The sequence below is a fragment of the Phyllostomus hastatus genome, unplaced genomic scaffold, assembly GCF_019186645.2.
Source record: "Phyllostomus hastatus isolate PE091 unplaced genomic scaffold, TTU_PhHast_1.1 phas_scaffold_1066, whole genome shotgun sequence".
NCBI lineage: Eukaryota > Metazoa > Chordata > Mammalia > Chiroptera > Phyllostomidae > Phyllostomus > Phyllostomus hastatus.
The window spans coordinates 26,683,719-26,827,897 of NW_025334004.1; the positions used below are offsets into that span (position 1 = coordinate 26,683,719).

General features: G+C 49.2%; 2 protein-coding genes across 2 annotated transcripts; both read right to left on the reverse strand.

Moving 5' to 3' along the window:
• Positions 1 to 22,005: 22,005 nt before the first annotated feature.
• PRLHR (prolactin releasing hormone receptor) lies at positions 22,006 to 23,425 on the reverse strand. Its single transcript, XM_045854678.1, has 2 exons — positions 23,369 to 23,425; positions 22,006 to 23,124 (listed from the first exon to the last, which is right to left on the reverse strand). Exon 2 carries the CDS (start codon positions 23,116 to 23,118, stop codon positions 22,006 to 22,008), a length of 1,113 nt encoding a protein of 370 aa, XP_045710634.1. The 5' UTR covers positions 23,119 to 23,124; positions 23,369 to 23,425.
• Positions 23,426 to 60,510: 37,085 nt separating this feature from the next.
• Positions 60,511 to 115,089, reverse strand: CACUL1 (CDK2 associated cullin domain 1). The gene is made up of 9 exons (XM_045853857.1): positions 113,962 to 115,089; positions 98,495 to 98,621; positions 97,543 to 97,645; positions 84,579 to 84,674; positions 82,217 to 82,319; positions 76,097 to 76,186; positions 72,708 to 72,846; positions 65,877 to 65,920; positions 60,511 to 65,450 (listed from the first exon to the last, which is right to left on the reverse strand). Exons 1-9 carry the CDS (start codon positions 114,317 to 114,319, stop codon positions 65,410 to 65,412), a joined length of 1,101 nt encoding a protein of 366 aa, XP_045709813.1. The 5' UTR covers positions 114,320 to 115,089; the 3' UTR covers positions 60,511 to 65,409.
• Positions 115,090 to 144,179: the final 29,090 nt, after the last annotated feature.

The following is a 144,179-nucleotide window of genomic DNA, read 5'->3' on the forward strand; positions in this document are numbered from 1 at the left end:
TCGTGCCCAACCTGGTCTTTTTTCCTGCTCAGTGCTGCCCCCTGACGTTCAATTTCTTACTCACCCTGGTGCCCAAGGCCAGCAGAGGGAGGAGCGCTGGTGCACCCACTCAGGTCCCAGGGACTCCAGAGAACTGAGGACCACTGGCTGTCACGGCCAGCAGAATGCCCGCCAGGCCCCTTCGGGAAGGAAGGCGTTAGACACATGCCATCTGCTGAATCGGTCAGAACACAGAGACAAAGCGCCTAAAAGAATATGACAGGAAAACCGGTGTCTGCTCATCAAACCGACTTTTGATCATGAGTGTCATATATTTAAATGTTCACACACCATCATCACATTAGCATTCACTATACCATCAAAGACAATCTGATTGCATAAGAATGCCTCTTCACGTATATCGCCGCCGTGAACTTGTTAGTAACTCATGTAATTATAAAAGGAGAAGCCGGTGGTGGGGGTGTCCGCCAGAAGCCTCCGGAAGTCTGGGTGTGATTTCCTGCCGGTTCTCACCCACTTGAAAGAACACAGCCAGGTGAGTGGCGCAAGGACCTGCTGCGGGGCAGCTCCCCCCAGGCCTCCAGGCGGACCTGCTGCTGCTGCTTGGAGGGTGTTTGTGGTCTCCATGTAGCACATCACGCAGGACGCCTCTGGCTGCAAGAGGCTCCCGCCCAGCTCCAGCCGCTTCCAGGGCCAAGGGTGGGTGGGTAGAGGTGTGTCAGGAAGTCACCAAGGTGGTGCCCAAGGCAAAGGGCACGAAACCAGCAAGGCAAAAATCAGGAAAGCAGAGTGAGCCTGGTCCTGGGAACCTCAGGAGCTGAAAGCAACTTGAACACTGCCCCTCCTTGTGCGCCCTGCCCTGGGCTTGGACACCCACTGAGCTGCCTCTGCATGGGCGCCTCCCCCTGCTGGGGCTTCCACACCCTAGGCTGGGCCCCCTCCTCACCCTACTTAGGCTCAGATGGCTCTTGCTCTCCACCCTCTGAGGCAGGGCCCAGACCTCGGTTCAAGTACCAAACCTACTGTTTACTAGGCGTGCGTGCACAGGCAAAGGATTTCACTTCTCTCCTGCAAGGCATCGTGTTTGTCAGATGGAGACAGTAAGACCTCGCTCGTACGTGTGTGTGTGAGAGAGACAGAGAGAGACAGAGAGAGAGAGAGAGAGAGAAGCCATCATAAGGATAATCACAAAGTACACAAAAAGCATCTTGCCCTTGACCTAGCGTGGAATGCACAGGACTGCGAGCTCGAGGGCAGGGCTGTTTCCCTCACTCTCCAGCCTCACTGCACTCCCACTGGGGGTCGAACACTCGGTTGCCGCATGAACGCTAGTTGTGTGACTTGCCTTGTCTCTATTAAAATCATCTCCTTGGGAAACTCAGCCTCCTCCACAGCCCTGAGTCCCGAGCTATGGTTATTCTGAAGCAGCACAGTGGGCACAAGATCATACACAAAGTTATCAGACTACACAGGGCTTTTAACCGCACATGGAAGGGAAATGGAGACGGTTCCTCCACACGTGTGCACGTGGGAACCGACAGCTGGGATGACGGCGGGAAACCGAAGCTGCTGCCGGCGACGCTGCCGGATGTGAGTCGCCGACTGATCTCCCGCCGTCGCCCAGACGTCCCCAAGGACGTTTAATGTGGCGGCCACTCGGGAGCACACCCTTCCTAAAAAATAAATTTGCTTTACTGAATGTGTAAATGGATTCATTGACAGGAGATCCCAGAAGCCACTGAGTGCTGATAATCGTGTTAATAAAACATCATGAAATTTTTCCAGGCTGGGGGGGGGGGGGATTGGTTCTCTGATGTCAGCCTTGACAGAAGGGGGAAGTGCTCCTGCAACGCAGCGAGCTGCGGGGGAGCAGGAGAAAACGGCACTAACAGGTATAAAAAGAAGACATTATTCAGAAAACGAGAAAGAAGAGAACGCTGTAAAATAAACAGATCTCTAGGTAGTGTGATTTTTAAAAAAGAGAAAACATGTTCAGAATTAAAAAGGAGAAATAACAGATATAATTCTGACACTAAATTTGAAAGGCTTGATAAAAATAGACGGTTTGCTAAGAAAGTTTAAATTGTCAAAACAATCTTAAGACACACGAGAGGAATCTGAGCAGATTAGTAACCCTGCAAGAATGTTAAAGAGCAGACTAGGAAATGAAAAAGCAGTTTGGGAAGACCCTGGGCCCAAGCGGTTTTACAGGCTATCCCTTCGCTTTCAGCTTGCAAGGGACCACGACTTCCGTTTCATATAAACAGTGCTGTACGTCTGTGAGAGATGCTACATGTACCGGTTCAATTCATTAAGTTCAGCATAACCTTGACACTGCACCATGAAAAGAAAAAAAGAAGACCAAACTCCCTTATAAAATAGATATAAATTTAAACTGCAAATCAAATAAGCCCATTTTCAAGTACTAGGCATGCCATAAGCAGGCGTGACTTGGAATGCAAGGATGGCTCGATGCCAGGAAAGCTGCAGATGTGATTTATCCCACCAGCAGGTGAAGGGAAGAAGATGTGATTTATCCCACCGGCAGGTAAAGGGAGGCCTAACAGTGGGAGAGAGCAGGGGTGGAGACCGATCTCAGGCCGAAGCCAGTGCAGCCGGGCTGGGAACCTGGCTTTTCCTCTCAAGCTGTGACTTTCCGCCCTGCAATCTGATCTCCGCCGCGCAATCAAAAGTCTCCATGCTCCGGCTCGCTCTCTGTAGAACAGAGACACTAACACCGCCTTCTCTACGGAGTTGTGAGAATTAAACACATATAAAGGCGTTTACACCAGCAGGAGGTGTTCCATATGCCCAACAGAAGGCCTTGCTGAACGAAACAAACCCTGACCATCATCTCTGTATTCGCTGATGATCCAGTTCATCATCATCACCTGCTAGAAACTCGTGACAAGCCAGGAACAGGAGGATATTTCCTTAACACCATAAAGAATGTCTGTCCTGGATTAACAGCCAACATCACTCCGTGGAGATGGCAAGGGAGCAAATACAGAAAAGGCAAAAGCCAGGGTGTACCCTGTGCTACTGAATTGGAGCTGGAGGTATCGGTGTGAACATGTACGGTGTGAACATGTACGCTTTTTAACATGTACGGATTGCTCAGTATGAAAACAGACACAGAGGGGTGTGTGTGTGTGTGTGTGTGTGTGTACACACCTACATCTATTTCTTACCCCAGCCTGCTGCGAGGGCCGGGAGCAGTGGCATCCCAGTAGCAATAAGCTACCAGCACCCACATGTCGGTTTCTAAACACGATGATCCATTCAGAGTGACCAGGCTTCTTTGGAGCAACAGCGATCCCAGGACGGAGCACAAGACGAGCCCAGACCGTCGTGTGCTGCAAAGTGAGCACGTGCTCAAAAATGACAGGGGCGTGTCCGAAGGACTGGGGAGCCAGCTTGACGTGGACCTCACGGCAACATCTGGGACAGTGTGAACATCAAAATGTATAACGATAATAATGGGCTATAACCTAAGGAATAAAACCAGAACCCATGAGTCCACCCTGACGGAACTAAGCAAATGCACGCACATGTGAATGAAGAAAGGAAATGAACAGATACATAAGATGGGCTCTTCTTTTTTTTTTTTTTAAAGATTTTATTTATTTATTTTTAGGGAGGGAAGGGGGGGAGAGAGAGAGAGAGAGAGAGAGAGAGAGAGACATCAATGTGCGGTTGCTGGGGGTTATGGCCTGCAACCCAGGAATGTACCCTGGCTGGGAATCGAACCTGGGACACTTTGGTTCCCAGCCCGCGCTCAATCCACTGAGCTACGCCAGCCAGGGCAAAGTTTTATTTATTTAATTTTAGAAAGAGGGGAAAGGAGGGACAAAGAGGGAGAGAAACACCAATGTGTGGTTGCCTCTGGCACGCCCCCACTGGGGACCTGGCCTGAAACCCAGGCATTTGCCCCGACTGGGAATCAAACCGGCAACCCTTTGGTTTGCAGGCTGGCACTTAACCCATTGAGCCACACCTGCTGGGGCTAGATGGGCTCTTCTTTACAGAGGAAAGCCACTGAGTAAATATAGAGGAAATGACCGAATTAGAAAATCATCATCACGATAACGACCGGTTAAGGCAAGAATAATGAATGGATGCTTCGACCAGCGGTTGAAATTTTTACTTTTACATGTGTCTATTTGCACAGTCCCAAAGTATCGCCCCATAAGTATTAGTTATAAACGGTACAACGGTAACTTCATAGTCACATAGCCCTAGCGAGCACCACCCTCGTTAAATAATCAACACCGACATCATCCATCTCGGGTGCCATCGACAGTCTGTGCTCCTCGACACGGTGCACTGAGAACACGGCGCCGCGTCTGAGGCATCGCTGCCGCAGTGCCGACCCTGCATCTGGTCACACGGGAGCGTCCGACAAGCCCAGTGGAGGGTCTCCTCCACGTTTACTGCTCTAGTGTCTTCAAGAGCAGAAATCCATGATGCACAAAGCCAGCCTCAAAGATGGTTCCCGTTTAAAGGACACGAAAGAGACGCGACAACTGAACGCTACACGGGGGCCTGGGGTTCCTTGGGCTACGAAGGCTTTCGTGCTGTCTCTCTCTGTGATTCGTGGTCGTAGACGATTCACATCTGAACACGGTCTGATATTAGAAATAATCACGTGCAGTGTGAATGTCCTCACTTTGGCCGTTGTCCTGTTTTCGGGCGTACGCATGAACATGCACAGAAACATCAGGTTGCCGTGTCTGTGGCTGACTCGGCAGCGGGGCAAGAGTAAGCACTGTGCGAGTTAGAGAGAGAGAGAGAGAGAAAGGAGCGAAGCAAGTGTTAAAGGTCAGGACTGGGAGCTCAGTGAAGGGGAACAGCAAGTCTTTGAACTATTCTTGCAACTTTTCTGTCTGTCTGAAATTGTGTCCAAAAAAAGTAAAGTAAAAAGAAGAACGTTGCTGTTTTTAAAACATGGCCAGGGAGTCGGCAGTACCGCCCCCCCAAGGGGAGGCAGCCCCGTGCCCCTGCCCCTGACTATGGGTGGGCTTGCATCCGCTTCCGCCTTAGACTGCGATGGGGGCCACGCCATGTGACGTCAAGGCCCGGTCAGCAACGATGCTGAAGCTTCCATCTCGCTCCCTGGAGGGCTTTCTCTTGGGGCCCCAGCCACCATGAGGCCACCATGCTGGAGAGACCCCGTGGAAGCTTCCTGCAGCCCACCGTGCCCACCCAGCCCATTGTCCCCCAGCCGCCCCAGCCCAGGACCCGGGCAGAGGAGTGAAGATGTGTTTCCTCTGTGCCTTCCAAATTCTGACCCACAAAACCCACGAGCAAATGAAACTGCCCCCATTTCGTGCCCCTGGGTCTGGGGCCGGTCTGTTGCCCGGCAGTCGGTAACCAGAACGAAGACTTGGCACCTATGAGGCCCTGACTTGAGGCCGGGACACAGGTTGAGAGCGTCACCTGGCCGTCTCAGGCGCTCCCTCCCGCATCCCTGGGTGACAGAGCCCGTCATTCTTCCCCTCTCGCAGGCGGGGAGACTGAGGCTCAAACAGTTCCCACTGCCTGCCCTAGTCGAAAAGCCGTCGGAGTCACAAACCTGGGACTTTTCTCGGACGCACACGCGGACACCAGCATCCAGCCTGCTCCGTCTCCCCAGAAGCCATTGGTCTCTTCAGTTGTCATTCACCCAACACATACGCCCCCACAGGGGCAGGGGACGCCACCCACGGTGAGCAACGCAGACGGGCCTCCTGCCTTCACGGCGCTTCCATTGCGCTGGGACCGACAGGAATCAGACGCAGCGCCGCCGGTGCAGACGGAAAACAGCTACTGCGGTTACTGTGGGGGCCAAGGGGGCACAGGGTCTGCGTCGGCTGATGCGAGCGTCATCAGGAGCCAGACAGGAGGACGCTGCTGTCCTTTGAGGGCAGAATGCCAGGGTCCTGGCAGCCCCCCACTCACTGTCACGGGGCGTGGGGCTCCCCGCCCCCTTGACTTCTCAGACAAGCCAGGGTCCAGATGCATCCCCACCCAGGCTAGCTCGGACCCCCAGGGCACAGGGCAGATGACCATGAGGACCTTTTCCCAAAAGTCCCCCCACCAAAGGAGAAAGGGACTATAACGAAGCGTGGCCACGCCCCCTATGATGTAACCAACGGGAAAAGGCGGGTGTTAGGCAGTGAATCCCTACCACCACCACCACCAAGGAAAAATAGATCTGGGAGGGCCCCGGACTCTGTATTTAGCCCCAATGGCCCTGAGTTCCAGGCTCTCTGGTCAGGAGACACCCCACCCAAGCCCAGCACTAGACCACGGGTCCTAGACTTAGGGGGGATCACTTCGTAAGTTTAATAAATGTCTAATCGCTGTGTTACACACCTGAAGGTAATATAATATTGTGTGTCAACTGTAACTGAAATATAAATTTTTAAAATAATCTGTCTAAAGATTAAAAAACAAATCAGAATAAGTTCGTTCCTGCTGAAAAGTCTTCACGGTGACCCACTGCAACTACAACACAAGCCTAACCCCACCTAGAATATTCTCTCCCTGAGGGCAAGGAGTCCTAGACCTGGAGGGGTACCTGGCACGGGCTCAAAAACAGCCGTTTCCATCATTAATTATCCCTTCAGTGTGACCCAGGCCGCTCCCCGCGCACTCCGTGCAAGCGACGCAGCTGGCGAGCGCGACACCCAGACAGCGGACACCCCACGTGGGGATGGCAGCAGGTGGGCGTCATCCCGTGGGGTCTCTGCCGGAAGATCCGGAGCCCACAGAGCTCGCGAGATGTGCCGAGAGAAGTAAGTCAGACAAAGGCAAATACCGTGTGACTTCACTTACGTGTGCGATCCAACGAACAAAACAAACAGACACAGTAGAAACAGGCTCACAGACACAGGGAACAGACCGACAGCGGTCAGAGGGGCGGGGAGGGGCGGGGCTGCAGGAAGAGGGCGAAGGATTAAGCAGTAGGAATGGGCGTCACCGCGTCATCACAGAGACGCTGATCACCGCGTGGGAAATACAGTCCACGGTGTGGTGATGACCATGTAGGGGGCCAGGTGGGGGGTCGGGGCAGCGGGGGGGGGGGCGGGGGGGTGCACTCGGCAAGGTGCATGATCTTCTGGCCTCTTCTCTGTGCATCGGAAGCCAGCACAGAATAACACTGAACATAAACTGGGATTGAAAAACAAGGCACTGACCAGGGCAGGACCCCTGCCCCTTCAGCCGGGCAGCTTATCAGGAAGGTGCAAAGTCAAGCTTCGGGAGCAAAGCAACCCCCACCTGCCCAGCGCTCTGGGTGCGTCTGGGCGCTGCGCACTTTCCGGGAGTCTGGGCTCTAGAGGGCCCGGCCCTGCCAGCGGATGGCTCCCCCCACCGGTGTGTGCACAGAAGGGGAGGCGCCAGGAGGGACTTCAGCTCCGAGAACGCAGATTGTGGCGCAGGGCGCACTATTCTAAGCTGTGCAGAGCCGTGGATGTAGAATGACCCTTTCATTGATTGAGGGGCGGACGCCAAGGGGGCTATTGATCCTAAAATCCTGGATAGGGAGACAAATCGCAGGCTTGCGGTGAGAGTAATGTCTGTATTGAGAAACCTGAGACTATGTCAGAAACTAATTTTAGCCCTAGAAATGTGTCCATGAGACAAAATACAGTGGTAATGGGTAGCCTGGAAGGAATTGTTAACCGTTCACTCATCGTGTATTTCCTTTTTTTCTTTTTCTTTTATTTTTTCTTCACCCGAGGTCTTTTTTTTTTTTTCATTGCTTTTTTAGAGAGAGGGGAAGGGAGAGAGAAAGGGAGAGAGAGACGCATGGATGTGAGAAGCAGGGTCGCCTGGTCTCCCCTCCCATGACGCACCCAGACTGGGGGTCAAGCCCGGAAGCTACGTAGGTGCCCTGGCTGGGAATCGGCTACAGGAGAGCACTCCAACCAGGTGAGCTACCGCGGCCAGGGCAAGCATTTCTGATGTGCCTGCTCTAGGCTGGCCTTTGGGGGCCCTCCCGCCCTGGGGCCCCCAGAGGACACGTGCTACACTCTGAGACAGTGACCACCATGCTGTATGTATTCGTACCCTGCTCCGACCAACTGCGCTAACCGGGTGCCTGTACCATACTGTCTTTACTCTCTGGGGCGGGGCTCTTCATGGTGGGGACTGTCATTTCTGTGTCCCTGGCATAGGGCCTGCGTTGCTCAGTGCCATCTGTGGATGGGGAGATGCCTGAGGCTTTTCTCTGGAGGAAAAGTTCAACCTAGGGAAATACCACTCTTTGTCACAAGGTGGCGCTCCAGGCTCACACAGTTTTGGACACACCTTGGGAGCCACACGCGCTCTTAAAAATCCCCTAAACCCACCAGTCTCTGTTACTTGTTTATTACTATCAAGAAGGGAAGCTGGTGTTCCTACTCAGTTTCCCTGCCCCAGCCTCTCATTCAAATCCAATATTTTTTCAAACCCAGACTCTTGTTTGTCCCTTGCCAGCAGGCACTTAACCTGTGGAATCATCAGTTTCCCTGTCTGTAACAGTGGGCTAACAAAAAACGCACTCTTCACGCGACTGTTGTAAGGACCCCAAGAGCTCGCGCAGGTGAACCACAGAGCGCTGCTGCACTGGGGAGCGGGGAGCTCTCATTAAAGGCTCATTACCCTAGTTACTTTTTCTCTAGATAGGGAGAAAGTGAGTAAGAGACCACCCCACCCTCCAAAAAACCTCCAGAGGCTCTCAAACTTCGACTAGGAGACTCAGCAGTGGAAAGGTGACACTTCTATACATCAGTGGCTCTAGCCTGAGCAACCCATTAAAGTCACTTAGGAGAGGTTTTTTAAAAAATCTCATGCCCAGACCCCACCCCAGACCAATTAATTACATCAGAATCCTCAGGGACAGGGACCCAGACATTGTTCCTTTTTTCTTTTTCTTTTTTTTATTTTATTTTATTTTATTTTATTTTATCTATCCAATGTTTTTTGAGAGAGAGCGAGTAAGGGAGGGAGAGAAACATCAATGTGTGGTTGCCTCTCAAGTACTCCCCCGCCAGGAGACCTGGCCCCCAACCCAGGCAAGTGCCCCAGCCGGGAATTGAACTGGTGACCCTCTGGCACGCAGGCTGGCACCCAATGCACTGAGCCACACCAACTGGGGCCGGTCTTTTGTGAAAGCACCCTGGGTGACTGATGTTGAGCCAGGGCCCAGAGCCCTGGCTGCAGCGCCTGGCGGTCTGGCCTGGCAGAAACCAAGCACCGAGACCCTCACCAGCTGCGTCTCGCCGGAGAAGAGGGGGTTCCCTCCAATGGCGAGATCTGGGAGCTCAGGGCCCCACTCGGACCGATGAAATCTACACAAGGTTTGGAGAGGTCTGGTCTCCACCTTGGCGTTGCAATTAGCAGCTCCTCCCGGCTTCGGTGACACGGTGACAGACAGATGAAATGAATACTCTAGGAGATTAAATAATGAGGAGATGTTATGCCAACAAAATTAACTTGTCCGGCCCCGTTCCTTAGCAACTGCACTATTATTTCAGGTTTCTTCCCGGGGCCTCTGGTTATTCACACAACTCCCTTTCATTAAAATGTGCGGCATAATTATTTGTAACTTTAATAACAAGGAGAAAAAAGCAAAAAAAAAAAATGAAGCCACAGAAACTCCTAACCGCCCTTCAAATGACATCAGGTCTGCTGCCTCAGACAAATCGGATGGAACTGGCAACTTGTAAACAGGGGTGTTTATTCCGTTTCCCTGCAGCTGTAGCGATCCGTGCCCCTCCAATACATCACAAAGCAGTCCTGCCTTTTACGAAAATGCACTGCGTTCGCAAGCCAACCTGGGGCTCCCTGGCCAGTCACTGTGTGGGAGTCAGGCCCTGAACGAGTTCAGAACACAATGTCCTCAGAGGAAAATCACTTTTGTGTAGCGGGCACAGACCCTGAGCTGGTAATTGGCCGGTTGTCAGGAGGGTGGGGCAACCCTCCTCCTTCTAAACTCCGTCCAGCTGAACTGCCGAAGACCGACCCTCTTCTCGATGGCGTCTCCCGGGTGACCAGCAAAGGCCAGGCTTTGCTGAGCTCCCAATTCTCTGATGCGGTGTCCATGGCTCTGGGGCTCTGGGCAGGAAAGCTCTCCGAGACCCGGCATCTGGCCCAGAAACCTGGCCTCTTGTCGGCCCCTAGTCACATCCAGCTGTGTGCTCTTGGCCACCCTGGACTGGGCATCTCACTTATTGGCCACTGTGGGCTCCTGGTCTCAAATTATACTTGTCGTTGCTGTTGTTGTTGTTGTTGTTGTTGTTGTTGTTGTTGTTTTCCTGCCAGAAATTTCTGCCCACAGGCTTCACGGTTGTCGCTCTGGGCTTGAGGATAGGTCCCATCTCGTCCTTGTAAGCGGGGCCTGTTAACCAGGGTTACCATTCAGTGGGGCTTGGAAGTGGGATCAGAAAACCTTTGACCTTTATTGTTGACTCGCCTATAATAAAATCTGGCGTTTCCGTCAAGTATGAATGTAGGCACAAAGGTACAGAGTCAAGTGAGAGACACCAGTGATGCTGCCACCCGAAGTCACCAATCATTTGCCATCAGACTACCACCATGGCAGACTCTAGAATACCGCTTACGCGAGTGACTACTTCACTATTAGTACAGGTGTCATAAACCCACCACTGAGTATTCCAGTACATTAATGAAGAAATGGATATGCGGATGTGTCCCAAATGTGGGTTTTGTAATATCTGAAAACTAGATTTTAATATCATTGGTTTCCTTTGTAAAAAAAAACAAAAAAAACAAAAAACAAAAAAAAACCCTGTGTGTTTTATTTTATGCAGCTAAAAACATTATCTTGGAACTTCTGCTTCCAGGAAGACGGAATAGACATGTTTTTTTTCCTATTCCTCCTGCTAAGTACCCACAAGAATCCTAGCTATTACAAGAAAAGAAAAACATCAGCTTCTGAAAGGTGGAAGGACGAAGGCGGAGCGGATGCGGCCCTTGCAGCCTGGGGAAGTGCCCAGGGGTGAGCCCCCTGGGTTGTCTGTCTATCTCATAGATCCCGGAGGTGGACCTAAAAATACTGGCGACACAAAAACACCTCTAGGCACAGTGTCAAAAATAAAAGCCACCACCACCACCCAAAGCCTGCTGTCTCTAGCCTAGTGCAGGAAGGAAGCTTAGCAAGACAGATAATTTTCAGGCCATAGCTGCCTTCCACTCCATTTACTCCACAGCGTCATCAACCAAGGAGATGAGATCCACATTCACAGTACACTGAGCTCACAACAGCAGCCCACCCACCCTGGCCCTGGCCGGATGGCTCGGTTGGGGCATCGTCCCATACACCAGACAGGTTGGGTGCCCTGACCAGGGCGCATGCCGAGGTTATGGGTTCGATCCCAGGTCAGGGCACATACAGGAGACATCCATTGTTTCTCTCTCTCTCTCTTTCCCCCACCCTCTCTTTCTCTCTATGCCCCCTCCTTTCCATCTCTCTAAAAATAAATTTTTAAAAAAGAATACACATTCTTTTCAAATGCCCACAGACTATATACCAAAATAGGCCATATCCTGAGCGATGAAACAAATCTCAACGAATTTAAAATAATTAAAATCTTACAGAGCATGTTTTCTGACCACAGTGAGGAAACTAGAAATAAATGACAGAAAGATAACATGGAAATCTCTGAACGCTTGGACACTGAACAACATACTTCTAAATAATCCATGGATCGAGGAGGAAATCGCGAGGAAAGTGTTAAAAAAACATGAAACTGGGGGCTTCTGGTCGAGATGGGGACGTAGGCAAACACAGCTTGCCTCTTCGCACAACCACATCAAAATTACAACTACAATCTAGAACAGTCATCCCTCAGAACTGTCGGCAATCAAGTTGCATGGAAGTCCAACAGCTACGGAATCTGAGAAACCACATCCATCCAGACTGGTAGGAAGGGCACAGACACAGAAGGGGCTGATCCCTCACCCACATATGGTGGATAAAAATTCAGGAGGGATATCTCAGGACCAAGGAGTCCCAGCTCCATACCAAGCCCCCCAGCCCAGGGTTCCAGTGCCAGGAAGATAAGCCCCCACAACTTCTGGCTGCCAAAACCAGCAGGGATTGAGTCTTTGGAGGAGGCTGCTAGAGCCCCAAGCAGTTCCTCCTGGGGAACCCACACATGGACTCACCTACTCAGACTTGCTCCCTCTGAGCTCCAGCACCGGGGTGGCAGCTTGAAGGGCACCAGTGGTACACAGGGACAGACTGAAGTGTCTGGCATTGGGCCAAGCAGAGGCCATTGTCCCTTTGCTGAGCCCTTTCCCCAAAGACTTGTACCATATTTGAGACTCCATCAACCTGGCTAACACTGTGTGACCCACCTTGGATATCCACAGAGGCTCCACCCCACCCAACTCACGGGGACACCCAAGCTGCTTTTCCATAAGAATGGCTCGTCATAGCTCCTAAATCCTATCAAACATGCAACAGCTGGTGTCATTGAGCCCAAGCAGCAGCCAGATTAGAGACACAGCTTGGCTTCACCTGGGAATCTCCAAGTCCAGCACAAGTAGCAGCCATCTCAGGTTGCTTTACAGCTCAGGCAGGGTGACCCGGGCAAAACACAGGTGGGGGCTGACCTTGGCCTGCACAACATGGGAAACCCCAGGGCCAACGCACCCAGTGGACAGCTACATACCATGCTGGAGCACCACCTCCCTGCCCCTGCACAGCTGATCCTCCACGGAGGGTGGAGGGTGGTGGTCAGTGGTCAGCCAGTCCTTTCAGCTGACTGGCCTGGGGAAATCCCTCCCATTGATCTGCCAACAGCAACCAAGGCTCAACTACAAGAGGAAGGTGTACCCAGCCCACACGAAGGGTGCACCTCAAGTACCCAGCTTGGGTGACAGGGGAGGCTGTGCCACTGGACCCTACAGGACACCTACTACATTAGGCCACACTACCAAGACATGGAGTCAAAGCAGCTCTACCTAATACACAGAAACAAGTACAGGGAGGCTGCCAAAATGAGGAAACAAAGAAAGATGGCCCATATGAAAGAACAGATCAAAATTCCAGAAAAAGAACTAAACAAAATGGAGATAAGCAATCTATCAGATGCAGAGTTCAAAACACTATTTATAAGGATGATAAAGGAACTTAGTGAGGACCTCAACAGTATAAAAAAGATCCAGTCAGAAATGAAGGATACACTAATTGAAATAAAGAACAATTTATAGGGAAACAATAGTAGAATGGATGAAGCCAAGAATCAAATCAATGATTTGGAACATAAGGAAGCAAAAAACTGCCATGCAAAACAACGAGAGAAAAAAGAATCCAAAAGAATTAGGATGGTATAAACAGACTCTGGGACAACTTTAAGAGGTCCTACATTCACCTCATAGGGGTACCAGAAGGAGAAGAGAAATAGCAAAAAATCGGAAACCTACCTGAAAAAATAGTGAAAGAAAAGTTCCCTAATTTGGTGATGGAAATAGACATGCAAGTCCAGGAAGCACAGAGAGTCCCAATTATGATGGATGGAAAGAGGCCCACTCCAAGACACATCATTATGAAAAGGCCAAAGGTTAAAGATAAAGAGAGACTCTGAAAAGCAAGAGAAAAGAAGGTAGTTACCAGAAGGTTGGCAGATGGCAGGGGGTGTGGGGGAATGGGTGAAGAGGTGAGGGGATTAAGAAGTACAAACAATAGCTCAGTGGATTGAGCGCGGACCGTGAACCAAAGTGCCGCAGGTTCGATTCCCAGTCAGGGTACATGCCTGGGTTGCAGGCCATGACCCCCAGCAACCTCACATTGATGTTTCTCTCTCTCTCTCTCTCTCTCTCTTTCTCTCTCCCTTCCCTCTCTGAAAATAAATAAATAAAATCTTCAGAAAAAAAAAGAAGTACGAACAGGTAGTTACAGAATAGCCATGGGGATGTAAAGTACAGTGTAGGAAATGGAGCAGCCGAAGAACTTACATGTATGACCCATGGACATGAACAATAGTGGGGGGATTGCTTGAGGGAGCGGAGGGTGCTGGGTGAAGGGGGAAAAGGGGGAAAAATAAGGACAACTATAGCAGCATAATCAATAAAATATAGTTTAAAAAATAAGAAATAAAAAGACAGGAAACTGAATGAAAACGAACGCATTGTGGGATACGGCTAGAGCAATGCTGAGAGGGTGCTTTGCAACCCTAAATACCATACGCATTAGAAAAGAGGAAAAGTCTTAACTCAGTCATCTAAGCTTGCACCTCCAAAGACAGGAAAGAAAATTCAGCACACACAAAAGAAAGGAAATTATGAGATAAGATCAGAAGTCAATGAAATAGAAAACAGAAAAATAAAGAAATCGATACAGCAAAGAGCTGGTTCTTTGAAAAGATCAGTAACATTTGCAAACCTCTAGAAAGACTGACAGAGGAAAAAAGACAGAAGATGCAGATTACAGCTGTCAGGAATGAGACAGGGGCTGTCACTCCAGTCCCTGGCGACTCCCAAAGAGTCATAAGAGAATGCTATGAAGAACCCCACGCACATACATTTGACAACTTGGATGAAACAGACCGCTTCCTCACTAGGCAGGAACTGCCATACTGCAACTATTTAGGAAATAAAGTACCACTATTAAGGAAATTAAGTTTATAATTTTAAAAACTCCAAAAACTAATCTCCAGACCCAAGTGGTTTCACTAGAGAACTCTACCAAACATACAAAGAATTAACATCAGTTCTCCACAATCTCTTCCAGAAAACAGAAGAGAAAGGGGCATTTCCCAATTAATTGTATGAAGACAGTAATTACTCTGACCAAGCCAGTACATCCTCCATGTCCCCATGACTGCCTCGCTACCTCAAGGACAACTGTAAGTGCCCACAGATAGAGGTCATGTTCCATCCCTCACACCACCCAGAGAACCTAGCCAGTGTCGAAAAACATGAACGAGCCCTGGCCGGGTGGTTCCATTGGCTGGAGCGTCATCCTGTGCACCAAAAGGTTGTGGGTTCGATTCCTAGGGAGGCAACCAATGGATGTTTCTCTCTCACATCAATGTGTCTTCTCTGTATCTGTCTCTCTTCCTCTCCCCACTTCCTCTCTAAACATATCCTCAGGTGGGGATAAAAATAAATAAATGAATGAACAGGTGAGTCTGTGAATGAATGAGTGAGGACAGCATCCTTCTCTTCGCAGTGAGATTCTTCTAGAGACAACCGTGTCTGGAGCTGCCCAGTCTCCGTCCTGCCACCCCTCGCCTCTTCTGATGGCCCTGCCACTTTCTTTGCGGGAATTGGCTCTTTCTCCAAGGTTCCTTGTCTCTCTGGCCTAGGGAACAAACCAGTTCCTTCAGGTGTCCCCTCCCTGGAATTTTAAGCTTGAGCTGAGGGGCGTAAGGATTGAAGGAAAGTAGCCTTCGCTTACCCCCAGAATGTCCTCAGCCAGAACACCCCTGCTGGGAGCTTATTGTTGTAGATCTTGGGCAAGTGAACCTCCCTCTTGACACCTAAGTTTCTTCGCCCGAAACACTGTCTTAGTCCACGCACGCTGCTGTAACAAAACACCATAGACCGCTGTCCGAAACGAGCTTGATCCTACGTAAGCTCACAGTGGCATGGTTGGAAAGCTTGACAAGTCACTTCTATTTTCCCATTTCTCCCATTTCTAGGTATTGCTGGTTTTAACAATAAGATTATTGTTTGAACCACAAGGGTAATTATTTATAAAATCAGAAAAATGAAGAGACAGAATTGAAACAATTCACTGGAGTATGTCCCTGCAGTGCCACTAACAAAGGCTACATGGCCCTTGTCACATAACCCTCTCTGGACATCGGTCACCTAATCCGTTCAGTGTGGGGACTGGACCAGATGCCCCCTTCTGTTTCAGAGTCCCCGCCCCCCTGGAGAGGGGCGTTTGAATGTGCACCACTGCCACCCAGTGCGAAGCCCTCAGCCTTCTGCGGTCCCCGCTGGCACAGCTGCAGCCCGAGTTCCGTCGCATGAGCAGCGCCTGGCCTGCCCCAGCGACAGGCTGCAGTCAAACAGAGACCGGCCCCACGGCTGTGATGTGTAATGCTGTCCAGGGTCCCTTCCGTCAGCCGCAGGTATCAGGAGTCGGCCTGTTCCCTGGGTCTGGTGTGCAGTTGAAAAAGAGCATAACAAGCTGCCTTTCTCCGGGCAGGTGCACAGACCATGGGGAAGGGTGCTGAGTGTTCTTTGATGGGTATTAAATGTACTCAAAACCAAATCACCCTTCGTGAACGGATTCACTGACGCACGTTCAAACGAGCTTGACAATAAGCATGAGAAATTCACAAATACGTTCCCTCCGTGATCTTTCCTCTCCCGGCCCAGGCAGGCTGATTTCTATTCAGGCTTCAGCTGTAGCCCCCGAGTGTCATTACCTCCTGATTGTCGTAACGAGCACCTGGGTGGTAATGCCTGACAAATTACTCATGTAAATACTTGTGTATTTAGTAGGTCATTCATTCAGGCAGCCAAGGCTTCCTCCATCCTGCCATTCAAGTAGAAAATAACCAGTAGCAAAGGAAGAAAGATATGGGTGATAATAATGTTGGAAGGGAGGGAGGATGGGAGGGAAGGAGGGAGAGATATATTACACCTAAAGGCAGAATTTCAGACGACCCTGGGTCAGCATCCAGAGAGGACTTGGGTTTGCTTGGGAGACCCACCGTGGGCTTGGGCTTTGTCTCAGAGCCAGCCCATGTCCAGCGTGGGCCAGGAGACCAGCTGTCCAGACATCAAAGGATGCCGGCAAACACGGAGCGACAGGAATGGAGGGAGTATGTTCCAGGACAGCCCGTCATGTTGGAAAACACATGCAGAGAGAGAGAGAGAGAGAGAGAGAGAGAGAGAGAGCATGCTCAGTTTAGTGGGGAAGGAACACGGCTTCGGAGGGGTCTGCCTGAGTTGCATTCCCAACCTTCCTGCTCACCTCCAAGCCCCGAGATCTCGGGCAAGCTCCCGCATCTCTCTGTGACTTGCTTCCCTGACCTATACAATGCAATATGAGTGGATTGCAAATGGCTGCAAGTAAAATGCAGCAACAGTTATCACGATTATTATTGGTATCTGTCGTTATTATCATGTGAACTGTGTGGTGCAGGGCAGTGTGACAGGAAGGGGCTTTGGAACCAGAGAGACTTGGACTCAGAGCCCAGTGCCGCCCACCGACTTTGGGTAAACGACTCCTCTGAACTTCAGCGTCTTCGTGTGGGACAGCAACGCCGGTCATCCGTGAAGGAGTCCGTGATGCGAGCTCCAAGACCCCGCGGCGGGCAGGAAACGGGCGGGAAACGCAAGGACAGCCGCCCTCCACGAGTCCGGTGCAGCCCGCCAACGGAGATGGAAGTGGTGGGCGGGATCCCTCGCCAGCAGGACTCACCTTAGGAGGACCCACGGGAAGAGGGCTGCTTGGACCCCGCTCCCCTTCACTGGGGCGGATGCAGCTTCAGGTCAGAGGTATTTAATAGATAATGTGGGAAAGTAGCAGAAGAAGTGTCGCAGGTTCGATTCCCAGTCAGGCCACATACCTGGGTTGCAGGCCATGGCCCCCCAGCAACTGCACATTGATGTTTCTCTCTCTCTTTCTCCCTTCCTTCCCTCTCTAAAAATAAATAAATAAAATCTTTTTTAAAAAGTAGCAGAAGAAAAGGCAGGATAGAGAAATAAAGAATGGGCTGTGAAAGGAATTGAGTTGGAAAGAAGAGAAAAATCATTCAAACCCTGTTAGAACTGGGCACACCCAACCCAAAGTAAGGCTTTCTTCTCCCGGAGACTGATGGGGAGCCCACGGTCTTTCAACAAATCAGGTTGCTGTTCTCCATCCAAATAAATATTTTGTATTTCCAACATCTGTAAGTTGGCTTATCTCATTTAGCAAAACATATGGATCCCTGGAAAGGTGTACATAAATCCATTTTTAACTTTTTAAAAATATTTTATCTATTTTTAGAGAGAGGGGATGGGAGGGAGAAAGAGAGGGAGAGAAATATCAATGTACAACAGAAACATCCATCGTCTGCCTCTCGCACATCCCCAACCAGGGACCCAGCCCACAACCCAGGCATGTGCCCTGACTGGGAATTGAACTGGCGACCTTTGAGTTTGCAGGCCGGTGCTCAATCCACTGAGCCATACAAGCCAGGTCCATTTTTTTTTAACTTTTATTTTAGATGTACCAGAAAATCCTGTTTATGACTCTGTTATGAATGTTGTAAAATCTCGATGATCAATTTTGCTCACAGGCTCAAGCGTTGAATGCTTTCAAAATGTTCAAGCTATATGTGGAAGAAGATGAGCAAATGCTAACATTTAAAGAATGAGCCAGATTCACGATGACGTAGAGATCAATCCTGAAATTCTCCACTCTCCCGTTGCTGGACCTGTGGATTTAGACGCACGCAGTCTGAGAGAGCACGGAGCTTGGTGCTGCGCACCGCAAGGCTGTCGTTGCTGAGGTGGGCTCTGGGGGCTCACAGAAGACCCCAAATAACAGTTTACTCCCGGAGTTGCTGAAACTGATGAATCTAGATTAAGTAGCATGTCTTTCGGGGCCTGATTTATCCTTGCTTGAATCCTGGCCACCCCGAGGTTGTATAGTTACCCTGTGTGTGTAACTGGCTTGGTTTATTTATTCCATGGCTGGAGACCATACTACGGATTTAATGTTTATTGGGCACCCAAAACATGTCAAACACGGTACAAGCCCCAGCCTGGAGAGCTTTACAGTGAGGCAGCCACACATGCATAGTACACACATGAAGACATCACACATGAAGGAAAATCAAGTGAGGAAGTCCCTTGGGGCACACAGGTGCTCCTGACCTCTCCGTTGTGGGGGATGGACCTTGGGTTCGCTCCCAGATCTAACCACACTTTTGCCCGGGTCCCCTTGATATCAGTTCTATCACTCACCTTGACGAGACTACTTGATGCTCAGGAACACAAACCACAGAACGGAGGAGGTTAACCAGCCCGCCTGAGAAAATAAACCTGGAACTTAACAGCCCCCCATAGAAGAGCAGGCTGAAGATCCGCAAGAACGAAATTCAGGAGGGCTACGTGAATGTCAACGAGACCGCAGCAGCTCTCACAGTTGCTAATTCCAGGTAACTGTTGCCAACACATTTGGAAACACTCCCCAGCCGATTTAGTGAGATAAATCTATTGACCGGCTGCCCGAAGTGAGACCTGGTGACAAAGCTTGCAAAGAGGATTACAGAACGTCTCGTCGGGCTCAGAAAGGGCCACGGCCGAGTCCCGGACTGGCGCCGTTCCCAGCACCACGGCCGGCCTGGCTCCCTGCAGGAAGAGGACCGGAACCTCGGGAGCGCCTAAAGTGAATTACATGAAATACAGTTTTCTACATCAACCCCATGTGGATTTCTCTAGGACTCACCTCCGAGAGATTTTTTTAAGTTACTTTGTTTTATAGTCAAGTTAGTCCCAAATAGATTCCAGGTAGGGGAAGGATGAATTATTTGCTGTGCATCTGCCAGTGTGCTTAATTTGTAAAGATATTTATAAACACAGTGTATTTCTCCAATCTCTTTAGGCTGTTCATAAAATCCATATAAACATTAAGGTTTTATATTATAGAGCATGACAGAAACGGGCGGCAGCTTTCCTAGTAATTACTGGGACACTTCTCACCGTTCACGCAGACTTACATCAAGCTATTCTGGAAGCATTTCAGTTTGTGGATCTGGAACAATTCGTGGTGTATGACTTTACACTGCAATTGATCTGATTGGACTCACGCCGTGCTTTACCCACAGGAGGTGTGCAAGGCAAACGCTGAATGAATACCTATGTATTTCTGATTACCAGAAGTTGCCTCTGTGCGATTCAGCAGGTATTGTCTGGGGGCTAAAAGGGTATTTCCCGAGTGTGGCTTGTAACTCACTGTCAGAATTCAACTTCAAATTCTTAAGACCTGTGACAGGTACGATGAAAGCTTCATTCATAGGTTTCTGAAATTCATTAAAAAGAGGATAATTTGGGAGGGGGGAGCTTAATCTTGAAAGCACATTAAAACCAACTGAAGCGCTTTGGAAAACACAGGCCCAGCCCCATCTCAGATCGACTGGACCCTCTGAGGACAGGGCCGAGGTGCCGATGTTTTCCAAAAGCTCCCCCAGTGGTTCCGGGAACCGCCAGGGCTGGGAACCCGTGAACTCAACCTTGCAACAACGAGAGCACAGCGAAGCCCCAACCAATCCCATCCTTCCCTCCATGGGCTCCACACCCCACACAGACCTGTGCAAAGAATGCTCCCAGGAAGCGGGGCCTGTGTGGCCTTGGGCCTCCCGAGTGAGGAGCTGCTGGGAGCGCAGGAGCTGGTCCCTGGGGTGCCTGGGGGATGCGTTCCCCTGGGGCGGGGCAGTGACACCATGCTGTGGGCAGGCTGCATTATTGGAGCACACGGCCTGTTCTCCACATCCACAGAGGAAGCTGGTAGTTAGTTTCATTGCCACTGCCAAAGGTAACTGCCTCTCCCAAGTTAGCCTGCCTTTTCCTTTCTCCCAAGCCAGGCTTTTCCTGCTCCTCAAAAACTGCAGACATATAACTACTGAAGTCTCATACAGATAACGAGCCAAACCACAAACACTCACTCTTCCATCTCGATTGTTGACATTGGAGTAATAGGATTCGACCCTCCCCCTCCCCAAATCGCCGCCTCTTTTGCTTCACTTCAGGGCACACCTTAACGAGTGAATGAGCTCATTTCTGACAGTAAGATAAGGGAGAGCTGGGGAAACACGGACTCTGCTGTTCAGTGAGCTGCGGCCATGCTGAAATCTTGCAGATGGTAACGGAGCAGCCGCAGATGCTAGTTCACGCCCTGCATGCCACGGGCACTGATCTGAGGATGGGATGCCATGTGTCATTTCCTGCGACTCCTGCCCTCACTGCCCGGTCACTGCTCCCACATCAGTGTGGAAACCCTCGCCACAGGGCACTTGTTCGCATTCACAGACCTGTGCCCCCTGAGACTGACAGCTCATTTCTCCCAGTCCTTGTATTCTCGGTTGATCACGTTCCAGGTAGCATCACTACAGAGTGGATGCCAAGCAGTTGGAAGACAGCTCTGGGTCTGCTGCAGCTGAGCAACTGGAGAAGGCAAGCAAGTGCCGTGGCACACGGTTTACACTGAGCACTGAGAACAGCAAATATTTGAGAGCCAAGTCTGTGGCAAACACTGGGTGCAGATACACCAACACACACGCGTACGGGGTGTCTGTCCTATGCACAGCTGCATGTCCCCTCACGTGACTGGTGCATTTTCCTCTTTATTTCTATGTCTGTCTCTTTGTTGACTAATTTACCTAAACATTTTCAAATAAAAGTTGGGCATAAGGAGGGGGGAAACGATAGCAAGACCTTTTGAAAGGTAGTCTGTAAGTGTTTTTTACTATAAAGGCAAGTGGATTTAAAATTAAAGCCCCTTTGATGTAGAAAGGTCTTATTCAGGAAATGCTAACCTCCTAGACGTAGATTGGTAATGCCTATTTCCCTGGAACTCTAGAAATAAATGTGTTCAAATTAACGAAGCAATAGCAGGTATTATAAGCCGGTTACACCCTTTTTAAAAGGCAACCTGAAAAGTGTTACCAACTCCAACACAGCTCCTTTAAATCCTACCTCCCTTGTTCCTTTTCATCTCACCATTTAGGGAACACAAGGAAAAGCAAGGAAGGCAGCTACAGTGCTGAAATACGGGAGAAAGAGCTTTGACTGGCCTTCAAAACATAACGAGAAAATTATAGATCCATTTTCCTCTCCCCGCCTTCTCCAAGCAAAGCACTTGCACTTGCGACAAAGCTCAGTTAACATTTACACAGATTCAAGGACAAAGCAAGGCCACTGGACAAGCGGGCTGAGCTGGAAGTCTTGTCTGTACTGGCTTAGCTTGTTCCCACTGGCGCTGGGAACAAGCTCTCCAGTCCAGCCTCGGTGGGCACCCAGGGGACGTGGAGCTCCCCAGCCCAGGCCTCGTGAGGCGGGGCATCAGATGACCACGCTGACTGTCAAGTTCTGGCCCTGCGGCGCGATCTTGCGGGGCCAGGCGAGCAACAGCTTGCGCAGCTCCTCGCGGAAACTGTCGTGCAGCCAGGCGTAGATGAAGGGGTTGTAGCAAGCCGAGCTCATGGCGAGCCAGTGGCAGAGCAGCTGCACTAACCCGAAGGCGTAGGGGTCGATGGCGCGGGGGTCGAGGTCCCGCAGCAGGTTGAAGACGTGCAGCGGCAACCAGCAGATGGCGAACACGACCACAACCACCACCAGGAGGCAGAAGGTGCGCCGGCGCCGCGCACGGTCCCAGTTGGCCTGGTTCTGGGTCACGCTGCCCGGCACCACGCGGTTGCGGAGCTTCACCGATACTCGGACGTAGGACAGGAGGATGACCAGCAGGGGAAGCAGGTAGGTGACGAACAAAAGCCCCCAAGCGTAAAGTTGGCGCTGGCGCTCCTGGGATCCCCAGAACTCCTCGCAGAGGCGCACGCGGTGTTGCTTGAGCTCTACGTGGTAGGTGTGCAAGGCTGCGGGCAGCGCCAGCACCGCGGACAGCGCCCAGATGGCCAGCACTGCGTAGGCGCTGAAGCGCAGCGAGATGCGGCGGCGCAGCGGGTGCACCAGCACAACGTAGCGGTCCACCGCGATGGTGGTGAGCGTGAACACCGACACGTAGACGGTGACGGGCTGCAGGAAGAAGACCAGGTGGCACAGGCCACCGCCGAACACCCAGCCGCGTGGCTCGAAGGCGTAGGCCAGCGTGAGCGGCACGCAGGCGGTGCACATGAGCACGTCGGACAAGGCCAGGTTGCCGATGAGGAAGTTGGTCACGTTGTGCAGCCGGCGCACCCGCGCGATCACCAGCACCAGCAGGCAGTTGCCCACTAGCCCCACGACCACCACGATGCTGTAGAGCAGCACGATCAGCCCCTTCAGCTGGTGCACCAGCTGCAGACTCTGGAATGGCGTGACAGCCTGAGAGCCCGGGCCAGCCACCGACCCGTTGCCCACCGAGGCCTCTGCGCTCTGGTTGGCCGGAGTTGAGGCCACCGGTGGCAGTCCGGAAAATAAGTCAGGGACTGGGGGATCCCGAGTGGGCCGTGAGGCCATGGCCACCTATATCCAAAGAGAATCAAAGCCCATCACTCCCCATTCTCTCTCTGCCCCCTCCTCCACCCTCCCCCACTACCCAAATACTCCCTTGGCCAAAATACATAACAGCAATGAAAAGTGCCATCGCCCCACCTCTGCAAAAATAAATCTATGCGCAGGTTGCACGTGCACCGGTTATTTAAACGCCTTGTAGTCCATTTAGAGCCCTCGCAGTCCACACAAGCTAGACCCAGGAGCACCGCCCTACCTGTTAAGTGTGGCTCTGCGGCGGGAAAGTGCTTCAGAGAGGGAGGGGCAGTTCCCCGCTGGCCCCTGGAGGTCCCCCGCCCACACCTGCGGCGCGGGCTTGGCGTTTCTCCGCTGGAGCTGAACAGATGCAGGAGTTGCCAGTGGGCTCGCAGCTTTTGAGGGGGACTGGGAGCGCCTCCTCTGTGCCCCGCCCCCACCCCGTCGCTCCCTTGTATGGAAAAACAAGGGCGGTGCTTAGACAGCAAGAGAGAAGGGCGAGTGCGAGGAGAATGGAAGCAGAAGAGGAAGGAGGGGGCCGACAGCCCTGGGCGGCAGAGAACCCCTGCTGCAGGGGCTTGCTGCGCTCTAGGAGAGTCCCGCCCGGGAGAAGGGTGGGGTGGACGAGGGGGCAGTGGGGCGAGAAGCGCCGGGATGACCCGGTGCCGTTTCGCCGAGGAAGGAGCGAGGGAGGAAGTGGGGTGGGGGTCTGAGATGCACCGCGGTATGTGGGAGAGAGAGGAGGGACCCGTCCTTCAGCTCGGGGTGCTGCGCAGAGTTTCGGCCGGGGTTAAGAGAGGAACACAGGAGGTTCCGGCAGAGGGGTAAAACGTAGAGCCCGGAGCTCGCTGCAGACCTTCGCGCCCTGCTCGCCCTCCCCGGGACACACTGAGCCCTTGCCCCGGGCTGCGGCTCCGGCCAAGCCGAAGGAAGAGCTCAGCACCACGGACAGCTCCCGCCGGGCGTGCGTGTTCCTGGGAGGGGCGTTCCGACCCCTCGCTGGGTCAGCTGCACTCGGAAAAGGGACCCGCCTGGCTCACAGGGCGGCCTAGTCCCCTGCTTCCTGGGCTGGGACTGCCGTCTCTCCGAGAACAGCAGGGTGGAGTGGAGGCCATGAGCCGGGGTCTCTGGGGGGTGGAGGGTGACGTGCTCCGGCTGTTAAGCCTCCCGGCCCCACGACTCCCCGACTCACCCTCTTCCGCCCTCTTTCTCAGCCACCAGGCCCGGTCCCTTCTCTGCCTGTCCCTTCCAGCACTGAATGTAACTTCCTCCACGGGGACCCTCCCCTTTCCCTCCTCACCTGAGCACCCCCAGGCCTCCTCACTTCAGAGTAAAAAATATACGTATAGCCTATTAGCAATTGCAGGATTTCCATTAGGGCAACACAAGTAACGAGCATTGGAGAAGCTTAAAAGTTGAATAAAATCTTCAGTTGTACGAAGTTGCCATTGAAACGCAAATTAACCTGGACCGAGGTGGGGGTGGGGTAGTGAAGGAAGCTTTGGAACCTCCCTCCTGGGCAGGAAAACAGGGGCCACACACTAAGCCCAACCAGCTCAGGGGAGGCCGGCACGCTGGGCCTTGCACACTCAGAGACCAAAGTAACAATAACCCAGGCTGGTCTGAACACAGAAATTCCTACCAAAAAGTGGGTTAATGTGAGCAGTCCCATCCTAGGCCTGTAGATTCCTTGACAAAGGTCAGACTGTACCTTAAATTAGCCCTTCTATTGCCATTTTACATCTAAGATAACATGCCTTTAGAATATCAAAGTAATCTCTTTTTGCAGACCCCTCAGGGCCCGCCCACCACACCCAGAGCCCCTGACCACAGGGCCCCTCATTGCTGTCTTGTTCCCTGAATACCCTCTCCATGTGCTGTAAACATTCATTCCTAACTGCCCTGCCCCCTCCAATGTAAAAGAAGCGTGTCTCCACTTTACTCTTTATCCAGTCCCAGAGATTTCCCTGCTTTGCTTTCTCCTCCCTCACTAACCTACCAGTAGATTTCATGTAACCCTCCTGTCTCCCCCTGTGATTCTACTGCATAAAATAAGCTGCAAAACTGCCCTTATCTGGAGCATTTTCTCAGTCCAGTGAGATTCAGCATCCCAGCAATTGTCATCAGCTTGGCTCAGAGAAACTCCTAAAAATGTCCTGCCGGTTCAGATGTGTCTTGCATGACACTCCTTTGAAACTGTCTCATCCCCCCCCACCCCCACCCCCGCCACACATCTCAATTCCTTTTTCCAGGGGGTGGAGCTTCTCCCTGGTAAGCCCTTGTACTTTGTCTCCTGGACGCAGGGGTCTCTGTTAGGCCAGGAAGAAGTAAAATTAGTCCACGCTCCCAGTTCAAGTGATTCACTCGTCCAGGAGGAAAAGTCAGCGCTGGAACAAAAGCAATCAATTGTATGCAGCTGTGTCTGTTCTAAACCCACACTCCCTGAGTCACAATCAATTTAGCTAAAGCCACCCCAAAATTAGCTTCCAACGCTACGAGAAATACAGCCACACCTCAGACCAGGGTTCCTCACCCTCGGCAGCAGAGACATTCGCGGCAGGGTAGTCCCGAGTCACGTGGGGCTGTTGCGTGTGTTGTAGGATGTTTCGCAGCGTCCCTGGCCCCCACCCTCTAGATGCTGGTCCCAAACCGAGGTGTGGCTACCAAAACTGCTTCTAAAAGTTGCCAAATATCCCCTGGGGGTGGGGGTAGGAGCCAAAATCACCCCCAGTTGAGAACCAGGGCCTTGGACCCATCCAGTATTCCTAGAGTGCACAAAGTCATCCACCAGAGCGTGCTGCCAGCTGCCACTCGGATACTTCTTCAGGTATCCGAGCCCAGGACTGTTTTGAGAACTCTGCGTTCCCCTGACTGTCCTCCCATTGCCTCCTGCAAGAGCCCCACCGGGCACATGGGAAAAGGTGATGTTTAAGAAAACCCTAACCTAAGCCCGAGCTGATCGCCAGACAGAGGAGATCGCTGCTCCCAAAGCCCAATTAAGTCTGGTGCGGCAGCTCCACCACCACTAAATGTGAGTGTTTGGCAAATGCCTTATATTGGAGAATCCCAGTCGTAGAAAACCTAAGAAGTTCATAAAAACACCCACCTCTAGAGGATGTTCAGAAGGTTTCATATGTGTGAAGGAACAGCACGTGGCCGGCACATGGCCATGGTGTCCACTTCGGGACAATCTTTGTTCTGCCTTATGTCCCCGCCTCTTGTCAAGAAAGTTCCTGGGCGCAGTTCCCAACCCTTTCCCGTGAATGTTCATCCACAAGATCATCTTTGTGGTGAAGAAAATTTGCTGCTTTTCAGTCTCAATGCTTTCCTTCATTTCATTGTTGGTTACCAGGCATGCAAAGGCCAGGGTGAGATATTGTAAAAAGAATCAAGGACCATCACCCACAAGAACCAAACATCATTGTCTGGAAATTTGCACTGTAGTGGGTGAGAGGAAAACCTACAAAAATCACGGTGATGTATGACCAGGATAAATGCTACTACTGCCACCTGCTAGGAAAGGGGGGCATGGATGATCCCTGGGAAAGGTACTGATTGCCTTAGGAAATTAGAATTGTGTTTACCCTTATGAACAGATTTATTGTAATTCACTAGAGTCTTTAAAGGGTTCATAACATTTTTTTACTCAACCACAGCAACATTGCACGGGTGTTTCCATGTGCCTCCCTTCCTGTGTTTATGTAAAACATACACAACAATTTAGAGCCATTATGAGTCTCTGTGAATGTTCAGGCGGCAGACACTGAACAGAAACTGAGTGCTCCTTATGTCTTTCTAATCATCCAAATGTTCTCCAGGCTGAAGCACTGTGCCAGGAATCCATGCCCCTCTCACCCCCAGTGCTGTTCTGCTGTTCTTTGGGCCTGTGATGGGTTTGAAGTGACCCGTCAGGCCCCGGGGCGGAGTAACAAGGCAAGATTGCTGTGTGGCGCAATCCTTTCTCCTCCTTTCTGATGGTTTAATTTAATTTAGAAATGCATGTCTTTAGTAACATCCCAAGTGGTCCATGAGCAATGTTGACAGTGCGGCCTAATTTTGATGGGATTGCCCAGGGCTGAGGGGAGACCCAGGCTGGCTGAGTTGCTGCCCCCTCACCCCAATATTCCAGGGCAGCTTTAGACCCCTGACCTTGGCCTTATCAAGGGTCTCTTGCCACAGGCAGCCTCAGTACAGACATCCCTGGAAACCACTTCATTTCTGAAGATCCAGGACCGAGCCAGGTCACCTTCTCTGGTGACATTCTATACAAAATAATAACAACAACAACAACAACAACAACAACAGCAACAACTAAGAGACACAAGACTTGACCAGTCTACCTAATTCAAGATCTCAGCCCATTCCATTTTTTAACTTTTGATTGGACTCTTACCCATACAAGACATTAACAGCATGGATGGCCTAGCTCATTGTAGTACATTAGAAGCAGAAAATATATACAAATACATGCATACATATCAAGACCAAAAATGAGCACTGGAAGGTCATTTCTATTACGTTCTCTTCCTAAGGCAGGCAATTTGCTTTCCTATTTTTGATTCCAATCCTGCTTCGTTATCAAGCCGAAATGGCTTTTATGGATGGAAAATCGTCTTGCATTTGCATCATGGCATTCAGTGGTGGAGAGCTCTTTACAGTCACATTGAGAGAGGACCCTTGACCTTGCCGAAGCCTCTCATTTGGGTTTCCATGACGTGTGCCTCCTGACAAAACACAGAGATGAACCCAAACCGCATCTCCTTCTGCCCCCTCTGAATTACTACCTAGACCCACCTGCGCTCACTCTGGTGTTGCCATCTCATGAGACAGGGCCATTTCCTGCCTCTTTTTTTAACAAAATGCAAGGCTGGAATGGCCCTTATGGTGTTGTTTTTCCCAGTGATTTACACGTGCGTGTGCACACACATGATATTCAGGGGTGGTTCAAACATCTAGGCAGGTGTGTTCTCTCAGCAAGAGGGTGTCTGTCACCGGGGAAACAGCCCTAGCTTTCATCTTGGAGGATGTCATGAGGCGCTGTCTCTGCAAAGGGCAAACAACAAGGAATGTATCCACGCCCCCCCCCCACTGTGGCTCAAAGACCACCTCCATCAGCATCAGCGCTGGGGCTTATTTAAAATATGCAGATCGGTGGGCCACAGGACAGACCCAGCAAATCAGAATCGCGGAGTGTGAGACCTGGGACAATGAAGACGTCACCAGCACGGTGGGTCATTCTGAGGCAGACTCCAGGGTGAGCCCCGTGTCCTGCGGGCTGTCACGAGGTGGACACTCTCTGCAGCCCTGGCTGCCCCCTTCCCCGCCGCAGCTGGGACGCTGGCCAGAGCGCTCTCAGCGGCCGCCACACCCAGGCTGGCCTCCCGCCGGAGGAGCTGACACTGGGTGTCGGCCCTCCCTCCCCCCTTAAATAGGAGAAGAAAATTGTCCTGTAGGAGCTCGGTGCTTTCTCTATATGCCATCTGTCTCAAGTTGTTTTTCATGACCACAATAGCACATGAACACATTCTCACGTTTTGTGGACATGAAACAGGTAAGCCTAAGGTCCCCTTTGACCTCCACCCTCAGTCCCCGTCCCTCCCTCAGAGGCCGCATGTGCCTTTTCCCTATGCGTTTACACACGGATGTCTGAACCCACAGGAAAGAACTGCAATCCAACCTCGGTTCTCGAAGGTCTTGGGTCTCGAACAATGTGGTTCTCGACCGAGGTGTTCACAGGAAAAATGTCTCCGTGTCTAAGAGAACTCCGGGTCTCGATTCCCTACCCACAGCCCTTTCCTGCTGACGCCTGTGCGGTCCGTCACGTGTCTCTCGGGCGGCAAACAAAGGAGGCTCAGCTTCCAAACAAATCGCTTCTAGAACAGCTTTCTGGAGTGAATTAAGTCCGGGAAGCAAGGTTTCACTACTATAGACCTTACCACAATGAAGGTGCCCCAGATGTTGGTGGAAGAGGGTGAACTTCCAGCTACAAAGATGAAAAATTCTAGGGACCCAACGGGCGGCACAGGGGTTACAGTTAGTAACAGCGAGTTATATACTTGAAAGTTGCTACGAGTGTGGATCTGAAACGTTCTCACCACACACACACAAAACGGTAGTTGTGTGATATGATGGAGGAGTTAGCTAGCGCTGTGGTGGGAATCATGTCGTAATATACAAACAAGTGTATCACGTCAACACGTTGTGTACCTTGCACTTGTACAATATGTCAATTACATATATATATAGATCGATAAATCTGGAGAAAGAGATGTCAAATGTTATTCTGAGATGTGGGGTAAGAGTGAAGCACGTGTATTATCAGTGGTGATGATTTCCAGCTGACCCAAACATTCTCGTCCTGCTCCATAGTCATTCCTTTGGTAAAAACTCAGGATTCAAACTTAGGAAAAATAAAATAAACATGTTTCCCTACGCCCCCTGGGGGAGGATGTCTCAGGGGGCCCATCAGCAAAGAGAAATTCCTAAGTCACAAGATATGGCCCAGCTCATGCTGCAGGCGACTCCCTTTGCTGAATGAGTTGGAAGAGCCCATCACCCGTGGCGTGAGTGCTCGCAGTGGTCCGGTGAGTGTGGGAGGGGACACGGCTCTTGAACCAAGCAGCACTCTGCATGGATGTTGGGAATGACCGCCACGTCCCCCTGACTTGGTCTTCCCTGCATGTGTCCCTTCCTCCCGGTGAGCACACGTGTCCAAGAGGCCCACGAGTACAGCAAACGGCCACTGTCCTTACGGAGCCCACTGCCAACCAGGGCCTCGTGGCGGCTGCCGGGGAGGGTGAGTTCTCCTCAGATGGGGAACGGGGGCGGGAGGGGGCCATTGGCTCACCCGGAAGGACCTGTATAAAGTGTGTGCATCAGCCAAAGACACTGCCGTCCACCTGGGGAGGGACTTCTATTTTAATGTTTTTAAAAGTAGGAGCCCATTGGCGACGTCACTTAACCTCATAATTCTGTGGCTATTAAAATGTCTATAGCCAAAAGCTAAGCCACTGACCCCCTGAGTCAGGTGGAGTCTCTAGCTGGGACCCTCACCAGCCAGGGTCTCGTCGGAGCGAGTGGGAGGAGGACGAGAGGACAGCCTGAGAGGCCTCGGGGACACCTGGTGCAAATTCCCACACTGACGGCCACTGCCCCCGTCACGGGAGCAAGCAAGCCCCGTCCCACTCAGGACCTCTGTGTCCTCATCCGATAAGCAGGGTGGGGAAGGCCAGCTACGCGACCCCGAAGGTCTCTACAAGCTCTGACTTGCAGGCTGTCCAACCTTCTGGCGTCTCTGGGCCACGCCGGAAGAAGAAGAGTTGTCTTGGGCCACACCTTAAATACACTGTGACATGTAATCACAAAAAAAATCTCATAAGGTTTTAAGTACATTGACAATTTTGTGTTGGGCCACATTCACAGCCATTCTGAGCCGCATGCAGCCCACGGGCCTCAGGTTGACACCCCTGAGACTGCAACACTGTGAGCCTGAGTCCGCTCTGCACACCTGGATGACATTAGTTGTGCGCACACACCTGGATGACATCATCTCTCCACACGCCTGGGTGCCCCCACTTATCTCCGTAATAAAAGTCATCCCCCTTCTATCCGACGCACCTGGACAGGCCTTACCGCCCCCCCCACCCCGGAGTGTTTCTCTCCGAGGGCCTGGCCCTCGGACAAACACAGGAAACACCCCGAGGCCCTTGGACTCGCCCTCCACTGAGGGAAGTGCCCCTGAGAGAAAGGAGTTAGAACACCTGTGCTCTGCAAGGGTCCAGCTCTCAGGCTTTAAACGCGGTGAAGAGAGTCCGCCTGTGTAATTGTTGGCAGGCTTCGGAGTTCAGTGAGTCGAGTTTTGTTCGATTCCTATGATTCACCAGATCCAATCCAAACCATTTCTCATTCTCACCCTTCAGGCGTTTTCCGGCCATGTGAAGGCTGCTGGTTCGATGAGCCTTTGCATGCAAGATTTTTTTTAAATTGTAATAGTTCATTTACTGTTCCCCCAGCTACTTTCTTTTCATATCACAAATTTCAAAAACATAATTAAAGGATTCAGTGGGGTTTCTTTTTTATTTACATCAAACTCACAAAATTAAACATAGCTAGAGAGCTTCCTGAGGTGTTTCTTATGCAAGTATTTTCATTAACCAAAGGAAAGGAAAGGGAAGAGGAAAGGAAGAGGAAGGGAAGGGGAGGGGAGGGGGAGGGAGGGGAGGGGAGGGGAGGGGAGGGGGAGGGGGAGGGGAGGGGAGAAAAAAAAGAAAAGAAGAGAAGAGAAGAGAAAAGAAAAGAAAAGAAAAGAAAAGAAGCCCTGGCTGGCGTAGCTCAGTGGACTGAGCATGGGCTGCTAACCAAAGTGTCGCAGGTTCGATTCCCAGTCAGGGTACGTGCCTGGTTGCAGGCCATGACCCCCAGCAACCGCACATTGATGTTTCTCTCTCTCTTTCTCCCTCCCTTCCTTCTCTAAAAATGAATAAATAAAATCTTTTTAAAAAGAAAAGAACAAAAGACACAAGACAGAAGGCTATCATGTATTTCCCTAAGAAATGTCTGGTGGCAAATGAAATGTTTAAGCAGTTGACAATCCTGGGCCTTAAGACCATCTTCCTTTCATTTCTTCATTTTGCTTTCTCAATTCTGTTACTGGCCTATTGGAAGTGGGGTTAAATATTTGAGGGGTTTGCTACTCCAGGCTGAGTCCCCGGGCTGGCAGCGTCAGCCCCACCTGGGGGTCTGTTAGAAACTAGAACCTCACACTCCGCCCCAGACCTTCTGGATCCGAGCGGGCACCTGAGCGAGATCCCAGGGGTCTGGTCACACGCTCTGGTCTGGGAAGCGCTGCGTCGGCAGCCTCTCCACCGGGCCTTCCGCCAGGCGCTCCGAATCACGGCCCCCGGTCCGCACAGCGGCAGACACGGCAGCAGCCCCTGGAAAATGTCTCCACGAAACTCCGGCCAAAACCAGGCCCTGAAAAGACCTGAAGCTGTTTAGACTCACACACGGGTGTCCAACCTTTTGGCGTCTCTGGGCCACACTGGAAGAAGAACTGTCTTGGGCCACACAATAAATACATAAACACTAGTAAAAACTGATGAACAAAATAAAGGTTTTAGGTAAATTTACGATTTTGTGTTGTGCTTAATTCATAGCCATCCTGGGCCACATGCGGCCTATGGGCTGTGGGTTGGACACCCCCGGTACCCCAGTCTAGTCTGGGTCTTTCCAACAGAAGCATCTCACCCTGCACCAGGGCCCAGACCTCCCATCCACCCAAATCACCTCTTATTCCAGCTCTGCACTGCACAGGTAGGGGTGTGTGTGTGTGTGTGTGTGTGTGTGTGAACTCCAGGTGGGAACTGAACCTACTCCCCAGTCCAAGACAACCAGTATCCAACCAGTATCTGAGCAAGGCCCCCCTCTTCTGTAAATGTTTGTTTTTTTTCTCCCTTATGTCCCACGTTAGGCTCTCAATCTAATAATTTAATACACGTCCTTGAAGATAACACGTATATCCCTGAAACAAAGAAGCGTGGCTTGGAGGAAGGCTCCATTTTCATCAATGCTATTGTGCCACACGCCTGGTTCTCGGTAATCATTTTCATTCAATACTACGCTTTGAACGTCTGTCCATGTTGCAACATCTATCTCCAGTTCACTGCTCCCACTCGGTGCTTTGCATTCCAGAGCAGACAGGATAGCCCATGAGGACGGCTACATTTCAGATCAACGTGGGGAGGACGACCGAGAGAGATGGCATCCCTCCTTCTTAGCACCAGAGTGGGTGCCACACGCGAATCCAGGCTACGGGTGAAGATAAAAGAAGGGAGAGAAGCAACGTGAAGACAGGGGCGTGTCTCCCACCCTCTGCATTCATGAGGCCCGGCCGCAGATGGGGCTTTGGGCGCCGCTGGCACTGAGAGGGAAGTTCACACGGCTCACTGTTGTGCAAAGTAACCTCTTCTCCGCCTGCTGCCAAACCTCTGGTAAACTCCAGTCTTTCACCAGGGCACTTGGCGTCTGATGTTGGGGGAGGGTTCAGGACTGAGTTCAGAAAGTGCTGAGTCTGTGCCCAACTAAGAAAATATTCAGATCAATAAAGACTTATTTTTTCCTGTGGTCAAAAACTACCATGGTTTATCCACAAAGAAACTAGGAACATCTTTCAGAATAAAACAAAAATAGTCTATTATTTATACATTTCCTTTACATCCATCCACCTGTATACTCTCTACAGAGATTTTAAAAAGAGATGCAAATTAAAATTACACTGAGACACCAATATGAACAAAACAAACAAACAAAAAACCAAAACGCTGAGTCTGGCACCCCGCTGGGCACGGGGCAGGAGCAGACGCTGTCCCTGGGGCCGCGGTCATTTCCGGTTGGACCCCTAGCGCCCAAGCAGCCCTGATCCTCTTGGTTTCGGGAGAAGGGTGTCTCACTCCTGGGCATGATGTTACCCCGGGTCGGCTGCTGCGGGGTCCACCCAGGACAGCCAGGCACGTCCTGGGATGTCCGGGGAGATGGCCAAGCACAGAACTTGAACGCAAAAGGGATTTTTACAGATGAGGAGGCCAAGGCCAGGCTGAATGACGGGCCAAGGCCACTCGCTAATCAGTAGCCCAGGGAGGCCATGGCTCCAGCTCTGGAACTCACATCCTGCTTCTGCCTCTGGGGCGGGGGCGAGGGGGTGGGGTGGGTGCTCGTGGCTCTGAGGACCAAGAGTAACAGACTCCCTCTGGTTTTCATCCCATGTCTCTGCTCCCCATTCAAACTCAGAAGCCCTCACTGGCTGTGCACACGGTAATAGAAACAGAGACAAGCGTGGCGTGCAGGGGCCTGCTCATGCCCAGAGGCGTGCCTGCCCCAGCGAGGAAAGGCAGCCTCAATCACATTAATTCTTTACAATCCTGTTTACTTTACAAAACCGAGAAAAGGAGGCCATGCTGGCCCTCCCTCTTCCTAATGCCTCCAGTGCCTGCGGCCTCCGCTACCCTGGGGTCCAGCTCTCACGCGCCTTTAGTGCTTTCTCCTTGCCTGGGTCATACTTGTTTGGCTAATTGCCGCCCGTGAGACCAGCGAAGAATGGTGATTCATCCTTCTCCCGTTCCCTACAGCATTCCGTAGGTTCTGGTTAAATTCCCTCCGGATGAAGGAGACTCGACAGCTTGCAGAACCCCCAAGAGTCCACCCAGGAGGCGTGATGAGGGTCCCAGCCAGCGAGGAGGAGAGGAGGAAAAAGTTTTCCCTGGAGACAGGGAAAGCAGTATCGTGTCTGCTTTATAAATTCAGCCTTTTGCTTTTTCCTTTTGATTCTTTGGAAGCAGAGCATTGATTTTGCAGGAGAAAAATTGATTTGTACAATGTCTGGTCATTTCTACCTTTTGACTCAAAAGGTCTGTGAGCGGAAGCAGGCAGCACGGGGCAGGGGTGAGACCTGGGACAGAGAACAGGCAGGCAGGGGCCTCCGTGAGACGCTGAGAGCGGGCCAGGCCCCGGGAGCAGGAAAGGGCCTGGACTGGGGGGACTGCCTCCACGCCCAGCCCTCTCCCTCCCCGCCATCCCGGGAGTCTTGGGACCCAGTCTAGCAGCATCAAGGCCACACATCCCCTGAATTAGCTCTGAGCAGGTAATGGCGTTTTCTGACGCCAAGGCCTTTGGCCCGCCCTGGTTACTTACTCCTGCGCCCCAGCGAGGTCGGGCATCCGCACAGCCCTCCTTGAGCCCAATTGCCCAAATCACACACTCCAACCCTCCACGCCTGGGCGGAGTTCTTCGCCAGAAGCAGGGGCAGGAACAGGGGAAGCGGGAGGATGAGAAATGGTCCCACTGTCACTACCCTGCCTCCCCCTCCCCACACACACACACTCCCGGCTCAAACACGACTGCTCTGCAAGCTCGAGTCTTGCAGAGGACAAGAGGCGGGAACGGGAGAACGACGACTAAGGAGACGTGTTGCACTTGGGAATAAGCTCGTAGCAGTCAAAACACAAGTTCAAGGGGACTGAGTGTGCACCCAGAGGTGGTCATCCGGAAGGCTTCGTGGGAGGGGGCTGGAGACTTTTCAAAACCACTGCCTGTGAGGGTCTGTGGCGGGGACAGCATGCCGGAGCTAAGGACATGGGCGCAAACGTCCTAACCCTTCCCGGCTGTGTGATGTCGGGCGAGTCACTGACCTCTTTGAGCCTGTTGCTGCCTCTGCAAAATCAGGTTCCTAACAGTCCCTGCTGCGAGTCTACATGAGATCCCTGCACGTGGTCAGCCCTCAGTAAACGTCAGCGACCATGTCAGCCCTTTTCCGGCTTTTCTTGGTGCCCCCAAGGTCCCTTGCCTTGCTCCCACCTCACAGGGGACTTCAGAAGCAGCTGGTGTTGTTATGCCCATTGTACAGACTTGGAAGCTGAGGCCCAGAGGGATTGGGTGATTTCCCAAAGACCCTATGGCTGAAAGGGCGGAGCCCGGATGCACACGCTGGCCCATCAGCCTCCGTGCCCCACTCATCCTCATGAACGCACCGGACATCGGGGCTTGGGGTGCTCCTAAGAACACCAAGGAGCTCCTCAGCTTCCAAAGCAGCTCCCCCAGCACAAGTACAGTCACTCGTGTACAGCACCTGGCACAGAGTGAGTGCTCAGCAGACACTAGCTGCGGCCACCCACATTTTACAGGTGGGGGCACCAGTGCTAGAGGGCAAAGACTGGAGCCCCAATTCTTGGGTTCCTCCCACCCGCCCTGGAGAGCCCAGCCCACCTGCTGGAAACCAGACCCAGCAGCTTACACAGCTCAGTCCCTGGGGCCGCCGCCTGCCTGCCGAAATGATCGGCCCCCTCCGTCTAACCCATTCCATGCACGCTTCCTCTAACCACCCTGGGACTCTTTCTAAAACACTAAAGAGATGTATTTTTTTTTATTTCTTGACGCTTTGTCACTTCTTAGCACACAGGCACGAATTTAAGCCTCCAGGGTGAAGAGAGATATAATTATGACAGAAATTAAATCAGTATTTAAAGGCTAATTCTGCCTTCAGCAACAAAAGTCAAAATGAAATAAGCAGGTGGAGAGCGCATTCGGATTCAAGACCATAATGGGAAACGCTTTCAAGTTCAAGTGCAAACACTGTCTGGAAACATAATACGTTTTCCTTTTCTATGGTTAAATAAGAATCTAATTAAGTGACAGAACTTGCCATGGAGAACTCCCGTGAAGGCGGGTGTGATTTAATAAGTAGGGCAATCCACGAGTGTGGAGGTCACACACGCGGGCTCAAGCCGTCAGCGTGGGCTGTTGCCAGGATTTACATTAAACTGGCAGCAAGCACCTCTGGCAACTTTTAGAACAACTGCCAAACTATGTAAAGGTGCCCGGCACCTCCTAAACCATTTTAAAACATCAGCAATACAACCTCTCACGTTCAGCTAAAGGCAGGTCTCCAGTCTTTTCTCCCCACGCAGAGCTACGGGCTTGGAACACGAGGGTGGAATCCAACTTCTAGTTCTCAAGGGTCCCCAGTCTGGGGAGAGAATCTTTTCCCCAGGGGAGCGGCGAGCCTTTTGGAAGAGGCACGAGGGACTTGATCCAGCTGCAAGTCCACTCTTCACTCACAGTCAGGGGGCGTTACTAAGAAAAGGGACACCTACTTAGACAATGTTAGTGACGGGGATGACGATGGGGATGATGGGTAGTGGAGGGTGTGAGTTTAACGCGGTGACTGTTTCATGATCTCGCTTGTTCACTGAAGACTCGGCCAGACTGGGAGCCCGTCTGGGAGAGAGACACGGGGCAAACTAATGTGTACGTGACCAGGAGACACGCAAACTAATGAAAGGCTGAGCTGAAGGCGCTGTGGCCGCCGAGATGAAAGAAACAGAAGAACAGCGTGATGGAGACTTAGGAACACAGAAAGGAGAGACCCAGGGGCCCGAGAGATACATTCATGACATTATCTTGAACGTAAAGGTTCCTACAAAGATATGTCAAATCACCATATTATTCTTCAAAGGAAGACTATAGCAAGCAGAATTCTTTCTATGCAAGAATACGCTGTGCACAGATCTTTCTTGAGTATGCTTGTGAGTGGGCTAATGATACTCAATGAATACATCATTTCAGGCTGTAGTCTTATGCATGTTCTTATAAATACGTTCATGTTTCCCCCCCCCTCCTTTCCTCTGGACTCCCCTCTCTCTCGCCCTCCCCCCAGGGCTCTGGCCTCGGCAACAGGGAGTGAGAGCAAAGATAAGCAGAACATCCCCTGAAATACTTCTTGGAAGACAAAGGGGAAAGTCATTAAAACTACCTAGTTTTATTGTATCTTTTTATTGTATCTTGGTTGTCAACGGGGTGAGCTGACAATGGCCATGGAGCACACTGGCCTGTGAGCTGGCCTCGGGGCAGGCTTGGGGGAAGGTGGAGTACTGTGTGGTCTTAGCTGGCTGCACGTCCAGTGAGAACATACCAACGTGCTAGCTGGTATCCAGGAGGTTAGAGATAAGTCAGCGTGTTGGCTACTGAAAAAGCTCCACAGATATACACAGCCTTAGTAATACCAATCACCCTTCCTGTGACCAAGATCCATGGAGTCCAAGCTGTCAGCTGGCCCAAAGGGGCCCTATAAGAATTCTTCCCAGAGATCCTTCAAATTGAAATGGAGACAGGGCAATGAACCGCCTCTCAGAGGTAAGGCAGGAATAGGGCAGATGAGTGCCTTTCCAAATGGTTACCTCCCTGTTAAAACAGTCCACCTTCCCTGTAAGTAAAGTCCACTCATCTCCTAGATAAACAAGTAGAATTTGTGCTTCAAAATCAGTTTCCTCAGGGTCCACGAGTTTCCATCTCCTTGGCTGTTTTGAACTCTAGGCTCAGCTTTCTGGAATTGACTTCAAAGTGTGCAGGTATGGATGCTACCTGGCCTGAAGCATCACTCGAGTGCCAACTATCTGAAAAGGGAAACCCAAACGTCTCCCCAGGGAGTCACCAAAGGGCCCAAAGGCACAGAGCACCCAGAACTAAGTACAAAGAACCTAGAATTAAGTACATAGCACCTGGAACTAAGTACAGAACACCCAGAACTAAGTACAGAGCACCTGGAACTAAGTACAGAACACCCAGAACTAAGTACAGAGCACCTGGAACTAAGTATAGAAACCCAGAACTAAGTATAGAACACCCAGAACTAAGTACAAAGCACCTAGAACTAAGGTACAGAGCACCCAGAACTAAGGTACAGAGCACCAGAAACTAAGTACAGAACACCCAGAAACTAAGTACAGAACACCCAGAAACTAAGTACAGAGCACCCAGAACTAAGTAGCTCACCCAGTGTCATTTAAACAAATATTTTCATACATTTAAAAGATAAAACTGAAAGAGATTAAAACAGAAAATATTAGCTCTTGAAGTTGTATTTAAAGTCATCCTCTAATTTTCCCCACCTGCGCTCCCTACTTGAATTTGTTTTTGAATAGAAACAAAAACAACCACCTCTACTTCCTGACTCTGCCACTCAGCTCCCACCACACTCACATCACCGGTCTGTGACCAGCTGTCCGTGGGCTTCTCCCACACCACGCAATTCAGCGGGCTGCCCTCCGATTTAGCTCAGTCCTGACACTCTCTACCCAGAGTGGGCCTCAGACCCCACAGGTCAGGGGCCCCGTCCCACAAAACTGCCCCGCACACTTGACGCCCAAGCTGGCCAAGCCCGGGTTCTCACCGGTGCTTCTGACCAACCTGCTCCATAAAGCAGAGGTTCCGAGGGCTCCTTCCTCAAGTTGGACGATTTGCTGGAGCGGTCACGCCGCCAGGTGGAGGTGCTGCCCGGACTAATGAATAGGTCTGATGGGAGCTTTTCTGCGTAGGTGTCAAACAAAGCCTCCTGATGCCCCCCAAAGCTCAGAGACCCTCTATGATATTGTGGAGAGACACCCTGAGCCAAAGAGCCCGGGAAGCTGAGGCCACATCCACTCCCGAATCACTGCCCGTCTCCGGGACCTGCTTTCCTCATAAGATACATGGAAGGCAACTAGTGCGGGGAAGGCTGTTGGCAAGCACGCCACGAGTATTAGCTATTCTGATGATGATGATGATGATGATGATGATGATGATGATGTTAAATGGGGCGCTTGGACTAATCATGCATCTCCGAGGCCCCTTCCTGCCTTGCAGCTGAACAGGCAAAACATCTGCTTTTAACGGGATGGTGTAATAACAATCATAGACACGGCTTACTAAGTGCCTATGTGCCAGGCGCTAGCGTCACCTCATTGCACGCACTTCTCGTGATCACCTCGCCAGGGAGGTCGGTGATATTAGCCCCTATTTGGAAGACAACGAAACTGAGGCCCAGAGAGGCAAAGTAACCTGCCCTGGGTTACACAGTGAATAAATGGCAGAGCTTAGATTGGAAACCAAATCTCTTTATTATATAACTAGGCCACCTCCGTAAAAAGAGAGAAGCGCTGGCAAAACAGGGTGGCACTGGCCATAAAACAGATGGAACGGAACGGAGAGCCCAGAAATAAGTCCAAGCGCTGACCGTCACTGATTTCTGACGAGGATGCCAAGAGTACACAGCGGGGAAAAGAGAGTCTCTTCAATAAATGATGTTGGGAGAGTCGCAGCCTCACCACTGCTGCTGCTGCTGCTGCTGCTGCTGCTGCCACCACCCAGAGATGACCGGGCCCCCAAGGTCCACTGCCACCCACTCCGGACACAGAACATCCAGGCACAGGTAGAAATGACCGGTGCAGCAGGCCAAGCTGGCCCAGCAGGCTGAGCGGTCTGGGGACATGGTCGCCGGCATGACGTCTGTAGCTGAGCAAGGAGCCATATTATCCAACGAGGAGAGGAGGCCTCTCTCCGTCACTTATAACAATGTTGTAGGAGCCCGTAGGTCATCTTGCAGGGTCGCCTCGAGTATTGGCCAAAGGACAGAAGGTGCCGAGAAAAAACAGCAGTACAGGGAGTTTACCTGTACTGCTGTACAGAGAGAGAAGTCCGCTTTCCACATTTGGAAGCTCGGTTGTTAGGCACATACACGTTTAGGATTGTTGTGTCTTCGGATGAATTGCGCTTTTTCATCATTATAAAAGGTCCCTCTTTGTCTCCGGCAGTGTTCTTCACCTTGAGGTCTGGCTTAAATAATTCATAAGCTCCCCTCTGCCTCTAAAAAAGAGAAAGATAAAGAAGTACGCAGGTCCCCGCAGTGGCCCCGATCATTTTAAAGTCAAAGAGATTCTGAGTCGGTCCCCCCACCCCGCCCCCGAATCCCCCTCTCAGAGCACAGCTGATGTCGGCACTCGGAGTGTCCATGTAGGCACCAAGAAACGGTCTGGCTGGTTCAAACCTTCCCAAAAGCGTCTCCTGCTCGGCTGCCGGGGAAAGCAGCTGTTCCTGACAGCTGGCCTGGGAAGGGCCTGAGTCTTGGGAAGAAAGAAGTCATTTATAGCTCTCTTAGACCCAAAGCAGATGCTAATGCCGCCCTTTAGAAGCCTCAGGAACACAGGTGACCTTCTTGGGTAACAACCTCCTTCCCCTTATCTGTCATTTCGTCTGCCCAGGGGGCATGCGTGGATAGGACAGGGCCTTGCGGTCCCGTGGAGTCAGGTCAACAATTTATTCCAGCTCATTATGGAGCCAGAACCTGCAGCGGGCCGTGCGGGTGTGAAGAGAGTCCAGAGAGAAGGAAGGGTCCACGGCATGTGCGTGGTTTGCAGTGTGGACGACAGGGGTGTGGTGTTCGCAAGGGCTGGAACAGGGGTGCTGGCTGGTACCGTCTTATTTCACTATCATGCCCCTCAGGTTCAGCACAGTGAGAAGCACCTAGAAGTTGTTTAGTATATATTTTTGGCTGCTTTGATAAGTAAGTGAATGAGGCTAAAGTCAGAATGTGCTCTCTGAGAAAGTCAAAAAATAAACCAGGGGTCACAACCTCTTTTCCTCCAGGGGCCCTATGAGCAGGGGCTCATGTGTAGGTGACAGTAACTTCACCAGCTGGTTTAAGCAGAAATGAACTCATCTCCAGGAATTGGGTGCTTCCAGAGTGACCGGAAGGGATGGAGGAATAAATAATGTCTAGGCTGAGAAGAAATTCAAGCTAAAAAACAAAACCCAGACTGGGCCCCCGAGGCTCGGATGTCACTCCTGCTGCGATCAGGGAGCCGTCCGCGGTGCAGGAGGAAACTGGTGTGGGCCTGAGTGAGGTCTGCCGCTCTGCATGGTCGGGGAGCAAGACGCCGGCCTCTGGAGCCCCGCCTCTGGAACCGGGGCTCCAGAGCCGCTGGAGCCCACCGCAGCAAAAACAGGCGCTGTGCCTGTCCCGCCCATCAGTTCTGAATTCACGTCCCTGCAAGCACGTCCAAAGGCGAGTCTGAATCACTTCCGGAGCCACGCCTGCAGGGGGCGTGGGACATGCAGGGGATGTGGGACAAGCAGGGGGTGTGGGACATGCAGGGGGCGTGGGACAAGCAGGGGGTGTGGGACAAGCAGGGGGTGTGGGACAAGCAGGGGGTGTGGGACATGCAGGGCGTGGCTTCCCAGCCTCTGCCGCCGAGGGAGGGAGCCCCGAGGGAGGCGAATGAGGCTGAGTGCACCAACCTACTAGAGGCTCCGCTGCGGGCACCAAGCGGGTCACCTCAGTGTGGTCGGTGCAACACACCAGGTGTGGCTGGAGGCTGGGGGTTCGGATGCTAACGCTTCAAGACCATCATGCTGGCCGGATGAGACACTGCCTCTTCAGGGGCGTGGAAGTCCTGGGGTGAACACAGACTGGAGAGGCTGGGCAGGGCCTGGGGTGGGGTGTGGGGGGCCAGAAGCCTGCAAGGGAAGCAGGAAAAGCAAGAGTGGGTGTGAGCTCTGGCCAGTGTGGCTCAGTTGGTTAGAGCCTCCTCCGGTAAACTGAAAGGCTGAGGGTTCGATTCCCAGTCAGGGAATGGTCACATGCCTGGGTTGCGTGGCGAGCGTGAGAGGCAACCAGTGGATGTTTATTTCTCTCTCTCCCCCTCTCCCTCTCTCTGGAATCATTGAATATGTCCTCAGATGAGGATTAAAAAAAAAAAAAAGAGTGAGTGTGAGGAAGGTGGGCATGGTCAGCGACCTTCAGAGGAGGTGAGGCTGGTGGCAGACCCCCGGACTGGACCAGAGGAGGCCCCCTGAGACTAGACGGGGGAACCGCAGGGGAGAGCCGGGAGGGAATGAGACAGCAGCGGTGACCATTTGGCAGGATCTAGTGCGGTGGGAAGCGTGCGCCCGCTCCAGCAGACAGGCACAGGCGCGTGGAGTGGGGACAGTGACACCCAAACTCCGCCAGGAGGAGCACTGTAACGTGGTCTGTCCATCCTGGGGGGTCACAAAAGGTCCAGTGAAGTATGGGGGTTCTCTGCATCCACACACCGACACAGGTCCCCAAAACAACACGCTGGGCGAGAGAAGCGAGAAGACACAGGACATGGATAGAACAATACAATTTAGGTCGTTTTTTAAACACACACACACACACACACACACACACACACACACAGCACTGGTCCTGCTCGTGGGCACACAGCGTGCCCTCACTGCGGTGCGGAAGGGCCCCCAGCAGCCTCGCTCCAGGCTGGGGGCTCAGAGGAGTGACGCGGGGCGCAGTTGGGCGGGGCTTTAATGCCACTCTTCATGTTCGCTATTTGAAAATAAAAAAGGACAGATGTTAACAAGCCATTAATTTAAGTGGTGACAACATGCGTGTTGGTTATATTTTTTTTGTACTTTTCTGTGCAATGTAAGTTCTCTTTCTCTCTCTCTCTCTCTCTCTTTTTTTTTTTTTAGAAAAGGAGGTGGGTGATTTTGAAGTAGTTTTGAAACTGGAAAAGCCAGCGTTCGGGCTGCCTGTCACGACCAGACCCAGTAACCAGCGACAGGGGTTGAGTCTTTACCAGCGACTTAATCAGATGGCCCTCGATCTGAGAAGACGATGGGTTCTGTACCCTAACAGACGGTCTTAAATTCCATTTTAAACCAACCCTTTTTATAAGAAGAAGAAAAGAGTAGGTAAGTGGTTTGGAATTCAGGTGGAAAGTTCATCAGATAAAAGCTGCAGCATTCTTTCATCTGCGCCCGGGAGTGGTCTTTATCTGCGTCCTGGGGCGGGGGGTGGACATCTCCCCCTGGAGCACAACGGCTCAGACACCCTCTCCACGGCTAGCAGTCCCCCTGGGGCACAAAGGTGGAACTGCTTGTGGTCTCCTGGAGTCAGGGTGGGCCATACCTTCAGTTCCTGGAACAATAGCTTTTTACTTGCATTGATTCCTAAGCTTATTCGCTAATACCTGAAACTAAAATTTCTCCAGCTCTTCAGTGAGTCCCCCATCAGTTTTGCACATTTGGTTCAAGTCCGTGGACACTCGTTCCTCTCTGACACCTGAGCAGGATGACTGCCGTGCAGGGCGCCCGCTGCCCCTGCCCCTCCTGAGGATTAGGCGAATCGAGGCTTCAGGGGGCCCCTTTCCGAACATGGAGGTACAATTTAAAATCATCACCGCTTCTGTCCCAGCTGGGTGTCTCTCCCCACGCCCCAACGTGTGGGGGAAGGGGAGGAACAGGTGGGCAGGCACAGCAGTCTGGGGGGAGGTGGGCTGGCAGGAGGGAGGGACAATTTAGGATCCTTGGTCCTCTGCAGCCCCTCCTGGATCCAGCCCCCTCCCCCTGCGGAGTCAGACAAACTGAGGCAGGGAATCGGAGAGTCCACGATGAGGACAGGGCCTCGGCCCCCTGGGGGCTCCCCAGCTCGTGCTGGCCGCCCACCTCTCCTCCACTTCAGGAACCGCTGCTGTCCTCCCCAGGGCAGAGCTGGGGAGAGAGCCCGCTGGCTGGGACTCCCAGATGCTCCGGGCTCTGAGACAGATGCTTAATTATGCCGCGTGACTCACGCTCTCATCTCTCAATTTCAGGTTCTCTGGTTACAAGCAAGAGAAGCTAACTCTGGAGAATGGAAGCAAGGAGATTGATTGGTCAGCTCGCCGAAGCGACAAGAAGGCTAGAGACGTGGGGTCCGAAGAGGAACCCAGGAGCATTCTCTCTGGAGGCTTGTCAGAGCTCAGCTGCCAGCGTGAGGAGCACCTGTCCTTCTGAGAGTGTCCCCACCTGGATTCACTTCAATTGGCTCAATTTGGTCACCTGATCACTCAAGCCAGGGAGGGCAGGACGCCTTGATTTCTGTCCCTCTGATGTGGAAGGTAAGTCCCCAAAAGGAAATCAAGGAGCTGCTACCAAAGGAGGGAGAGGAGATGCCAAGCAGACAATAAGCAGCCAGCGTCCTATAAAACTGTGATAACACACCCATTTTACAGATGAGGAAACCGGGGCCCAGATCGTTTTCCCAGGGCCGCACGCTGAGGGCAGAGCAGGGATGCCAGCCCCACTCCGCGGACTCCAAAGCCCATGTACTTCCCACGCGCGAGTGCCATGTTTCCGGAAAGCAAGAGGCAAGACACAGCCTGAATGTTCAGAATGTTCTGAAAGCTATGGCTCCTCAAATTCTCCGTGTGTCCTCACTGCTGATGGAAATTAAGGCCGTGACCAAGCATAGCACTTGTTGCCGAGATATGGGATGCTGTTGGAATGACTGTCTTATTACAGCCGCCCAACAGATGTAATTTCGCAGGCCATCTGGCCGGAGTACGTGCCTGCGAAGGACACAGGAAGATGCCCTTGGAGAGGCCAATTAAATAATAAATTGCAGATCCAATCCCGAGAGCACTGGCTCACGGAGAAGTGGCCCCGGAAGCTGTTAAGGACCCTGAGCCCCAGACAGCGGGGCCTGGGTTGGGTCCCTGCTGTGAGGGGAGGGGGAGGCGTAGTTACCCAAGCGGGGAGCCTGCGGGGAGCCGGGGGCGGAGGGGATTGGGATCCAAATGGGAAGCTTTCAGAATCAATGAAATGAGCTTGTTTGTTTCTCTCCAAATCAATGAAATGAGCTTGTTTGTTTCTCTCCGGAAGAGCCCAGTGGACCGCACGTGGATAAAACATTTAGATGCACTCTGCCAGAAATCTTGTCCCCACAGTGATGACCAGTGTTTTTAAGGCTGCGCTTTTCTCCCAGAGAGGCCGGGGACAAGCAGGGAGGCTACTGCTGAACGCGTAGATAGAAACACCTTCCGTCTGAAAACTGCCTTCTGAACAAGCGGCAGGCAGCTTGGAACTGGTCTGAATGCAGTTCAGGTGAAGAGATGGCACGAGTTTGGCATTTAGAGACCATCCCCTACATCCTAACTTCGTGTTAAGAGCGCATGTGCGACCTGCAATGCACAGGACAGGCCCGAACAAGAAAGATTCATCCAGCCCAACACACGTCGGGGGTCCTCAGCCTCGCCACCGCCGCCAGCATTGGGGGCCAGTTCATTCTCCGCGGAGGGGCTATTCTGCACACTGTAGTATGTTCAGCTGCACCTGGGGCCTCTACCCCCTGGACAACAAAAGCACCCCCCTCAAAGAGGTCAAATTCCCCTCTCACTCTCACAATTCAGAAAGTCAGAGAGAGCAGCTGACTTCCCTGGCTGGAGCTGAGTGGGGCTCTTGGTGCCTCGTCACCATGGCAACCTCCTGTTCTGCTCCCACCCACTTCCGCTCCCCTGACTGGCAGGATCAGCCCAGCGTCCAGGCATCCGCGCTGGTGCCCCCGGTCCGTGTGGACGCCGCACGTGGCACCCCGAGCACCAGGCCTCTCTGTGAGCAGCCCCTTCCCTCCCTAAGTGAGCTCTCCTTCTCCATAGCAGGACCCCTGGTCGCAGGGCCCCTCACAGTTTGCAAGGCTGTCTTACCATCTCCCTTTCCTCTTCTTCATCTTCATAACAGTTCTAGAAGCTGGGAGGCAGAGGCACAGTCTCCCCCAGAGCATGGGAGGGGAAGCTGAGGGCCTCAACGATGTGTCATGCCCCTTCACCCAGGGGACCCTATAAAGAGGGAAGGTGGTTGGAGCCCAAGGTCCTGGTCAGCGTGCGTTAGGGACGGGATGCTCGTGTCCCCCAAGGTCATGCGTGGCAGCCCTAGCCCCCCGGGTGACTGCATGTGAAGACGGGGACCCTAAAGAAGTGACCAGGGCCAAATGAGGTCATGGCGGGGGGGGGGGGGGCGGTGCTCTGATAAGATGGGTGTCCTTATAAGAAGAGACATCAGAAAGTGTCCTCCCTATGTCCCCCTCCCCACCCCCATGCAGAAGAGGACTCAGCAGGAATGCAGCTGTTTGCAGGGGCGGGGGAGTCCTCACCAGAGGCAGGCCCCTGGGTCTGAACGCCCAGCCTGCAGAAGCGTGGGAAGTAAGTGACTACGGCTGCAGCCCCAGCCTGTGGCGCTCTGTGCGCGCAGCCCCGGCAGACAGAGGCGTGCTCTACACCCCAATGTGTAAACTGCCTTTTCACTGCACAGTGTATCGTAGACATTTTCAGGGGTCCTTCTCTGTAAGGGGCAGCAAGTCCTTTTTAACGCCCACACTCAGCTTATATGGAATGTGCCTGCAATTGAGGCCTCTCACGTGTCAGAGCAACGCCTTCTTTGAGTCTTGGAGCAGGGACGCAGGAGAGCAGCATCCTGGGCCCGGCTGCGATGCGGCTCGGGCATGGCCTCCCTGCAGAGCAGAGCCCACATGCCCCACAGCGACAGCGCTGTGGGCATGGGAGTGAAGGCAAGACCCCGGCAGGGCATCCTTCCAAGGGGCAGAGGCTGTGAGGGCTTCTCCCCCCTCCCCACGGGGACCAGTCTCAAGGCACCGCCACAGGGACCCGCCAGGCAGAGTTTAATGCATTCCCAGCGTGATTGCGGGTAATGGCTCTGAGTCAGATGGGAGGTCTGACTTTTTCAGCTCGGTTTTTCAAATTAGGGCTGGGAAAGTGTGCCCGCCGCCACCCAGGCTGGCTAGCTGCAGCCTGCCCTCTCCCTGGACCACCCCCCGCCAACCTTCTCCCAGCACAGGATTCTCAGAAATAAAAAAGTCCCACTTCTAATTAAAGGGCATGAGAGACCTGCTCCCTTCACTAGAGCTCTTGACAGAAATCACCGGATGCTGAGACAGGACCGCTGAGCCTGCCACCCATGTGCTTGCAGAGCCACGGTGCCCATGCCTGGCCCCAGCTGGGAACAGGGGCCCTGCAGCCTCCCGATGGGGTCTCCTGGACAGGAGCGCAGGGCCCGCCTGGACAGCGGTGATGCAGGGCCTTGCTGCCCGCTCCCACTGAGTCCCTGGGATGTAGCTGAGAGAGCAGCCCCCCACTCTCTGCCCCCAAACAGGGCTGCCCCTCAGCTCTCCCCTCCCTCCCCATGCCCCAGGACAGTGTGGTGACAAAGAGCCACTCTCTTGAACTGCCACCGGCCACCGTGCTCCAGGCATCGTCCTGAGCCTTTTACACAGACCGGCTCACTCAGTGCCCATCTGTCTGTGTGCTGGGTCCTAGTGCCGCCCTCTTCCACAGACAAGGTACAGGGGGCTTAAGGAACCTGTCCAGGGAGGAAGCGGGGCAGTGGCTTTGACCCCAGCACACCTGCTCTCCAGCGTGACGTAGGGGAGCCTGGACAGGTGGGTAGAGAAGGTTCTGGGCTGTGGGGGAGTGGTTACTGCCATTAGATGCTGCTCTGATGTCGCCCGCATCTGACCCTTTGATCAGGTCAGTGGTCACGGGAGGGAGGAGTCCCCACACCCATTTTCAACTCGCAGACGGCATGGGACATGGGGCAGGCTCTACCTGTTAAGTTCTGACAAGGTAAGGCCTGGAGCACACCCATCGGGTCTGATAGCCTGGCTGTGCAACCTCGGGCAAGTCGCTTAACTTCTCTGAGCTCATGTTTCTCAAAGGTCAAATGCAACATTTAGATAAAATTAGATCTGATCTTCAAACACGTTTAGCAGCAGATTCCTAACATGTAAAACAAGCAAAGGGCCAGCCTGATCAATTCAGGGGCTCTGGGACAGTCAGAATGGTCACCCAAAGACCCATCTGGGTGGTCTCTCTCCAGGCCCCCCGAGAGACTCCTCCGTGCACACTGAGTGCAGCCTGTTCACCGGGAATCATTTTGCCAAGCAGAAAATTATCCAAACAAACTGAAAATGTCATACACGAGCACTTACCAAGCGATTTGCCAGATGACCAATTTGTCTACATTATTGGATTTCCAGTTTGATTTGGTCAATGTACTAGTAGCTTATTAGAGAATTTTATATTCATGAGTAACGGAAATCTGATGATGTAGACAAATTGGTCAGTGAATTCTTAGAATGCAGATGCTAAGGCCCCATTCCAGGCTCACTGAACCAGGATCTGCATTTTAAACAAAATCTCCAAGGTATTCCTAGTACCTGTCAGCAGAGAGGAAGGGCTACTTGGGGCGACGGTTTTCAGTCTCGGCTACGCATTAGTCACGGAGTCACTGTCTCTATGAGACGCTCACTGCAGCGTTACAACAGCCAGGATATGGCAACGAGTGCCCATCAATGGAAGGATGGATAAAGAAAATGTGGTATGTGAATAAATAAAAAATATATGCATGCACACACACGATGGGTTAAAAAAATCAAAAACAGGAACTTCTATCATTTGTAACAACGTGGGTGAACCTTGAAGGCATTATGCTAAGTGGCATGAAGTCAGAGAAAGACAAATACTGTGTGATCTCGCATGTGGAATCTGCAAAAGCCAAACTCGTACACGTGGAGAGTAGATCTGTGGATGCCAGGGGCTGGGGAAACAAGGCGATACGGGTCAAAGGGTATAGATTTCCAGGTACAAGATGAGTAAGTTCCAGGATCTAGCGGATGGCATGGAGACTGTAACTGACTCGCTGTATTGTGTACTTGGAAGCTGCTACCAAGGTAGGTCTTCAATGTTCTCACCACCGCAACCAAAAAATGGTAACTAAGTGTTAACAACATTTTGTGATAATCCCTTTGCAATGCATGCATCAAATCATCATACTGTACATTTTAAATTACACAAAGTTAAATGTCAATCGTATTTCCACAAAGCTGGAGAGTAAAAAAAAAAAAAAAAAATCCAAGGAGCTTTAAAACACCACCTGCGTCCAGGTGCCACCCAGAGGGTCTTCAGGCTCCCCCAGCGACGCGCACGGGCAGCCGGGACCCCAGGCGCACACCGGGGCTGTCGCCTCCACAGCTTGTCTGCGGCTCCTGGTGGCTCACCCTTCTCTACCGCCTCCCTCCCCTGTCTCCAGGGGACTCAAGAGCTGCAAGTGGTGGCAGAGGCTCTCTGATTGCCGTCATCATCTGAGGGAGACGATCAGTCACAACAGGCCATCGGCCAGGAGGACGCAGCCCTTTCAGAACAAGTGGGTAGCAGCTTCCGTGCCCAGGCCACTTTCCAGGGGCTCATTACTGGAAGGGCAACCTTCTGGGAAGCAGCGCCCCGCAGACTGCAGATGAATGACACCCAAGCAGGAGGCAGGCCAGCAGGAGGGGGCAGAGGCAGGACCACACAATTCTTGACCTACTCTCAGCTCAGGGGCAGGTCTGAAGAGGAGGGTCCCGTCCAGGCTTGGGTCACAGGGCGCCAGGGCAGAGGGAAAGGCCGCTGGGCTGGGGGCGGGGGGGGGGGGCGGGGCAGGTGCGGCCGAGACAGGCAGGAGCTGCTCGAAGCCACGATTTGGAAGGCCCTGAGAGCTCCCACCCACCCCAGAGTCACCTGGAGGGCCGATGAGAGCACAGAGGGCTGGCCCCACCCCCAGAGTTTCTGATTCTGAGCGTGACACCCTCCTCCCGCCACCCCGTTCTCCCCACCCTGCAAACTCAGAGAATGCAAAGCAGGGGGCCGAAAAGAGATCCTAATCAAGTTCATCTCCTTCCCCTGGGTAATGAATGGAGCCAGGCCTGGTTGCCCCAGTAACCATACAAAACCCATCTATTTGAGGAAATCAAGAATCCTGTCCATGCCCATTAATCTATATTAATGAGCCCTGACCGCAGAGGGCTCTGGGGTGGGGGTCCCATTCCAAAATTCCCATCCCCAGCTGGCTGGGCAATCGCTTCTCCCTCACCGGGCCAGCAGACAACAGCGTCCTCGGGGCTGAGCAGCCACCAAGCTATGGTGACGCCATGCCAACCACAGCAGGGCCCACCAGGCCAGAGCGGGGAGGCAGGAGCCTGGCCAGGGCCCTCTCGGGCCCCCAACTGGGGCAGGGGAGCACACTCAGGGAGAGAGGCATTGGGAACCCCAAACAACAGGGCCCGTTCACCCCAAATGCCAGGCCCATCAGTGGGCTCGGCAGCTCCTAGCTGCCGCCAGGGCTCTGTTAAGTGACCTTCAGTGGGAGGACGGACACCACTGTCCGTCCCCACACCCCTCCAGCCCAGGTCCTGACTCCGCGGCGGGTGCTCAGGGCACAGCGACAGAACTGAGTGAAAAGGACAGCTGAACTTACGGTCTAATTTTAGCCCTTGATGAGAAAAATTGAAAGATGACTTAAGACCTGGTCTTCAGTTAGCATAAAACTTGGAACCTTAGACCTGCCCCAGCCTGTGTCCCCATGGGGCTCCAAGCCACCTGGAGTGTGAGCGGAAGTGCAGGTTTCTGGATCCTGCTCCGGAACCAAGAAATCAGAATCTTGGGGGGCTGAGGGGAACAAGCCCCTGTATGGTAGCTCTGCACACCGAAGTGCAGGAACCCACCGTTCCAACTGGCGGGGGGGACAGAGGGCAGCCGGTTGGCCGAGGGCCCCCAGCAAGGGAGTGTCGGGGGGCAGCCAGAGGCACAGCTCTGTCACGTGCCCCTGTGGCCGAGAGGCAGGGAGGTGGTGGTGGCCAGACCTCCGCCTGCCGGGAGGCAAGTGGACAAAGGCCCCGGGATTCTGCCAACCGCACAGAAGAGGGCCTGGGTGGGCTCCAGCGGCCCCATTGGCCAGGGAGGTAGGTGCACGCCAAGTGGGCGGGGCCTCCGTCCAGGGGCGTCTTGGGAAGAAGTGCAACCACGAGATGGGGGTGTAGGGAATAGCTCAGGTGGGCCTCGGCTTTGGCCTGGCCATATCGGCCCTGCCACTTAGCAGTCTTGCAGCCCTGGGTACCCACCTCTCTGAGCCTCAGCTCCCCACCTGACACTGGGGGTAACCCGAGTTCCAGCTTCCCGGGGGGTCTGGGGGCCGCCCTAGACAACGGTGTCTCCTCACCTGTGCCTGCTTCTTGGGTCTGCCCGCTTCCCTGACGCCCAGCCTTTCCGCTCCTGAGCTCCGTTCCCAGACCTAAGCACCCCAGGCCCTCGGCCCGCTTTATTCCCCAGCTCCCGGCCCCACCAGACTCCAGGCTCCTGCTGCCTACAGTGCTGCCCAATGCTAACTCATCCCCGGTGACATGGCTCACGCCCTTAACTGCCCACCAGGGCCAGGTAGGCCTTCCCGAGTGGCCGTGAGGAGTTCATAGCGTTTCCGCTGCCAAACGAGCCAGTTCTGGCAGCATGTGGGGGTAAGTGATTGATAAGCATCCTAAAATACTGAGCATCCTAAAAGCGTCCTAGTAAATGTCCTAAAATACTGAGGTGTTTCGGAGCCTCCTTCCCACTCCGGGGTCTGCAGGGTCGTGGCCCAGGATGAAGAGCACAGCCTTGGGGACAGAGCCAAGCTGGCCCTAGCTCTATCCCCTGGTGGCTGAGGGTCTTTGGATAAGTTACTGCATTTCCCTGGCCCCCACTTACCCCACCTGTAAAATGGGGTTGAAAGTGTTAGTAGCTCCCCTAAGGAAACGTCTCGGGGGCTGCCTGTCACCGTGTGCATACAGTGCTTAGCTCACGTCCCGACAAGGGCCACACTCAGTAACCGAAAGCGACTGTTTTTACCCCGGGACTTCGATTCCGGGACCACAGCCTCGGACGGAGGCCTGGGTGCAGAGCTAAGAGGAGGATGCTGTAGATTGATTGCCACAGATCTTCCCATCTAGTCCGTGGAGGCTGCTCAGTGGCTGCTCATGCAGTTAAAACAACAAAACTATCAAACAAACACACAAAAACCAGGCATCTGATTATCGCCCAAGGAAGAGAGAGTTAAGAAGCAGCCTGAGCAGCGGGCTTTGGCTGGACGAGAGCGCAGTAACTGCTGCCGTCCTCAGCGCTTACCACGGGGTGTCGGCTTTCCCTGAGGAAAGGGCCACTTAAACTCATTATAATCACAGCAACTGTCATTTAGCCCCACTTTCAGGGCAAGGCCCAGCGCCTCGGAGGGGCGCATTTGCTCTAATTTTAACCAGCAGAGCTGAGATAGACCCGCCTGTCCCCGCAGAAGTGTGCTCCTAACCGGGGCAGCCAACACAGCACCAGTTCTCACCCTTGTCTCTGGCCAGGTGGAAAGGGACAGATGACAAGGCCCCGAGCGATCCTCTCCCTCCAAGTGGACCCCAGGGTGCCACCAAGCCGGGGGCTGGCTGTGCCCAGGTGCGCTGATGCAGCCAAGTCAGGGCGGTGGCGGCCCTGAGGGAGCAACCGCAGACCTGGATTGGTCGCCAGCTGCAGTCCCAGGGCCACAGCACAACAGAAGGTCCTCTGGCGTCAGACAGCCCTGGTGGGGACCCGGGACCAAAGCTCATGCGGAGAACGGGGTGAATAATAGTACTCTCACAGGGGTGCCTGCCTGCCGCAGGGCGTGCCACGCAGCAAGGGCTCTCGAAGTGAGGCTGTTACTCCCAGACGTCTTCCTCCAGAGGACAGAAACTGAGGCCATAATTCAGTGTCTGCTCAGGGCCCAGTGAGGCTGGGTGGTCGTGGGGGTCCTTCCAGATACCACACGGTGGCTAATGAGAGGGCCACCCTTGCCCTCGCCCACCCCAATCATTAGAGCCAGGTGTGGGGGGGGGGACAAGGGTCCCCAGATCGTTTCTGCAGCCCGCCCACTCCCTCCCTGAAGCAGCCTGGCCCCCACTCAAAGCCCAGGGGACCTGGCACCAAAGCCAGGGGCCCAGGCTGCTAGGTTGTCCCCGGAGCTCCTGCTGCAGTGACCTGCAGATGCCTGGAGCAATGTGCAAATGGTCAGCCAGAGGAGCCGGCGGCTCTGGTGTTCTGCATCTCATTAAACAGGGCTGGCCACCGCTTTGAGAGGCGGGCCGTTCACAGGCAGCAGAGGCCAGGCCGGGTTGGACGGCGGCTGAGGTGAGTGGACACCAGGGCTTCCCTGCTGGTGGGTGACCAAGGGTGGGGCTCGTGGGGACTGTGTCCCTGCTTCCTCCACCCTGGCAACGTCCCCCTCTCCTGTGCCATTTGACCTGTCTCCTTTCACTAACAGATGATGTGTTCGCCAAGCACCATCTCAACTATTTTTGTTGCCCAGTGCCCTCTTATCTTTACCTTGTCACATGCCACCCCCCTCCTTAGCTGTGGTTCGGGTGACCTATGCTCGGCTGGCCCGTGCTCTTTCCGGTTTTCCCTCCCTTATTGATAGCTCCTGGGTCTTCAGTCTGAGGTGTGACTGTATTCCTTGTTGTTTGCGTACTTCCAAAGGGAAACACACCATTCCAAAGGAGAGGTGGACAGGGTTGCCGTGCATTCGTGTGCGGGCGTGGGAAACTCAGTTGTGGCGTTAGAGGGGGTTTCTTCTGTTCTTCTGTCACCTCCCGGTGGCCCCCGTCAGCAGCAGTAGTCAGAGTCCTGGTGGCAGCCTCGTGCACCCAACAGCCATTCCTCCCGGCCCCTGGCAGTGTTCAGGCATCTCCTCCTGAGGCCGCTGGGAGCAGGAGCCCAGCCCCCACCCCAGGAGGGACACCTACCATGCTGGACCCATCCTCCTTCCCAGTTATTAGCCTGGGCGTGTTCCCGTATCCCGGCTTCCCCAGTGAGATGTGAGGGTGCACATCCTGGTGGGTTTCTGGGGAGTTCCCTTGCCCTCAGAGAGATGCTGGGAAGCAGCGCCTTCTTCTCAAGGTCACTGTCGCCTCTGACAGCTGCAGCAGCCGAGCACAGACCCTGGGAAGCTGTATGGGGGCAGGGCTACCAGCGCGGCCAGTGGAGCGGAGCTGGAGGCAGCCTGGGTCCTCAATGTCGATGATTCAGCCCTGCAACTGCCCAAACCTGGATCTTCCGTGAGAGAATAAATCCCCACAGTGTTTAAGCCAGTGGTCTCCAGGGCCAACGAGAACCACAGAGGTGCCGGGAGAAAACACGAGTTGTGATGTGTTTTTTTTTTAAGATTTTATTTATTTATTTTTAGAGAGGGAAGGGAAGGAGAAAGAGAGAGAAACATCAATGTGCGGTTGCTGGGGGCCGTGGCCTGCAACCCAGGCATGTACCCTGACTGGGAATCGAACCTGCGATGCTTTGGTTCGCAGCCCACGCTCAGTCCACTGAGCTATGCCAGCCAGGGAGTTGTGATGTTTTCAAGAGCAAAGATGTTTAGCTGGTGCACAGGCACTGCACATGAGTGGTCAGGGAGCAGGTAGACACCCAAGGGACCCTGATGGCGGGGGGAGAGCTCCAGGAGGGGGGGGCGGGGGAGGGGGGCCCTGTCCGCTCTCTCAGAGCACTGTGGTGGCTGTGCCCCACCCCGCCCCGAGGGCAACTGGACTTAGCTATCTCGCTCGCTCTCTTCCGTGAGGGCCTCGTCACAAGATTGTATCACGGGGGAAAAACTAAACCCCAAAGGTGGTTTGCTGGTTTTCTCAGGGCAACACCCTCAGAAGTGCTGTCAAATGAAAAAAGATGTGTTTTTATCAAGAAAAAGGTAAATGCTTGCCATCTGCCAGCCTTTCTCGTGGCGCTGACAAGCACTCATCCGTAATGCGTAATCCGGAAGGCACCAAAGAGAAAACAGACCTTACCTGACCCTCCGAGGCACAGATGACGGAGTGCCGATGGATGAGCAGCTATTTTTCCAAGAGAGACTCATGTGACGTGCACTTTGAACATGGTGAGCCATGCTTCAAGCCCCGTGAAAACGTGTTGCCAAAAACTGTCACCTACACACATTCTCACAAGTGCACATTTCAACTTGGGCCATGAAACCCCAAAATGAGTTTTGGTGGGTTCTGAACCCATTTGTTACCAAGAGTAAACATGCCGGACTCCCAGTTAGTGAGCAAGGACAAGTTACTGACAGTGAGAAGGATGGGAATTACAGAGATTTCAGCACACACTATTTTAAGACGAGTGGATGGAACTGGAGAGTGAGTTGTTTTTCAGTACAGCACGTTCTTTTGGATCCACAGATCTTAGGGAAGGAGCTTTCTCAGCTACAACAGCCATTAACCTAAACCTACCTTGGAACTGGACATTGACTGTTTTTACCATAAAGTGTTGAAACTAAGAGCTGCAAAAATAACGAGGCATTTTTGATCCCATGGCTGTAACTAAAATTTTTTTTAAAAGAGCGAAAGATGTTTTTTTAACCACAATTATTCACGAAAGTATTTTAAAACATGTTTACCTCATCTCTGTTCTATTTCTTTCTTACGTGTATGAGCACAGCACACAAACATTAATTTAGAAAGATCTTTGTACCCATACACACACACACACACACACACACACACACATGCTGGGATGGCGTTCTTCACCATGCCGTCGGTGGCAGGTTTAAGCCGGGCTGTTGAACACCGCTGCGCGTGCCCTTAGAACAGACTTTTACCTCGAGAAAATACTGTCTTCTGGCTTTTATAACTTCACTGACTTTGGTGAATGGTGTAATAGGAATCAATGTCATCTTCTCCAGTTCTTCTAACATCTTTTATTGAAGAACCCATCATGGCCGGAACTATTTCAAAAGGCTACCTTTAGTGTACTCTCAACTCTTAAAAGTATCTGGGCCTATTCTTAAAATAATTTCCCATTAACTTGCCTATTTTTGTACCAGCACGAACAGTTCATTGCACTTATAAAAACGTTACTCGTTTTGGGGGGCAGCGAGTCCCTTTCATTCCCCTTTTCAATGAAGATCTCCCTGTGTCCTTGTTTAGACTTCCACAGAATTTTTTTCCAGTTTCTCTTTTTCTTTTTTTATATTTTATGATTATGCTATTACAGTTGTCCCATTTCCCCCCTTCTCTCCCCTCCACCCTGTACCCCCTCTCCCACCCACGTTTCCCCCCTTTAGTTCATGTCCATGTGTCATAATTATGAGTTCTTCAGCTTCTACATTTCCCGTACTATTCTTGCCCTCCCCCTGTCTATTTTCTCCCTAGTGTCTGTGCTACTTATTCCCTGTACCTTTTCCCCCCTCTCTCCTCCTCCCACCCCCCTGCTGCTAACCCTCCATGTGCCCTCCATTTCTGTGGTTCTGTTCCTGTTTTACTTGTTTACTTAGTTTCTTTTGGTTTTGCTTTAGGTGTGGTTGTTAATAATTGTGAGTTTGCTGTCCTTTTACTATACATGTCTTTTCTTTATCTTCTTTTCTTAGATAAGTCCCTTTAGCATTTCATAAAATAAGGGCTTGGTGATGATGAACTCCTTTAACTTGACCTTATCTGAAAAGCACTTTATCTGCCCTTCCATTCTAAATGAGAGCTTTGCCGGATAGAGCAATCTGGGATGTAGGTCCTTGTCTTTCATGACTAGGAATATTTCTTTCCAGCCCCTTCTTGCCTGTAAGGTCCCTTTTGAGAATTCAGCTGAGAGTCTGATGGGAACTCCTTTGTAGGTTACTGTCCCCTTATCTCTTGCTGCTTCTAGGATTCTCTCCTTCGTTTTTACCTTGGCTAATGTAATTATGATGTGCCTTGGTGTGTTTCTTCTTGGGTCCAACTTCTTTGGGGCTCTCTGAAGACTTCCACAGAATTTTCAGAGTCATGTATTTGAAGTGAACATAAATAACAATCACCTATTTTTAAAAGGTATTTTTGTGCATTCCTTTCCTAATGCATTTACCCAATGGGTTCATACAGTTTTGCTTTTCACTGATTGCTTTTTTCCATTATGCAGTCTTCTACAGACCACTTTTAAGGCCCCTGTTCATATGCTACTGTTGGCCATGTGTTTTTTCTTTGAGGTGTAATTGACCTTAAACATGGTGTCAGTTTCAAAGGTCCGTTGTGGATTAATTTACATTAAAATAACCTTGGGTATTTGAACTGGCTTTGCACGGAATTCACCGCACTCGCTCGAGAACTGCTCTGTTCAGGGGTCAAAATGTCCCAGCTACCAAGTTCCTAGGAGCCCATGCCCTCCTATGCTGATCCCCCTCCGCCCATCCCCAAGGAAACCATGACCTTGAACATTGTTTTCTTTTTTTTTTTAGTTTTACTGTTTACGAAGCCTGAAACAATATGGTTTCTCCTGGCTTTGAACTTTTTAAGGTGCCCACGCCCACTGTGATTTTCTGACACGCTTCTTTCGCTCAGCGTGGCGTGGGCTTCCCCGTGCCGGTGGGCCGAGCTCTCCACGGCACTCGCTGCTCCCCAGGCCCCGCCGCACGCACGCACCCCCTTCACTCACTCATCGCACCCCAGGTGGGCGTGTGGTGGTCTCCTTCGCGCCTTTCTGGCGACTACAGATAATGGTGGTGTGACCGTCCCCTGCACGCGTGTCCCGGGTACCACACCCACACGAGTTTCTCTAACAGCATAAACCCCGGGCTGGGAGAGACACCCGTGTCCAACTTCACTAGGTAACACTGGTTTCCCATGTGGTGGAGCCAATTTGCATGCCAGCAGCAGCGGATGCCAGGGCCCGTTGGAATCATCTCTCCAATTGTTGGTGTTTCCTGGCATTTTAGTTACTTCCAGTTTGGTGGCTGGGAAATGGTATTTATGATTTCAATAAGCATTTCAGCTTTTCACATTTATGGGCCGTTTCTGTTTCTTCTGTGAAATATTTGCTTGTGTTTTCCGCCTGATTCTCTCCCACACTGCTTTCGCTGTAAGTTTGCATTCAGGTGCCCACTAACAGCTACATACATAATCGTGATTATGAGCATCCCATTCCAGCTTGGGCTTATTTTTTCACTCTATGGCATGTTCAGTAAACAAAAGTACTTACTATCAATGTAACCAAATCATCTTTTTAGAGAGAGAGGGAAGGGAGGGAGAGAAACATCAATGTGCAGTTGCTGGGGGCCATGGCCTGCAACCCAGGCATGTGCCCTGACTGGGAATCGAACCTGTGATGCTTTGGTTCGCAGCCCGTGCTCAATCCACTGAGCTACACCAGCCAGGGCTCACCAAATCATCTTTCAGTTAACAATTTGTACTTTATTTACAAAACCCTTACCTTTACCCAAGTCCTAAAAAAAAAATGCTTCCATGTTGTTTTGTAAATTCGTGTGTCCTGGGTAAACCTCTGACCCACCTGGGACGGACGGCTGTGCATGACAGAAGGTAGGGGTCCGGTTCGTTCTGCCCTTTGAGAACATCTGACGTCCTGAGTGCCCCGCCCTCCTCCGCACTGACCTGTATGTAGTGCCGGCGGCCCCACCCTCCTCCGCACTGACTTGTACTAGTGCCTGCCGGCAGCCGGGCCAGGAGGGTCTGCTCCCCGGCTCGCTCGTCTTGTTTAAGCGTCTACTTGTCATCTCTGTACCATTCCCACATCGTCTCAATCCCTGTATTTCATGTTAAGTTTTACAACTTGGTAAGGCTAGTTCCCCTCCATTTTCCTTTAGGAATGTCTTAGATATCCTTGGTCCTTTGTCCTTCCATTTACATTTTAGGGACCAGCTCGTCAAGTGACACAATGAAAACCGTTGGTATTATTTGTTGGAATTGCACTAATTTATTAACTAGTCTGTATACAGAGTTGAGACCTACATGATCTTAGTACATCAGTCTCTCCATACATTTAGGTAAGTAAAGGTGGTTTTTTAAAAAAATAACCATTTCCTCATTAAAAGGCTTATACGTTTTATTAACATGTATTGTTAGGTACTTTATATTTTTGCTCCTACTATAAATTTTATGTTTAAAAAAATGTTAAGAGCCATTATTGCTTGTAGCTAGTGCCTGAAAATGTAATTGCAGTTTGTACATTGATTGTGTTCTGGGAACTTTGATAAACACGTAAGCCTTCTAATTTGCCCTGTAGGTCCTTTGTCTATAGACGATCTGATCGTGCAAAGTTAATCCATTACTAGATGAGTCACATTGATTTCCCACATAACCAATGTGCATTCCTGAGATATATCTAATTTGGACATTTGTTATACTTTAAATACGATGTTAGATTTATTTAGTAAAAATGTTTCTTACTGGAGGGTGTGAAGGGAGAGATATATGTGTATATATCCATCACATCGAATGTATTAGCTATGCTATTTAAACCTTCTGTGCCCTTAATGACCACTGACTTTGTCTTCTGCAAAATCTATTAATCAATAGATCGTGCAGTGTGTTGGTAGATTATGTCTCCTTATAGTTGTGGCCACTTCTTTCTTCTTTATATATATTTGAGGTATGTTATCAGTAACTTAGATGCATAATTAATAAGTTTAGAACTGTTATACCCTTCTGGGAAATTAAGCCCATTGCCTTATGTAGGGGCCTGATCACTAACAATAAGGTGGGGGGGGGGGTGCTTAATATTAGTATGAAGAAACTTAGCTTCAGACAAATGCCCTACCCAAGAACAGACTCAGCTAGTTGTACAAACAATTGCTCTCAGATTCTGTTTACAATATTCTTTCTACTATATCATGTTTTTTGAATTTCAAATAGTTTAGAGTTGTGGATTATCGAGAAACAAGCAAATAGGGAAAATGAACATACATAAACATATATTAAGAACTGGCTCTAGTAGAAAAGTTTTATGCTCAGTTAAAAAAAATAGCTAATAGAAGGAGAGCACTTATTGGGCGGGGCGGGGTGGGGGTGGGGTGCCCGAAGGAAAATTTCAGGTGATTTAAATACAGAGAAAAAGAAAACATAAACTCACTGAATCTGGCTTCTGTGGGGCAATCATAAAGTAGGTTCATGACAACACAGCTTAGGTCATTTTTTAAAAAAGGATGAGAACTGGCATTCTGAAAACACTGTAGGCAAGGATGCTCGCAAAGAGACAGTGAGAGAAACTAAAATTGTAAGTAGGATTTCACAACACGTTAGGGGTTATAACTAATTTCACAGCAAGAAAACAAAAAGGCTTATTTTTTTTAAAGCTCAATATAACCAATGCAAAAAAAAACGAAATACCAAAAAAAACCCCACCCAAGTCAGAAGTTTTGATGAGAAGTCCACAATGTATCCAGTGTTTAAAAAAGGAAAACTACATCTGTATGTACACATGTATACATACTGTCTATGTATAGAGTTAAACACAAGCACGCTGCTTCTCATCACTGGTACGGAGGTCGAGCTGGGCGCCCACGCTGCGGGCTGAAGAACCGCCGTGGGCTGTGGGACAGACCAGTGCCGAGAGTGGCTCTCACTTAGGAGCATTATGAGGGTGCTGTAAGCAAATCATTATGTTCTATGTTGTAACAAGGTTCCAGTGACCCAGGCATCAACATGGCAAGGCCAAGCACATCTGTCTTTATTTCATGAACTGCAATGTTTTAGAGTGATGGTTTATACCCTAATACGGCAGGACTGATGCAAAACCAGCAAAGTCAAAGGTCAAAACCAGAGTCAGTGGCTTTGAACCTCCGGTCAGGGAGTTTTTCTCGGACTTGTGAAAGGCTGATGCACAGAACACCTCGTTCGAAGTGGCCCCCTGCTTTCCAAAAACGAGCAGCACCAGAGCCTAGATTTCACTGCTTTGCGGAGGCTCCAGCTGTGCTGGTGGGGGAGCCAAGCCTCCTGTCCGCCTTGACCCCTCCCCTTCACTCACGAGCACCCCCGTTTCCAGCCACAGCTCCCCACGACCTGCACAGCTGTGATGCCGGCAAACAGGCCTTGTGTGAGCGATTAAATCGTCATCTGTTTAACAGAACACACCCTTCGAAGAGACTCTCCAGTCTCGCTGAGTTTAGTACAGAGTCACAACATTAAAATGACATCTGGGAATCAATAGAAAATATTTATTTTTTTCAAACCACAGAATTCACCCAGACTTGTAAGCCATGAACATTTTTCTCGACAATCCGGTCCAACCAGAAATGAAGACAACTTCCACCCGGCAGGGGCGCCGCGCACAGCGGGGTCTCGCGAGAGCGCACCCCCGAGTAGCCCTTTCCGAGTTCTCCCCGTGGCCACTGCGCCAGCACAAGCAGGAACAGTGTGTGCGCTCGCACCACCCGCTGTGGACAGAGGCTCAGAGCAGGGTCTCAGCCAACGGAGGAGTGTCAATGACGGTAATAAACGGTGGGGACAGAAAAGCATTCTTTCCCAAGAAGAGGGTTCCTCTCACATACAAGGTGGGGAAAAAGTAGTAGGTTTACAGTTGCGAGCACGCGGAACACATGAGTTTATTCCTGTACTATTACTGATTAGTTATTGTATTATTTTTCCATAACAACCACTAGAAACCTACTTTTGCCCCACCCTGTATTCCAGTGGCCAGAAACTGGGGCAAATTTCAACAAGGTAATGAAAATAATCAAAAAGCCATTTCTCCATGAGCTTCTAGGACCTCTATTTTAACTTCTGATAAACATGAACTTCATCTTATGCAATCATATTGAGAACAGTAATCACACACAAAAAGGCCCTATACACCTCTTATAAGCATCAGTCAAGGAATTCACATTCTGATCTTAAATTTCAAAGTCCCCTTAAGGGGCCCAGACCTGCAGTAAAGTAAACATAGTACTCTGAAGCTCAATGAGACACCATAGGGGGGAAAAAAAATCAACTCAAAACATCCAAACAATGAATGGATAGCAAAAGTAGGTTATTTTGTGTTGGTTTTTAGTTGTAACGTTTTTTAATATCTCAGATTAGTGTATATTCCTAAAACAATGTTATTTTAATACTACCTGCTTATTAAACAACTGACTTTGGGCTTAAGGGCAATACATCTTGCATGATAATCATGCGCACAATTGAGATGAAACAGAAAGAACAGAGAGGAAAACACAGCCGGCCTCGCTAAGACGGTGGCGGACCTGGAAGGTTGCTCTGGAGGAGTCCACAGGCTCATCCAAGGCGCCGACGCAGGTGCTCCGGCTCACGGCCGCAGGAAGCGAGCTGTCCGCTGGGTGGCCAGGAGCTCTGCTGGCACGCAGGCACCAACAGCCGCTCTGAAGTTCTCCTTGTGCTGAAGGACGTTCAAATCCCTGCTCAGTCTGTACAGAACATTGCGAGGTGATGCATGTGCAAACTCTTCCTGAGGAATTCTTTGTGTGTGCAAATCTGCAACCCGACAGAAAGCGTGTAGCAAGGGGACTGGCAGCTCTGTGGGGCTGCAGCGCTGGGGACGCGCGGGCGGCGTTGCTGGCCTTGGCCTTGGCCTTGGGCATCGTTCTTCTGCAATCTCTCACCCACAGATCAGCTCTCATCCTACACCCCAAAGAAACGGAGGGCAGCTGCCTCAAACTTGTGAGAGGGACAGAAAACATGTAACCTTTCCACAAATGTACTAACGCACAACCCCTGCGTCCAGGTTGGTGTTCTTCTCACTGACTCTCCCTAAGAACTTCAGGGTTTGCTTTTGTCCCCAGAGGACACCAAAGGTGTGCTGGGCTGGTGCATCTGTGACAAGAGGGCACAAGACGGCATTGTTACTGAAGATTGGGGCCAAACTTTAAAACACGCACCATCTCTCCAACCAGCTGTCACCTGCTGACGCTCTTCCATGTCACATCTCAGTGGGACTGACGTCACATCTCAGTGGGACTGAACCGGCTCCCTTGGGAGGGAGAGGCCACATCCGGGGCCCCCCCCCACCCCCGCAGCTGAGCCAAACTGACTGCGTGTGCCGACACACCAGGGAACAGCCCGCGTGGCTGATGTTCTGACCCAGCCCACAGAGGCCGGGATTTCACAGGGGGAGAAACTATACACTCCAACTGGCGAGAACACAAGTCAACATGAGAAAATACTTTCTGGCACACAATGCTTCATCAAAACCAAATGGAGGACAAATCCTACTTCTTCTCATGTTGAAACGTGAGAATTTGGTTAAGAATCCCAATGAAATAGGCAAGGTCACTCTGCCTTGAAATACAGAAATAGATCCCTCCTACTGCCACGTGCCTCGGGGGTGCGGACGAGCGCCGACAGCCGACAGTCAGGGGCGCTGGGAGGAGGTGGGCTTGCCCCGCCCCGGCGCCTGGCCCACCACAGCTCTGCAGTACCGAGCTGGGCCCGGGCCTGGCTGCGCTCACTGCACAAAGCTCAGGGAAACTAAACTCTACAGATTCTGCTGACGTGTTGTTCACATACATGTTATAATAATAAAAGAAGACAATATAAAATTTTTCTCCATTAACTTAATAATGCAAATACATCCAAAGATTTTAATGCCAATTCGTATCATAATACAATGCTTTTATAGAGAAAGTTCTGTTGTCGGCCAAAGAACAGTCTCTCCCAGAAAAAGCATTTGGGTATATTATTAAAATACTGAACCATTTTTTAAAAATTCCAATTTTATTCCTTGCAGAAATATTAAAACCATCCCGGAGAGACTTTAGTCGCAGGTGTTATTTATAAGCCTGCAGCAACATTCCACTGAAAAAATAAAATTTGGCCTTCGTGGTAAAACGGAACTTCCCCTTGGTACTGGGATGTCCCTGGTGCAGCGAACCAAACTACACAAGGCCGGTGAGGGCCCACACCCCTCCCAGTCGTTCAGCGTTTATCAGCACAATCCACTACACAGAGCTCATGAGCCTAACTCAAGTCCTCCACAGACTCCACCAACTCTGGCTGACTAAGTACTTTAAAAAATGAATCTCACCACCTTTACTTTTGCCTCTCTGGAGAGTCATTTTACAAACACAGGACTTCTGGCAGATGACGCACTTGCTCCCAGGAGCACACTTCCAGGGCTCCCGCCCTCCCCTTCCCCCCAAGAAGGACAGACCATGCCGGCAGAGACAGCCCTCGGGGAACACCTGCTCGTCGGAGGTGTGACAGGGTCCCCAACGTCTCCCTTTCCCGCCCTGACTTCTCCGAGAGTAAATACTAGTCTGACACGGCCTCACGGACTCGCTGAATGCTCACCTTTTAGATTCACACAGAACTGAGGAAAAAAATTTTTTTCTTTTACCACATCTATTTTTCTTTGCCTTCCAAGAACCAGAATAAGCTTCCGAGTCTGAACAGGACCCAAACAGCACTGCGGGTGCAGAGAAACAGAGAACACGGCTCTGCCACCGCTGGGGGGGGCTTACAACAGCAGTGCTGCTTCCCTGCTGGACTCAAAACATAAATAAAAATTTTTAAAAATGAAAAAAATAAAAGATGCAGACTGCAGACTTAAAGTACTTCTCTGACCCATTTAAAATTAAACGGATCAAGGGTCCCACACCACTGATGATCCTCGGATGCAATAACCTGTCTGCCTCCTAGAGCATCACGGGAGCCAGCTTACTGCTGGATGACCCCCAACATCAAGGGGGGGCCTCGGGGCCAGAGCACTGGCTGCCCCTGAAGCAGCGCGACGCCGACGCTCCAGCAGCCGGTGCGCCGTGTGCGGTGCGAGGGGGAATGGCAATGTTCTGCGAGAGCTGGTCCCCAGCAATGACACGGGTGTGCCACGGGAGGCGGGGGAATCCGATCCACACGCGACAGGGTTCTGTCGCCCACCCGCTCAGCGCCCCACTGCGAAGTCATACCTGACATCTCACGGGGGGTGAGTCTGTGACACCACCCACCTTTTCGGGACGCAGGTGTGAGTCTGACCGCACGGTCACAGAGCTGCAAAGTGCACAGAGCTCAAGGCACAGAGGAGAAAAGAGTTGTGAGCTAACGGGGGGGAAGGAAGAGCAAAAGCAGGGTGAGCAGTTTCCTCTCACGGGACTTTCTAATGCTACACGAAGACCAACTCTCTCAAAGGGGTCTGTTTGGTTATGGGTGAGAAACACTGTATCGTAATGATCTGCTTGACTTGAAAGCAAAAGGAATCTTGACGTGTGAAACCGGTGTGCCGAGTGCCAGGCCCACGAGGGAGTGAAACAGTGCTTAAAAACAATTCTTCCGCGCTTACGTTTTTGGAGAAAGCTGCTGATTTGGGCCGCCGGGTTTCGCCTATAAAAACATCCCTTTTCAAGGTGCCTGTCCCTCACAGAATCTACAGATGGATTAGCCCATTTCAAAATCAGCCCCAAGTCTAGCAGCAACCGACAGTTTTCTTGTTAGTTTTTTGTTTTTTAAAATTACAAGTCAGAGTGAGAAGTCCGACGTCCTCTTCCAAGAACAGCTGTGAGACGGAGCTCCGGCGGGCAGGGCCCGCTGCGCCCCGGGTACAGTCTCCGCGGCGGCTCCGGCGCGTCCTTGTTTCCGGGAGGAAAGCACACGCAGCACGTTCACTATCTGTACCCCCTGGAGCTCGCGCACGCTGAGGAGCTGTCTGAAAAACATCACCAGAACAGGGAAAGGCGTGAACAGCAGGCGACATCTGAGAACGGGAGGAATCTGCCTATTTAACACAAGCTCCTCACCCCGTCCCAATCCCCCACCCCAAAATGTTTTCTTCTTTAAAGTGGTTTTGGGTGGCGTGAGAGGGGCCAGATCATCAGGAACTGAGACAGTCGCGGTCCCATTCCAGCCGACGACAGAATCTGGCAGCCTCTTGACAACTGTCCGAGAACCACCACCACCCACTGGGCTTCGGGCGGCCACAGTGTGCAGAACAGTCTGTCCCTGATCACACAGGGAGCCTGATGAGACCACCGTCAAGGGCGCTACGGACACCATTATACTCACTGCACGGTCACTGCCGTGGCTACCTTCCATCACAAAGCCACCCCACATGGTACGGAGCATCCTTACTTACTGTAAGCCAGCTCATCCCCCGCTCTCTTCCGGGACTGGTCACCTCTGGGGATTAAAGAAAGAAAGAAGAGGGGTCAAAAGGACTGACCGGCTTCTTCACAGACCCAACAGGCGAAATAATCAGCATAACTGATAACGGAAGTACAGCAGATATTTCGATTCTAACCCAGCAACCTATTTCAAAATAGACATTAAACTTAAATAGTAACTGAGTCACAACCTGTCAAGGGTGCCGCCTTACAAATACAGAAAGCTGTTCAGTGGAGGAGGGATGGTCTACACGGATCGTTTACACCGGTTCTAGAGACAGGTTCAGACTAGGATGTCTTTGAAGACTAACCGGGTTCTGCTATCGACACCCCTAGTGACCTTACACGAAGGGCTTCAAGCTTTTGAAAAAATCTCAGAATCTCAAGAACGAATACGAATACCCTTCTTGCAGGTAGAAGAACAAGAACCTTTGCGAACATTCACCAGCTCGTCTGCAAATACCAAAGAAGGTGTAGTTCCACTTCAGAGATAAGAAATCAGAGGTTCTGATCAGGTCCTATTCTACCCACACATCCGATTTTTGTCTGGTCAGTTTCTCAGATGATAGTTAAGACAAAGGACTAAAATGCCAAAGAAATGAGTAACCACCACCAATTCACTAGCTTTTGACTCTGCCCAACACTCTGCCCTTGGCCACTTTACTTTTCCTTGTATTTCCTTGTACATCCTCCTCAGTCCAGAACCACGATGATGCCGTCCTGTACCGTGAAACACCGCCCACAGGCCAGTGGGTCCCGGATTTAAACCCCCAGCTCCCACACCTCCCCTGCGCTTCAGGCGCAGGTCCACGCGCCCATCTCCACCGCCACTCGGGGGTTTACACACACTGCCAGTCTACTGTGGCCGGGACGATCGCTGACTCCCCACCATCCCCACACCCGCCCCAGCCTGCCCCAGCCTTCCTCAGTAACGGTACGACTACCCGCCCAATTACTCGGCCAGAGTCCCAGCTCATCCTTGATTCCGCTCTTTCCCTCACTCTGGAACATTTTATCCCCAAACATAATCCAAAATAGACCACCCCTCACCCACTCCACAGCGACAACCCCACTCCAAGAAACTATCATCTCTCCACTACACAACTGCAAGAGTCTCACTATTGGTCCAGACAAGAGCCAGAGGGATCTTAAGTAAAAGCATAAATAAGATTATTTCATGTCTTCCATTAAAGCCCTTCAGTGGGTTTCCAATGCCCATAAAAAGCAACTCAAATGCATTCTCCCAGCCCGGGGAGATCCCTCCTCTCCACCCTCCTCAACCACTTCTGTTCACTGCGCTGCAGCCACTCTGGCTTTCTGTGTGTCCCTGGGACACGGGAGCACTTCTGCACTTACTACTTTCTCTGCCCACAACCCTCTCCCCCCAGTTAGCCAAGTTAGCTACCTCCTTGTCATCTACTCCCTAGCTGCAACATCTCCTCCTCGGGCTTGACACTGCCACATCAGCCCGGACAGTCCCTCGTCCACGCCCCGGTCACTCACTCTCCCCCCACCGCCCCCCACCCCCCGCCCGCACTCGGTTTCATCTTCCTCACAGCACGTGCTCGGAATAGCATGTGGACGTATTTATTATTTATCTCCCTACCTCCCACTGCAAGCTCCCTAAGAACAGGAGTCTGCCTGCCTTGCTCACCCGGTACCTGGAGCAGTGTTTAGCACACAGCAGAAAATAAGCATTTGCTGAATGAACAAACTAGTGAACGTGTGTGCTCTGCGGCGGAGCGCCTCGTTCCAGGCTGCCTGTGGCCCTCTTCAGAGCCGGTGCCAACTGCCTTCAAAAGGGCAAATCAGTGTCCTTTCTGAGTGGTTGGTACCCGGATTGCTGGCACCAAACAGAACCTTGCAGGGTGGAGGTATCGCTGGTAATTCATAAATGGCTTCAACACATGATTAAAATGCTAGTTCAAGTAATGATCTTCTGCTTTTGCATAATCTTTCAGATTACCAGAACTTCCCACTTGTGTTCTCTGGTCCTGCCCAAGACTGGGCAAGAAACCCCCTGCTGGGCTGGAGAGGAGTCGGAACGACCGGCAGCGGGACGGCACAGGCACAGCAAGTGCCTCTGGAGGGTCCTCCTCCCCGCTAAGCACCTAGAGTGCGGCGGGCTCGCGGTCGGCACGAACCGGCCTCGGGCGGCCTAAAGAACTCTCAGTGCAGGTCCCAGCGCCCCTTTTAAACGTCTCTACTGGGACCGCCGTACCAGGCAAGCCAGCTGCGTGTCTCACGTCACCACCACTTGCAGTGGCACCGTCGCAGCAGCCCTCACCGAGTGCGCTGCCACAAGCGAGTCAGTGCCGATCAAAAAGAAAGGGCAGGGCTTTCTATCTGGAACCTCAGCTTCTGCGGACAACCTTCATTCCCAACCCCCCACGCTAAAGAAAAACTGAACACGCAAAAAATAACAGAAAAATGCAGACATGAGAACGACGGGGGAAAGGGTGGAGAACGTTTGAGTGTGATGTGCGCGAGAGGCCGCCAGAGAAACCACCTAGCGAGGCAGGTACGGAAAGGCACAGGCTGCGCCCCCGCCCGGACCCTGCTGCTCCGCGGAAAAGCCCGGGTCTACAGGGGCAACCCTCCCGGCTGACAGGCCAGCAACACCTCCACCCTGCAAGGTTCTGTTTGGTGCCAGCAATCCGGGTACCAACCACTCAGAAAGGACATCTTATCTGCCCTTAAAAGGCAGTTGGCACCGGCTCTGAAGAGGACCACAGGCAGCCTGAGGACGAGATGCTCCACCTCGGAGCGAGCACGTTCGAAGTTCCCACACGAGCAAACGGTCCACGATGCGACCTTTGACAACAGACTCCAACCCGCCTTCCCTGACGACAGCCGATTCGATCACGCAGGTAACAGATAAAAACAGCATGTTGATCTCAGCTTATATGTTAATTCTGGCTTTGAAATAAGTCCACATTGAATTTCCACGCACCTAAAGATCTTTTTCAAAAACTCCAGCTGAAGTAAGAATCTGTCCGATAAATGCAAAAGAGGATGTATTTGACAACATTCGTGCATTACTTCAAAATATTTCGAAGACTCACTCTGTGCCGTCTGCATCACAGCTGCACCCTGCCTGTGCGGGACCGTACATCGTGTAAGTGGGACATAATCCTAGGTGAAAATAGTTGGCAAAGCTGGACGGGAACCATGTGGTTACTAGGTACAAACATAAAGTGACTGCTCATACCCAGAACAGCCAGAAACAGAACTCTTGTTAGATGGGTTTTCACGCTTTTTTTTTCGATTAGTGGACACCATTTCTTCTAAAACAATTTGAGCCAGACCACATCCAGGGAGTCATCCAAGCTGGCAGGGCAGGGTGTGGAACGAGCTGGGAGCCCGGGCAGGACCTGCCCGCGGCTACGCAAACCGTGTCGCACACTCTTTCTGCCCCGCTGGGCCAGCTCAGCGGGGGGACAAGTGAGTCCGAGAGCGTCCGCTGGGCAGGACCTACCCTGTGCTAGGCACCCACCAGAATCATCTGTAAGGCAGACCTTAATCCTTATAAGCAAGTGTGAAGAAACAGCTAACTTAATTTTGGAAATGGCCCAATTCAGTTTATAAAACATTTTCATCTTATCAGCTCCTGGACTACTACGTTCAAATTTCAGGCAGAAGGTGTATGAAAGAATTCCACTAAGGGAAACAAAAAATCCAATTTGCACCCAAGCTCCAAGGCACTTCCTGCAATATGACCAACTTGGCCTCAGCAGAACAGTGCCATGCTAGTCCCTCATGTTCAAGGGCAATGTGACATGAAACCATTTACGGAGGAGTCAGTGACTCACCCCGACCAGGTTTTACAGAAGGGCTGCCACACATCCCGGTTCCAAAATGGGGGTTCAGACACACCGCTGGGTGTGCATAAACAGCTGCCCATGCTGCTCTGAAAGATGAGTTCAAGGTGTTCGGAGACATCCAACTTCCTAAACTGCCTCATGGAAATAAAACTTTTCAGATGGCTGTTTGTTTTTTAAAGACACCAACAGTTCATCTCTAAAATTAAAAGCAAACATTCAAATAAAATATGAAAAGCATAGAAGACTTCAAAATTATGGTGATTCCCCCCTCATATTAGGAAAAAAAAGGTATACTCAGATTATTCTGCATTTATTTTAAAATATGTAAGGAAAAATTTTAACTATAATTTAAAACACATAAGCCAGAAAAAGACAAAACCTGATATAGCTACACAAAGATAAAAAAACTTCTACATGACTTAAAATTAAAAAGAAAAACCAACACCATAAGCAGAGTCAAAAGACAAACTGAAAATAAACTGTCTTATCACAGGCAAAGGATCAGTATCTTTACTACAGACAGGACGCCTTGCAACTAAGAAAAAAGTAGATTAACAAACAAATAGAAAAACGCGTAAAGGACATGAACAGGCAGTTTACAGAAAGAAATACAAACACAAAAATTTGCTCAGCCTCAGTCACAACGAGAAAAGCACATTAAACCAACTCTGAGTAAGTGCGCTTCACCTGCTGGACTGGCAAAAATCCAAGATTGTAACAACATACCCTGTAGGTGCAAGGCCACGAAGGACAAGCCCTTTCAAACTCTGTGGGTGCGTCTGCAAAACGGCGCAATCCCCTATGGAGGGCAATTCAGCAATCTTAATCAAAATTACAACTGCATTTGCTCCTGACCCAGCACTCCTACTCACGGGATTCTGCTCTCCAGGTACACCTGCAATGGGTACAGGGGTGTGCAGGGACAAGGCTACTCGTTACGGCATTGTCAGTAATTGCAAAAGACCAGAAGTAACTCAAGTTGCCACCTACTGGGGACTGGTTAAATAAGTCATAGTGGATCTACCCAACAGGATGTGTAAGAAATGAATAAAAGTAAGAACACAGACTGTATTTGCTTTTGTCTGTATATTAAGAAAAATACTGTAAGGAATCATAAGCTAAAATAACGATGACCTAATGGGTGGGAGCAGATGGGGAGGCAGGAGAGAATCAAACTTCTCAGTGTAGGCTTTTGATCCTCAATGTGTATCATTTTGATTTTTAAATCACAACTCTATCAGCTCTTCAAAAGGGAGTAAGTAAAACTACTATGGCATTAAATGGCCTCATTCTGTGTGTGGAAACAATACTGCCGTTGGCAACGTTACAGTTAATGTCGGAGGCAGGTGACTGACCACTGGGCCTCGGAGAGAAAAACCAGCCGTTTGTGCTCCCCCACCTCCCGCGGGCCTGTCCTTCCCTCGCCCGCTCCAAGACAGCCGGGTGCAGAGGCCTGTCCACCTGCACAGCCCCCCGAGCCTTTCCATGGGTGGGGTGGGCGGCCAGGGGGTCACTCGGTGGGCCCACTACCACATGAGCACAGAGGCCACCAGGACAAACCGGGAGACAGTGCCAACCCACAGGCTAACAAGTCACCTGCTTTGTTTCCTGACCTGTGCTGAAACCAGAGACTCGGTAACAGTCATCTCGGTCAAGGCCAATATTCTGAGATCTCACTCGGCCTCAGAACCTGTGGAAGTGAATGTCCACCCCCAGTCCTGGCCAGACAAGTGAGCCAAGGATCAACCGACTCCTGGTGGTCACGGCTCTGCCACGGTGAGGAACCCAGTATCTTCCTTTCCACAACTGTCTTCCTTCAATGCCACAGACCCAAACAGGAGAAGATATGGAAAAATCTAAGTGAAGAGTAAGAATTATGAAAATACAAGGCACTATGTGACCTTCAGGGACACGGTGACATAATAGGGTGTCTTCCTATAGGAATCACAACATTTTTATACAATTTATTTCAGTTGAAAAGATGTACTCTGCAAGATTTTCTGGGTTAGAGCCATGATACTGAATTGTAAATTTTAGAGAAATTAGCAAAGTGTATATATCAAAACCAAGGCAGGCAAACTTTCTGGCCACACTAAAGAGATACCCTACTTTTTTTTTAGAGAGCGAGCGAGCATGCGAGAGCAGCACTTTTTTTTTTTATATTTTATTTATTTATTTTTTAGAGAGGGAAGGGAGGGAGATAGAGAGAGAGAGAGAGAGAGAAACATCCATGTGCAGTTGCTGGGGGTTATGGTCTGCAACCCAGGAATGTACCCTGGCTGGGAATCGAACCTGGGACACTAAGAGATACCCTACTTTTTAAGAAGAAACAACTAGAATTTAGGGCAAAGTGAAAATATGAGAAACAGAATCTAGGCTTGGCCAGATGGCTCAGTTGGTTAGAGCATCATCCCGCTACCGAAAAACTGCGGGTTCGATCCCCGGTCAGGGCACATGCCTAGGTTGGGGGTTCAACTCCAGCGTGTATGGGAGCCGAATGACCAACATTTCTCACATCGAAGTTTCTCCCTCTCTCCCTTCCTCTCTCTCTCTCAATCAGTGAGCATATCCTCAGGTGAAGAGTAAAATAATAATAATTAAAAAATAGAACCTATGGCCTCTTTATACTAGCTTAGTCATAAAAGTACCTTGTAACTGATCATAAAATTTCTGCAATGCTTTTGCAAATGTTCGGAACTCATCTGAGGCGATCTAAGTAGGAAGAGCTGTCGGGGGCTGCCCAGCCCAACTGCCCCCGATGAGAAATCCCTTCTTCAAAATCCACGTAAGGGAAGAGCAGCTTCCACAAAACCAAAACCCAGCCCAAACAGTCCACAGACAGAGGCTCCCTCCCTCTCCGGGGAGCAGCACCTGGACCTTGCACAGTTATGCCCCGTCTGAGAACCTGGCGCCCCTCCCCTGCCAGGCCCAAGTGGCCTAAGGACGTGGACGTGCTCTGTCACGAAGGGAAACACTTGCCTCATGAAACCGTTCTGCATGAGCTCCCGCTGCAGCTTCTGGTCCTGCGCGGCGTACTCGGAGAGTTCGGACTCCACCGCGGGGGGGAGGATGTTCGGGATGAACTTGGAAAACAGAGCCGGGGCCATCTGCACCCACTCTGCGAGGGAAGAACAGATGCACTGAGAAAATCGTGCAGACAAATTAAATGAAATGGGAAAGTTTTATTTTGTTTGTTCAATATATATTAAACTACACTTAAGTATAATCCCATTCTGATAAGTAACATACAAGAGGTTCAATTTCCTTTCGAAAAAGAATTTACAGCCTAAAGAAAGCCGATGTTTTCACGTTTTACCGATAGCAAAATGTAATGAAAATTATATAACAGAATTTTATTTATTTTCATCTTTTTACTGAACTTACTGGGGGGTAACACTGGTTAATCACATTATACAGGTTCCAGGTGCACAACACTGTAACACACCATCTGGACTGTACTGTGTGGTCACCGCCCCAAGTCATGTCTTTTTCCTCCACCGTTCAGCGGCCCCCACACCCTCTCCTGCCTCCAAAACGGGTCTCATCAAAAATCCCAAATATGAGGGAACACAAGAAGGAGATAACTGAAGAATTTGGAACGGGAGGCAACTGGGAGGGAAGAGGCTTGGTGGGAACACTAGGCCTGTGAAGCATCAGTTAAAACAATACACTGGACGGAGAACAGAACTGGGCAGGGAGCAATAAGAAGACATTAAAAAGTTCTACAAAAATGGAAGGGAAATTAAACATTTAACAAGCAGGCTGGAGATAACGGTAAGTACTTTTGAAATAAAAACCTATTTTGACCCATGCTAAATGACAGCACATTAAATATATATAACAGTAAAAGAATTAAAGTTGTTTATTAAAAATATAAATGACCAAGAGAATAATCAAAAGGAAAATATTCAGAAATAAAATAGGCAAAGGGAAGTCTAAGAAAGATATCTGCATTAAACATGAATCAGTATTTTTACTACAGAACACTTTTACAAATCACTAAGACCAGATAAGTGAAAGATAGGGTTGAATGGTTTCCAAGAAGAAAATACACAGAATGAAAGCCTTGTTAATATTCCCACAAGCCCGAGTGGAAATGAACACAACCACCCCCCCCCACCCCCGCCTGAACCCTGACTGTAAAGGACGTGCACCTGGCGCAGGGGTGCGGCGAGAGCAGCGTGCTCTCGGCCCTGGGGGCCCTCACTGAACACTGGCGGCCCTTCTGGGTTCTTCCAGTCTGGCCCTCTCAAACGTTCCCTCTTGGAAAACATCTTAGCTACGTATGTTAAAAACCATAAGACGTCAATGCTCTATTTATTCCAGTAGGCTCAATGTAAAAATGGTAACATCTGTAAATATCATTCTAAATCTGAAAAAATTACACTAATGCTGTGCAGTCCTGAGTCATTGGTAAGTTAAAAAAAAATTTTTTTTCAACAGAATAGCTACCTTAGTGATGGCAAAATAAATAAATAAATAAGGCCCCCCAAATGGCACAAGGGCCGATCCGCTCACCCCTTCTACACAAACTCATAGCAAGATGCCCTCAATTGGGACCCCGCGTCTAGCTCAGCTCCAGCGCGGTCTGGAAAGAGCCCCCGCGCAGCGCTCTGGGCAACCGCGGACCAATCAGCGTGAGCTGACGGAGTCCCACAGACCTGCCACTGTGGGGACTCCCGGCAGCCACTGAAACACGGGAGGAGAAACCAAGTGTGTGTATTAAACAAAGGGCAGGCTGGGATGGATGGCTGCAACTCCTTGTAAGCTGTGCTTCTACAGATCAAATGAAAACACACCTAAAATGGTCACAGAATTCAGAATCTCCAAGGATCAGAGCCCACGAAAAATCTAGTTTAAAAGACTTTCTCGGTTGATTCAGAGGCATTCATCATTATACAAAGATCGGCATGTGAGAACCACCACAATAAAAGAAACTTTTACACTTAAAAGTTTCAAAATATTTTCAAAATATTTTTCAATATTTTTCAATATAATTTTCAAAATATTTTAACCTTAACCTGTCAGATGAGTAAAACTGCTTTAATAAACCAGAAGCAAAATGAGCAAGACATGTAAATGTCAAGATGTGTTTCACTGTATCTCAGAACATGCCTAGGGTTACAAAAGGTTAGTCTGTGATAAAATTCATGTTTTCAAAAGGACAAGTCTCAAATACAGTATTTGCCTCACAAGTACCATGAATCCTATTATAAGAGCTCAAACTTAGATAAAATAGCATTTAGAGAACAAGTGTTTCTACCCACAGTGATTATTTTTATTCTGCAATTTATCACTTACGAATAAATGCCAGAGCTTTTATGATAAAGCTGCCTATTTGGGAGGCAGAATGTAGAAATCTGTCAAACTGCACTTGGATGCCTTCCAGAATGAAATAAACCATTCATAACCTAGCACTAAAAGTCCATGAGCTGTTTCATCACATTTAGTAAAATGAAATTCAAAATTCCACAAAACTAGAAGAAGAACATCAGCTTACCGGACACATGTAGTAAAATATTTCTGCTACCTTGTATAAGTAATTACATTATACAGGTAATCTGTTAAAAATTATGAAGAATAAAACAAGACCTGATTAAATTTAAGTACTATTAAATCTGAATACTGCGGAAGTCACTAATTGTTTAAAGTGGCCTGAAAAAGAAGTATCTGACACCACACTCTACCCCTAGTACCACCATTTGGACCTGGTTTCCATCTTCAACAAGTTAAATTCTGACATATCTTTCACAGAAAGCGAACAAGCAACCAGTTAAAATAACCACTGGACCCAACTGTATAGTAATCACAGTTACTGTGAGCATGCTTCTTATATTTTCAGAGACTGTGTTAAGCAATTGAGACCAGGTTTTATTTCATTTAATCCTCAAATGACAAAAAAATTCACAGAAATGTAATTAAAAGTAATCCCCTTTACCAAGGGGGATACAGCCCAAGCCCCCCAGTGGGTTCCTTGCAAGTAACGTAACAGGCCTAAGGAGATGGACTAGTGGATGCGGGGGCCTGTGCACATGTGCAGTGCGGGGCGGAAGTGAAGGAGAAACTCGGCAACAAAAAGGACCGAGATCAATGCTAGACACGAGAATCCATTTCACCAAAAGTGTCTCCCACAAATTATGTTCTGTATTTCCTGAACGAGTCGGTTTTCACTAGAAGAGGGAGAATTCCAACTGAGACCTGAGTTTACATTTCACCATGGTGAGTACCGACTCAATTCTTTTGCTGTAACAAATCCAGACACCAACAGGCCTGAGAAAACACACAGTGAAACGCTGTCCTCCTGGGTAAGGCTGGAACTACCAGAGACAGATGAGTGCAGCCCCCCAAGACACGCCGAGGACATTTACCTGGTCTGAGAGTGTACAGGCCTTTCACGATATTTGCCATAGTGGAAGGTGTGACCTGAAACGGTGTCGACTGGGCTTCTAAAAGTAAAGCTGAAAAAAAGAAGAGAAAATGGGATATAAAAACGATGTAGCACTCACTGTCAAGATTTCTCCTCCTATTACTATTTCTCCCAAAGGCAGAAGGGTAAATAAATGCAAGAAAAGAACAGCCCAAGAGGGCAAACGGGAGAGTTTATACACAAAAGATTTTTTTTTTAATCCAATGCAACAGAGCTCGATCTAACAAGTAAACAGGTGCCGTTCTGCTAGAATACTAATGGAAATGATTCAATTCACCGAGGTTCGGGAAGTAAGCGACGCTTTCTAAAAGCAGTGGCATTCACGGCGCTCAGCGAGCCGAAAGTGCTTCCCATTATGTTGGCAACTCGAGAGACTGGCACTTGGGGATGAAATGTTCTCTAATTCTCTCAATCACTGCTCTTTCCCTCAAACCGACATTGTTGAGGCTCTCGGGGTCTTTCTGAAAGGCACGTTGCTAGTAATTTCAATAGCTGCAGAGTCAGACTGACTTTCTGAGTCAATCTGACTTTCCCCAAAGCTGCAACTGTACGAGCTTTTTTCCCTGCTAAAGAGAACAACACGAGCACTCGCCATCACCCTCATGGTCACGGCTCTGGGAACCACAGGACCCTGCCTGACCGTGACCAGAGGGGCAGTTTCCTTTCAGGTTATCTACTGCCAGACAAACATTTTATTAGAACATTTTTTAAGGATTTTATTTATTTTTAGAGAGAGGGAGAAAGAGGGGAAAAAAACCCAAAAACGATCGGTTGCCTCTCATACACCAACTGGGGACTGGGCCCACATGCCCCCTGGCACGTGTCCCCTGACCGGGAGTCGAACCGGCCGTCTTGCGCTGTGAGGAGCACCCAACCCACTGAGCCACACCGTGGGTCAGGGCTTATAGGAATATTTTTAAATGGACAGGAACAATTTCTCTAGATAACATCATCAACAGATACAAATAAATTCCGTTATTTAGGGGATACGACAGACACTGGTGACTCAAAAGAGTTCATTTTTAATTTATCCCTCAAAGATCTACAATTTATTAACCAAAATACTTCAGAAAACTTGGCATAATTTTACTGTATGCCGGGCTTGTGAATCGGACAGGCTGTCCGTGCCCTTTTAAAAACGAAAACATGGCCAACACGTCTGGCCGTCTTACTGAGCCAACGACGACTTCACAGTTTCAAACACACTTTGTGAGCTACGCTTGAATCTATATGATGAAGGCCAAAGGTGCATTGTTCCAGCTCATCCTTCGGATTTTATCAGCAGATAGCTGTAATTCTGGGTGGTGTATTCTATCTGTTAATCCATTTTCCTACTTTTTGACCAATAGTTTTGACCTTCAATAAAGTCTTGTTCCGACTGATGACTACCAGATAGGAGGGCAACTGGGGGAGGGTGGGTGAAAAGGGGGAAGGGATTATGGACAAACTGGCAGGTACAAAATACTCACAGGGATGTAAAGTACAGCATAGGGAAGACAGCCAATACCATTAGCAATTATGAATGGTGTCGACTAAGTACTAGACTTGCCAGGGGGAACACTTGGTAAGTTATGTTGATGTCTAACCACTATGCTGTAGACATGAAACTAATGTAATATTGTCATCTTTAATTAAAACATTTTTTAAATATTTCTTTAAAAAAGTATTATTCCCAGTAACTCTTCGTGTTCAATGAATATTCATTACATGGACAAATACTGAGTTGACCAAAAAGTCAATATGGTTTTTCCCATAGAATAAAAGACACACTTTTCATTTTTGCCAGTGACTTTATTGATCTGGGTATTTTGAGTATGTCCGCTATCTCCCACGTGGTAGATTGTTGACTGTTCTCGATTAATGTCGATTTGATCGCTGTCAACTTCACCTGGTCTGCCCGACCTTGGAGCATCGTCCAGTGAGAAATGTCCAGCATGCAACTTCGCAAACCACTTTTGACAAGTTCAATCAGTCACAGCTCCTTCTCCACATACCACACAGATCTGTTTTTGCATCTCAGTTGCAAAAAACCTTTCTTGCAGTAATAAAGCATAATATGCTGAAAATGTTGCTTATTTTCTTCCATCTTCGATATTGAAATGGCTACACAAAAATTCACCAATTTTGATGAGTTTTTTTAATGCACACTGATATGACAGCTGTCACAGTACAATCTAACAAAATTGTTTTGGGTGAAGTTCAGGACAGTTGTCCTAAGCATTACTAGAGCCATCTTATGGAAAAAAACAAATGAACTTTTTGGCCAACCCAATAAATATATTTGCAAACAACCCTTCCATAACTATGTCAAAATAACCCATGTCAAATTTGATAGCTATGAAAAATGATGAATTCAGATTAAATTATACATAAAATGCATATAAACTTATTTAGGATGAATTAATTGAAAATAATTACATTAACAAATGACCATTAGAGTGGAGAAAGTGTAATATTCCCTAAAATCCCCTCCATCCAAAACTCTTTTTAGGAAAACACTGTTTCAAAGACTTTCTAGTTGATCTCCCCTTTTAAGGAAAAAGGAATGGAAATTTGGAGAAGTGGTAGCTTGAGAGAGGAAAAAAATATTTGTTGAGTATTTAACAGGTGCTAGATACTTACATATGTTTAAGTCTCATAATCGTTCCTTTAAAATTTACCTTCTCACAGCTAAACTCTCATCTACCTTTTTTAACAGATAAGAAAACTGAGCCTAACGACAAAACAGAATAAAAACCACGGAATAACTCGTTGGAAATCACAGAGCTGGCAGGTTACGGAAGAGGCCTGAGAACCTGCATCTCTCTCCGAACCCCGCACGGTTTCTGGTCCCCGTGCTGCCACTGACGTGCTGCTCTTGTGGGCGAACTGGTGCTAACAGAGTGTGAGCCTTAGTAACAACTTTCTTGCAAGAAGCATTCAATTTTTTAAAAAGCAAAGATCCCCCAATAATCCCACCGATTGTTGACTGTCAGGAAATAGTTTTAAACTAGAGCAGGACCTTAGAGAACGTCTTGTGCTAACCTCTTTTTTACAGACTTTGACGTTGAGGTCCAGAGAGGTCAAATGCCCTCCTGAAACGTCACCTGGCTTTTCAATAGCTGGACCGGGACCAGAACCCAGCTCCTGTGCTCTTCCAATTACCCCTCAGAACCACAGGCTCACCCAGGGACTCCTCGCTTTTATCTATTTGAGAAGTAATTCTTAAATCAAACTAAAAATACTTGGCTTAAAATTTTCTCAAACTGTAAGGGTCTGAACTAAAAGGCAGAACCTAAGGAGAACACCTGAAATGTCGTTATTTAAAACCTGTGCAAACTGATCTGTAATCTTCTACTGCAACTCAACATGTGTTTTCTCAATAAACTTGTACCATTAACTGACTCATTTTGTTGAATCTGCACAGAATACAATACTACAGAGAGATAAGTGATTAATGTACATCCTAGTATGTCTGTTGTTTTCAACGTTGAATACCAAGTAAAAATTATTTCCAAACAAAATTTTAATACTGGCCAAAAGTGGAAGCCATTTTATTTTATAAGCATAGATGCATGAAAATGATGACCATGCAAAGATGTTAGAAAACTAGCTTTGCATGCAGTGAGAAGTCACTTTCTTCATTCATGAAACAGCTACTAATACGGGCCATTTGAGTCCAATTATTAGCAGAACAGGTGTTCATTCTGCCCTGCTGCACTGGCTTTAACATATGGCCCCCAAATTCTTCTGGCACGCCTCCCATTGCGAGGTGTGTCCGTGTCCACTCCCCTGGAATCGGGGCTCTGGACCCGCCTGCCCAGCAGCACACAGCAGAAGGGACACTGTGCCGAGTTCCGGGCCCAGGACTCTGAAACCGGCCGTTTCCACTTCCTCCCTCTTGGAACGCTCACTCTCAAAGCAAACAGAAGACGGAAAGCCGAAGCCAGTGCAACCGCTGGTCATGTAAGTGGGCCACCTTTCAAGCCCCCGACCCCTGATGGAGTCACTGCAGCCAATGCCGAGTAGGGCAGACATAAACCGCCCCACCGCGCCCTGCCCGATGCAGATTTGTGAGCAAAAGAAAACGGAGCTGCTGCTTGACGCCACTACATTTTGGGGTTATTTGTTACATAGCAGTAATAAATAAAACACGAGCATTCCCAAATGTATGTGAAGCCATGTTTGGGGAATTACTGATCAGATTTTAGAAAATTACAGAAATTGAATGTACTTATGTGTTTTGGTAGGGAAAGGGGTGAGTATACAAAACTGTGTAGAGACAAGAAACGAATCCTTAACAGCTGTTTTTCTGCTTTAAAATAATTTTACCCTCTCTGTGCCTCGTTTTCCCACCTGTCAAACAGGGGTTATGACTGTACCTACCTTAGAGTTATGAGAAATAAATACGTTAGTGTTTGGCAAGCATCTAAAACAGGCCCTACACTGCACAGCAGTGTGTTTGGTTTAAAGCTCTTTCTGACGGCCAAGCACGTAACATTACAGAGTCTCTTGCTGTTACTGAGTCCAAACCAGGAGGCCAGTGGTCACTTTCTGTGCCCCTTACTCCAAGCACAATGCCTGGGAACTGCTTAATAAATACCTGACGAGCTCCATTTTATCCAATTTACAAAGCTTCAGGGCCTTTTCAGTTTACTTGGAAAAGAAAAGGCATATCCACCTTTAAGTGTAATTTTTACTGAAAATCGGATTATATAATAAACAGAAGGAAGAAGTAATCTGTTTATGTTTTCTCTGACCAGATCTGGACTGTCATATTTCTCTTTGATTACTCTCTTTGCACATATAAAATTGATTTCCAAATTACTGACAAATATAAAAACATGTTTACATAGTAAACATACTTTTCTACCAAATGATAGCGCTTGTCTGAAGAATTTTAGCAGGAACGTTTCCAAAGTGCTGTGTTTTATTTCACAGTGAACACAAAGACAATGTCAACATCAGAGGCAATACTTAAGCGGCTCTAACTAACAGCTGGGGTATCTCATGAGATAATGTTTAGAGATATCTGTAAATGTGTGGCCAGCCTTTAAAAAAAAAAAAAAAGAAAGTAAGGCCATACTCCCAAGATTCTAGATCTCTATGATGATTCTGTAAATTCTTGGGAACATAATGAAACATATAGTATCTTCATCTACAATATTATTGGAAAACGCTGCCTTTCTAAAATAATCTGGCCTAACGTTTAATATTCCTTCTCTTCGTTTACACTAAAAAATGAAAGAGTTTGTGGTCAGGCTTACAACAATTCCCTTGTAAATTCTGGTAAAAGTCCACTGTGGCAGAAGTTATGACTATTAGAAAAACAAAGTAATACCGCAAATCCAGAATGGGCTAAATTCTAAAACACGATTTGATGACACTCTGTACACAGTGTAAGCTTTTAAAGAATGTGGACCCCTTAGGTTACCGGGGACCTCCAAACTCCATTCAGAGAGGTGGATTCTTTTAGGAAAGGTGCAAGATGCCACCTACTGTTAGGGGCAAAGAGGCCTGGGAACAGGAGGAAAGGAAAAACTAATGGAATGTGACAATTTGATCTGCTTGCTCAATAACCTACATACCCACGTTAAACATTTCACAAGTCCTAACTCACAGAGGAGGAAACACAGAGGCTAAGTAACTGCCTACAATATAGTTAATATGTGACAGAGTCAGAGAAGGGTTTTTGCACTACAGAGTAAGAATCAGAGAAGATTCTGTGCTACCACTTCAAAGATAAGCACGCTCTCCTTCTAGAGTCGCCACTAACAAAGTTAAGGGTAAACCCCTTACTAGTATTTCCCCCATTGTCAGGAGGGGTAAAAAAGGCAGCAAGTTTTGGGCCAGATATGAAGGCACCACCCAGTGACGTGGCTAAGCAGCTCCCAGCCCACTGGGTGACCTTCAGGTCTTATTTTCAACTCCTCAGGCCTCTCCCTAGTGAACTGGGCTGCGACACTCTGCCGTGTGACTCAGAAGACGTCGACGCTGCGGAGTGCGCGCCAGTGCTCTCTGCTCGAGAGAACACGTGTATCACTGCTGGTGTTCTCTCGCCCCTGCAAGCTCAGTTACTTACGCATTAGGCTGTAAATGTGCTTTTCTGCAACATGTTCCGTAAACAGCTTTATAAGGTCATCTTTTAAGTCTCTGTTAAGCTTGGTTTCGATGTAAAACTTATTCTGAAAAAGAAAATAAATTACTCCCAGTGCATTAATTAAGAGAAATTAATAAACTGAAACACTAAAAAATATTTTAGAAAACAACTCATAAAGACATGAATTAAAACATAAAAAAAAAAAAATCAAACAACAAAAAAATCCATGTCCTATTTATGTCTTTCTGGCATGGGGTTCAAAGCACACAAAGATACAATGCTATGACCCAGACACCTCCAGAACAACACAGAAAGATACCTGACATGTCCCAGACAGGGATGTACAGGACACATGGAACCACACTATGTGACAGGCATTTACTATGCCGTTTAAAAACACTTTATTATCTAAAAAGCAACACTGGGAATCACTAATGAAAGGCCCCCATCTATCAATGATCCAGGCTGAAAGCAGGTAGCAAACACGCACTGGCTGACTCCCAAATGACACTCCACTGCGATGCTCAGTCTGAGTCGTTCGGCTCACGGCACTCCTTAGAGACGGCCATCTCTGAACCAACTCTGGCTCAAAGGCAGACACGTGACCCAAGGTGGCCCCCGCAAGACCGAGAGAAACCTAGTCCTGAGTGTAAAGTATCTTACGGTCACCTTACCGCCCTGAGGAGAGCAAGGTGAAACAGATGCTGTGTACAGCCAAGAGAAAAAAAGAACCCGCGTCCTCGGTGACGCTGTTCAACCACAGACTCAGCCAACCCTGCAGACTGCCTTGTGTCTGGATTTTATTACAAGAGCTCATTCTTTCCCTTATTTACTTAAATCACCTTGAATCAGCTTTTCTGTTTCTGGTAGCCAGAAGCATCCTGATTAGAATAGCTGGCAAGTCAAAAAAGAGAGAATTTGCACTGGCCGGTGTGGCTCAGTGGACTGAGTGCCAGCCTGCAAACCAAAGGGTCACCGATTTGATTCCCAGTGAGGGCACATGCCTGGGTTGCAGGCCAGGTCCCCAGTAGGGGGCGCTAGAGAGGCAACCACACATTGGTGCTTCTCTCCCTCTCCATCTCCCTCCCTTCCCCTCTGTAAAAATAAGTAAATTTAAAAATCTTTAAAAAATTGAATTTGTTCATGTTTTAATATTACTTCAATGTATAGGAATGGAAAATGCAAGGAGGAATGTTAACAAGTTGCTCATTTTTAATTCCTGACACGAGTCTTTTTCCTCTTTAAAAAATTATAAATATAACAGGTGCATGGTTAAAAATTAAAACCATGCAGAAGGGTATACAGTAGAACGAAATACCCTCAGTAGACCCTCTGTCCCACCCCCAAAGGTCCCACTCTACACTGGGAAAATTTTCGTTATGTTCTTTCTAAAGTGTACCTTGCATATATATATGAGTACGCTTTATTCCCTAATAAAGAAGAAAATACAAAAGTAAAATCTAAAAAAGAAAATACTTGCTAATGGAGCAATATTTCATACTGCTCTCTATGTTGCTTTTTCACCTAATGTCTCCTGGGGAAGACTTTTCTCTGAAATAACGGATGTGTCATTATTTTTCCTGCGCTTTTTTCAACTGTAAGTATCTTCCATAAGTTACTTAAATAATAGTCCCCTGCTGATCACAGAAATTTCTCCCAGTGTTTTTTTTTTTTCTAGTTGTTTTGTTTTTTCAGTAAAGTATATCTATGGAGAATAAATAAATCGTTTTGAAGACTGGTATACAACATCCAGCCATCTCCATGCCATAGATTACAGGGTCAGCCCACACACCCCATTCCCTAATCAACACACGAAGAGGATTTGGGGTACCGACTTCCCTGCGCTGGGACAACGAGCCCCGCCTAACAGGACCACCAACGACTCTATGCACTTAAGGGGGGAGGGGCTAACCAACAAAGTCAACAGACTACAAATTCCACTCAAGGCACAATTCTCCAAATGAAAGTGATCAGCAGAATGGAAGCAAATTGTATTGTTCTTTTTTATGAAATGACTTTCTTGGCATTTATCACACTTCATGTTTTCAGATACATAGCTTAATTCTCTATTCTGAGGACAAAAAGAATCTTTCTTATACACCTTTATTTTCCATATGGCGGCAATAAAATAAATGCTAATTGGGTGATTGCTGATATTTAATGCCTGTCTATATAGCAATGTTGTTTATGTAAGTTTAAAACAGAGAAGGGTAAACAATTCCATGTCAACACTATCAAATATTCCCCAAATAGGTTAACTTCCATTTCTACCGTAATACACAGTATTAAAAGGCAACAGAACATGCTCCCCATGCTCAGATCAATATGCCGCGCTCCAACTTACCATATATATGAAAAGAGGCACAATGCTCTGCAAGGCTCCCATATATTGTCCAAGAGCTATATTAAATCTTTCGATATAGAGATCAGGAGGGCTGGCCTGTGAGCAAGAACACACATGTGATCATTCTGGGAAACCCGGGTTACGTCACAATCTGAAGTGCAAACGCTCCACTTACAAGCTTTAGGCCTCGCCCAGTGAACCCTCCCTTCTCCCTCAGCTTCCGTTACTCCGCACGGACAGGTGTGGTGCCACCAGGTGCCTGCACACTGAGTGTTCTTTCCACCTACGTGTGAAACCAGGGGGGCTCAGAACACTCAGTCACCCGACTTCAGTTTCTCAGCCAGTAAGTCCTGGCCAATCCGAATCCTTCCATCTATTCACGTTCCTTTCTCAGCACCCTAAAACCTTTAGAAAAAGCTCACATTGCCAATGCAGGGCGCACCGTGCACCTCTCCACATTCCAATCTGCTCTTTCTCGGGTGCAGCCCAGCTCGGCCAACATGGGGAACGGCCAGCAGTTCCCAACCAGCATCGGGACGCTGCTTCAGGCTTCCCGACCATATTCTCTACCTGAAGGTCTTTACCGCACCCCCGACCAGACTCACCTAACTTCTGCGCATCCTTCACGGTCTGTCACCTCCTCATACACACCTGGGCTGCAGGGCCCTTCACCGTCACACTTGCTCACTTCTCCCACTGGGTGGGGTCTGTCACTAAGCTTAGGTCCCCTCAGGGCCAGCCCCAGGCCTCCCCTCCCCATCTCCAGTGCTGACGCGGAGCTGGGCACACAGTAGCTATACATAAAGGCATGCCTTCCGAGGACAGAGCCTTTCTTAAACATAAATTTGGTAAAACAAATCTAACCTAGCTTTGTTTAAATCTAAATTATTTTACTATTTAACAGAGCTGTATGACATCATGCAATTCATTTAGGCCTCTGAATTCCAATTTTCACACATATAAAACAGGAAAAATACCAACGTGCTATTTCTAAGAGGTGCTTAGATTCAAAGAAAATGGTAAGTGCTTTGAAAAATGTCAAATATGGCACGTGCATATGCAACTAGTAAGTAAACTTTCTGAACTAACTACCCATTTGCCTAATACTTCATAAAAACCCATTAATGTTATTAAAAACATTCCTTATCAACTAAAGAAACTGGGGGAAATGGTTCCACATTATGACCAAACTTTATAATTAATGAACAGAAACATGTGATAGCTTTCTCTACAGTGCTTCAAAGACTCTAGAAATGATATTTCAGTATTCAAAGAAATAAATTTTAGAAGTATTACATGAAAAAAAATCTGAAGAGGTTTTGCATTAAAATAATTTTCTCTTTTTATAAAAGGACACTGTCTATCCCAAAGTTAAAAGTAGGAACAATGATTAAAAGGCATACTTAGTAGCAGACAGAATAAACAAAATTGAATTCCTTAGTTATTCTTTTCAAGAATTCACAAAACTTCAAAGGTTATGGGCAATAAAAAGTACTTTTTCTACTAAATCAAATGTCGGGACATTCAGTTTTTTATTTCCACATTTCATGCAGCACTAATTCAAAACCTTTTAAATGACAGGGCTATAAATTATAACACTCTTCTAAAACAAATCCAATCTCTTTACTAGGAACCTAGAAAAAACTATTTTTAAAAACTAATCAAATTGTTCATCCTTAAAACTTAAATTCAGTATACTCTGGGCCCCACTAGGGAAATTGCTACCTACTTGATTTACATCATTTCGACATGAATATATTTGGCTTGGACATTAAGGGAAATTTTTTACCCCTAAAACAAACAAGTTTCATTTTCTTCTCAAACAAGAAAAAGATGCCAGAAAATTAACTTTACTTCCAACTTTTCATAATAGACCTTGAGTCCCTGAAATGTATAATATGGCTGGGAGGGGAATGTTCTTTTTTTTAAAAATGACTAATGTATTCATCTGGTTTAAAATTCAAATTAGTTGAAAATGGTTTGGAGTTTACCTTTCATTCCTTCCTCGCTGAACCAATACTTAAGTCACTTATAACCTTCCAAAAAAATGTTATGTATATACAAAAAAATAACTATCCCATTTATACCCCTTCTTTTTCACATAAACAACTGTATGATTGTCACTGTACAATCACACACTGATCTGCAATTGATCTAAAAGTGTATCTTGGAAACTGTTTTATTCTGGCAGTTCTCAGACATTTTGACCTCAGGAATCCTTTACACTCTTAAAATAATCAAAGACTGCAAAAAGGTTTTTTTGGTTTTTAATATTTTATTTATTTATTTTTAGAGAGAGGAAGGAAAGGAGAGAAAGAGGGAGAGAAACATCAGTGTGTGGTTGCCTCTCATGCTACCCCCCACCAGAGACCTGGCCTGCAACCCAGCATGTGCCCTGACTGAGAATCAAACGAGAGACCCTTTGGTTCACAGCCCGCGCTCAGTCCACTGAACCACACCAGCCAGGGCAAGAAGGCATACTTTAATAGCCTTTTCAGATAATTGTGAACATGCTTTAAAACTTAACAAGTGGTAGTTTCTCACAGATTAGTTGCAATATAAAATCAGAAACCATCAATGAACTCTTTGTTCTCTAGCAATTAAAACCTATTGGTCTATCTTCCACTGTGAATGGATCTTTCACATACGCATTTTAAAACATCATGAACAGGTCATTTGGAAACACAAACTTACTGAATTATGCAGATCTTCCAAATGTTGACACATTTCACTATACGACGACAAACAAATTTCAATGGCTAGTATCACCTATCTAATCACCAGGGTCTTTTTGGTTAGGCACTGAGCATCAATAAAGGTCATGGTGGTCGATTCAGGCTTTCCATAATTCTAACTCTCACTTCAAACCTCAAATGTTTTCACTGGCAACAAAGACTGTCAGCTGTTTCCCCTGAAGTGACAGACTGACTTAATTCATTTTTGAGAAAACGTCTGTCAAAATACCAAAGTCTAAATAACCATAGTTTGTCAGTTAGTCATTCTTTTAAATAAAAATAGTGTTCTATGGGGTGGGGGAGAGCTAGTTTAGCTCAGAACTTATATAACCACACCAGGTTTCTTCTCAGACACATTCTTCCTTGGACGTTGGTACGCAGGGGGAATTTTTAAAGTACACTCAGAGTCACCATTTAACACATCAGTACTTCCCGCTGCTTCAGCTCGGGCACTCGTAAGTGAGGCGGGCTCGTTCCTGCTTCTGGTTCCTGCCGCGAGCGCATGGAGGCGAGGATTCCAGCGGTCTCACTCACTGTCGCTATTGTACCATCACAGCAAATACCAACGGAGGAAAAAGGGCAAATGACATTCTGGTAGTACTAGAAAAACAGTTCTGATCTTGTAGCCCCCCTGGAGGAATTTCAGGGGCCCTCAGAGATCCGCAAACCATAACTGAAGAATTCTCCTCTTGCCCTGACTGGTGGGGCTCCCTGGGTTGGGTGTTGGCCGGCAAAGCGCAAGGTCCCTGTTTCGATCCCAAACAGGGCACAGACCAACACTGCGGGTTCCGTTGGGACATGCAAGAGAGCAACCGATCCATGTTCCCTCTGCCACCAATGCTCCTCCCCCTCTTTCTCCCCCCCTTTCCCTCTCTCTAAAAAGAAATCGACAAAACAAAATAAGATAAAATAGAAATACTGGGTCGGCCAAAAAGTCCATTTAGTTTTTCCCATAAAATAAAAGACACATTGTTCATTTTCACCAATAACTTTATCGATCTGGATTATTTGGAATATGCTGGCTATGTCGTAGAGGCCAGGGTGCTGCTAAACATCTCCCAATGCGTAAGACAGCCCCACAGCAAAGAACTCTTTAGCCAGAATGTCAACAGTGCCAAGAAATTTCGCGAACCACTTCTGACACGTTTGATCAGTCACAGCAGCTTCCCATACACTGCACAAATCTGTTTTTGCACTTTGACTGCATTTTTACCATTCTTGAAATAATAAAACATAATATGCGGAAAATGTATATCTTGTTCCATCTTCAATGTTAAAATGGCTGCACAAAAATTCACCAATTTTGATAAGTTTTTTAAACAGATGTGCGCTGATGTGACGGCTGTCACAATGCAATCGCACAAAATAGTTTCAAATGACAACTAAGCTCTAACAGAGCCGCTGCACAGAAAAACCTAAACGAGCTTTTTGGGCAACCCAGTATGTGCTTGTAAGTACTGTCCAGTGTTTGAATGTACTATTCCATCAGGATGCATTTTGATTGCTTCTTGTTCATCTTTTGTTACCACAAACAATGCTGCCATCAGTAACTTCCCACAGATGTCATTTTGTAGACAGTTTTAAGATAAAATTTTAAAGTGAAAGTGGTAGAACTAAACAATAACCTTACGTACCGCTAGATAAAAACAAAGTGATGTTGGCACCTAGTCTGGGAGACCCGCGCTGCTGAACACCACTCAGTCAACGGGCTGGGAGACCCGCGCTGCTGAACACCACTCAGTCAACGGGCTGGGAGAAGCACCTCAAGGCCCGAGAGGAGAACAAGGCTTGTCGCCCTCGACTTCAAAAACCAGACGAGGAAGCTTGGTCGCTTACTCCAGTTCCATGCATACTGACCTTAGAACAGCATGGTCTGTTTAGATCGTTTTACTGCCCACCGGACAAACACACCATAAGCCAGGCCAGTTCTGCCCCACAGAACTTTCCGTGGTGATGGAAACGGTCAATATGGCAGCCGCCAGCCACGCGTGTTACTGAGCACTTGAAATGTATTTAATAGAGCCAGGACCTGAATTTTTATTTCATTTTAACTTTAATAATTACATATGGCTAGAGGCTACCAAACTGGACACTGCAGATGTAAAATACAAACAAGTTCCACATTTCACAGTTATATCCCTCTTCCTCTACCTACGCCTGCCCCCTCCCACCAAAATGAAACAAAAAATTAAGAATATGTGTTTCATGTCTACAAAAACGTTCTGGTCGTCTTTAAATAAAACAATGACTTTTTCATGCGAAAATGAAATAGGAAAGAAAAAAGAGTCGAAAGAACTAATAAACATTACAAGAGCACTCACATCTATCTTTAGAGAAGGAAGCATGTTCACTAAAAATTTTTAAAAATTAAAAATGCGATTGCAGAAAAATAAGCACTACCAACATTGGTAGGTGACTACCATGAACATTTTCTTCTGTTCTTGTGTCTGTGTATTTAATAAATACAGAATTCCATTATTTTGTATCTGTTTTCATCACTCCACCACATATCATCAACGTCTCCCAGGTCAAATGTATTTCTGTGACGTAGTCACTGTCTGGACACACCACTGTCCATTTCATCAGTCCCTCTTCATTAGCTACGGAAACTGGGCTTTGCTCTTTGTACTACCCGGGTCTGCCTGGACACTTCTAATCCACATTAGCGCTTCAGTGGTGCAGCATGTCCAGGGGCTTCAGCGACAGCGCAATCTGACATTTAAACATGAGATCACACCACTCCTTGCTTAAGAGGGAGACCAGCGTCGGGCTCCAGGGTTCCTCCCCGGCCCAGAGAACCTGAGCTCTCCAAATCACCTGAAGAACGTGAGTGATACCAATTCCTTGGCCATACTCCAAAGTCCTGACTCAGAAACTCTCCAGAAGGGTATGTTTTTAATGAGAACTTCAGGGGATTCTTCAAACTGCTGCCCCGGCAGCTGTTAAGCATTTAGAATTGTCTACCGTTTAGAAACGTCTACCGTGGACCCCGTGGAAGGCAAGCGGCCCTCTGGGAAGAGGTCTAGGGGATTCAAGAAAAGGCTGAGCAGCAATCACCATGCAACACAAGGCACGTGCGGCATGACGACAGTTACAATTCAGCTGCCAACTCTACTGAAATCAGTAAAAATACGGCACACTAACACTTTAACACTAGTATTAAGAGTATGGGTGAATTTTTCCTTTAAATTTAGTAATTTCTTGACTGTTACTAAATTCAGTAATTATAAAGTTATTAAAACGGAACAGGGAAGTTCCCCCTCCACTAAGAATGCAGAAATTCATGAAAGAACATCAGTCCCACACCTATGATTAAAAAAAAAAAAAAAGGCTGGTTAACCCACGTAACCTATTTTTTGAGCCTATCAGAGACCTGAGGTCTCGGTATCTTCCATACGCAATGTCCAACCAGATGAAGTGAATTCCAAAGAGCGACAAGCTCCCCCAAGGAAAGAAAGGACACAGGAACGGCTTCTCCTTTGGGGAGGACATCCACAAAAGCTGGTGAGAAAACCACGCTGTAATGAATCCTTAAAGGCCGAGCGTGCACGAACAGCACAGAATCCCAGAGTGCCTTGCACAGGGGCGGCCGCGCCCGCCCTGTCGCCAGCTCTTCTCCACGGCTTCCCCTGGGTCTCTGAGAGGAGTGGCGGCAGTGAAAGGGACGTGCCAAGGTCTGGGGACGAGGCGGGAGTCCCTGCAGAGCCCAGCTCGCTCTGCACCCTCCAGGAGGGGGAGGGTGGTGACCGGCTGCCAATGGAAGCCATGAACAAACGCTGCCTGAACCCTGGACCCTACTCGGTACAAAGCAAAACTCATTTGCTGAAGGGAAGAGGTACGAGACCCACCAGCACCCTGGAGACCCTTCTGTGAAATGATGCAAAAACTCTACCGCTGGCGTGAACCCTCCAGCCCACCGGTCCCCAGCAAAGGTCGGCGACCACCGGAGGGGGTAGAAACTCCGCTCACGCCCAGGTTCCTGCGCTGCCGCAAACCAAGAGAACACCGGAGCTGCGGGAAGTGCAGGAAGCCTGCTCACTCCCCAGCTGTTCAAGTTGGGCACAAGGCTGCCACAGGGCGCAGGGGACCAGCGGGCAGGGCGGGGAGAGCAGGAACCCTCCTGGGCTCTGGAGAAGGGAGGACAAACACAGCCTGCAGGCCAAACCTGGCCCCCACAGGTTTCATGAATATGCATTTATGGCAACAGTGAAGCCCATCACTTACAAATTGTCTCCGGCTGCTTCCATCTGCAACAGCTGAGCTGAAGAAGCTGCGACGGAGACCATGAGACCCCGTGAGGATATTGACTCTCTGACTCCTGGTGGAAACAGTGTACCAAGCCCTGCTCTAGACCTTGAACTGAGGAGGAAAAGGCGATCTGTAACCGGGGAGGGGGCGTGGGGCATGGGAACGCTGACTAAGCCCCTCCGAGGCCTCAGACTCACAGACCATTCCCACGGCTGAGGCAGGAGCAGGAGAACCGAACCAAACAAAAACCACAGGATCTGCCCCTCACCTCCCACACCTGGCACCACCTAACAAGTAGCCAGCCAGGCGGCCAGCCACTCACTGCTGAGGAGGGCGAGAGTGCGAAGAAGGCGCCCCCGGGAAGCAGAGCCTACTGAGAGACTGAGAGCCGGGGAGAGAGCAGGAGGAGCGGCAAACACCCTCCCAATTCAGCCCCAGAACCAGGCAGCCACAGCCCACCACTGGGGCTGTAGTAACAACAAAGCCTGCAGTCACCACGAAACTCAAACCCAGCTCAACGATGTACAGAGGAGCACGACTCAGCCCTTCACACTAACAGCCTGACGGAAGACAGCCACGCCACTTCTAGGCATAAGTATTGTTTGTGTCCGTCTCCACTGCTGTATTTATATACAGCGCTCAGCATTTAACCAAAAATTAAGAATTACTAAAAAACAAAAATCAAGAAAACATAACCCATTGTCATGAGTTAAAGAGCCGGCCCAGGCTGGTGTGGCTCAGTGGACTGAGCACCGGTCTGCGAACCACATGGTCGCCGGTTCGCTTCCCGGGCAGGGCTCAGGCCCCGGTTGCAGCCGGTCCCCAGCAGGGGCCGTATGAGAGGACTGATCTATGTTTCTCTCCCTCCTTCTCTCCCTCCCTGCCCCCCTCTCAAAAAACAAATAAAAAAGATACCTTAAAAAGAGAGCTGACAGGCCCAGATGCAAAGATGCCCACGAACAGCGACGGTCACACAGACTTGAAAATAACCGCGGTTAGTACACGGAGCGACCTGGCAGGGAAGGCGGACAACACGCATACAAACGTGGGGCATTTCAGCAGACAAATGGAAGGGCTTTTTAAAATCCAATGGAAATGCTAAAAATTCTCAAATTTTAATTTAAATCTTTTCATATTTATTCCTATATTACCAGCTATGATTCTGGCATTTTGGACACCGCACAAATGGACCTGGACGCTCTCTCAAGGACCCTTAGTATTATTTTCTGAATCAAACCAGAAATTCCTTCTTTAAAAGTCCGCCTCTGCACCACTAACTTCAGCAAAAACAAACAGTGTGTAATACGCTTTTAGTCTAGCTCATTCCACGACCTCCCAGAGCAATGGCCAGACTGCCAACGGACAGATGGGCCACGGCTCCAGCAGCAGCGCCAGTCCCACCCGAGGCTGACAGGGAGGCCGCCGAACAAGGGGGCGCCCCCCAGCACATCCGGCGCCGCGCTCTCATCCCTGCGACGAAGGCAGTGTTCCCACAGCAGACCACCCGAAACCGGCACGTCACACGGAAGGTGGATGAACCACGGGAGCTGTAATAAACTATGATAAACCCTCTATCAGATGCTCCTATTGTAAACCGTAACAATGAGTTTCTCAGCAAAAGTAGCAATAAGGAAGTAAAAGAGAACCCAGATGACATTTCTCTTGGAGCATTAACTCCCAAAGCTAACTGCTACTACAATTACTACTATGACGGTACGGACATTTCTTCCTCATTTACTTCTAAAATAAGACTTTCCTCACTGTCTTAAACAGTAACCTGGATGGAAAGTCCAGCCTCTGTATCCTGGATTCCTTTAGCTTATCCACACAATAATGAGGTAAGTCTAGGTTCTGGTCCTGGGTCTTAAACCCACTAGCCGGTGACACGGAGCAGTCACAAGGGGTCCAAGGATTAGTACTTCACACAGAAAACATCCAGAGGTCAGGACTAGGATGGCTTCGCACTTTCCCATGCACCTCATCTCACAAACGCTTGGCAAAAACTACCACTTAACCCTATTTGCTTATTTTTTAAAGTAAACTTTTTCCTTACCTTTTCCAATTTAAGGATATAACTGTCTCAAAACAAAAGTTTATTTTAAAAGAATACAACTTCTAATTGTACTGTGTTCACTGTGGCAATAAACTACTGCAAATAAGTGTTATTTACTTAAGTGATCTGACTCTCCTGCTCACCACCGACTCCATTTTCTGAGGTCAGGACGTGGTCTGACCTGAACAAGTAAGATGGTTCTAGTAATCTCAGCTGTAAAACTAAACATGCTAAGCCCTGGCTGGCGTAGCTCAGTGGATTGAGCGCGAGCTGCGAACCAATGCATCACAGGTTTGATTCCCAGTCAGGGCACATGGCTGGGCTGCAGGCCACAGCTTCCAGCAACCGCACATTGATGTCTCTCTCTCTTTCTCCCTCCATTCCCTCTCTAAAAATAAATAAATAAAATCTTTAAAAAAAACTAAATGTGCTTTTTATCAACGAGCGGGTGCTTTCATCAGCTCCCTCTCTGGGACCCGGCATCATGTGAGGCCCGGTGGGGAGAAAGCACCGTCCCGCCTTCCTCGGACGACAGTGAACGTACAGGGCACCTCACTGACAGCCTCTCTGAGCCAAGAACAACTAACTCTGCCACAGCAGTTGCTTTAAGTCCCAGCATGGATTAATACACAGATCTCCAAATAACTTACGAAGAAAACATTTCAGAAGAACACACACGTGAAGACTTACCAGTTGGCAACAATATTTATTTTACTTGAAATATATGTAAAAAGGATGACAGGCAACTTTCTTATTATCTAGAATCTCCCTCACTCTAGCAAGGAGTAAATACCATATTTGGGGGAATGAAAGCTTTCTTTTTTTAATGCTGTGTGGTTCAACAGGTATAGATATAAGCGCCTTTTAAAAAAACCAGAAACTTCCAAATGACCGGGTAACAAGACAAGCTGAGTTATGCTGCCACCCACCGGACAAAACACAAATAGCACAGCAGCGCCTGCTCTGACTTGAAACCTCAAGACAATCTGGCTCAGCCTGTTGTTGGCAAATCGGCAGCGTCTCTGAAGAATCAGTCAAAGTTAAGTAATATTAACCGACTATGGTTTATTTTCTATTAATTCCCATTATTAACTGGTTTTAGAGTCAAATTATATGTAACTCAAGATGTATTCAGCTTAAAAGATGTCAAAATACTTTAGTAAACACTGCAACATCTTCCTTTCCCCCGTCTCTGCAGTCTCCTCCTCTGGACCCGGAACTCAGGGTGGTATCACTGGTGCTATTCCTAACACTTGAGTGTTGGGGTCCGGCCTGGGAAGCACATCTGGTTGAACACCGCTTACTGGGGGTACTGCACAGTGTTAAGTTCCAAACCAATGTCAAAGAAAGTTTACTAATGGTTTCCTATTTGGCAGAAGTAAAAATATACCCTCAACTTTATAAAATGAATTAACATATACAATAAAATTATCAACACTACTTAGGGAGAGAATGTCTCGCAACTGCTCCAGTGAATTCCAAATTCAGATGGACACAAAAATAACCAAAATGTGGAAGTGCCACTTGAGACCGTTTTAAGAGTAAAGGATGTTAGTTATGTTCATCAAATTCAATGATCCAAAATGGTAGTGGGGCAAAACAGGAAGGTCTAATCCCGTCATTCAAATGCTCACTGTGCTGAACTACGGACTACAGCAGCAACACAAATAAAGCGACACGGCAGCAAGGAAGAGAGAGTGACTAACTGAGCCTGTGGGGAATAACAGCGTTAAAGGCTGGGCGAGCCCACCAGACAGGCAGGACGCCCCTCTACAGGAAGGGAAGAGAGGACAGAAACAGTGGCAAGAGAAACCGAGAGAGAGAACACGAGAAGATGAAAAGGCAATGCATGTAAGGGTCTTGATTGTTATACATTCAGCCTCCATGTGTCTTTTTACTGGAGCATTTGATCCATTTGCATTTAAAACAATTATTGATAGATATGTATTTATTACCATTTTATTATACACATTTTTATCTTTTTTCTTTTTCTTACTAAGAGCCTTTAACATTTCTTGTCATACTGTTTTGGTGGTGATGAACTCCTTTAGTTTTTTGTCTGGGAAGCTCTTTATCTGTCCTTTGATTCTAAATGATAGCTTTGCTGGGTAGAGTAACCTTGGTTGCAGTCCTTGCTTTTCATCACTTTGAATATTTGTCAATCCCTCCTGGCCTGCAAAGTTTCTGCGGAAAAATCACCTGACAGTGATTTTTCTCTTGCTGCTTTTAAGATTCTCTTTGTCTTTTACTCTTGGCATTTTATTTACGGTGCGTCTTGGTGTGGTCCTCTTAGGGGTCACCTTGGCTAGGACTCCCTGTGCTTCCCAGACTTGTCCAGAGACAGGAAAGGAGACCATACGCACTCCACAACAAGGATGTCAAGGCTCCTCGCACTCTGAACTGAGCGAGATAGTGTAACAGTGTTTTGTTTTTTAAATGTATACAAGAGACTCACTTCAGGTCAAAAGGTACATACAGACTGAAAGTAAAGAAATGGAAAAAGATATTTTACAAAAATGGGAACAAACAAAAAGCTAAGACAGCAATACTTACAGACTGAGAAACAAAATAAACCAGCGGAACAGAGACTCACAGACACAGAGGACATGTTGGCAGCTGCCAGGTGGGAGGGCAGCTGCGGGTACGGGTGGAAAAACCAGGGGACTAGAAGCACAAACTGGCAGTTACAGGATAGTCGTGGGAACGTGAAGTACAGCACAGGAAATACAGCCAGTGATATTGTAGTAAGTACGTACCATAATAATATCATAACAACTAAGTATGGTGTCAGAGGGGTACTAGATATATCGGGGTGATCACTCTGTTAAGTTATATAATGTCTAATACTGGGGTGTGCACCTGAAACTATATAATATTGTATGTCAACTATCATTTAAAACACAAAATTATTTAAAGTAAAAAAAGGATCAGTAAGTAAATCATTCGGAGCCACGACGCACAGGTCTCGGGTCTCATCTGCGACTCACGCACAATGCCCCGGCCCCACGCACAGTTCATGAGTGAGACTCGGTATCAGCGGCAAAGAGATGAAGGAAACGTTTTACACTAACAGCAGGAGAAGCATGTATTTGGCTACAATAAACAATACTCCGGAAGTTTTTTCTCATCTACTCAGTGCAACAACAGTTCAGAGTAAGTGAGACCAGAAACCTCGGCACTCGGGCTGGTGAGGAATGAACTCCCAGCACTCGCCGGAACGGGCTGTTTCAGAGCGGCCGGAGCACCTCCCGGCGGGCGGCGGGGTGGGCCTTGGCAGGCTCCTGCCGGGGGACTCTCCTGTTCCCCTACGCACCCAGACCTCAGACGGGATCTGACCCCGGCGTAAAAATGGCCCCTGACCTTCAAGCACTGGAATTGTGACCAGGGCAGAGAAGGGGCGCTGTGAAGACCAAGAGGCCACGTGTTCCCCTAAACAAAGTATTTTCCCCACTGTTCCCGGGGCTGCGCAGCCGGGACGACATTCACCTGCAGAGGGCTCATTGACAAAAATGCTGACTTCGGTTGTTTGCAGTGGCGACTTTTAGGGCCTGCCAGGTAAACTGCTCCTCAACGATCATCTTTTAAAAGTCCCAGGAAAAGAATTAAAATATACACACTTATATTACAAATACCACCAAATACTAAGTTAACAGAAAAAAATGAGATTTTTAAATAAAAGAAATATTCACCCACTAATAAATGAACCAAAGTCTAAAATATAGGCAACATAAAATTTTCCACAATTTATGTCAAAATTTTAAAATAATCTATCAACAAATATTAGCTGATTTGGTCACTATCCATCTAGAAAATGTTTATAAATTCACATCATACTCAAATTAACAGGCTTCCAAAGATATACTACACAGGCCAATTTCAACCAGTCAGAAAATCCCAAGGAAGCAAAAGGCAGCGATCAGTTCTTTACCTGCAGCTCCTTTGAGACTCTCTCTAAGTGATTAGTAATCTTTTTAATCAGATCACTGTACATCTGTTCCGAGTGCTGCTGGCATACACATTTATACACACAACTGTTGGGGGGAGAACACAGAAAAACCAAGTTAATGATGAAGCACTTAGGTCGGCCGAGAGCTAAAGCACACTCTGGATACACAGCCACTGGTCAAATAAATGACCAACTCGGGCCTAGAAACAGTGACCGATCGCAACTTCGAACAGATTTCCCCTGCCCCCACCAGCGTTCCCTCGAGAGAAGTATCACGAGCAGCAACAAATCATCTTTGTCAGTACTCTAATATACACTTTATCTCAGTACTGAACAATAATCTGAGAGTCCACGGTCACTCCTTAACAACCAGACTCTCTCATTTTAATGAGCGTCAAAATCAGGAAGAGGGAGTGGCAACGGGGAAGTTTCTCAAGTTTCTAACTCCCCCGAACCTCCGCAGTGTAACCTCTCCACGCCTCTCGCGTGGACCGACCCAGGCGGCACTTCCTCCTCCCGTGGCCGGGCTAACCTCACACCCCACCCCAGGCCCTCGCCAGGGCGCTGCTCCCACTTGCCAGGAGCCGGGCGAGCAAACCACCAGAGGCAGAGCTGTGTGTCGATGCACACGAGAGAGCGAGCGAGGGCCTCCCGGAGACTAACCACACCCACTTTTGCCACCAGCCATCGCTTCTGCATCGCTTACAGCACAGGGGAAGGCTGAAGCGGAGGAAGTCTGGTGGAGTGGAATTAACTCTACCTCGACCAGGACACCAATCTGAAGCAGAACGTGTGAATCGAACTCCCAGCCCACAAGTGTGTGACACACAGACAGCTTCTGTGTTACACGCCGTAACACACACACGCTGCCGTTATTCAAACCGCCATGGACCCCGACACCCCTTCAACCCCGGCAAACGAAACCCGCACCCACCTGTAAATCTGTTCGTAGGAGATGGGGATATAGTCTCCAGGACTCTGGGTCAAAAGCTGATCTATGGCACCATCCAATTTTGGCCAGTATGTGCTCTTATAGTCTTCGATAGTTATAACATTCATCACTAAAAGTCAAAAGCAAGATAAGAATTACCACTGTAGCATGTAAACAGAAGCCATAGCAATTCCGTGCCCTCCGTCAAATTCCTTTTTGATTTCACATTGACGGTCCATCACCTAAATACAACTCAATTACTAACCCACTTCCAACTTAATAAAAAAAAATTAACAATCTGGTCAGGGGGTTTAAGCAACCATTAACTTGATTTTAAAAGGAATTCCTATGAGCCTGTCCAGCTTTGAAAATAAAAACCGAACAAGCAAATGTCACTGGTTTTCCTTTCCTGGTTTCTGTGAGCTTCTGCTGTCGAGGAGCTTCTCGAACCCGCACTGACCCTCACACTCGCGTTGCCAACGATGTACAGAGGTGGCCTACCCGAACCGCGATCAGGTTCTGGGGCACCTGGGAAGATCCACCTGCGCACAGCACTCTGCAAATGGAAGTCCAAGGACTACAGCAACCAAAGAAGTTGCTAGAGACCTGCAGAGACTTGTGGCGCCACCAGTAACCCCCAGGCATTGCTACAGCTCTGACTGCGGACTCTATCTTTACCTCACACTTTGGAAAAGTCCAAAGGAGGGAGAAAAAAAAACCCCGTTGATGAACTGCAGCCGTGCAGGGGAAGGCTTACCTCATTCCCACTGGCTGGCTCATTCCTGGCCTCCAGGTTTAATGAAGCATTCCTAACAGCTGCTCCTAACAACGCTCGAATCCAGGGGTGACAACTATTTCACAACAACGAAATGAAGCTAATGTTAAAAAGAACTACTCAAAGCACCTAAGGCACTGCATGTCCTAGGAACCTCCACTTCCTCACGAGATCAGAGCTTACAACGACTAGATCCAGTGTTTCTCTTCACCAGGCACCGGGGAGCAGATAGCTGACCTCCCTAGAAGTTCGTGGCTAATTATTGGCAGAGGTACCAGGTAAAACAAAGCCTTTATCTAGAGTCCTTCTATCACATTGGTGATTTCCAAACCTTAATCATTCAGGTTCAAGATGTTTCTGTACCACCTGTATTATTTGTGTTGAATATTTTCTTTCAAACAATCCAGTTTTTTTTTAAATAAATTTACTTTGAAGGACACGAGAAATGAACTACTGATTCACACAACATGGAATAATCTTTAACGTGTTTTGCTAAGTGAAAGAATCAGACCAAAAAGGCTGCATACTGTAAGATTCTCACTTTCATGACACTAGCAAAGGCCACACTACACAGAGGAAGACAGGGCAGTGGTTGCCGGGGGCTGGGAGGTGAGAAGGTCTATCTACCAAGGGGTGACACAGAGAAACGTTTAGGACAGTGAACTGATGTGCATGGACACACCACCCCATTTGTCAAAACCAAGACTTACACACCATAAATTTACTGTATGAAAATTTTAAAAAATTAACCAGGACGCAGTGGTGAAAGTGAAATACAAACTGTGATGAATCTCATCTACAAATGAGTCACACAACCTGGACCGAAGGGAAGGGGGAAGAACAGCTGGATGCACGAGAGGCTAAAAACAAAACGAACTGTGCCTGGGTGAGCTCACATGCATGCACGCGCGCGCACACACACACACACGCACACGCACACACACGGCAGACAGAGGCCACACTGCAGGGCCTTGCGGAACACTGTGACGACTCTGGCTTTACACTGAGTAAAGGGGAGGCTTTGAGGAGAGCAGGGACCTGATCTGACTCCGGCTTCCTGCGGACCATTCCAGGAGCTGGGTCAGGAGTAAATGAAGTTAGGAGGCTGTGAGGTGATGGGTGCTGGGGCCAGACGGTGGCAGTGAACGCCAAGAAGAGCCAATGAGATTTGCTGATGGCTTGAATGTGGGATGTGGGAGAAGGGTTCAAGGATGACACCAATGGTTTTGGCCTGAGCACCAAAGGATGGGGCTGCTGTTTCAGATGATGAGGATACGGGAGACACCTAGCATGTCTGAGAGTGATGGGCCCCTAGCAGACAAGGGGGGACCCCCGAAAAACTGGAACGGTCTTTGGGAGGGTGGGCCCCTTGCGGTACAGGCTTCCCCCGCTAAGGGAGTGTTCTAGGAGCCCATCTGCACCAGTGTAACCAGCTGGCGTTGCTGTGAGAGGCTGCATTCAGCTTCAGTAAATTTTTTTTAAGACCCTTGCAACGCACATGCCCATTTCACGAGCGGCGATCCCGAAGCGCACCTGCCCACGCCGCCCCTGCGTGCTCGGCAGTGTCTGACTGCAAACTGCACGACCCCCGTGACCCACCTTCCCCACGCTCCAATTCTGGCCGGTGACTGTTTTTTGTTGTTTCTCCTGGATGAAAAACATCCTCAAAGGGAAACATTCTGCCGATGTGGAAGAGGGGAAACAAAAAAAACGGCAGAAACACTGAAAGGCATCAAAACTGACAAGTTCAAAAACCATCTGGAGCAGCGGAAAAAACATTTTGATAGGTGTATTGCATCAAATGGAGAGTACTTTGAAGGTGGCTGAAGTTTAAACATATGAGTAAAGACACCATTTTTTATAATAAACTCAGGGTGTTTTTGGTTCCCCCTCAGAAATTGTGGGCACAAAGGCCACTGTCAACACCTACCATTACCTGCCTCAGTGTCCTCTCTGGCTGCCAGTGCCGCTCCGCCTGAAGAACGACACTCCGAGACCCGCCTGTAAGTGCTGACTAGTGAGAAACCCGGTGTGAACGCCCCGGCGTCTCCTTTGCTCTCGGTGAGGTGCGTGGACTCCCAGAGTTCCTGGCGAGAACCAGGTGTCACCTGCTCACCGTGGTGACTTCTTTACCGGCTCCCTGCCTTTCCTGACTTTCTCACGTCTCCACTCCCCAACAGGTGCTTCCTAGATTCGCCCCCTGCGCTTAAAGCGACTTGCACTTGAAAAAAAAAAAAAAAAAGGAATCTATAGAAAATGGAAAAGCAGTGTCATCTGCCATCAAAGAAAAGGCAACACAGAAATAAACATACAAAGCTACCAAAGCGTAGCCGTGCGCCCCTGCGGTCAAGGCTCTGAGCCCGAGGCCGGCATCCCCCCCTGAGAGGGAGGCCGACAGGGGCTGGAAGCACTACACGTCGGCTCCAAAACACCAGCTCTCTGCTTGCGGAGGGCTCAAAGAGAATTAAAAAATAAAAAACCTTAACAACAAAATCACTTCTCCTACTGTGTGACTCTAGGCTATGGAAGCCCCTAATCAGCGATCCCCTAAACCACACCCTTATCCCTGCTCTACACCAAAAGTTGAGACTTAAGTAAGTGACATGCTCAGCAAGAAAACTTCAAGTCCCCGAACGGCGAGAATTAACATACCAATCCCATGGGCGCCTCAACTGCTTCGTTCAACAAACGACACCTCCGGAGCAAGGGGGGACACTTCCACTTCTCAAGCACAGGCTTCCCGCCCCCCCAGCAGACCCCCAAACTGAAGACATGAAGGAGGGAAAAGAGCCTGAAGTGTAGGACCTGCAGCCCTGAGTACAGCACTGTGCCCACAACAGCAACAGTGATCACCAGCGCCTCCGGGTGTCTTTCCCAAGCCGCTGTTCTGACGCTCTGGCTTTCACGGCAAAGCCCTTCTCCCCACCAGAAAAGCTACCTTCGTTTAGAACTGACTCCTTAAGAACCCCAGAATGGCATTATGAAACAAATGACTGAGCCAAATTCAGCAGGCTAAAATATGTCTTAAACGTAGTGGCTCTTTAGATTAAATATAATTAACCACAACTAGATAACGTGACAGAATGGAGGAGGAGGGAGGGAAGAAAGCTCTGGCCTTCCCACTTAACGCTGGCTGGCCAATGGGACGGGAGAGAAGGACCGGACGTCTGCGGCCACAGCGCGCTCGCCTGCCCACAGCACCCTAGTGTGGCTGGGGGGCAGGAACACGCCCGCCTGGTCCAACGTTCTGCTTCCTCGCGCACGAGGGGATGGCTGGACTCTCTCCAGGAGCAGATAGAGAGAAGCCGAAGACCAAAAACAAAGCCGACGGGAGGGCACTTTTCTAAAAGCCTGCCTCTGGGAATAAAGGAAAGGACTGGTCAGATGGACGAGGAGGATCAGAAGCAGAGCAAGGTATGAGAGTGTAAGAAGCAAATGGGATTTTTTCATCTTTACTTAGAAAACAAAAAAGAAAGTCCCAGTTATTTATTTTTCTCAAAAGTAAAATAACTTGATACTAGCAAAGGAGAAAGTATCACTTACTTGTTCCTAAAAGAACTGCCCATATTGTTTTTAAAGAAAAAGTCAAATATTTATTCAAATACTTTAACTATTCTTTTCCTTATTAGGAGACCAAAAAAATAACAAATAAAAAAACACCCTGCACCACCTACTCAGGTATATTTTGTTTTCCCCTAGAAGAGAGCAGCTAGTGTTACTCCTGATGAAGCCTATCTGCTTCTCAAGTAGGCTAAAACCTTTTAAAAGGTGCATGCTTTAGGTGTCTCTCTTACTGCTTGGAAATCCACACACCTCTCAATCTGAGAAAATGCAACAGAATGGCAGAAACTTCCTTCACCACACTATCGGTGACAGTGCAACTCACACACATTCTTCAGAAGAGCTACCGCACAACCCTCACAATCGCCACGTCACACCCGAGCCTGCGCGTGGCTTCTAAGACAAAGATGCTATGACAGCATGTATATGAAAAGGTCAACAGCTATCAAAATGTCCATTAGGGCTCCAACTCCGACTAACCCAAAACTTCACAACATTCACATAGAAAGTATCTGCTCAACTGAGATTACATAGGGGTAAGCCACGCTAACTGCAGGTTTGCCATAGTTTTAAAATTCTGTCATTTCCTGCGAAGTATAAAAACACATTCATCTTCCCACTGCACGAAGACCAGGGAAGTCCAGAGCAGCAGCCTAAGGCAGTGCGCCGAGGTGGACACACCGCTAGGGGCGCTGACCGGGGCGCCCTGCGGGCCTCTGAGACGTTCAGGACTTGAGGACAGGACACAGGAACGTGGGCTGGAGGCCAGGGCGGGGGGTGGGAGGTGAAGACTGGCTGGAAGACTAAACAGCAAAAAGAGAAGCGTTCTTCTGCCCAAAGACTGAAAGACAAAAGCTTAGGACTCTAAGACAGCTTCATGGCAGGGGTAGGGCCAGGTGCAGGTGCAGGGGTGTGTGTGTGGTGGGGGGTGTGGGGGGTGTGAGTGTGTGTGTGCCAAGGACAGGGCTCATGTGTCTTAAGTAAAAGCCAACAGGCAGTATCAGAAATGCTCCAATATCTAACCCTGCTCTTCTCTCTAATTCTAGAACGCCATCAGCCAGGAGGAACGTACGTTCTTCCGTGCCCCACCTACCCACTCCTACCATTCTCCCTTCAACCGGCAGACCCTTCCCCGGTGACACTGAGCAGTCCCAGAGAAAAGGCTTTCCCATAGGGATGTGCGGCACTTCCTCTGCACGACAGCAGCTCTCCCTCCCACGGGCCTGAGAGGAACCCCCACTTCCACTGGAAAGGCCCCTGCAAGCACAGAACGACCAAACAGCCCTTTCCAGTTTTTAAATATGAAAAGAGATCACCAAGACTGAGAGATCAAAACACACAAAAACTGGTAACATAAAAACAAAGATGATTAAGAGGATAAAAGAAGACGTTTTTAAAACCCCGTCATCACTATCTTCGGAGAGGTATGAGAAAAATTAAAAACCATGCCCTGTTGAAAGCAATCCAAATGCTCTTAGGATTAAAACTAACTGGCCATTTGTAAAAGTCCAACAGGGAAAGAATACATTAAAAAAAAAAACAAAACTCTCCCAGAACAGGGTAAAAACCAGTTAACAGGCTTAGAGAATCAAAACAGAAAATTTAACATTTGACTAACAGTAATTCCAGAGAAAAGGGAAAATAGAGAAAATGTAGTAAAAAGAGAAAAATATCGACATATATACAAAATCCCAGAAATGTTCAAAGGAAAAAAGTCACATACAAAAGAACAGAAATCAAAATGGCACCTGAATTCTCCATTCTAATACTGCGCACTTAAAGTCAGTAAAGCAACACTCTAAAAAGTCCAGGAAGAAAAAAGTTTTCAGTTACGATTTTTATACCCCAACTGTCAATCAAGTGTGAAGGCAGCATTTTTATCTATGCAAACTATTATCTACACACATTTTCTCAGGAGGCTTCTAGAAGACACGTTCTAAACACAACACACACACACACACACACACACACACACACACACGGAACACACCCATAAAAAGGGAGACATCGAGTAACTATCTGGGAAGTCCCTGACTGGCAGCTGTGCACAGACCCTAAGGAATACATAGAAACAGGAAGAGTAACCGCTTCACCAGCAGACAGAAGCAAGCACTGGTTAACCAAGCAGTGTAAAAACACTGGTGACAGGGACACGGGGAAGCTGCTGCAAACTTTTTAAGTTTAACAAAAATTATGCAAGGATAAACAAAACAAAGTTCTTCGTATGTGGAAGAAAATGTAATCTGAGTATAGTCCTGGCCCTTGAGTAAATATTTGCATAGCCATAATGTAAATATGGTTTATTGATTGAAGCAGAAACTGAGGTATTAAGAGAATTAAAGAGATGAGGTGTACAGAGAAAGAAAACTAAATTCTCACCAAAGTGGGAAGTCAATAGGCAACATAAAAGGGAAAAATGAAGCAATAACAATATTCACAGATTGAAATATGTGGATAAATTTCAAAAGAAGCAGCTAAATGCATTGAAAGCACTGACCCTGGGTAACCCAGGAATGGGAAAGGGGAAGGAACCACTGATTTTAATTGTATGTCTTTTCACAGTTTGAGTTTCTAAATTACAAATCTGTATTTTAATAAGAGCAAAGTTTTATTTTAAGGCCAAAGAGTTTGCTGAATCTTAACTCCACAGGAATGAAAACATACATCTAGTGAAATTCAATTTCCATCGCAGTATTTCCGATATTCCAAGACACAGGAATGAGAAAGCTCCGAATGACCGATGACCTGCGAGACCCCTCCCTCCCCGAACAGCCCGCAGACACCTTTTCACCAGAGATGCACACACCCACCCATTCTCCTCCCGCATCCGGGGCAAAGGCAGCTCCCACTCACCCAAACCAGCAGTTCTGGGACCTTCATCCTCCCTCCTTGACCCCCAAACTTTTTAGAATCCAGTCCCCAAACATCCCCAAAATCTGAAACAGCCTCTCTTCCAATGCTCTATTTTGCTCAAGCCTCCATCTGTTGTCCAGACTGTACTTACAGCCCACAAGCAGTCTTCAGGCCTCCGCTCTCCCTCCTTTCTCCTCCACACTCACTGCACAGTGCCACAGACTTCACCTCGCTGACTCCCCGGACACCCTTCAGTGGCTCCTGTCCAAGAAAGCCCCGCCCCTAGCCAGGAGCGGAGCGTGCCACTCTCTAGATGCTCCCATCTACGCGGGGTCAACTGTGCCACTCCCTGTGCCTCACACCGGATGTCCCAGCATCAACTTCGACTCTGCGTCCTAAAGCACAGCGTGCCTCCGCAAGAAGTCTCGAGTCACCTTCAATCCTCCTGACAAACGCCTGCTGCACGCTTGTGAAAGGTTCTCTTTCCTCCGCACTACCCTGTACGTACAGAACTTGACCACTTAATCCTAATCATCCGTCCATCATCTCGCACCCTGCTAAACTGTGTTTCACTCATCACCGGAGGCTAAGTTTATTTCCTTGACATGCAGAATAAGTACTTGCTGAATAAAACGCCATCCAGAGGTCTAGTCGGCACGCCTGCAACTGCAAATTACAGACCTCTACAGCTCCCTCCACACAGGTTCTTGACCGCATGTCCGCAAAAGGAAGAAGAAAAATGAAAGGCCAGCTTGCCTGACAAGACATATAACAGTAATTTTTGCCCTGGCTGGGTGGCTCATTTGACTGGAGCGTCATCCTACACACCAAAAGGCTGTAGGTTCGATTCCTGGTCAGGGCACATACCTAGGCTGTGGGTTCAATCCCTGGTTAGGTTGCATATGGGAGGCAACCAATAGATCTTTCTCTTTCTCTCGCTCTCTCCCCCTTCCGCTCGCTCTAAAACCAATAAACATATCCTTGGGTGAGGATTTAAAAAAAAGACAGGAAGCTGTTTTTGGTCATCCAATCATGTTGGAGTTCAAGGTAATAATAACATTGCTACCATGAGATAACATAACACTAACAGTATACAGCATGCAGCAGCAAAGCGTAATTTAAATTATCACTTGTGAGTACCTGACATCAAGTTCTTTTTGAAGAAAAAAATCTGGCGGACTGCTCCGGCAGTTGTGATGGGAATGAGAACTACAAGGACTACGGAGTGGGCTGTCTGGTTCGGACAGCAGATGACAGCCCTAAGGAAACTGTTAGCTTCATGACCAAAAAGCACCCACAACAACCATCAAGTAACCTCTTCATTCTTACAGGCACAGGGCTGAGAAGGCCGACAGCACATGCAAAAGGGAAATGCAAACAAGCCAACACACACAACCGCACAGTGAGGTACACACTATTCAGCCTCCAGAAAGGCTCAAACGTTTGTGAACCCAGCCAGTACGGGTGTCAGTAAGATGAGGAGCGACGGGAACTCGCATACATGGCTTGTGGGAGTGTAAACGGTTCATCGTTTTGGAAAACAGCCTAGCAGTGTATCTGAAGTTAAACGTATGGTTAAGATATGACCCACTTGTATGCGTTTCCACTTGTATTCCACTTTTATGCGTTTACATGAAAACCTGCGTCCATACAAAACCTTCTGCACAGTTGTTCACAGCAGCTTCACTAGTAATAACCCAAAACGGAGACAACCCAAGTGATCATCAACAGACGAGTAGGTAAACAATTTGTGGTATATCCTCCAAAAAAAAAACAGTCATCACCCATAAAGAGTAGTAACTTGCAAGAACAAGAACAAATCCCAGAATCAGAGGGAAGGACAGAAGCCGAGCATGAAACAGCACAGACCGTGTCCGTCCGTCTGCACGGAAACCAGCGACAGACACCGGCGGACGCCTGCGCCTGGGGGCGGGCGCCGACCTCAGGGAAGCTGAGAAGTGTTTCAGTGGTGGAAAGGTTCCAGCTCCTGCCTGCCGTGGTGGTTACAGTTGGAGACACAGTCCTCCTCCGGCCTCTCACACCCCTACACGTCTTGTTGAGGGTGCCACTGCTCTTGAACCTGGGCTACAGCTGGTAACCTTCAAAGATGAGGTAATGTCTTGTCCTGGACAAAGGACAGGCTTGCTTACCGCTTTCTATAAAGGCATCGGATCCCCAAGTTCAACGTTCTTCAGCTGCACAACAAATCCATTGAGGGAGCACCCATCTTGGCCACACTGTCACCCCTGGGAGGCAGACAGGGAGCCTCAGCAAATAGGCTGATTTATCATGTGATTCGCTAGGCCCGGCTTCTGCCAGCACCCAGTAGCAACAGCAACGGGGCTGGCTGTTAGCAGCTTGCCCAAATTGCAGGTCAAACAGCTACACAGGTCAAAAGTCATCAAACTACATGCCTAAAATAAGTACACTTTAACGAATACAAACGAAGGAGGGAGAAGAGAAAAGGTGCAGGAGAAAGATGAAAACGGACAAGGAGGAAGAGGAGGAGGCAGAGATGGAGAATGAGGAAGAATGAGAGGGAAAAAGTCAGGACACTAGAAATTCCTTAGCAGAGCAATGAACCCAGACTTGATGACAGAAAGAATGTCGGTGTTACCACATCCAGCCCACTCACACGCACTCTTAGACTGCCCAGGAAGGAACTGAAAACCACACCGGTGAAGGGCACACTAACCCCCTGGAAAATGCTGGGCGGCTGTCCTTCGCAGTTCTGGGTTAAGGGTGGGCAGTGCTGCCAGTAAAGGCGCTCCCTGATTTCAGTGGGATAGTAAGACTCCCAGAGCGATAAAGGGTAAGTGGAAATACTCACTCCTCGGATAGAAAAGGGGTGTAACTGTGGTACTCAGAATGGCGTAGATCTCTGGTGGCGGCAAGCCATGGCGTCCTTAGGAAAGGGGTGGACACCACATACTAAGGAACTATTCGACATGTGCAATGGGTAGAAAAAGGAAAAAACACTAGGTATATCTAACAGAGGCCTAACTTAACTGACCACCATGGAGAGTTACGGCACCTCGTTTAATACCCAGACTGAGCCTGTGTACAGACAGAGTCCCTGGAGTACAGGGGAGGGTGGGCTCCACAAGGAAAGCCCCCAACAAATCGCATCAACAGCATGTGGCGTCAAGTCTTCCTCCGAGCCTCCTCCAACAGAACACGCAGCCACGTATCAAGGAGACCGCACACTCGGGGAACGGACCCACCTAGGCTCCTCAGGGACACTGGCTCTAACAGCGGTAACCCTCAGGGACCATAAGGTCACTGTGGCGAAGCAGTCAGATCAGCAGGCGATGTCACACTGAGGAATGGTGACCCGGCCCCGACCCATCTCGCTGTGGGCCCAGTGGACCCACGGACCCACCCTGTAGATCCTGAGTTCCTGAATGCACAATGAGGGGTTCCCTGAACCGCACAGGGAGGGCTAGCAGCGTAGGAAGGGCAAGTGAATCCGCTACACGTGCCCCTTCCTTCCAAGCTAATAAACCCAAAGCACGCGCCTGGGGACCCTGCGGAGGAACCATCTTTCAAAGGCTTGTGAGATTCAGGAACAGTGACTGTTACAACGCTGATTCCACCAGCCCATATGGCCAGTGCAGAGAAGCTGGGTCTTGAAGAACGTAGCTTCTAGGAAATCAAATCAAGCGGTGACTACATTGTAGTTGCTGTTCCAGATATGGTCCCTTTACAGGGACAAACCAACACAGTATCTAGCACCTAAAATGCATCCATCGAGCTAAGAAAAAAAGAGGTCTTTTCCCCCCAATCTATTCCAAAACAGACCAGCAGAAGCTGTTCTCATCTGACAGTCCAGAAATACCCTCTCAACGTCACAGCTCCCGGCTGCAGCAGCAGCGCGCCAGCTCCCTTCCTTGTCTTGTCTGGTCCCCCGCGGCTCTGGCCATCTCAGCTCCTCCAGGCCGAGGCACCGGCAGTCCTGCCGGCGGGTCCTCTGTCCCCACGTCCCCACCCACACCTGGTGCTTATTATGCTGCTCTCTTATTTCTGCCAAACCTAACAGGTGAAAAAAGACGTGCATTACTGTAATTTGTAATTGTAACACCTAGGTATTTAATCACTTCAAACATCTCTATGTTTGTTAGGATGTAACAAGCACAGAGATGTAATCTACTTCTCTATTCTGTAATCTACTTATTAATATTCCTTTCCCTCTTTTCCCACAGGGGTCAAGCCCCTCTTTTTATTGATTACCTTGATAATTTTAGGCATCACTATGTTCTCTCCTTCTTCCATGTGTCTTTTGCAGAATGAAAAAGCCTTAATTTTTAAAGAAAATTGTTTAAAGATTTTATTTTTAAAGAGAGGGCAAGGGAGGGAGAAGGAGAGAAACAATGACACACGCACGCCCCAACTGGGGACCTGGCCCTTTTCTCTTCCTCAGGTTTGTGAAGGTTTAAGAAGTTCTGTCCTTAGGTAAAGACCTTCTGCAGCACCGTCTTCTATTAATTTTACAGTTTTTCCTTTCGCACTCAGATCTTTAATTTGTCCAGAGTCCATCCTGTTTATGGGGTCAGGTGGGTCTGTTGTCCGTGTAGTGAGCCACTCTCCCTAAAACGACTCCTTTCCGCCATGATTTACGGCGTCACCTCTCAGTTCTGAATGTGCATAGCTAAGTCTCTGCCCTCTAATTTGTTTCCTGGTCTGTTTTTTTGGTTCTTGCACTTACGCTAATTTTTCCTGCTACCACCTTAAAACATTTTAACGTCTGATTTAAGTTCTGATAAGGCAAGCCCAGTCAAAGCAAATCTTTAAGACTGATTTAGCAATTTACAAGCTTTATCTTGCTTGCCATATAAATTTTAGATTAGGTGACTGAGTTTGTCAAACCAAATGGAATATTTTTTAATGCATTCACTGGTTCCTTTTTCTTTTTTTTTACTCAATGACAATCATTTATATTTTGAATTTTTTTTTCAGTGTTTTTCTCTATGGATAGATTTTTTAAAATGTATTTTATTGATTATGCTATTACAGTTGTCCCATTACCACCCCTTCATTCCCCTCCACCCTGCACACCCTCTCACACCCACATTCCCCCCCTTTAGTTCATGTCCATGTGTCATATGTTCTTTAGCTCCTACATTTCCCCCTGTCTATTCTTGCCCTCCCCCTATTTTCTATCTACCATCTATGCTACTTATTCTCCGTACCTTTTCCCTCTCTCCTCCTCCCACTCCCCTGTTGCTAACCCTCCAGGTGATCTCCATTTCTGTGGTTCTGTTCCTGTTCTAGTTGTTTGCTTAGATTGTTTTGTTTTTGTTTTAGGTGTGGTTGTTAATAATTGTGAGTTTGCTGTCATTTTACTATACATACTTTTTATCTTCTTTTTCTTGGATAAGTCCCTTTAACATTTCATAAAATAAGGGCTTGGTGATGATGAACTCCTTCAACTTGACCTTATCTGAGAAGCACTTTATTTTGACAGCATTTTAGTTTATAGGTTAAAATAAGAGAAAACTGACATTCTTATAAGTAATCTTATCCCAAGAACATGAAAAGTTTTTCCTTCCATTTACTTAGGTCCTCTTCTTCATTAAAGTTTTAAAGTTTTATATATTCTCAAGTTAATTCCTAAAGACTTCAGTTTTATTGCTATTATTTTTACAATATTTACCTCTGATTACCTTTACTAGTTGATTATTGCTAGCATAGTAAGTGCTATTAACTTTTGTATGTTGATCTTTAATCCAGCAACCCTGCTAAACTCTTACTAGTCCTAAGTTTCTCTTTTGATTCTAATGGTTCTTCTAAAGTAAGTGATGTTATCTGCAAATTTTGAGTTTATTTCCCTTCCTACCCTTACACTTATTTTTTCCCTTTATAGTGTTAGCCAGGATCTTTCTTATCATGTTAAACAGCAATAATAATGGGGGCATCCTTATCTTATTACTGATCTTAAAGTGAAAGTGTCTAAAATTTCCCCATTAGGTATTATTTGATGTAGGCTTTTAGTAATAACTTTTATATAGTTATCTTGTATTTTGAGCTGGATCTTATGTAATTTTATGGTATCAAGATAATCATGATTTTTCTCCTTACCCTATTGATGAGATAAATTATATTAATAGATAACTAAATGTTAAACCATGTTTACATTCCTAAAACGAACACTACGGATAATTCTTTTAATGTATCGTTGGATCTGATGAGCTAGCATATTGTGTAAGATTTTCATATCTTTGCTAGTAAGAGAAACATCTGTAATTTCACTAACCTCATAAAATGACCGTGGCATCTCTCTTTCTCCTGTTTGCCAAAACAACTTGTAAAAAGGAATTAAGTGTTATCTAAAAGTTCAATGCAACTACTGGTATGGCTGTTGGTTGGGCACGGTCCCACAAAGTGAAGGGTCACTGGGTTCCATTCCTGCTCCAGCACACACTTGGGTTGCGTTGCAGGCCGGTTCCCAGCTGGGGAGAGGGCGAGAGGCAACCAATCAATGATTCTCTCACACATTAATGTTTCTCTTCCCTTCTTTCTTCCTCCCTTCCCCTCTCTAGAAATAAATAATAAAATCTTAAAAACTAAAAAATAAGTAAAAGTTCAATGTAATTTGCTTAAAGATTACCAGGATCTAGATTTTTTTAAAGGGAAGGTCTTTACCTACCATTTCAATTCATTAAAGATTTATTAGGCAATTCAAGCTATCTTTTTCTTCTGACACCAACCACCAACTTTCACAGTTTATAGTTCTCTAAGAATCTATACATTTCATCTAGGCTTTCAAATTTATTAACCTATAGAAATTCATAAAATTATTTTTTAAATCTCATGTTTGTGGTTATTTACAATTTCTCATATGTTTTATTTACATCTTTTTTGTATCTTATTAAACATAGGTCTGTCTAGCTTCTTTACCTCTAAAGAACAATCTTTTTTTGGCAAATCTTTTGTTCCTTAATTTCACTGATCTCTGCTTTTTTAGGGGTTTTTTTTAACTCTTCAAATGAACTCTGAGCCCTACAGCAAGGTTCCTTGAGCATTAAGATAAATCACCCTGTTACTCTGTCCCAGATCCCGCTTCCCCACAGAGACTTCAACACACAAAGTATACAACATAAATATTACTCCCATGTATGCACATGGGAAAAATAAAATACAAATTTTATCAACCATACCTACATATGAATGTTTTTGATTAAAGCAGTATCTTGAAGGCAAATAAGTAAGATTATGTGCTGTTCTCACAAAAAAATAAGTCTGTCATTATATATCTGAATTATGGCAAACATTTTTCTGCAATGCTAATTGAACAATTACTGGTGCAGTTTGGTAGAATTAGTGACTAGAAATGAAACCTCCAGTAGCTTTACCAGGCGCCATTCAAAACTTGCAGGAGAGAAATTAATAGGAGAGAAACCTGCCTGCGAAGGTCAATTTCCCTCCTCCCCGCCCCAAGAAAACCCACTGAAAGCAAAAGCAGATTTTTCTCCCTAGCTATGGAAGCATACATCCTGGTTGGGGGCAGTTTCGGATTACAAAACAGATTTTGGTCTTCAACTTCTCTGCCTGCAACTGAGTGTTAAGCAAATCAGTTAAATAAAGTCCAACACGCCAACAGAATTTTGGATTTGGACACATGCTGAGTGGCTTATTTATATCAGTGTAGGCTGCTTTGAAAATAATTTCATGGGTTACTATCTTCCAAACGGATGTCACGGCTCCCACTGCACTGGTTTACCCAACAAGCAACTCAGAGATTTCCTTTCTGGGATGCAGGAGGTGCACACTGGAGAAGAGAAAGAACGAGTGTAGATATAGGTCAACTTGCTAATTCCTAACGTGTTTAACGTAGACTAGCTAAAAGCGCAAGCAAGAATGGAAGCTCCCAGATTTTCCTCTCCCTCGCTGCAAAAAAAGACTGAAGGCTCCTCTCTATGGAAACTCAAGCCGCCTTCTTTTCCTCTCACGTTTGAGGGTGAAACTTTAAGGGGGAGGTAGGGAGAAGAGAAGAGCGTCCTAATGTTGAGTGACAGCCGGCTGTGATAAGGATCGCGTCTGCAGGAGAACTTGGGGCTACGTGCGCACCGGGTGCTTCTCTAGGACAGGTAACACAAGAAGACTGGGCCACTCCGGCGCTGGCCGCAGGCACCAAACGGGGGGAGGAGGCGGGGAGGGGAGAGGAGGGAAGGAGAGACCCGGGCCTGAAACAAAGGAAGCGGGGCTGCTCCGACAGGGGTGGATGCGGCGTCCGGGTGGGGGAGGAAAAAAGAGGAGGCTGCTGGGGAAAGGCTGGACTCACAGAACTTGGAAGTGGAGGTGTTGATGTTGATGGTGGAGCTGGGGGTGGGGGCGGGGACCGCCTTGGCCACGGCGGCCGCCGCGTCGCAGCTCTTCAACATCATGATCACCCCATTAGGCTCCGGCGGTGGCGGCGGCCCCAACGGGAGCCCTTCCTTGGGGCCTTTTCTGTCCACCGAGACCGCTGGCACCGCCAGCAGCTGCCCCCGCGGAGGCTCTCGGACAGGAGCTGGGATCGACGAAGGGGGTGGTGGGGGTTGCCGGAAGCCATCCACAGCGGTCTCCCAGTTGTTGTGGTTCTGGTCATCCATCATCGCCTCGTAGCTGCCCCCCTCCTCCTCTTCCATGCTTTCCTCCATCCTGCTGGCCCCCAGCACCCGCCCGCCTCGCAGGCACCTGCCGCCCGTCTCAACCCCGGGCCAGGGGGCACCACGGCCTCCTCGGAGTCACATCGCCGGGGGCCAGAAGGGCGCGAAGGGGAAGACAGTGGTACGCCGGGCCTCGCACTCTGCGCCGGGCTGACTCCAGCAGTCGCGGCTGACGGCGGTGGGCGCTCCCGGGCTCTGGTCTGGGAGAGGCAACCGTAAAGCGGCAACGCCCCTCACGACATTTTACAGCGGCTTCCAACAGGCAGCTGGGGGAGCGGCCAGGAAAGCACGTGGTACGAGGAACGAGCCGCAAGAGAGCAAAGCAAAAAGGGGCGGGAGCTGTGAGTCACCGCCACGCAATAGGGCAGCGGTTCGCCCCGCCTCCGCTGGCCCGGCCCCGAGAACCCAGAGGCCAAGGGCCCGGGCGAGCCTCGGTCGCCCCCCGCCCCGCCCTCCTGCGCCTTGGCCTCATGTAATAAGGGTACTGGGCTGCGCATGCGCGTTCGCAGTCTGGTTACCCGGACGACGGGTATCTGGACGGCTCCATAAACTGAGTACAATCCTTGGCCGATGGTCTTCCACCGATTCGAGGGTGTTTTTCGAGTGCTCAGCCAGTTTACCGGGCCTTCGCACCGCAGAGGCCTTGCAGCCCGGCCTTGGCTTGAGGGTGGAACTAGGGAGCCACAGCAGCCCCGGAGAAGCGCCTTGCAACTTGAAAACGAGTGGACCCGCCTGGACAGCTCTTTATGGGACTGCTGGGGCCTTAATTCACACCTCCCAGACCCTGAAAACCGAGAGGAGAAAGTGAAACTTAGCAGGGTGGCTAATAATAACAACAACAACAATAATAATACGTTTGAAAGATTCATGGTTTTTTTTAAATCCCTAACTCCATACAATTTAGGCCAGAAATTTTAAACTTAAAATACCAACCTTCGTGCACCATTTCACTAATCTGACTACAAGTTTGAGATTGTGTAAATCTTGAGGGGCAAAGAATAAGGATTATGTAATTTACAAGTTTCCTCTGCATTCTCAAATTATAGCAATATAAGTAATAGCAGAATCTATGCTATAATTCTTTATTGTAGAGCTTGCTCTAGCTACTGGTGCTAAGAAGGAGTGTCTAGGGAAACCTTTATTACATTTAATTTAGCAGATAATCTTTCTTTCCAAAAAATATGTAATTAGTGTGAAATGAAGAATCACTTCAGCCACCAGGAAATAGATGTACTTCAATATCCACATTTGTTTCAGCTTCTTTACATACGTTTTCCCAATATATTCTGCACTATGCCTAATGGAACAATTTTACCAGTAACAGAATGATTTAATTTCAGACAAGCCTCCTTTATATGAATTAAAGACATATTTTTTGAATCAGCACGTGTTTCTAATTCTCTGGAAGTTTTGTTTTGGGAATACAAAATTAGGGGGAAAAGTCAATTGCATGAAATGCTGGGGGGGGGGGTGGAATTCACAATTCTCCACCCAACAACAACAGAGAAGGATAGAAGAAGGAAGAGGAAGTCTTTTTCAAACTAACAGCTGAGTTCGTCATTAATAGACTAGGTAGGTAGGTGGGTGGGTGGGTGGGTGACTGGAGATAAAGAGAGGTATTCCATAATAAAAGATTCAATACATAAGGAAAATAAAAGTCATAAATGTGTCTCTAATAACATTGTTACAAATACAAAACACAAAAAGTTGGCAAGTACAAGAAGAAAGAAATCTAGCCCCAGAGTAGATGATTTTCACACGTCTCTTTAACAGATTGCAGTGGGTTATTAGTAACCCCCGCCACCCAAGATGTGTTCATGTCCTAATCCCTGGATCCTGTGAATGTTACTCTAAAACAGGTCTTTGCAGATTTAACTAAAGATTTGAGACAATCATTCTGGATTATCCAGGTGGGTCATAAATCCAATGACAAGCGTCCTCATAAAAGAAAGGTAGAGGGAGATTTGAGACAGAAGAGGTGGCCGCAACGTGACCACAAAGGCAGAGACTGGAGTGGTGTAGACACACACCCAAACAAATGCTGACAGCCACTAAAAGCTGGGAGAAACAAAGAACGGATTCTCCCCTGGAAACTCCAGAAAGAATGCAAGTCTCCTAATACCTCAATTTCAGACTTCTAGCTTCCAGAATTGTGAAAGAATACATGTCTGTTGTTCCAATGTCACAAGTGGGAATGGGTAACCAGGTTCTTGGTGATCGAGGACAAAGAATTGAACCAAACACACAGAGAGTTTATAGGAGAAAGAGAGAGAGCAGATTTATTAAGCGATAGTACATTCCACAGAACATGGGAGGGGATCAAATCCAAGCAGAGACTGACCTCAGGGGCTCTGTGGGATTCTATTCTTATAGGGCGGCTCTTTCCTGGCTAGTTATGGTGGGCTTTTATTGTGCACATACAAGTAGTGACAATACTTTAGAGCTACAGTGCTTGTGGTCTCCCATGATTTTCCTTGATTGGCCACTGGGGAAGGGGTCCCACAATGTTAATTCATTATAATGCTATTATAATGAAGCAGGAGTCCTATAGCATCTTCTGCGCAGGTGCATTCATGATTCACCATGATCCAGCACTTTTCCAAAAAGTGGAAACAACAGGTCTTAGAACAGGGTCTCTGTCCTGTATTGATGTCCTTTGTCTTAGCCCTGGGGCACCTCCGGAGTTTCCTCCCTCCTGACTATCTCCTGCCTCACAAAGATGGCCTTTTGTGGTAATGTGTTACAGCAGCCACAGAAAACTAATACACAGGTCAAGGGGACCAAAAAGTCTTTAGGGGACTGAGAAGATTTGAATAACAACACAATTCCCAAGCTTCATTTGACTAATATATGTAGAACGTTACACTCAATAATTACAGATATACCTATTCCTTTCAAGAATAGTATGTGAAACGTTTATAAAAATTGAACATGCTGGGTTATAAAGCAAGTCTCTCTACTTGTCTAAGGATCGGTACCATAGCAACCACATTCTCTGACCACTGTGTAGTTAAGTTAGAAGTCAACAACCAAAAGTCAGCCAGGAAACTCGCATATTTCTACTCTTCCAATCAACACATGGGTCAGAAAATCGTAACGGAAATTAGAAAACATTTAGAACTGAAGAAATGGGTACTAACACAGCCAGGGAATTTTTGCCCAGCATATTGGTGAATGCTGAACCTTTCACATGTGTACAGCTAAAGTGATCAACACAAGACATTCATTTTTGCGCTGATTGGTTAAATACACCTTATGGTGTTAGGGTTCAGAACGCGTCACCCTAAAATCTACCCTTGTGGTATGTGGATTATCTTGAGCTGAATCAACTGAGATCCTGGAGACTCAAGAGAAGCTTCTGTCCCTGCCTTCAATACCCAGAAGAATTTACAAATTCTTGCCCATAATAAGAGTTACTAATCAGAAATAACTGAACATCTGCTCTTCTTATCATCCCGCATGTGACCTTCCTCCCCTCTGCAGCCACGAGGCATTTGACTTCATCCTTAGCTCAGAATGCCATGCAAGCCATTTTAACTTCCTGCCCTGAACCTCTCGTGTGTGTGTGTGTGTGTGTGTGTGTGTGTGTGTGTGTGTGTGGTCTGACTCTCTCATGCATACATGTGCAATTAAATTTGGTTATTTTCTCTTCTTAATCTGTCTCATGTGTACTTCATTATTAGACCTGCCGAAAGAACATTGAACAATAGAGGAAAGTTTCTTCCTCCCCCACAAGGGAAAAATCCAATGATGATTGGGTCAAAGCCATCACTGGCAGGGCACAGCTTGCCATAAACAGGAAGAAACACCCCTACCGAAGGGAAACCAAATGGACATATTGATAACTGGTTGATTTTACCAACATTGTGAGACTTCGTGATATTACACGTAAAAGAATACTGTATTTTAATAGTTATTATTTAAAATCTTAGCCCTGGCTGGCATAGCTCAGTAGATTAAATGCGGGCTGCGAACCAAAGTGTCGCAGGTTCGATTCCCAGTCAGGGTACATGCCTGGGTTGCAGGCCATAACCCCCAGCAACCGCACATTGATGTTTCTCTCTCTCTCTCTATCTCCCTCTTTTCCCTCTCTAAAAATAAAAATAAAATAAAATCTTTAAAAAAAGCTTTGATGATTTGTTCTGGTATGTGGAGATGGGGAATAACATTACCATTAGTCATTGCCTCGACAACACTGGACAGTTACAACCCAGGTTGATAATTACTCCAACTGTCCATAGTCATGGACATTAATCTGTTCCACTTTCTGGTTTGTTCCCTGTTTCCCACTAGGCTGTGAGTTTCTCTAAAGCAGGATAAATATATGTAAAATATATATATGTAAGTTTGTATATGTAAAGAAAAGACTAATTCAAAACATCAATAGCAGGTATCTAAGGGGTAATAGGATTTTAGGAGGGTTTAATGGTTCTTGGTACCTTTCAATGTTTTCCATGTTCTCTACAATGAGCATGTATTAGTTTTATAACCAGAAAATGATTCCAAACCTTATAGTTTAAAAAACAAACACAAACAACATTAAGGAAGTATAAATTGGAATTCTGTATGTTAAAATGTTTGTTTTGGCTTCAAAAAAACCCCAGAAATCTCAAGTAAAGATGGCTTTGAATCAAAGCTATTCATTGGTTCATTAATAAGGTCTAGGAAGGGCAAAGGGGAGAGGAAGTTCAGTCAGGGACCCAGCTCTGTTCTCCGCCAGCTTCTTTGTCCTGCTGCCTCTTTAGCAGGGATTACCCTCGGGCCACCAGCCCCAGGCCTCGTATACACAGACCACGGAGTCAAGGTGAGGAGGTCCCATGACTTCCGGTAGCTCTCCATTATGAGCCTACAGGTTCTTTCCCAAAAGCTCTCGGTAAACTCCCTCTCAACGTCCCACTGGCCTGTTCCTGAACCAATATTTCATCCTCTGTTCCAGAGCCATTTACTGGGAAGAGTTTGCATTTATTCCAGTAAACCCTGCCCCTGGAATTCAGAGTAGGATCAGCTTCTCCTGTAAGTACATTGGCTGAGAAGGGAAGACACAGGAACAAAAACTGTGGTCAAGTTGGGAGGTTTAAATGAGCGCTGGGTCGGCACCAACGCCCACTGGAAGCCTGAGTTGCTCATCCATTGAAGCCTACCTGGGACACGACCTCACCCCAACCTCCCCACCCCTCTCCTTCTAACTACCCCCTAATCAATGTATTCATTCAGACCTATGTACTGACTGATTACAATCAAGAAAGACATAACTTGTGTTTATTTCATTACAAAATATGCATGTGGTGAATTGTCTAAAAATAGTTAAAACTGGGGGTGGGGGGTGCAGACATAGAGACTTTGTCACTAAGAACTAGTCTTTGTATGGCTTTAAATACCTAATGTCACCTTTCCCACTGAATATTTCATTGCAGTTGTTTCCTACGTTCAAATGAATACATGCATGGCTAACTTAAATCTAGTTTAAGTCCTAGCCCACACCAACCATCCCTTATTCTTTCATCCACTCTTAAAACATAACCTGTACGACAAAACACGTTTTCCTTAAGAAAAAGGGAAGTTTATTGTTGCCACTTTTACACCTTTTCATCTTTCCTACTGTACTCCACATAATTCTTTTCATCTCTCCTATTCTATCTCTCCGACTTCTCAGTAAAGTGAAATTGCTAAGAAGTGAACAAGAAGAGGCAAGAAGAGAAGAAAAATTCTATGGAAACAATCCCAGAACTGTACATGCCTCTTCTAGATAGTCAAGGACTAATTGAATCAGAGGAGATTCTGACAGACAACATTCAAACATATACGTGATTTATTTTAATGGCTATTTCATTTTAAATGCCCTATTTCATGATAGCATGAACATGGAAAACATAAAAATGTAGCTTTGATAGAGCTGAGCTATATTAGAATAAAGAAGAATGAACACTTTTTAATCCCTAGGAGATTGTGATGGTACCAATAGGGCATTTGACAAAGAAATGACTTGTGAATGCATAACGCCATCGAAAGTCTAAATGCAAAGCTACCGGAATGATCTTGATTAGAAGGTAAGAGGATTAGGAACCTGTAAATAACTCAAGTCTCAGTAGTTGAACGCTGAGATTACTGCTTACGTGAAGGTGTGAAGGCGCTTGGGGAGTCTTCTCCCTTCCGCTTTTCTTTCCGTGTTGGATTCCTTTCCTTCTCTTTACATTTTAGCATCCAGATCCTCAATTCCACCCTAGCTGGGGAACAGAGATCATGATGCAGATTTTCTCCACGAATCTGGTGAATTTAGGAGCTGAAGCCAATGACTTGAGGCTGAAGGAGGCTGCAAAAAAAAAGCTTTTCCTACCAGCACCATGTCGTGGTTCTGCCCCTTTCACTCTGTCACTCACAAACACGTCTGGGTTCAGGCATTGTGTGGGGACTACAGGGGTAAGCAGACGACAAGGGCTTCTGCCCTCAAGGAGTGTCCATTGCACCGAGGTGCCGAGTATTAAGCGGTTAACCACATTAGCCAAACCAGAACAAGCACTGTGAAGGAAATTCCTTGGCGCTCTAAGAGGGCATGACAGAGAAAATTACTTTACTTTGGGTGATCAAGGAGAAACTGTCCGGAGAAACATGACAGGAGGCATCTGGCATCATCTAGGAACTGAAAAGAAGGCAATGAGACCGGAGCGGCATGCAGGAGTGGGAAGGGGATATGGCCGAAACAGCCAGGCTATGCATGTCCTGGCAAGTCCCGTTGAGGATTTTGTGTCTTTATTTAAAAGCAAAAGAGGTAAGGAAAATGCGACTTACAATGTATAAGGGCAACTAACTGTCCTAAGGAAAGTGAGCTGTAGGAAGGAAAAGAGTAAAAAGCGAGAGCAATTTGAGAGTTACGGCAACACTGCAGCCAAGAGACGGTGGTGGTGTGGACTAGCGGGATGGTGGTGAGGGAAGAAGAAGTAGACCGCAAATTTATTTTGGAGTTAGAATGTACAGGACGTGATGCCCTAAATATTGAAGGAGAGGGAAAGAAAGGTTTAAAGGATGACTCAGCTGTCCTGATACACACCTGGATAGAAGATCAAGTTCATACAAGGCTGGCATTTTATCAGATAGTGCAATGGAAGGAGAGGTGGATGAGTGATGGAAACGATGAATCAGCCATGAACACTAAGCTGGGCAGGAAGATAAAGGCAGAGGGGCCCGATGGCTAAAGAAAAGGTAGAGTTGTTTATGAGTGAGAAGCCTCCGTGGGGTTGAAGAGCGGGTGCAAGGACAGCTGCCCTTAATCAGGAAACCACAGGACGGGTCATCACCAAGAGGCGGAAGGTTTGAATTAGCACCCTAGGTCCTTAAACCACGAGAGAACACTTCTGGATGCCTTCAAGGTTTCTGGGTGGTGTCTACCACCCACATGCAAGACAGTGGTGTATCAAAGTGCAGGGAGGATTCGGGCGACAGAAGCACTTAACCAAGGGAGAAAACACATTCATTAACTTCTGAAACCCTTTCCACTCGGCATTAATGCACTAGATGCTTGCATAACAAAGTCCCATTTCCCAGCTGTTGCCAAGTGTCCATTTGCATGTTCTGATCCATGGTCTTGGAGCTACTCTGTGTTAAAGGAATTTGATTTAATTTAAACAAGAAAGATGAAATGCCCTTGAAGAGTTAAGTGAAATATTAGAAGATCCTCAGCTATAGTGAATTGTAGTCCTTGGTGGAAAATGGAATTACTTTTATGTTTGCACTATCCACAGCTATTTGCTGTGAACTGTTGCTTCCAAAATAAAACCATATAGAGCTAAGTTTTTCTATTTCACTTTTTAAAGCATTATTTTTTAATAGTTAAAGAAAAGTTTAAAGGAAACCGTGTTTGCATGACTACAAAAAAGACTCATACAAAATTTCTCAAAACTAATTTCTGTAGAGACCATTTGTGGCCAGCATACATAAAAATATAACCTGGGGAAAGACGTAGTAAATGAAAAGCATGTTGCAGTTGTCAAATTTTCTTATTACATCCCAGCATTGAAGGATTTGAAAGAAAATGCTTTAAAATACCGTATGGATCTTAATATTGCTTTTGAGAGACAGTCATATTGGTGATAGCAAATCATATAATGAAATAAAAATATTCTATGCTATTGTCTGTGGCAATAATGGATCATCTACAACCTAAGCCCATCTAAATGTCACATATTAAACATACCATATTAAACTCACATCATGGTCATATGAACATGACATGTTAAATTCATGGTTCAGATCCAAGTATTGCTTTAGGAATTTCATTGGCGGTCTCAGTTGCTTCAACCTCAACCAAACATAGTTTCTCCTTTTTGAAATTAAGGAAAAACACCCTAAGAACTACAATGTCCCCGGAAGTTTCTCTAATTAGTCATTACTCTCAAAAGAACACAAATAATGTGAAAATCTTGATTATAACAATATAATTAGTAATGTACTTCAATGAATCTTTTAAAATTAACTTTCTAGCACACATATAATTTATGAATTATGTATGACTTTATTTCATTACATATCATGATAACAAGCCCATGGAAAGAACACCCAGACACACACGCACACAAACGGTTAAATTCAGTCATCTCTGATATGTTACCCTACCTTTACATATTTTTCTGTCATCATATAAAGGCTTATTTACCAAGAAAGTGGAAGAGTGCATGGATTATTGAATAGTTTCTTAGCTGGATGTATAGCACTTAAATATTTGGACGTACAGATGAACCTCCCTTTGTATCTTGCTAGAAATATGAGAATTGGGCCTGGTGAGGAGACAGAGACGCGGAGTTCGGAGCACTGAAGGGCCATCCATGAGGATGTTGAGGTTTTTCTTGTGGGAATGACGCCAGGAGTTGATGTAAAGATAAAGGCTACCCGGAAAGGAAAGTAAGAAGGCAGAAACAACCAGGAGCTGGTCGCTGTGAGAAGGAGGCTGGAAAAACCCAATGGTGTGAGCCCCAGCGGAGCTCACACGGGGGCAAGCAAGGAAGAGAATGGAGCAAGGAGGACACCAAGACCACCTCCCCGTTGCAGAAGGACAGGGTATGAGACATAAGTGTCACCTCGAGAGGTCGCAGGGAAGCTGTGCTCCAGGGGGGACAGCCAAGTTTGGGTTAAGGCAAAGACTTGGAGGACATATCTGAAGAAAGAATAGAAATAAGAGTGTGCTGGTCAAAGAGCGAGTGCTCTAGAAGGCACTGCGGAAGGAATTGTAAAGGAATGAAGGGGCAAAGGACCGTGCCAGGGGCGATTACAGAGAAGTTTGGAGATGAGAACTCAGTCCATTAAAAGTAACGGTTTGCATTTCGGGTGATGAAACAGCATCGGACGAGCCAGTGCCTCCAGTCCCGATGGAGTCGGAGGGCGAGGGAACACCTGGGCCTAAAGCAGCTGAGAGTGAAGCCCTTCCTGAGATTTAAACCCAGGCCGTCTGCCATCAGCCAGCGCTGCCAGGCGCCACGGGCATGTCCGCAGTTGGCAGCAGCGAGCACGAAGCACCTGGTTCTTCATGGCCAATCAATCCAGGCAATTCTCATGGGCATGCCAGGTGGTTGGACCAAGATGCTTCATGAGCCTGAGGCCAACGCTCTCAGTGGATTAGCCCTGGGCAGAGGCCAGAGCCTTTTAAAGGCCACACCAATCATCGGGGAGGAGTTGGTACCTATCTCATCACGTTTAAGAAGGGGCAGAAACTCCATGTCTCACATGCAATTGACATTTTCACACATTATACACAGAACTGGCTTTCGCATGCTAAACCCAAGCATTTCCAGCTTTGGCACAGGGAGGCCTCTCTCCGGCCAACAGGTCAATTTTGGCAGGTCCTTTGCACTACCTGGACATAGTATATGTTTATGAAAATTGCATGTTTTTGCCTTATTGCTTTGTAAAAATGAGTAGAAAATGGAAAACTGGATGAACTGATACCAGTGATTTTAAAAAGCTGTCAGGTTAATCCCATTAGACACAGATGGAAACCACTAAGAATGCTGCAAAGACTCTAATCTCTATCAGCCATTCACTAGACTCAAGTCAGTTACTTGTGTGTTGCATTGCAAAATAAAAGAAAAAAATTAAGTTCAAAGGGCAAGAAAATGCTATCAAGGACTGTCAAAAAGAACAACTGTGATCGAGAATTTTGTAATATTTTCAGCTTTCTGGGAATGGAACAGCCTTTTGTAACTATGTGGACCCCTCGTTCACCCTCCACGCGCTCAGCTGTCCCGACGTTTCGATGTTTCGAGGAACGTGTTGTTAAGGAAGCAGAGGGTGCCCGAGCCGAGATTCAAACTGGAGCCTTCTCTCCTGCAGCACAATGTCCCCAGGGTGACCGGAGGGAACACGGGAGGGCTGCTGAGCTGGGTAATAACTCTAGCGGCCCTGCGCCCCTGGGTGCCAGGCCCGTCCCAGGAGCTTTTCCGGTCTAGCGTGTGCGGCGCTTCCTCCCGACTCAGAACCACGCGTCAAGCGAGTGGTGAGAAGGACTCGGGGGCCTGTGAAGCCACAGCCTAGGCCAGCATTTCCGTGTGGCCAAGAATACCATGAGTAATAATAATATTGGCAATAATAAGGTTACTAGTAGTCGTGATAAAAATAGCAAATATTCATTGCCCGTTAACTAGCATTACGTGCTAGACACTGTGCTAAGCATTTTCTAAGGATTATCTCACTTAACCCGCGCAGGAACCCTACGAGTTCGAGTTTTACAGACGAGGAAGCTGAGGCTAAAAGAGCTGAAGGAAGTTCCCAAGGCCAGGGGTGGGGAGCCCTGAACTGTGGCCCACATGGGCACCACGCCCCATTGCCTGGAAGTGGGTCACGCAGGGCAGCAGAGGGGAGCCAGAGGTCACTTTGGGGGGCAGCCTCACATGGCAGAGCGGTAGAGTTTGGGTCAGATAATCCCCATTTCGGGGGGCTGTTGGGAGCAGTCCTGAGATGCTGCGGGCCCGTCCCCTTCCCTCTTCCTGTCCAAGGTGATCTCTCAATATTCTCCAGAGATGATGGGCAGCTTGGCCTCTCCCACAGCCAAACGTGCTTCTCTCTCATCGTCCAGTCGGCTTGCCTTCTTCCCCATGTTCTAGACGGTCCTCTCTTTCCCATTCCCTTCCCCTGCTGCCCTGTGCCTTACCCTGCCAACAGCTACTACACAGAATACAAAAGCTTAGCCCCCAGGAACACAGAGATGGCAGCTATCGGATGGGGTGTCGAGAAGCAGTCATATGCCGCGGGATTCCTTTGGTCATGATACCGCAGGCCGGGCTGGGCTCAGCCAGACCTGCCTGGGGCGTGTCCACACGGGCTCCAGGCCTGGACCATTGGTAGCCTGACCAAGAGCCTCTCCTTGTCCCCACAGCCTCTACTCATTTGCGGGCAGGCAGGCATCAGGCAGCCATGGGCTCTGGGGGAGATTCTACAGGATGAATCGCGATTTTCCCGAGCCGACGGAGATTCTTCAGGCACAACGGTGGGCTTGGGAATAGGTCTGTGCTGGAAGCCCAGCTCAGGAGTCCTAAGAAGTCCACGGGAGGCTCCGTGGGTGCAAGGAAGACTGTCCCCTTCTGGGGGACACGGGGCAGCTTGGGTCTGCGGCAACCCTCCTGCATCCACTCCATCAGAAGTGTGAGGTCAGAAGCTGACGTGCTTGGATTGGTAGAGCAGGAAGATGAAATGAGTCTGGGTCCTCAAGGAAGTTTTGAAAGTCAAGTTAACCAACCCTGGAGCTGCTTTGTCTCCATATTTCCGATTGTGTAGGACCTGAAGTCCCTTTGGAGCCCCAGCCTTCTTCTGTGGTACCCTCTTACGTGCAGCCGAAAGCACCCTGCTCCAGCACCCCAGCAGCGTCTGGTGGCCCTTACCGCCAATGGGATGTGTATGATAAGGTCCCCATCTGCACCAGAGTGGGGGTACCCTGAGAACTTTAGTTACGAACACCCCAGGCCTGTGGGCCAAATGCAAGTGAAAAAGCGGAAAGTTTTATAATAAACTTCTCTTGAGGCCAGAAAAAGTGTCAAAGCGCTCTACAATCAAACCTAATTGAACACAACAGCTCTTTAATCTAAATTTACAACATAATCAGCTTTCTGGTTACCTAACTGTAATTGAATTAGACTGGCAACATACTTCATATATGCTCATTAAAAGCGCCAAAGGAAAAAAGCTGCATTTGGAAACTGCTGTGTCTGTTCACTCCCCATGAGAGCCAAGTATGAAAGGCAGCTGCTGCCTGGGCCCTAAATTTGGAGACCTGGACATTGGCCCCGCCTCTGCTCAGACCGGCTGTGCGACTTCAGGCAAGTCCCTTAGCCCCTCTGAGTTCCCGTCTTCTCGTCTGTAGCAACGGAATCAAACACAGTGTCATCCTGGATTCGTTTTGCCTGTTCTTGAACATCATATAATTAAAAGCATACACGATGCATTTTTGTGTGTGTGTGCCTACTGCAGTTTTAGGGCATCTTATTGCCAAAGAAATGACGAGCCCTAACTAGCAAAGATTTTCACTGTTTAAGCATTAAACAGCCCTTGGGGCCCCAAGATTGCACAGGCAGGAAGTCGGCTTGTGCAAGATGTACAGCCGGCAAGTAGGGCACACTTCCCAACGTTTGTGTTAGATGCAGCCCAGGAGATGATGGTCCAGGAGAGATCTCCCAGAGGGCGGAGTCCGGACCACAAAGAACAATGCACCAGGGGCCCGTCCTCCAGAGCCACCCAGGGCTCCACCTCCTCACTGCCCACCCGGCAGGAGCTCACAATTGCCAGGTGCCAGGCACGCTTCTGTCTGTCCTTCTTCCCCTTTCTGAATACAAGTATGTACTGTGCTCAGGCTGTTTCTGCTCCTCCTCTGTGTGTTGAGTTTGGAGGTGGGGGGATTTAGATAACTTGTCCTTTTACTTATATGTCACCAAAGCAAGCCACAGCCAAACTCGGGAGAAGACTGCACTCAGGGAGAAGCTTTGAGCTGGGTCCGATGGCCTGAGAGGTCTCTGGACCGTCCCCCTTGTGGAGGAGATGAGCGTGTTCTGTGGGAGGGAGGAGAGGTACACACAGATATTTTGCTTGTCACCAAGGATGTATGACCCCCTGCTGGAGTGTGCGGGCGTCACTAGGGAATAGCAGCTGGGACCACCGTTTCCCGGGCCACTCACATTTTTTTTTTATTGAGATGCAATTCACATAACATAAAGTTGACACTTGAAAGTGTATCCCTCAGTGGCATTTAGTACATTCCCAGTGTTGGGCGACCATCCCTATATCAAGTTCCAAAGCATTTTTATTATTCAGAAGAAAATTCTGTACATTTTGGTGACTGTACATTTGCCTCGTTCTCACCAAGGCAAGTGAGTGGAAGGAACCTTGGTCACGTCTGGGCAGGAAGAAGTGCTTTCCCACAGTCCTGACCCCTTGTGGCTGGGCACGAGGGACCCCAGGGCTGTAGGGGAGCGGGGACCTGCCAGATGGAGGGAGCTTGGTCCCTGGTTGCAGGCTGCCTGACCGGGAACGCCCACATACCATGGTGTGGTATGACGTTCATGGCGTGGTAAGAAGTTCATTTCTTACACACCACGTCTCAACTGGCCTCTATCAGAAACCAGATTCCTCATTTCATTCCTAGACAGGGATAGGCTGACTGCAGGGGTCAGAATCCACTCACACTAGCTGAAGCAAAAGAGGTGTTTATTGTAAGGCTACTGAGATCTCAAGGACTCTGGAGACAAAACAGTGTATCCAAGCTCATGCAAAAGATCAGAGACACAGCAAAGCAGGGGTGGGGTGGGGGAAAGGGAACCTAGGGCCCTGGACCTGGTCAGTGGGGACATCGTAGAGATGCAGAAGAGGACTTTTTCTATTTCAGTGTTGCACTGAGTTGCTATTTTTAAGCATGTGGAACACGAGATCTCTCGTCTTGCTGTGTCTGGTATTTGTTTCCAGGCAAGATCCAGCCCCCAGGCTCTGCTGATGCCCCTCTGTGCTGGGAAGAGGGGCCAGATCACCACAAGGAGCCTGGGCAAGCCCTTCCACCGCCTCCCACCCAGGGCCCCTGCGGCCTCGGTCTCTGCTTCTCCGTGGACCACTGGGCCACGCTCTGCACCGCAGACGCCGTCTTCGGCTTGCTCCTCCTCTCCCGGGCGTGGCTCCCCACTGGAGATGGCCCAGCCCTTCCTCCTGAGTATCCAGACCTCCCTGGCTTCTTTGTCGCCTCTGAAATCTGCGGTTGCCCATGCTCCGCCCGCATCTGCCACCTGGATTTATTGCCTTTCAGGGCTGTTTCCCTTTTTAGGAAGCATTGATCTTATCTCTGCACGGAGAAGGCAGGGCCAGGGTTTCCTACCCTGGACGGAACCTGGCTCCCTTGCATGTCATTCTGTGACCTCAAGCGAGTGATTTAATATCGCTGAGCCTCGGTTTCCTCATCTACAAGATGGGTAGAATGAGAGTGCCTATCTCCATGTTCTCGCAAATATCATATATATTTAAAAAAAATAATAATGCAAGCAGAGCACTTAGCAGAGTTCCAGCTACACGGAGAGAGCTCTCGATTCTTCTGGGTCTAACTCCCTTCCCTGCTTGGGCCACCCTGCCTGGGGATCAGCAGATGTGACCCGTGAGTCTGGTCCTCGGGCCTTCAGAGGTCGGGGAGCAGATGAGGAGATTTGGGAAAGGTCCCCGGCCCCTCCCCCTGTGCAACTGGATCAGAATCCCAGGGTTGGGCTGGGGAACCTGAGATTCTAATAACCAGCTGGATCTGACCCCCTCAGGGAAAGCCCCCAGCCTGGCTAGGCCACCTTCAGGAGGAACTAGGGAGAAAATGCCCATCTCCGCCTAACACAGTCATCCCCCTGCAGTCAAAGAGTCCCTTTCTCTGCAGCTTAAGCCCTTCCTCAGGGTCCCCTCCACAGATGTCCCCCTCCACCTGCTTCCTGGTCTCTCTAACACCTTTCACTACCCGCCTCTGGAGGGTGTGCACCGTCCAGCATCTGCCCCGCCCCCCACGCCCCGCCCCAGCCGTACCTAGCGCGGAGTAGGCGGGAAGTACAGGCGGGGAATGAAAGGATGGAGCAGCCTCTGTCCGGGCTCCCTCCCCACCCCTTAACCAGGTCTTGGGCAGGTTCCAGAGCTCTTGGATCCCCTTCCTTACTAAAGCTCAGCCCAGTCTCAGGCAGAGCTCTCATCTCTTATCTGACCCCAAGGTCGCTCCTTCCCCGGCACAGTCAGGCTCGTGGCTCTGGGGACCTGAGTGAGGGCAGGCAGTCTGCTTTCCCCCTCCTCCCCCCGCCCACACCCGAGAGTGAAGGGGAGCTTGGTCTGCCTTTAAGAACATCCTCCCCTCCTCCGGTTTGTCCGGGGTTGAGGGCTGGGAGCCAGCAGTTCCTGGGAAGGGGCAGAGGTCTCCCGGGGCAGCTGGAGCACGGCAGTCCTCTCCAGGTTGGTAGGTGCTGCTGGCCTGGCTGATCCTTCCTCCTCTGGGAGGCTTCCAGAGGCTAGCTCCTCACGGGTGCAGGCCTGAGGTCCCTGGATCCACGGGGCCACAACCTGGTTCCATGCCACCGCATCCTACGCTGCCCCCTGGCAGTTACTCTCACTGGTCCATTTGCTAGGAGGCAGCTACCTCCCACCATGTGCCCTGGAGGCCTGAGAAAGCCACATAGGTGGGTGGTCAGGGCACACGTGGGTAGACAGGGCCGGCCCTAGCCCTGCCACGTCTCTCCAGCCCCCCTCTCCCCGGCTCACTGGGGCTCAGCGGGTGACCAGCACGTCCAGGCTGAGTGCCTTCCCATCGGGTTCCCCAGCTCCCCTCCTGTGGCCAGCCAGCCCCTCCCTACAAGGGCTTCTTTGGCAACCTGTCCTCGTCCCCGGGTTTAGTGGCATGATGGGACGAGCAGCTCACAGCAGCAGCCCCTCCCTCTCACATACACACCTTGGGAAAGAAGTGAAATTGCTCCTCGCAGCCTCCCACACACAGTACAAAGGGACCCCTTGTCCTCATCAGCCTCGGGCCAGAGGGCAAGTCCCACTTCCCAGCCTGTCCCACGACCAAGCACCTGGTGACCTTCTGATCAAAGCTCCCAGGCTTGAAGGCTCTGCCAAGGGCAATGAGCCCAGGCTCCTAACAGAGCAATAAAAAGAAAATCACTAGTTCCTCCATGCCCCACCTTCCTTCTTTTACTTCTCCAGTGGCTGAAGGAATAGAAACCGACTTCCAGGAAGTGGTCCTTCACGAAAGGGGCAGGATGGTCCCTTCTGACGTCTAGAAAGTGGGCACGGTGGACTTGACCGCAGAAGCTGCAGCAACCGTCTTGGGCCGTAAAGGAGACTCTATATGATGTAGGTGCCCAGGCGACAAGTTAGAAGGAGCCTGGGCTCCTGACAGTCACAGAACCACCTTTCCAACCCCGGGGTGTTTGCCTCTGGTTCACTGCGTGAGAGAGAGAGATGCACCTGCTCTTGTCCAGCCGATGTCACTGAGGTTTCTGCCTGTCACAGCCAAACCTCACGCTGGCGGTCCAACGCTGAGCTTGAGGGCCTGCTTTGCTTTGGAAAAAATATTTTCTTGAGATAGTCGGGATTGAAAGATGAGTGGAAAGGAAATGGCTTTTGCATTAGGATTTGATTGCTTTACCTGTGTCGGTGCACTCCTAAAATCATCTCTCCTGCCCCAGGGGGCACCTGCTTCACGCTGAGAGAGACTGCAGAGATTTCAAAGTCAGTTGAGCCTGGGCGAGAGTTTGGTTTCTAAGACTCACTAGCTGCGTAGCCTTGAGCGAGTTACCCAGCATTTCTGAGCTTCGGTTTCCTGGTTAGTCAAGTGAGAATAGTAATGTCTGTGCCGAGGAGTTCAGCTAGCAGATTTTTACTGTACACCTGCCATCCGCATGACATGATGCTCGAGGCACCGTGGAGAAAAAGACAGAAAGGCCTTGACCTTCATGGGGCCTGAAGTCCAGAGGTGGAGAGGTGATGAGAAAAGCAAGTCAATCAGCCAACAAAATAATCACAGTAAACGGTTCACAGTAACGGGGCCTAACAGAGTGTGGACACCCTGGGAACCGGGGGATCAGCCCCGAAAACACTGAAAGAATAACTCATGTCAACCTCCGAGCCCACGCCCCTCCCGGAGGCTGCCAGACCTGCTCCTCCGTCAGGGGGAGCCTGCCACTAACAAAGCCCAAGTGCCCGCCTCCCTGCGCCCCACGCCCCTCAGCCCTGGCAGATTGTGCACAGCACCTACCAGGGTGACCCAGTCTGTGCTCTTTCTGTCCATCTGAGAATGGGGGGAGAGGGAGGGGGAGCAGAGAGCCTCACACTGACTGCCAGCAGGGAAAGCTACGGGCTGCAGACCCTGCCTGGCACAGACCCTCCCCTGAGCTGGCATCGTCCCTTTTTATAATGGGCACCACCTGGGTCCCAGAGACGGCCATTGAAGTCAATTAGCTCTCAATGAGCCCAAGCTGCAGTGGCACCCGGGCCCCCCTCTCCCAGGCACTAGCGTTGGGAGCTGTGCAGCTTTCCCTCCTAACGACCTCCACTGGTGATCTGTTCCCAGCCTGGCAGAGCCCGCCAGGCCCACAGCTGCCACCATCACGAGAAAACTGGGGCTCGGAGCTAAGCGATCGGACCCCATCCACCACTGTGCGCCTGGAGGGGCCAGGTGTGCGCCCTGAGGACCAGGTGAGCGACAGAGGGACTCTCCCAGTTCTGGTTCCAGCGAGCAGCCTTAGCATTCCATTCAGCACAGAAGACGACGCAGTCTAGAAGGGGCGTGCTGTGCAGGACCTGAGTGGGCGCCGTGGAAGCAGACACGTGGGAGATATCCTCCGTGGCTGCTTCCGGTTGCCTGGCGTTGGGCAAGTTCCCCAGCCCCCCTGAGGCTTGGTGACCTGAGGCGTTCACGGACATGGCAATCACAGTACCGGCCTCAAGTGTCGGGGAGAGAGAAAGTAAAAGAATCCACGTGAACACATTTAGGAAATGTTCAATGCGTGTGTTTACTGGGATCCGTCTCCTTCACTCAACAAAAGTCGTCGAGCATCTAACATGAGCGAGGACACATTCTCGGCTCTGGAAGTGCAGGGACATACACACAGCGGGAAGGACGGCTGGAAGTCATCTCATCTGGGCAGCGCCCAGTTTTTAGGCTGCAACCTGTCTCAACTGGGTGAAAGACCCTATGGTCTCCCTCCCCTGCTGTAGCACTGAGCTTCTGCCATACGGCCAACTGCCTCCAAACTAGTGACTTCCAGCCATAACATGTCTCTCCTTTCTCCTGACTCTGTGGGTCATCTGGGCAGTTCTGGTTTGCGGAGCTGGGCAGGCCAGGACGGCATCATGCACGGGGACCGGGCTTCCGCTGGGAAGTCTGCAGCCACCCTCCCCGTGGTCTCTCAAACCCAGGAGCGAGGGTGGGCTGGTTCCCTAAGCACCGGAAGGTCTCACAGTAAGGACAGACAAGCTCCAACCCACAAGCACTTTCCACGCCTCTGCCTGTGACACATTAGCTCTCACTCTGTCGGCTGAAGCCGGTCACAAGGCCAAAGCCAGAGTCTGTGTGGGAGCAGACTACCCAAGGGCATGGAACAAGGGACACAAGAACAACAGGGCACCATCACTGCCACAAGCAACCGTGCTAAGGCAGTTCTACTTTCCAGAGGAAAAATAATGTGACAATAAAGAATCAGGGAAAGAACGTATCGGACCCGTATGTTCTGTACCTCAGGGGCCCCCGAGTGTTGTTGATCACATCCTTGGGCGGGTCGGCTAGAGCCGCTCTAGCAGAACAGCACAGACCGGGGGCTTACACAACAGAAGCTGGTTTCTCACGGTTCTGGGGGCTGGCAGTCCGGGATCAGGGGGCGCACGTGGTTGGGTTCCAGTGCAAGCGCCCTTCCTGGGTCGCAGGTGGCCACCATCCCCGTGTGGGCCCATGTGGCCTTTTCTTAGTGCACGGGCAGGTGCCCTTCTTAGAAGGCTACCAATCCTATTGGACGATGACCTCCCTTACCCTTAATTACCTCCTAAAAGTCCTAATTCCAAATATAGTCACACTGGTGTTTGAGGCTCCAACATACGAATTTGGCTGGGGGTGGGGCGGGGGAGGGCACAATTCAGTCCACAGCAATTCCTGATTTTTTTAAATTCTGCACCTGCAATATACGCATATGTATGTATACATCATACGTGCTGCATGAAATAGAAATTTGAAGTAGATGAGTTAAGGTGAAAAGTAATATTTTACATGTTAATTTTGATGACTCTTCACTACTAATAACTAATATTCCAAGGCACAATATTACACATAGAGCGGGTTGTGTTGTTAACGACAGTGGGTGTAAGTCCATCTTTGAAGGGACCTTTACAATAATCCTAATCAGAGGGAGTGAGGGGACCGCCCTCCTGTCAGGTTTCATCTGTACCTCACAACGTGCTGATGTAGAGTTCGTACCAGTCACATCAGCTCTGCTTGCTTCTTGCTGTTTTTTTTTAATCCCCACCTGAGGATGTTTTTATTGAGTTTCAAGGAGGAAGGGGGAGAGAGACAGAGAGGGAGACAAAAACATCGATGAGAGAAACATCGATCGGTTGTCTCCTGTATGTGCCCCAGCTAGGGCGGACCTCCAGCCTACAAATGTGCCCTGACTGGGGACTGAACGCACAGCCTTTTGGTGTGCAAGGTAACGCTCCAACCAACTGAGCCACCCACCAGGGTTCGTGTGTGTGTGTGTGTGTGTGTGTGTGTGTGTGTGTTAACCAGGACTTGTACTATTAGTATTGTCTTTAATCCTTAGTCTCTCCACAATCTATTAAAACCACTTTTCCATTTTATAAGGGTTCGTTTGGCTAAAACTAGATCATGTAATTTGTAAGTCCACTTCACCAAGCACAGGTCATACCTCTAGTTCCCCTGGGCTTTGATGCATAGGTGAGGTGACCGCCATTGGCCCTGACATCTGGAGCTCTTGGGGACCCACCTGTGCCTTCGGTGACCTAGGACCCTCTGACATCCCTACTGAAGGACACTACTAGTGCCGATCTGAATGTGGAAAGACTAGGAAAGTATCATCGCTTTCTTCTTTTTTGGCACCCGAGCTCCACTGTGTTTCTCACAACCCAGAAGATCCTGTCAGGTGCACCACTCGGAGACCATTGATTTGTTTTGTCAAAGACCAATATGTGGTTTCACACATGATATTAAGAGGCAAAACAATGCCTTATGCCCAATGTTAGTGAGAACTGAATGGCTAATATAAAGCATCCAGGAGGGAGGGCCTGGTCTTCCATAAAATTGGAAGTCTATGGGATTGTGGGCCATCTGCCCATAAAACAACTAAGGAAAGCTTCAAATTTACAAGAATGTGTGGCCTGCAGGGAGGACAGTCCCAAGCCCCGCCCCCAGGCCATGCACCAACCAGGCTTCTGGACTCTGGTCCTATGTTGGACTGGTTTCCTGCAACAAATCACCGCAGACTTCGGGGCTTAAAACAACAGGCACTTAATTTCTCACAGTTCCAGAGGCGACGAGTCTGAAATCGAGATGTCAGTAGGGTCTTGCTCCTTCTGGAGGCTATTCGGGGGGCTCCAAGGGGGGGCTCCTTCTTTGACTAACTTCCGGTGTCAGTGTTCTTTGGCCTGTGCCTTCCCACGGCCTCTGCCTCCCCGTCTCCGTCTTCTCCTCAGGATTCCTCATCTGGACGTTTGCAACAGGATTTAGGACCTACCTACCCAGACACCTTGGGATGATGTTAACTCGTCTCAAAACCTGCAACTTCATCACCCCTGCAAAGACCCCATTTGCGAATAAGTTCATGTTTGCAAGTTTTGAAGGTCGCCATTCTGCCCACTGCACACACACACCCTTGCCACACACACACACACACACACACACAATTTTAATGGCCTGGACAGAGAGTCGGGGCACAGCTCGGACCAGGTTCTGTCTCTCCTTCTCACAGGGCCGTACACAGCCTCTCTGCACGCCACGTTTCACTATGGAAGGCTTCTCCCTGCAAAGAGGCACTTCCTCCTCGTCTTTCACAATTAACTCATGGTTTCCCACGAGCAGGAAATGCCTGCGACCCAGAAAAGCAATTCCCTGCCTTTTAGGGACCATTAAGGCTCCCTTCTCCTGTCTGTCCACTACCATTTCCATGCATTTCTTCTCCTCTAGGACTCTTTAAAGCATTCTCTAGGGAACCGGCAGCCTGGTTTCTGATCTCGGGGGAAGGACACAGCCATCTGGGGTCTTATCAGTGGTCACCATAGCAGCGAAGCTGGGCCAGCCCCCGGGGACAGAGTTCTTGCCTCACAGGGAAGCGAAGAGTGGACTGGGGAGATTCCCTCTTGGGCGCAGAGTCAAACCAGTCTAACCGTGTGTTTGCCCTCTGAGCAGGGTCATCAAATGTGTTTAGCAAATAAGAATTCAGGATACCTAGGCGAACTTGTATTTCAGATACGAGAGTCTTTTTTTTTTTTGGAATACATATGTCTCCTGCAATATTTTAAAATCTATACTTAAGATGTAATACAGTAATTAAAACATGCTTATATTTTTCAATTATTCATTGTTTATCTGAAATTCAAATTTAACTGAGCACCCTACATTTTATCTGTCAGCCCTACCTATGATTTTTCCTCTCTTCCTTCCTTCCTTCCTTCCAAAAAGCCTGTGTTATGAGCCTGCTCCCTACCTACCGAGTCCTGTACTGGGCACAGGTAAAGCATAACGCCTTCCCTCAAGGTATTCACAGCATAGTGGGGGAGACCACCTGGGAGCAGATGCCTTTCACACCGTGGGATCCATCCCCATTCTAATAAACGTTCCTACAGACTGTTTAGGGAATCAGTTTTGTAAGGGGTAGAAGCAAGTAAGTGGAGGAAAGGAGTTTGGGAGCAGACGGGTGTGAAGCAACGGAAGGGTGTTCTGGCGGGGGGAGGGCCTGCAGGAAGGCAGGGCAAGAGGAGGACACCCTCCGATCTGCTCTGCGGGCACGGAGGGGACTCTGTGGCCAGGCAGGTGAACTGGCGCTGTGTGTGTGTTGCGGGGGAGGGGACTGCTGGCGGAGCTGCCGTCAGGAGGGAAGGCCCGAAGGCTGGTTGCAGCCACGTGTGAAGGGCCTCTCACACCATGCAGAGGAGTGGGGAGTCGGAGCTTTCCTTGTTGGGTCCTGGGAGGCTGAATCTACCAATGGGCGACGACGCCAGACCGTAGTCGACAGCAGAACTCTGACCACAGCGACCTTCCCCGGGAAGCCAAGCCACAGCCTCTGGCCAGGGAGGTCAGGACTGCCAGCTTCCCTACTTGTTGCTTCCGCTTTGACTCAGGACCAAGCCCATAAAATGCCCCGTTTCTCGTTACCCGCCTCCAGCGTCGGCAGCCAGAGACCTCCAACCGGGGCACACCTGAAGTCTCCCTTTCACTGCTTGAGAGCCTGCACCGCTCTCCTGCCTGACTCCGCGCTCAGCGTCCTCGTTTGAGCAGCTCTCATTTATTTCCTCGGCAGAGGCTGTACGTGCGGCTTTTTAAGAGCGGGAAGGGGGAAATGGGAGCAGTTAGCCCTGTGGAAAGGGACACCCTGACGGGTGCTGATACAACCACAGACAGCAGTGGCGTTCAGAGCTAGAAGAATCTGCCTTTTGAGCCCCTTTGTGATAAACACTGACACTCTTTTAATGTTCATATTCCCCCGAACATCCCCAAATTCTTTTCTATTCTACATAAAGCCCTTGAATCTTTAAAGCTCAGTTTAAAAACAAGAGTATTGCTTAAGTTACCCTTAATTTTATTTGATTTAACATTTCACTTCCCCTTGTGGTAGATTGCATCACTGACTTCAGTTCGCAGACCTTCCCTGTATCTGCGCCCTCAGCCATTGGACTCTGCGGCTCCTCCCCCCACCCCAAGTGGGCGGAGCCTCTCGATGTGGAAATTGGCTGTGTAACCTGCTTCAGCCCTTGAGATGTTAGGAGACGTGGCTCAAATACAGGTTTGAAGCAGGCTTGCTGGCCCAGCCCGAGCTCCTGCACCTCTGTGGTCCCCACGAGGAGAACGTGCCCCCGCTGTTCCGCTGGCCACGGGAGGAGGATGAGAGGCAGGTGGAGCTGGGCCACTCACCGCCAAGCACCATCCAGATCAGACAAACGCAGGGGGCCCACAGGCCAATACTTAAATAAACGGCCGTCTTCCGATGACTCCGGAATGTTGTGGTTTGCTTGTTACGTAGCACTTCTGTACCAATACTTGACTCTCACACCCCTTGATTTCAGAATTTCAAGACATTGTTCGTTATCATGAACATGTGATTATTAACAGCAAATCCTGTTGGTTGTCTGCCCAAACCCATGCCCCTGACACCCTTTCCTGGGGGAGAGCCCTGATGTACGTCCAGAGCAGTGCTCTGGGGCTGACGTCCTCGTGGGGGGGGAGGGCAGGCGGCAAACAAAACAAATGAGTGTATACAAGTAACGACCAACTGGTGGCGTGACGAGATGACACAGTGCCCTTCAGAGTCAGGGAAGGCCTCTCTGAGCAGATGACCCTCAGGCCGAGACCTGCAGGGTGAGACGGGCCGGCTGTGTGGAGAGCAGACCACAGGTCCAGGGCGAGACGCAGCGTGGGTAGAGGTTATGCGACCTAACCGAAGACTGGGAGAATGCCCACGTGTCTGGAGTGCACAGGGGCGGAGGAGAGCCTTGGTAGAGGGAGGGGTGGGAGAGGTTGGCAGGGGCCACTCTTGCACGTACGGCCTAGAGTCACCGTGTCCCCTTATCCCTGCAGGGCCTGCAGGAGCTTCTAGACCCACGTGGCCCTCTGACAATGGCCCGGGCCACCTTACATGATGTGTTCCAGACTTGCTGTGTTGGATCCGTGGGCCTAAGTCACATGCCTGCACCAAAACTGTAGAAACTGTTCCAAATGAATATCTCTTTCTCTTTCCTACACAGAGATGAAGGGTCTTGAAATCTGAATAAATCCCACCAGATCGATTAAATTAGATCATCTTAAAAGGAATGGGTGAAGTCAGGTAGCGTTTGAATTGATTCAATTTTGAGCATCTCTGATGCCACACAGTGAGCTGGCCTGCAGGTGCCACCTTTGTTCGATGGCTTGGCAGCCCTGACACCAGAGCAGGGATGGAGCCAAGGCAGGACAGCAGGAGATGGAGGGAGCAGAGAGGACAGCTCCTACACGGCCCGGGACGAAGCGCTAAGTGGTCTCAGGAACTACTGTGCACCCTCCCGCCCCATCCTGCCGCGAGGAGAGGAGCTGGTACAACCTTTTGGGTGACACAGCAACACTTTCTATGCACACGCCCTCTGACTCAGCAGTTCCACTGCCAGACACCTCCAATGGATACACTCACAAAGGTGCCGCAAGACATGCACAGGTGTTTGTAACCCCTACATGACTTTCAGGTGGCCAAACCTGGCTAAATTGACTCTGGTCTATCCATACAGTAGACCACTCTGCAGTGACTAAAAATAAGGAGGTGAATCGATATGGACTGAGAATAAACGACTTCAAAGATTAAAAGACACTAGAGATGGTCAGTTCGGTCCAGCAACCCAGCCACTGAACACCTACTATGTGCCAACATTATGCCAGCCCAAGGAAAGAGCGAATACAAGTGCAATTTTGTCCCTGCCCCCAGGAACAAGGCAAACAAAATAATTCTCACAACTGCAGATGGGGTTGGGAGAGGGGCTTGAGAAGTTGGAGTCATGTGGTTCAGGAGGAATTGCAAGATTTGCTATGGCCAGAGGGACCGGGAAGCCTTCCTGGAGGAGGTGGGAATTGATTTGGGGTAGTGCAGAGAGGCCATTCTAGACCGGGCAAACAGCTTGAGCAAAGGTGGTGAAGCAAAAGGAAAAAACGCTCGTGCAGGAGGAGAGAAGAGGCTGGGACCCATCCGGGGGTGGAGGGAGAGGCGGGCAGGAGAGCCAGGAGGTTAGAGCTGGCAGCAGAGCTAGGAGCCAGGCCTGAGAGTGGCAGGCAGAGCTGTGCACTTCATTCTGTGGACACTGAACGTTTTGGAGTCAGGGGCAAAGGGATCAGAGCTGTGTTTGAGATTCAGGTTGATGACTGTTTGGTTTGCAAAAGTCGATGTCACCCCCCTGCACATCAAAGTGCCTGTAGAGTAAGTGCGGGTCCAAAGGACAAGGAACAGCTTGGTGACCGAGTGGTCAGTGCTGGCTTTACAGAGGACACAACAGGACAGCAGGACTGGGGAACACCGTCTGCTGGGGTCTGCCAGGGTCTTTGTCTCGAAGAATCAGCAGCCCGCGCACCTTGCGCCTGAATAAGGATGCCTACCTCCTTGGCCTTGAATGTCTGCACTTGCCCACTGGTAGGTGTTCTAGGTGACCCGAGAGCCCACCCCAGAATCAGCCCTCTGGTCATCCTGTGACAGATGACAAGGCAAAGACAGTCCAGGACCCCAGGCAGAGATGTTACCAGGCACACAAAATAGCTTCAACATTACTCACTTAAAAAAAAAAAAAAAAAAAAAGCAAGCAGATTTCCTGTCAGCCTTTCTGAAGAGGAAGTTTCTTGTAACTTCTCGAATCCTTCAGACCCCTATGCTGGCTCTTCTCTCCCTTAGGAGCCTGCAGCCCTGTCCCCGGCAAGTGTCCCTTTACACAGTTGACAACAACACACCCAATGTTTTAAAAGCTGTGATCCCAGCCAACCTTCTCCTCTCCCTGTCTCTAACCCTGAGAGGACTGCAGAGATCATTAGAGGGAAGCCGTCTACAAGAAGGCAACCGTGTTATGAAAGTCTTGAGAGCAGCGCCCCTGTCTAACTCAGCCACTCGTTCCATTGATACTCACTGAACTCGGCAGGCGTGCTTCTGAATAATATAGCACGGTGGTTATGGCGTGGACTCTGGAGCAAGACTGCCTGGGTTCGTCTCTCGCTTCCACCACTTACAAGCTGTGTGGCCTTGGGCAAGTTAATTAGCCTCTCTGAGTCTTAGGAATAATAATATTACCTACCTCATAGGTTTTGAGGATTAAATTTTACATATATATAATTCTGAGAGCAAGTACCCACACAATGCTTGCGCATAAATGTTCATAACAGCCAAGAAATAGAAACAACCCAAATGCCCATCAAGTGATGAATGGACAAATAAAATGGGTTACATACACACAACAGATTACTCAGCAGTCAAAAGGAGCCAAGCTCTGACACACGCTGCAATAAAGATGAGCTTTGAGAACATTACGCTCCGAAGCCAGTCATGAAGAACCGCACACTGTACACTTTCATTTCTACGAAACATGTGGAACAGGGAAATCTGGAGAGAAAGCAAGCAGATTAGCCATTGTCTGGGGCTGCTGGGAGGAGACGCCCACGGCGAGGGAGGAGGGACGACGGGGGAGGGGTGACTGCTGAAAAGCACAGGGTTTTCTCCTAGAGTCATGAAAGTGATCTCATTGTCTGTGACGCTGGGGCCACAACCCTGTGGGTATACTTACAAAAGTCCCCGACCCGTACACTCTGGACCGGTGAATCTCAATAAGGCTGTTTTTAAAACACCTTAGAACAGTGCTCGGTGTGGTTCGGCGCTGGGAGGCCGGGTACACAGGCGATGAGCGGGTCCTCGGCATCCTGAAGCTTGTATTCCCGGGGTTCGAGACTGCGTCTGCGTCCGCTCGCGTCTGCATCCGCGCCTGCGCGGTGCGGTGCTGGCGCTGAGCCGGCGTTCGCTGTCCCCTGTGAGGCTGTGGTCCTCCTGTAAAGTCCAGCCGTGTGACCCCCCGTGAAGGCGTGCCTGCTGCACGTGGCCGGGGCTGTCCGCCTGCCCATGTTTGTCTCTGATGAGGCACACCCGGTCACGGCCCGCGCGGCCGAATCACCAGCTTTGCCTCATGCTCTCAGACGTCCTTGGCCCCTCACTTTTCACCTCCACCCTTGGACTTGATCACACGTCTGCTCCTCTAGTGTGGACCTTTATCTCTTGGGGACAGGCTCCCAGACCCCAGCCTGGGGATGGGTTGCTGCCAGTGCTGCCACCTCATTCTCAGGGCATTGCCAAGGTTCCCAGAGCAGTAGTTCTGGGAACATAGAATTCACCAGAAGAGCTCCAGTGCAGAGTAAATGAGGAGGAGAACTCACCTCCCAGGAGCCACAGCTGGGTGCACAGGACAGGGGGAGCGCGGAGCTGCATTTCTGGGCAGGCTCGGGGCACTGCTCTTCCAGGACGGCAGGGCACCGGCTCCGGCCCCGACCAGCCCAGCTTTCCACGGGGCTGGCCAACTGGCCCAGCTTGCCAGGGACGTTCTCAGTTTTAAAGATCAAAGTCCCAGCTCCCGGGAGCCCCCTTGGTCCCAGGCAAACTGGAACCGTTGGTCACTCCAGTTCCACAGCTCAGTGGAAGGGGGGTTCTCCCACCATAGTGTCCCCCAGGAATCAGTGACCACTCTTCCTCCTCCTCCCCCACCTCCACTACTCCCCCCACTCCCCCCCCCCCTTCTGTCTTCTCCTGCCCTGGTAATAGCCAGGGTGGAAGCCACACTGACAGACGGCCAGCATGTGGTCACCCACGACCCGGGAGCCTCCCCTCACATCCATGGGGGCTGCAGGACAGCCCGCAGCGCCCATGCCCCACCAGCCTGTTGGTCCTGGGAGGAGAAGGGGCTGGTTTCCAGGAATGAGGGGAAGAGGGAAAGGCAGGGGGGCCCGAGCCACAGCCGCATTCTGCCAGAGGGCCTGAGCCAGGGTGTCTGCCCTGCCCAGAGTCCCTAACCAGCTCCCGGCCCGTCTGCAACTGCCACCTGTGCCCTTGGTGCCCCTGGTCTGTGCTTCCGGGTCAGGCACCTGCCAGGGTGGCAGCAGTCATCTATCTCCCTGTGCAGGGGGCCAGTAGTCATGAGGTAGAACGAAGCTGGGGGAAGGGAGGGAGATGGATGAGCAGGGCTGTGGGCGGAGGCCAGCGGGCCAGCACAGCCCACTCCCAGCACTGCGGGTTTGCGAGCAGTGAGCATCACACTCGGGAGCAGGCAGCAAAGAACCACCGAGCCGAGGCCTCCGCAGCTCCCCCGGTGGCTGTTTCTGAGGCCGGCCCGGCTCTTTCTCTGTCCGGGAGAGCCGGGTCACAGTGCGTGACCTCACAGGGGCCAGGCTACAGGCCGGCACCCAGGAGGCGACTCACCACGGCATATTCCCCTGGTACCGGGGCCCTCCTCCGTCCCGGGAGTCTGCCACCAGTGCGGTTGTGGCCCCGTCGGTCTCACCCTGGAGCTTATCTCCTTTCTTCCCCTTTCTTTCCATGTTCGTGCAATGGACTGGGAGGTGTGGTCGGGTGGCTGAACAAGCGGCCACGTGGAGGGCAGAGAAGAGCCAGAAGAAAGCGGACAAGAGGTGTCCCGCGCCCTGCAGGGAGACAGGCGCGGATGGCCAGAGGAGCCGGAACAGAGCAGGGGCGCCGAGGGGGGCTGGGAAGAGGCCCCGTGCAGACACAAACACAAACATGAAACAAGGAGTGTTGCACGTGGGCTCAATGCCCAAGCTCTGGTGTTAGACTGCCCAGGTGCAAATCGTCTGTGGGATCTCGGGTAAGTTATTTCATTTCTCTGAGTCTCATCTGAATTTCCTCATCTGAAAAGTAGAGATAATGAACCCCCGAAGGACTGCACTAAGAATCAAGTGAGACAGCAGAGAGACTGTGCACAGCACACAGTGGACACTGTAGATATAGGGGTCACTGTTTTATTAGAAAATAGATACGTCCCCTTTGGGACTAGGAACATCACCTCCAGGAAGCCCCCTGGGCTTTCTTTTAAGCATCTAAAAGCACATTTTGGGGAAAGAGAGGGCAGAGAAAGGCATACTGGGGGAATAAAGATAAGGAACAGAGAGACAAGCATGCATTTCATCCCTCCCTGGGGCCAGGCTCCGTGCTAGCGCCTTGATACGCCATACCTCACTCTACGTACCCCCCGGCCCAAAAAAGGAAGACGTGCGAGTTGACCCAGCAGAACTATAACCCAGCTTCAGTCCCTGGGCCTTGACAGGTTCCCGGGAATTAAATGCAGGGACATGCAAGCCCCAGAAGGGAAACTAGATCGGGGTGGGCTTTCAGTGGCAGCTCGAACACCAAGACCTGGGCTCATCAGCGAGGAGAGTAATCCCTCTTTTCTCAGGCCGAGGGGTTGTGAACATCCAAAGGTCACTTTCTTCAGCACAGAGTGGGGCCGGGGCGGGGGGCAGGCGGGGGGCAAGGGGAACTATTTCCCGGTGTGAAGCAGGAACACGGGCTGGTGCCCATCCCAGGGGAGGCCAAACGCTGGGCTCGGATTCGGGTTAGAGACTCAGCGTCTTCATCTTCAAAACGCAGCCCATGCGCTGTGCTGGGTCCCGGGTAACCTGTGAGGCGGGGCTCTGCAGTGGCCTGCTAGGCTCGCCACAAATGGCTCTTCGCCATGGCAACAGGCACTTCAGACTGAGCATGCTCAGGTGGGAACCTGCTCTCCAGGGACATTTCAGGCTTCTTTTTTTTCTTCTCATTTTTATTGCAAGTTTTCCATTACCATTTAGTCCCCTGATACCCACGCCCCGCCCCCCGGCCATCACCACACTGTGGTCCGTGTCCATGGGTCCTTTTCCTTTTTGCTCAGTCCCTCCAACCCCTGCGCCCCCCTTAGCTGCCACCCTGCTCTCTGTGAGTCTGTCTCCATTTTCCTTGTTGGTTCAGTTTGTTCATTCGATTCCACATATGTGTGAAATCATATGGTATTTGTCTTTCTTGGCCTGGCTTATCACTTAGCACAATGTTCTCCAGGTCCATCCATGCTGTCTGAAAAGGTAAAAGTCTCTTCTTTGTCATGGCTGGGTAGTATTCCATCGTGTAAA

What these genes read in the sequence shown, in the direction of transcription:
- PRLHR (XM_045854678.1), bottom strand. Translation starts at nt 23,118, where the DNA reads ATGGCCTCACGGCCCACTCGGGATCCCCCAGTCCCTGACTTATTTTCC.
- CACUL1 (XM_045853857.1), bottom strand. Translation starts at nt 114,319, where the DNA reads ATGGAGGAAAGCATGGAAGAGGAGGAGGGGGGCAGCTACGAGGCGATG. An exon ending in TCCTACGAACAGATTTACAG is followed by an intron (nt 97,646 to 98,494) that starts GTGGGTGCGGGT and finishes TCCCCCCAACAG; the next exon opens with TTGTGTGTATAAATGTGTAT. An exon ending in CCTGTACACTCTCAGACCAG is followed by an intron (nt 72,847 to 76,096) that starts GTAAATGTCCTC and finishes CTTCCCTCGCAG; the next exon opens with AGTGGGTGCAGATGGCCCCG.